The sequence below is a fragment of the Chiloscyllium plagiosum genome, chromosome 5, assembly GCF_004010195.1.
Source record: "Chiloscyllium plagiosum isolate BGI_BamShark_2017 chromosome 5, ASM401019v2, whole genome shotgun sequence".
NCBI lineage: Eukaryota > Metazoa > Chordata > Chondrichthyes > Orectolobiformes > Hemiscylliidae > Chiloscyllium > Chiloscyllium plagiosum.
In genome coordinates, this window is record NC_057714.1 from 51034766 (window position 1) to 51167573 (window position 132808).

The 132808-nt window shown below is 40.6% G+C and overlaps 1 protein-coding gene and 1 long non-coding RNA gene across 4 annotated transcripts; one reads left to right on the forward strand and one right to left on the reverse strand.

The window, feature by feature from the left end:
* Positions 1-41371: 41371 nt before the first annotated feature.
* znf830 (zinc finger protein 830) lies at positions 41372-88027 on the reverse strand. 2 transcript variants are annotated; one of them, XM_043690090.1, is made up of 10 exons: positions 87875-88027; positions 85482-85581; positions 82813-82936; positions 81984-82008; positions 74690-74889; positions 55333-55420; positions 54610-54673; positions 54312-54392; positions 51687-51763; positions 41372-41773 (listed from the first exon to the last, which is right to left on the reverse strand). In XM_043690090.1, the coding sequence occupies exons 1-10, from the start codon at positions 87991-87993 to the stop codon at positions 41599-41601; spliced, it is 1053 nt and encodes a 350-aa protein (XP_043546025.1). In that variant the 5' UTR covers positions 87994-88027; the 3' UTR covers positions 41372-41598. The 2 variants fall into 2 exon arrangements, with proteins under 2 accessions (XP_043546025.1, XP_043546026.1); XM_043690091.1 differs by lacking the exon at positions 85482-85581 and having other exon boundaries at positions 87530-87999.
* A 25-nt stretch (positions 88028-88052) lies between these two features.
* On the forward strand, positions 88053-103397 carry LOC122549893. Of its 2 annotated transcripts, none has more exons than XR_006311695.1 (3): positions 88053-88210; positions 97131-97251; positions 100735-103397. It is a non-coding gene; the product is annotated as an uncharacterized LOC122549893 (long non-coding RNA). The 2 variants fall into 2 exon arrangements; XR_006311696.1 differs by lacking the exon at positions 88053-88210 and adding an exon at positions 91542-91569.
* Positions 103398-132808: the final 29411 nt, after the last annotated feature.

The window sequence follows — 132808 nt, forward strand, 5'->3', positions numbered from 1 at the left end:
TTTCTTGAGGTCCAATACCATCCTGATTCTCCCAGTCTACCTGCATGTTGAAATCCCCCATAACAACTGTAGTAACATCTTTGCGACAGGCCAATTTCAGCTCCTGATTCAACTTACATCCGACATCCATACTACTGTTTGGAGGCCTGTATATAACTCCCAAGAGGGTCTTTTTACCCTTAGAATTTCTCAGCTCTATCCATACTGATCTACATCCCCTGATTCTAAGTCCCCCCACACAAGGGACCGAATATCATCCCTTACCAAAATGGCCACCTCACCCCCTCTGCCCGTCAGTCTGTCCTTACAATAGCACGTGTAGCCTTGAATATTCATTTCCCAGGCCCTGTCCACTTTAAGCCACGTCTCAGTTATCCCCACAATATCGTATCTGCCGATTTCCAAAAGAGTCTCAAGCACACCCATCTTATTTCTAATGCTTCATGCATTCATATATAGTATTTTTAATTTGTTACTGCCCGCACCCTTCCCATCAACTCCTATTTCACTCAACCTTACAGCATGATCCCTTTTTGAGTTTTCTGCTTCATTGATACAGTTGTCTTTCTTGACTTCCCTTGTTCTAACTTTCCCCTAAATTTCCTTCTTAAACATCCAGTTTGTCCCCTCCCCCCTGCTACTTAGTTTAAACGTAGCTGTGTTGCAGTAGCAAACCTGCCTGCCAGAATGCTGGTCCACAACCTATTAAGGGTCAAACCGTCTCTCTTGTAAAATTCATGCTTACCACAAAACATACCCCAGTGATCCAAGAATTTAAATCCTTGCTTCCTGCACCAGTTCCCCAGCCACACGTCCAAGTCCATTATCTCCCTCTTTCTGGCCTCACCAGCCCAAGGAACTGGAAGCAAACCGGAGATAACTACTCTGGACGTCCTGCTTTTCAGCCTTCTTCCTAGTTTCCCGAAGTCCCGCTGTAGTATGTTCCTCCTCTTCTTCCCGACATCATTTGTGCCGACATGTACCACCACCTCTGGCTCTTCACCTTCGGCCTTGAGGATTTCCTGCACTCTGTCTGTGATATCTTTAACCCTGGCACCAGGAAGGCAACACACCACCCTTAAGTCCCACCTGCTGCCACAAAAACCCCGGTCAGTCCCTCTCACTATGGAGTCCCCTATTATCACGGCTCTGTACGATGTCCGACTCTTCCGCTCTGCCTCCACGCCAACTTTTGATTGACAGACCTGGCCGCCTTGCGTACTGGCAGTGTCATCTGTCTCTACTATTTCCAAACGATTCAACTTGTCTTATCATCCTGCTCCACAGCTATCTAATGATAAAGCAGCATTCTGAAAGCTAGTGCTTCCAAATAAACCTGTTAGACTATAACCTGATGTTGTAATTTTTAATTTTGTCCACCCCGGACTAACACCTGCTCCTCCACATCTTGAAAAATCAAGGGAGATATGTTAAATGGAATCTTCATATCAATCTCGGTAATTGAAAACAATAAACATGTTGTATTTAGAATTATGTTTCATAATTTGTGATGCAAGTTGAAATAATACATTTTGGTACAAATAAGATCTTTGTGGCTTGAGGTTTTGAGGAAATACTGATAAATTTAAACTATTTTATGTGCAGAAAAGGATTCTAAAATTGAAGAGAAATAGATGGTGTGGATTTCAACTGTTTAACTTGTGACAACATCAAACTAGAGAACATGGATTTAAATTGTTTAGTAAAACTCAGGGAACAGAAAAATTGTGTGCGATTGCTTTAAAGAGAAACTCTTCCTCCTTTTAAGTTCAGCACACTATGCTGCATTTCCCCAGCCAAGGAAGTAAATAAGCAACCTGCTGTCAGACTTGTTAATTCTGCTTTGTATCTAGGCATGTGGAGATGATTCATTATTTTATTTTAAGAATACAATCATGCCACAATGGCATATTTATAATATGATCCATAAACGTTGCTACAGGTTAATGAAATTAATCTTAGTTAGTGGAGGATGAAGCTTTACCAATATAGGGAATTTTTTGCCAAAGGAAAGGAGTCTGGCATTGCACAGATTACATCCCAGTCAGATGAATGAATGCAAAGGGAAAATGTTGTTAGTGAAAGACAAAATTTGGCACTGGGACAGATGTGCTGTCAGTGAGAGGCATGTAAGCAGAAACACATAATTATCATTGTAGAATAAAATGACATTGATGTAATCTGTTAATAGGTCAAAGCGTAGAAGATCAGGGTTAATAATGATATATAAATTCAATACCACAAATGTTCCATCATTAAAAGCTATTACTCTAAATGCCCACGGTGCAGGATGAAATCATTTGAAAACACTAAAAAGAGACACGAATGCACAAAAGCATGTTAAAAATCACACAACACCAGGTTATAGTCAAATAGGTTTATTTGGAAACACTAGCTTTCAGAGCCCTGCTGCTTCACAATCACCTGATGAAGGAGCAGCGCTGTGAAAGTTAGTGCTTCCAAATAAACCTGTTTGGACTATAACTTGGTATTGTATGATTTTTAACTTTGTACACCCCAGTCCAACACCAGCGTCTCCAAATCATAAGCATGTCATCAGCTTTGTTTAGCAACTGATATTCTGTTCAATTTCCATTGTACTTCCTACAATTCCAATAGTTGGGAATAAGTGAAGCATTGTAAACTGAGGTTCTAATAAAATTAAGTCAGCATATCTCTCAGTATTTAATAATTCTTTTGTTATGAGGGTCACTTTTGAGAAAAGGATTTGCATTTACATAGCACAATGAAGAAGTAAGATAGCAGATGTAGGTTGACATGAGAAAAGCTGCAACTATTTAAATGCATAGGAATTCTGAGTCAGACACTAAGTTTAAATATTCATGAACATTGCCTCGGCACAGATGTTCTTTTTGTTATTTGTTGAGATGAGACACATCATTGGCAAGGCTCGCACTTTTTTTGTCTATCCCCAACTGCCCTTGCTTCATGATTGCTGCATTTCAATTCTTCCCTCAATATATTCTAATCAACCTGTTCAGAGCTTTTGTCACACACCTCTGCAGCAGGTGGGACTTGAACCTGGGCCTTCTGGCTCAGAGATAGGGATGTTACCACTGCACCACAAGAGCAATTCTACTCTATGCTGTAACAACTATGAATTCCCCTCCCATAACCTCCATCATGGGAAATGCATCATGGAGGTAACTGCTTAAAATCCTGCTGGCAATCATGGTGCAGTATAAGGAGTTCATAGCTGCAATACTAATAGCTACAGAGCATCATTACTGATACCAGATACTGTTAGAGATCACAAGGACTTTGAACCTAAGGGTATAAGGTTCTAAATGATTCCTGCTGAAGTCTGTCTCTGTTAATAGCGTGAGTTAATAAATGATCTTTTGGCTTGCACTAACATGGCTTCCAACCTCTACTGTCAAAAGTACCCAGAACCTAGTCATGATATCAATTAATGACAACAGAGGTCTGCAAGCCATTTACATATAATCCCAACTGACGTGGATAAAGACAGGAAAGTAAAGAGCCATCAGCTGTGAAGCACAACATGGCCTCCTCTACATTAGGGAGATGAAACACAGATAGGCTGACTGCTTTGTAGTACACCTACATGCTGTCCATAAAAATGACCTTGATCTTGCAGTTTCCTGCCACTTCAACATACCACCATGTTTCCATGCAATCACCATTTAGGTACATCTTAGACCACTCTTGACCTTTATAGCTTTCTGGACTCTATGTTGAATTTAACAATTTCAGGGAATGAACACCCATTCCTTGTCTGTTACCTACCCTCCCAACTCCAGATCCCTGTCATGAAATGGGTTGCTTTCATTACAGCCAATACATTTTCAACTAATCATAGGGCCTTACTAACTTCGGTTGTTCCTTGTCCAATTATCAATAATATTTTTTATGCCTATCCTTTCCTTCCTTTATCTCTTCTCTCTGAGCTCACTCTCCACCTCCATATTCAGCACAAATATCACCTTTTCCTAGCTGCTTCTAGTTCTGAAGCAGGTTCACTGGACTCAACAGATGAGCCAGACCTTTCTCCAGAACTTTGTTTGTTTCAGATCTCCAGAATCTGCCGTTCTTTGTTCCATTTAACATTAGATTTGTTTCCTGAGATTAAATATGTATTTTGCCACACTTATGTATTAGACTGCATGTCACTTTTTCCAGAGATTACACTGTTTATTAGTTTTTGGGCAGCTGCATATTTTATGGGAAAATGTGCTTCAAGACATTCTGAATAATTTGCACGTCTGACTAAAATCACTCTCTTGGGTGCGTTCATAGTGTAACTGAATTACTTTCAATTGTCAAATAAGGAAGATTAGCCTTGGGCTGTTTTGATTTGCTTATGAATTTTTCAGTTGTGATATTTTTAAGTAAGAGAAACAAAATCTAATCCTTTTCAATAAATCCATATCAATTACATTTTAAACTAAGAGTCTCTGAGGAAATAAGGAGTAGGTTTTCCCTGAGTTTTGGGTTCTAATGGGCCACAAATTCAGATTCTCACAACAAACCTTTTCATTTTCAGATTATTGTTTTCATCCAATCGATTCTACAGCAGTTACTTACTTTTTTTTGACAAATGCAATATTTAATTATAATAATTTGTGTAAGCAAGAATGACCTTGCAAATGAGGCTGTCACACTAGAATATATGAGCAATAGCTGGTTGCAGAGCATTTACACTTCCATCAGAACAGATTTTCCATGCTTTTCTTCAGCAGGTTCCATTCTTTCTATCTTTGGTCCACTGCAGAATCTGAAAATACTTCCCCTTCATTGTTGCAGTCTTTGTTCAACTGTAAACTTGTATATTAAATAAATAAAAGGAGGATAGATGGTCTGTTGGTCGAACTATTCTGCATCAAATGTAGTATATTAGACATAAACATATAATGAAACATGTATCATACATTCATAGATTAATCCCCACCCCCACCCTCCTCTAGCTTATCTCTCCACGCTTCAGGCTCTCTGCCTTTATTCCTGATGAAGGGCTTTTGCTCGAAACGTCGATTTTGCCTGTCCTCGGATGCTGCCTGAATTGCTGTGCTCTTCCAGCACCACTGATCCAGAACATAGAAGGAGGTCATTTAACCTAACATGCTTGTATGAGCTTCCTGAAAGTGAACAAATTAGTCAGATTCCTGTATTTGTTTCCCCATAGTCCCTAACAGATTCATTTTAATTTTAAATCAAATTCTGTTTTGGAAATAGCTATTCGAGCTGCGTCCACCATCTTTTCAGGCAACACATTCCCAACCATAATAGCTCAAAGAGTAAAACAAAATATTTACACCAGCCCTTCCCCCACTAGCTTTTATATTGCAAATTATCTTAATTTTTTTTTGCATTGGGAGCTGGTGCATGTGAGAGCTTTCAGGGGTGATATTTTTGATCTGGAGTCTAGTTTTTTTCTTTTAATTTAGCACTTCATTAAACATGAACAAGTTAAGTTGAGAAGTTAAATTTTTATTGCAGCCCTAATTCCGGGTTTATAAGCTCTGAAGGAAGCTGCAGCTAATTAATTGTGGCTGGTTTAATCCATTATTTTTAAGGTTGAGTTCAGGAAGTATAGATAGAGATTTTAGTTGTGCAGAGTGCCAAGAAGGAATTTGGTGACTATGAGAGAATTTGTTGAAGAGGAGATGCTCCTTTTCTTCTTTGACTGTTTTCAGCTTTATTATTTGGTTCTTCAGCATAGATTAGATTACATTACAGTGTGGAAACAGGCCCTTCGGCCCAACAGGTCCACACTGACCCGCCGAAGCGCAACCCACCCATACCCCTACATTTACCCCTTACCTAACACTACGGGCAATTTAGCATGGCCAATTCACCTGACCTGCACACCTTTGGACTATGGGAGGAAACCGGAGCACCCGGAGGAAACCCACGCAGACACGGGGAGAACGTGCAAACTCCACACAATCAGTCGCCTGAGGCGGGAATTGAACCCAGGTCTGTGGCGTTGTGAGGCAGCAGTGCTAACCACTGTGCCACCGTGCCGCCCAAAGGGCAAGAAGCTAATTGGTGAAGAATGATAAGTTTTTCCTAATTGTAACAAACACATTTTAAAGTTACTGGCAGGTCAGCTTAGCCAAGTAGAGTGTATGTCCTGTGGTATATATCAAGTCATGGACATATGTACCAGATGGATACATCTGTAGGAAGTGTCACCAGCTGTACAGTTTGACCACTATGTTTCAGAACATGAGTAGTAGCCTGAGTCTGTTGTTCATCCAAGAGACTGATCTATGTGGATAGTGCATTCTGGGAGGCAGTAGGAAGACTGCAGTTTGGAAATGTATAAGCAGCAATGGAATGGGTGACCACCAAGCATTTTAAGAGAACCATATGGGTAATGCAGGAGTCCCGTGAAACTAATGTGCTTGCTATTTCATATTCCGGTTTGGAGACCGGTAGGAATTTCTCAGAGTGCAGCCAGAGCCAACAGATAGCTCAGCTGCACTGGGGTGGGGGTATGAAGAATGGAAGAGAAATACTGATGAAGGAATCAGACAGGTGTTTCTGTAGACCATCAACCTGACTTCAGGATAATATGTTGCCTCCTTGGTGCAGTGTAAAGAATGTTAGAATGGCTGCAAGGTAGTCTTTTGGAGGAGTGTCTCTACTCAAACCAATTATTCATGTATGGATAAGGATGGCATTCTGAAAGGAGATGGGAAAACAAACTTCAGGGAACAAGATAGGAGATTGAAATGTAGGACTTCTAAAGCTGGAGTCTCAAGATTACTTCCAGTCCCATGTGTTAGTAAGCATAGCAATAGGAGAAGTGAGCAATTGAACGTGAATGGAAATCAGGTATAGGTGGGCATCATATTTCTGGGGCATTAGGGCTCGTTTTATAGAAGATCAGAGTTGCACAAGCTGGAAGACCTACAACTGAATAGGACAAGGATGAATATTCTTGCAGCAAGATTTACAAGTGCTGCTGGGGAGAGGTTAAACTAGTTCAGCAGAGAAACAGGAACATGAGGGCCAATTCAGAGCAGGAAACAAAAGGCAGAAACTTAGTGAGCGAATAAAGCCAATGAGCTGAGGGCATAGAGATACATAGTAGCATGATACCATGACTGTGACAAAGAGAGAAGCATGGCTTCTCTGTCTCTGGATAGAGTTTTCAGGCAGGGTAGAGAATGGGATTTAAGAAGGGGGAGTGTAACATTGTTGGTTTGAAAAATGAATTACAGCTGTAAAGAGGGCTGATACGTTAAATAAAGCATCAAATAAGGCTGTATGTACTGAGCTCCAAAACAAAAAAAGCACACACACTACTCATTATAACATATAATACACACTGCTAGTTGTGTATTATATATTATCACTGGATAACAGCTAGAGGGACAAATATGTATACCTATTTCAGTGCAAAAACAATAGCTGGGGACTTCAACTACCTAACAATCAAAACTGAGATACAAACAGTGTTAAAGAGAAAGGGCACAAAATACTTGAACTCGTTTCGAAAGAATCTGTTCGGCCAACACGACAAGCCCAATAATAGATGCACAAGTCTAGGTTTGGTCTCAAGAAATGAGGCTGGGTAGACAAATGAACTCGAAATGGGTAACCATTTTGGGATGTAATAAAAATGAAAGTTAGATTTAGCATCATTATAGTGAAGGATAAAGGTAGAACAGGAGTAAAAGCTCTGAATTGGTGGAAGAATATCATAAAAAACTGAAAGATGATCTGGCAAAGATGAACTTAGACATTTATGAACCTTTGAGCCTACAGCACACAAAGAAGCCATACAGCCCATGTTCACGCTAATTAACAAAGATATGACTACACAAGTTCAGTTTTCCAGCTGTCTGTTCATAACTCTGGAGGCTACAGTAACATCCTATAAATATCCAAATACCGCTTAAATACTTTGAGTTTCTGACTCAGCCACCCTTTCAGAAAGCGAGTTCCAGACTTTCACCATCCTTTGGGTGAAAATAACTTGTTCTCAACTCTCCACCCTTCAGGCTCTCTGCCTGTATTCCTGATGAAGGTCTTTTGCCCGATTTTACTGCTCCTCAGATGCTGCCTGAACTGCTGTGCTTTTCCAGCACCACTAATCCAGAATCTGGTTTCCAGCATCTGCAGTCATTGTTTTTACCTATCTACCTCATCTTATCAATGCCCTCTTGGTTAGTGACCCCTTTAAAAATGGAAGAAGTACCTTCCTATTGATGTCCCTCATAATCTTGTTCACCTCTCAGGTTCGTTCTCAACCTTTGCTACTCCAAGGAAAACAATTCCAGCCTACACAATCTTTCCTCATTGCTCAGATCCTGCAGCCCACACAATATCCTGTTGCATCTCCTCTTCACCCTCTCTAGTGCAATCACATCCTTCCTATAATGCAGTGACCAGAACTGCACATTTACTCCAGCTATAGCATTTTACACAGTCCCAGCACAATCTCATTGATCTTGCAATCTACGCCTTAGATAATAAAGGCAACTATTCTGTATGCCTTCTGAACCATCTTATCTACCGTTACTTCAATTTTCAGAAATGTGTGGATGTACAGATCAAGGTCCTGCGGGTCTTCAGTACTTTCCAAGGTTCTAACGTTTATGGTATTAGCTCCACTGAAGCGCAATATATCTTCTATGATTACAATGGAAGATTTTGTGGGGTATGTGGAGATGTTGGGAGTGGACCAGAGGGAATTGTCTCTGAGGATTGTTGACAAAGGAAGGGAAGGGAATATATGTCTGGTTGTGGTATCCCATTGGCAGCTTATAATCCTTTGGATGAGGAGGTTGGTAATCTAGTAAATGAGGACCAAGGGACTGTATTGTTGTGGGAGGGAAGAGAAGGGATGAGGGCATAAGTGAGGGAGATGGTTTGAACTCCATGGCTAAGGGCCTATTTGGCTTCAGTAGTGAGGAACCATCAGTTGTGGAGAAAGATGGATATTTTGGAGGTTCCCTTGCCAAAGGTTGAGGGGTATCATCAGAACAGATGCAACAGAGACAGAAAAACTAGGAGAATGTGACGGAGTCTTTACAGGAAGCAGGACGCGAAGAATTGGAAGTGACATAACTGAGGCCCATGCAGGTACCTAGCCACCTCTTTGACCTGAAGAAAGTTGTAGTTAAAGGACAATTTGTTCAGATGAGGACCATAGTTATGCCTGTGTCTTTGTGAGGTACATGGAGCACACCTTGATCCACTCCTACTTTGATTCGTCGCCACAATTCTTTCTCAGATACATTGACATCATCAGTGCTGTTTCCCTCTTTCAACTGAAATTGGAAACCTTTATCTAAATTGCTTTTGATTTCCACTCCGCTCACATCTTCACCTGGTCCATCTTTTACTTCTTCATTCCCTTCCTCAACATCTTTGTTTCTGTTTCTGCACTTAGACTGGCCACCAATATCCATTACAAACCCATCGACTCCCACAGTTACTTTGACTGTACAACCTCACACCTTGCTTCTTATAAGGGCTCTATTCTATCTCCCAGTTTTTTTGTTGCATCTGTTCGATGGTGCCACCTTCCATAGGATGGGTCTCAAAAATGCCCATTTTTTTCCTCAAATTTGTATCCCCCACTACATTGGTCAACAGAGTCCTTATCCATGTCTGACCCATGTCTCACATTTCTGCGTTCATCCCTTTTATTCCCTCTCACAGTAAAGATAAGCAGACTCTGGTCTTTATTTACCAACCTGCCACCCATTGCATCCAAAGGACTGTATGCCACTATTTCTATCACCTCCAACAGCACCTTTATGGCTAGACACATATACTCCCCTTGCCTCCCTTGTCAGCTTTCCATAGGGACTGTTCCCTCTGCAACACACTGGTTCACTCCTCTGTTCACAACACCTCCTCTTACCTCCATAGCACATTCCCTTGCAATCGCAAAGGTGTAATACCAATCTGCTTACCTTCTCCCTCCTCACCAGCAAAGGCCCCAGACATACTTTCCAGGTGAAGCAGCAGCTTACCTATACTTCATTTAATCTAGTCCACTGTATCCAAGTTACTTAACCATGTGATCGGCCTGTATTGCTCCCAAGAAAAAGCTTTACACTGTGCCTCAGTACGTGTGACAATCAATTCAATTCATTTGCTATTTACAATGAGGTCTCCCCTTTAGTGGGTGATGAAACATAACTGGATGACTGCATTGCAGAACACTTACTTCATGTCTGCAAAAATGACCCTGAGTTTCTAATTACCTGCCATTTCAACGCTCTACCATACCCTCACACCAACATTTCTGCTGTGGGCCTGCTGCAGTGTTCCAGCAAGCCTCAGTGTGAGCCTAAAAAACATTTCACTTTCTGCTCAGGGATCCTGCAGCCTCTAGGATTCTGCAACAAGTTCAATAACTTTAGATCCTGATTCTATCCTTCCATGTCTTTTTTTCCACCTCACACCCAGTCCTGTTATGACATGGGTCACTGGCCAAAAATTATTAGCCTATCCCCAGTCAGTCTGACTTTTGTGGGCATACTACTGGAATCAATGTTGAGAACTGGATTTAACTGTTACTTGGAAAGGTATGGGTTAATCAGGTATAGTCAACATGGATTTGTTAAGGGAAAGTCATGTTTACTAACAATTATACTTTTAACAAAGTGTTGGGGGCAGATTTTCTCTTCATTCGTGGGAATTCAATGATGGAAATACCATTAAATGTTAAGGGATAATGATTAGATTGTCTATTGTTGGAGATTAACATTGCCTGGCATTCATGTGGCATGAATATTATTTGCCATTTGTCAGCCCAAACCAGAATATTGTCCAGGTCTTGCTACAAACTGCTTCAGTGTTTGTGGAGTCACAAATAGTACAGAACATCATGCAAACTACTAGTGACCATCCCAGTACTGACCTTTTATGATACCAGAGAAGTTATTGATGCAGCTAGAGCTAGTTAGGCCAAGGATACTACTCTAAAGAACAGGTACTGTAAGCTACAGACCAAATGCTGGAAATTGGATGAGCATGGGTGACTAGCTAATTCATCTAGGACAGGCATGGCGGTTTGAATGTCCTCTTTCTGTGCTGTAACCTTTTAATGGTTGGTGACAGTTATGCCAGTGGAAGAACTTATTTGTTTATTTGATGTTTATTTTACCAAATTAGTTTTTGAGATCCTCTACGTCTTGCATACATCTATTTTAATTCAACAATTCCGTCTAGTCTCTCATATAATTGAACTCACTCTTACCAGGCACTCATTATGGTAAATTACACTGCACTCTCTTCAAAGGCAAAAAAGGCATCTCTACTAAGGTGAACAGCTAAAGTGAAATGTGTATCCATATGTTGGAGTTACCTGAGGCACTGGTAGAAGGCCATGAAATGAGACTGGAAGGATTCCTTCATCTCATATGCTCCACAATGATTCAATGCTTAGTCTGAGCACTTTCAATGAGACTGTTGCCAACCTCATAGAGATTCATGTGACATTATTCAAATTAGACCAGCATTATGAATACCAAAGTCACAAGACTTAGTCAGAGGCTGTGTATTCTCTAACAAATAACTTGCTTCCTGACTCCCTATGCCTGAAGAAGGGCTTATGCCCGAAACGTCGATTCTACTGTTCCCTGGATGCTGCCTGACCTGCTGCGCTTTTCCAGCAACACATTTTCAGCTCTGATCTCCAGCATCTGCAGACCTCACTTTCTCCTCCCTATGCCTGTACAAGGTAAAGGTCAGGAATATGATTAAATAATTTCCACTTGCCTGGGTGCATCCAACTCCAACAACATCCAAAGTTCAACACAATACAGGACAATGTTGTCTGCTTGACTGACATCCCATCCACAATCTCCAACATACACTCCCTCCAGCAATGACACATAATGACAGAAATATCTACCATCTTGTTCCATGATGCACCACAGCAATTCAATCAAAGTAACTTTGATGGCACCCCTCAAATCCATTACAATCAAACCCCACAATCAGAGACCTACCCTACCTGTGTTCTGCAGAGACCATTCCCTCTGTGACTCCCTCGTTAGGTGCATGTGCCCCACCAACCTACCCTCAGCACCTTCCCTTGTCACTGCAAGAGGCGTTAAACCTATACCAACACCTCTCCTTCACCTCCATCCAAGGCCCCGAAGGATCTTTTCACATCCAGCAGAGATTTTCCTGCACATCCACCCACCTCATCTATTTTGTCTGTTACTCTCAATGTGGTCTCCTTCGACATTGGGAGACGACACACCAACTCATGGTGCATTTCAGGGAACATCTCTGGGACACATGCATTAAACAACTCCACCGCCCTGTGGCCGACTGCTTCAACTCCCCCTCCCACTCTGGCAAGGAAGTGCAAGTCCTGGGCCTCCTCCACTGCCAAATCCAAGTAACCTGACAACTTGAGGAAGAATGCCTCATCTTCTGCTTTGGGACCCTTCAACCACGCAACTTCAACTTCGACTTCACCAGCTTCTTCAATAGACAATAGACAATAGGTGCAGGAGTAGGCCATTCTGCCCTTTGAACCTGCACCACCATTCATTATGATCCCCATAACAACTGTAGTAACATCTTTGCGACAGGCCAATTTCAGCTCCTTATTCAACTTACAACCTACATCCAGACTACTGTTTGGGAGTCTGTAGATAACTCCCAAGAGGGTCTTTCTACCCTTAGAATTTCTCAGCTATATCCAGACTGACTCTACATCCTCTGATTCTCGGGCCCCCGCGTAAGGGACTGAACCACCCTTACCAACAGGGCCACCCCACCCCCTCTGCCCATTAGTCTGTCCTTACGATAGCACGTATAACCTTGAATATTCATTTCCCAGGCCTCTGTCCACTTGAAGCCACATCTCAGTTATCCCCACAATATCGTAGCTGCCAATTTCAAAAGAGCCTCAAGCTCATCCATCTTATTTCTAATACTTCGTGCATTCAGATATAGTATTTTTAATTTGTTACTGCCCTCACCCTTCCTATCAACCCCTATTTCACTCAACCTTACGGCATGATCCCTTCATCTCTCCCCACCTCATCCCAGGTCCAACCCTCCAACTTGGCACTGCTCTTTTGAACTGTCTGATCTGTCCACCATCTTTCCCACCTATCCACTCCACCCTCCCTTCTGACCTAACACTATCATCCACCCTACCTGCATCTACCTGCTGCTCCACCCTCCCTTCTGACCTAACACTATCACCCACCTGCCTGCATCTACCTATCGCCTTCCCAGCCACCTTACCCCCACCGTCCTATTTATATATCAGCCCCCTTTACCACCCCCTGCCCCCCATATTCCTGATGAAGGGCATACACCTGAAATATAGATTCTCCTGCTTCTCGGATGCTGCCTGAGCTGCTGTGCTTTTCTAGCACCACGCTGTTTGACTCTCAAATCCATGACACTGCTAATAAGAACCAGGGTACCTTATGCACAGAAATGCTATTGTCTGAAAGTTTCTCGCTGACCTGACTTTGAACAAATGTCACTGTATCTGTATCAAAATCTTGAAACTCCCTTAACAGCACTATGGCTGCACATACACCGTATGGACTGCAACAGTTCAGACTGAAGGCTTATTACACCTCAAGGACAAGTAGGGATGAACAATAAATGCTACATATCAGTGGTACCCACATCCTGCAAACTAATAAAATGAATTATCTTTAAATTCACATTCCTAAGAGAAGGTTGATCTGGTCATTATTGTATTGCTGTTTATGGGAGCACATTATACCAAATTAGCTGTCCCATTTTCTATATTACAAAGTGGCTATACTCCAAAAATACTTAATAAGCTGTAAAATGTTCTGTGTCATTCTATACTTGTGAAACATGCTGTATATCTTTTAGGTGATTGATGAAATTAATATGAATCTTTGTTCCTCATGGTTATAATTCTTTCACGTGCTATTCCTCCAAGGCTTTGAAAAGACCATTAACAATGACTTCCAGAAACAAAGCTCTATTTAAATTGTGAAAATGAATGAGGAATTCTGAGGATACTATTCTGAAACTTTTCCAGGCACATTGCAGTTTATTAGGAGTGTTGGGCTGAATTTTGCCTTTTTTGACTTAGTTGTACTTTTCTTGGACAGTTTTTTTTACCACAAGATATAACAGTTTTTCACCTTCTCTTACCAAACTCATCTCATTAACTATCTCCCATGCCCCAATGGCATTCACTTCATTCAATTTTAGCCCAACCTTATCACATGTCATTCCTGGAACAACTTCCTGTTGCTAAAGTATCCCTGATGCTAAGACCATCTTTGTGCACCTGGACAAATAAGGCATCCATAGTTCTTTGGTTTTACTGCCAGTCTGGAGCTGCCCTGTATAGTCTATGATGTGGCATAGAGGGAAAGTGCAGCATCATGCTTTGTGGGCAGAGATCAGGAGGTCCTGGTGGAAAGGTTGGTGCAGAAGTGGGACATCCTCTTCCCTCAGGACCAGCAGTAGACGACTGAACACTAGACTAGAGGTTGCTACCCGAGGCAAAGTGTAGTTTCAGCCACCAGGAGGAATGTCACTCTACCAGCCTAAGTGCCACCATAATCTCTTCTATATCCTTCCCTCACTCTATCTCTATTATTGTACCCACCTTCCAACAAGACCCATGCTCTAGAATTCTCTCTATTTCATTATTACCTGCAGCATCTTCCCTCATTTACTCCATTTCCTGGTACCAGTAACTCTGTATGCCTTCTGCACTGTCTACTCACGTGTTCAGGACATCTCCCCACTCCTACCTAAATTAATAGTTGCGCCACCAATTTTCATTTCCCTTAATACCTGCCTCTTTCTCATTCCAGGAGGATAACAGCAAAAAGAGTCAAGATGGGTGGTAGGTGGCCTGACATTCGGTGCCTCAGCCTTTGTGTGGAGAATGGCTGACTGGATCTAAGCCCCTGGGTTGATATCAGAGGCTGCCCTTGAACCCCTGACCACAGTCTACCTTTCTTTGACTTTATTGAGTATTGTCCTTTGGAAAAAAAGAGTCACATTGGACTTGCAACAATAACTGTTACACTCTCCTCAAATGATGTCAGACCTGCTAAATTTATCCATTAATTTTTTGGGCATTTTTTGCAGCTTGAGATTAAGAGAAACCCACATGGGATATTTTTTAAGGGGATTCATTGTCCATGTTCGACATGAAGCATCAAGAGTTCATGAATTTCGATGTTGACGACTGACAGATCTTTCAATTTGGATCCGATGGCATTGCCACATCTGACAAGTTTGTCTTGCTGATCCAACTAAGGATGATGCTGGAAAAGCTCTGGGGCATTGATTTACTAATTTGATCTCAGGTGTGGGGGGATTGTCATATGGCAAAGCTGTCTTAGAGGTGAACTGAAGAAGATGTAGAGATGCTTCTGTGTGATTTTGACAGGTTGAGTGAGTGGGCAAATGTATGGCAGATAAAGCATAATGTAATAAGTATGGGATTATCCATTTTGGTGAAAAAGTAGAAAGATGGATTAGTATCTGAATGGCTATCGATTGGGAAAGGGAAGGTGCATCAAGACCTGGGTGAAAATAAGCATGCAGATGTGACAGGCAGCATAGAAAGTAAATGACATGCTGATTTTATAGCAAGAGGATTTGAGTACAGGAGCAAAAATATCATGCTGCAATTGTATAGGGGCTTGGTGACACCCCACCTGGGTGATCAGAACTGATGCTAGGAAGAAATACAGTATCAGTTAGGAGTTTAGAATAATGAAGGGGATCTCATAGAAGCTTAAAAAATTCTAACAGGACTGGAAAGGGTAAACGCAGATGTTCCCAATGACCTAGGAGTCCAGAACCAGGGGTCACATATATGGTAAGTCACTTAGGACTGAAATGAGGTGAAATTTGTTCACCCAGAGAGTGAAGAAGGTGTTTGGTATGTTGTCTTTATTAGTCAGCTCATTGAGTATAGGAGTTGGGAGGTCACGTTGCAGCTGTAAAGGACACTAGTTAGGCCACTTTTGGAATACTGCATGCTATTCTGGTCTCTCTGCTATAGGAAGAATGTTCTGAAACTTGAAAGGATTCAGAAAATATTTACAATGACATTGCCAGGGTTTGAGCTATAGGGAGACGCTGAATAAGCTTGAGTTATTTTCTCTGGAGCTTCGGAGGTTGAAGTTTAACCTTTATAGACGTTTATAAAATCGTGAGGGGAATGGATAGAGGGAATAGCCATGGCAGGGGAGTTCAAACCCAGAGGACATAGGTTTAAGATGAGAGGGGAAAGATTTAAAAGGGTCCTAAGGGGCAGACTTTTCATGCAGAGGGTGGTGTGTGTATGGAATGAGCTGCCAGAGGAAGTGGTGGAGGCTGGTGCAATTGCATTATTTAGAAGGCATCTAGATGGGTATATGAATATAAAGGGGATAGAGGGATATGGACCAAATGTTGGCAAATGTGACAAGATTGATTTAGGACATCTGGTTGGCATGGACGAATTGGACTGAAGGGTTGTTTCCATGCTGTACAGCTCTGATTCTATAACCATCCATTTACTTCCTTAAATCTGCTCTCATCAGACCATTGAAATAAAATACAACCTTTCAGCATATACCCTGTCAAATCCACTAAGAATCTTGTATGTTCCAATATGGTCACCTCTCACACTTCTTAAACGCCAATGAGTACAAGTAAAACAAACTGCAAAAACCTCTACAAGGACAGAAATGAGCAGGGCTAAAGTGAGTGTGGAACCCTTGGAGGATTCGCCTGGGGAACAGGGAAATGGCAGATAGTTTAAACTACTATTTTACTTTGGTTGTTCAAGGTGGAGTTCACTATAAATATCGCAAAGGTAACAGATAAACAAAATCTTAATAAAATAAAAGGTTTTGAAACAGTATTTATCACAATGAACAAAATATTTTACAACTAACGAAACTGAACACAACTAAGTCCCATGACCTGTTCGCCTGCATGCAGAGTTTTAAAGGAGTGGCTTCAGACATAGAGGATGCATTGGTCAAAATATTCTAGAACTCACCCAATTCTAGAAGGGTACCAACAGAGTGGTTAATATAATGCCTGGTTCAGAATGAGGAGAACAGAAATCCAGAAACTATAGACTGGTTAGCCTACCATCTAGTACTGGGAAAATGCTAGAGTTCATTATTAAGGGAGAGTTAGACAATATTTAGAAAAGAATGCAATCAAACAGAATCAGTGGTTTTATGAAAGGGATATCATGCTTTACAAATTTGATATTGTAATTTGAGAATATAACAGATTTGATAAAGGGGAACCAGTACATATAGTGTATTTGGATTTCCTTAACATATTTGATAAGGTGCTCCATGAAAGATAACTACACAAAATAGGAGCTGCTAGTATTGGGATACTCAGTCTGTAGCCAAACCAGCATTTTTGCAAATAAAGGCAAATGTGTACATATGTCTATTAATCACCTCATCTACCTTTTCAACTGACACAAGCTACAAACTACCTCTGCACCTCTATACTTTGGTGTCCTACCATTTACTGCATAATCCTATGCCCCCCCCCGAATGTTGCTTCTGCCATCCAAAGGCAGGAGAGAGTGATGCTGACGGTACTTCTCCTCCCTGATATCATTGTGGATACAGATTCAAATTGGTATTCAAAAGGAATTGTATAAATATTTGGAACAAAAAGAAATACATGCTGTGGGGCTGGGGGCGCGGGGAGGTGGGGAATGGTTAATGAAAGGACTAACTGGATTTCCAAAGAACGAGCACAGATGCAGTCGGCTGAATGCCCTTTTTCGTTCTGCACTATTCCTGTATATAGGTCATTGCATCATAAAGGCACCTGGCAGAAGCTGTTGAAGGTTGAAAAAGGCTGAGGTGAGGGGAAGTCCAGAAACAACTTGGAATGATAACCGCTTTGCCCAAGAACATAAGAAATTACAGAGTTATGAGCCCAGTCCATTAAAAAAATCTAATTTCCTTCTGTCTATACTTCCCACTGCTTCAGAAAAGCAGTAATCAGAATCAAAGACCCCTACCAGCCTGGTTATATTCTCTTCCACCTGGCAGAAAATACGAAAGTTTGAGAGCACGTACTGACAGATTTAAAAACAGCTTCTTCTCCGCTGTTATCAGACTTAAAAATGGTCTCTCATACAAGAGTTAATCTTTGTCTGCACCTTCTATGTAGCTGTAACACTACATTCTGCATTCCGCTCTATTACCCTGATGTACTTATGCAAGGTATGATTCGTCTGGTTAGCACACAAAACAATACCCTTCATTACCTCAGTCCATGTGACTATTAAATCAAATCCAGGGAAGCCTCATGATCTCAGTCCATGGCCCTGCTGGCCATTTCTTTCGAATGAATTTGGAACAGTGCATAGATATCTCCCTGCACCTTTTAATTTTCCTCCTCACTATTTGTATGATCCACTGATTTCCTAATCAAGTCCTCTGTACTTGCATCTAACTCCTCAAACATGCCACAGAAAACAAGGGACCGAGCTCTGAACTCTACAGAACCCCAGTGGAAACAGGTTTCCAGTCACAAAAACACCTATCAACCATTTTGAATTCAACTTACCATATTCCTTTGCATTATTCGTTTGTTCAGTCTGCCAGGTCAAAGGTCTTGCTAAAATCCATGGAGTCTGCATGAAATGTGTGATCCTTCTTGACACTTACCATCCATATCCACAAATAAATAAATGCCTCTTGGACAAGGTCCTAGATGGCTGGGCACGGTTAAAACAGTCATCCTTTATGAGACTACACCTTCATCAGGAAAAAAAGAAATTGGACGAAGTATAGTTTCACTTATTTTTAGACAAAACAAAGGGATAGCTGCAAATGTTGATGGTTACCCAGCCCATTCAATCCTTTATTACTCAAAGAATCAATTATTTATGTAACTCCAGGTTTTTTTGAGAAATTATTCTTCTGAAATTTGGATGAGTATTCAAGAGCCTACAAGTGTGAATGTCGGGTCTCTGTCCTATGAGTACACTTAATAAAATCTGCAAGCACTTTCTGTGCATTTGACAAAAGCAGTTCTGAGGGATTTCCATTAATGTTTACCAAGTTACTTTGGCATTGCATCCATATGGTGGGGAACAGTTTCATGGTTCAGTGGTAGTGTCCCTACCCCTGGGTCAGAGTCTCTATGTTCAAATCCCACGCTAGGAGTTGTTAGCTGTAGAAGGTGTTTAACATGAAAAAGACAACTCAATATTTCTCTTGGCTGTCATTCTTAGCCTCTCCTCACTAACATCGATTGGCATGCCATGCTAACCATATTACATGGCTAATGAAATCCATGGTGAGATAGCATCATAGGTTCACAGAGAAAATGCAGCTCAGAAACAGGGCCCTTCAGCCCAAATCATTCATGCTGACCAGGTTTCCTAAATTGAACAAGTCTCATTTTACCGACATTAGTTCCTATCCTTCTAAATATTTTCTATCCATGTACCTGTCCAAATATATCTTAAACATTGTAGTTATACCTGCCTTGACCACTTCCTCTGGCAGCTTGTTCCATATATGTACCCACCTGTGGGTAAAGGTTGCCCCTCAGGTCCCTTTTAAATTTTTCCCCTCTCCCCTTAAACCTATGCTGTCTAGCTTTAGACTTTCCTACACTGGGGATAAGATATTGGCTATTCAATCTATCCATGCCCCTCATAATTGTACAAACCTCCAGACGATCACCCCTCAGCCTCCAACGCTTCAGAGAAAAAGATCCCAGCCTTTACAGTTTCTCCTTATAACTCAAAAGTTTGTTCCAATTAATAACCTTTATGACTGCTTTGTAACAAGCAATATTATTCATCAATCCACATTTGGAAAAAGATCACCTGACCTGCCAGGCTGCAGTTTATTTTACGGTAAATACAAGATGAACAGTTATAATTTGAAGAATGAAGAAAACTCAATATCACAAGGCCCAAGGTCACAGCATTCTGAGCATGTCATGCTTCAACTAACCAAGTATAATGGAAAACAAATAAGTTAATATTGTTTTTCTTATGTAAAGCCTTTCTTCTAACCTCAAGCATTCTGCATTAAATCATTATGCTTCCTGTGCCATTTAGGATGCAGATGGAACTTTTCTGAAATGGGGACAGAACATAATTTATGGGTACTGAAGGCACAGTTTGACTTATTACATTTTCACTGGAGTGAGAGTATTTACAGTTCATTGTCATTGTCAGTATATTTTGTTCTTTCATTGACAGAAGGCAATTTTTGAATTAATTCCAGAGTGTAATGGAAACCTGATGAAAGATAATTCACAAGTCTGCATTAATGTATTTTCCTGCTGGTTTGAGTTATCACTCCAGTAGGGCCATGTATTATCATAAAATTAAATTGTTTAATGACTAAGTGCTGCCAATCCATGTACATTAACCTGGTTAACTGTTCCCTTTAAAACACGGTATGACATTTCAATCCATGTGAATATTGTACAAGGTCACATTAACTTTGCCGCATGTACTTGCTGTTCCGAACTGATTTGTTTAGAGATTCTACTTCTTCTTCTCTCAATTACCTTTCTTGATAAATTTTCAAAGAATTATCTTGTTTTTGAGTAAATAGTTCACTAGAATCCTGTGTTGATCCTTCTTAGTAATTTCCTTTCATGCCCCCATTACTAGACCCTTTCTACTGTCTTGCTACAATTTCAAAAAATAACCAGCAATTACCTAATTTATTTCATTGATGTAAAAACTTTGCAAGTGTCTTTCTTTCTCGATAGCAAAGCTTAACCAAATCTAAAAATACCTTTTAAAAACTTAGACAGCCTGAAGTATTATAAAACCTTAGCTTGATTAAACATTATAAATTATTATTTTGGATCTACATTCTTTGGAGTTTCCTAAATACTGTAAAAGTTATGTTCATTTGTGGAAAACAAATCATTGTATCTCTTTAACTACATTCTAACTTCTTTTGGTAAAGATGAATTTGTTTTGTTTTCAGCTTTAGGAGATTTAACAGAGCTCAGTGAAACAAATTCTTTAAATTATTAAGTAGATATGCAAAGATTCAGTGGTTAAATTGTTAAATAAATTAACTTTTGCAACAAACACAGGCATTACATTGAACAACTGTCAATTGTATTTGAACCAACAATCTTTTGAGCAATAACTTGTTAAGACATTGCAAACTTATTTAGCAATAAACTCAAGATCAAAAGGACCAGAGAATGCTATATCTGTTTTTTAATACGAATGTCAGCATATAATATGATTCTACAGGTGATTGAGGTAGTTAGCTGCCACTAATTTCTTTTAAATGAGGAACATTAGTTTAAACAATCATTTGTGGAGCACTGTAACAAAAAGTACTGATTACATTTAACTGATTATGCCTAATCAGTTAGACTAACAAGCGCTATGGGTGACACTTCAGCTCCAAGATCTCATGCAAGAATCCTGACACCCGAACACTGGAACATCATCATATTGGATGGAGCTTGATGCAACATCAACATTAACTCTTTCAGAACCATTTCATAATGGCATTTTTTCCCCAAGAGATAACAATGATACATCCATGTGTAGAAATATATATACATTTACCATGACTCCATCTCCTCCAAGTCCCTGACTTCACAAATCCAGGTGGTCTGGATTTTTCACAATATTCCCAGAACACTTTCTCTTCAGATTTAGAAGATTACTCAGTCTTTTATTTCAGGACTATTGACCATAATTCTGATCTGTGAATCACTATCTGCTGCAGGACCATTAATATCTTGCTGGTACTTTACAGAGGGTGTCATTCCAGGTAAATCTGGCAGTACGTTTGTTTGAGAACCTTTTGAGCTCCTGAGTTCTCTTTGCTGAGAAACTCTTCCCTGTTAACTCAGGTAGTTCTCTGAGGACACCATCTAAGGGATTTTTAATCTCAGGAATGTTCAACATAGAAGATGGTCGCTCTGTTGAACCAAACATTTCCCTTCTTGTGGTATCCTGGTTTTCTGGACCAGGCAATTCCTTTATTATTAGAACAGGCCATCTCTTTTTGAAGTACCATGACATTTCAACCAGTCAAGCTGTTTTTGATTATGCCCTGAATCTATGGATATGGGTCTGGAAAATAGCATGTTGGCCTTCATTGCAAGAGGATTTGAGTACAGGAACAAGGAAGCCTTATTGTGGCTGTGCAGAGCTTGGGTGAGACCAAAGTTGGAGAATTCTGTGCAGTTTTGGTTGTCTTACCAAAGAAAATATATACTTGTCATTAAAGTGCGCAGTGAAGCTTCATCAGTCACCAAACAAAAACAAATTGCTGGAGAAACTCAGCAGTCCTGGAAGCATTTCTGGAGAGAAAACAGTTAATGTTTCAAGTCCAGTGACACTTGTTCATAACATGTTCTGAAGTCCCCTAGCAGGACTGGAACGAGGAACTTTCCATACTCTCAGCAAAGAGGGAGGCATAGCTGTGACCCAATGTGGGCAGACAAAGCCACAGCTTTGACTTGGAGAAAGTGAATCAAGTTAGAGATGAACACCAGTTCAACCAAACAAAGGGGTGTGGTGGTGGTTGGAGACTGTAGCAAGGAAGAAGTCAAGAGCACTCTGATCATTCTGATGGGGAATGGTCATGTAGCAGGATTATGTAGAGCAAGTGCCCTATTCGCTGATGGGTGAATACCAGCTGTCGGGTTGAGTTCCCACTTCTGGGTTGGGAGATATTCATGAGCAGAATTGGGAAACCAGCATGGTGTCCACTCATCACCCTTTCACCTAAGTAAATGAACCTGCCACAAACCTGTCTTAGGGGAGGTTGTAAAATTCCAGTCAAAATTTCTGTTAAGTATCTGCCATTTGCCTATTCCCCATGGTAATACAGCTTCAATCCATAAGGATGTAATATTTACTTTAGCTATCCTCCTTTTCATATATAAACAGAAGCTCCTATATTTGATTTTGTTCCAGTTTAGTCTAATCATTTATTCTATTTATTCCCGGAACTGTATTTCTTCACCCTTGGTGGTTTGTAAAATGTCACTTGTCTGACTTGCTGTTATTCTTTTCAACATTATAATAACCTTTTTCCACAAAAAGATCTCATACTACCTTTAACTTCCTAAGTAAACCATGGATGGATTTTTTTTCACTAAATTTTTGATTTTTTTTTACTGGATATATTTTTCTTGAATTCTGTGACTTGTTTAAATATTAACCACTGTTTGTTTATTTACTTCAAAAACATTTAGTCTATTTATTCAATTAACTATAGTCAGTCCTCTAATATTTGTAATAGGCTTTGCTGTCCTTTTAAATGTCTGTTTAGGCCTGGAGCACATTTAAGTCAAATTAACATCACACATATTATTATCAGTTTCTCCCCAGAGAAGATATTACTTTGAGATTAATTAAACTTGCCTCATTGCACAATGCTAGACCTAACAACATTGTAGTTCCACTAAAGATTATTCCAGAAACAGTCATGAAAGTATCCAGTAAACTTCTCTTCCTGGTGGGATTTTCCCATTTGATTTGTCGGGACTGTATGAAGGATAAAGTCTCTGACAATTATTACATTATCTTTGTTACAAACGCTGAGTATTTCTCACTTAATTTCTAAGAGTATAACTATAACATTTAGAGGGCCTATATACTACTCCCACTGGCTTTTTTAGACTTTTGTTACTTCTTATCTCCAGCCGTTTTGATTATACTACTTGGTCTGCTCAGTCAAGATTTTTCACCAGAATTGTTTTTGTATCCTTTTAGTATCAGAGCTCATCATTCTTTTCCACCTTGTTTGTCTTTTTAAAATGTTATCTACTTGGTAATATTTATTTTCTAAATGTGATCAACTTGTAAACATGGCCAGAATTTTAGTAGCACATCATTGGCCCTGCTGCTGGAACCAAATCATCCAAAACTTGAGCCTGCTCAGATGAATGGTGGGACTACAGAGATTTTACCAATAGTGACCAACCAATAGTACCAATAGTAAAATTCTAGAATCCATCATTAAGGATGAGATTTCTAAATTCTTGGAAGTGCAGGGTGGAATTAGGACAGGTCAGCATGGATTTAGCAAGGGTAACAAGTGATTAGACCAGGGAAACCCAGTGGATATTATCTACCTAAATTTGCAAAAGGCATTTGATAAGGTGCCTTACGGGAGGCTGCTGTGTAAGGTGAGGGCCCATGGTGTTCGAGGTGAGCTACTGGTATGGATTGAGGATTGGCTGTCTGACAGAAGGCAGAGAGTTGGGATAAAAGGTTCTTTTTCGGAATGGCAGCCGGTGACAAGCGGTGTCCCGCAGGGTTCAGTGTTGGGGCTCCAGCTGTTCACTTTATATGTTAATGATCTGAATGAAGAGACTGGGGGCATTCTGGCGAAGTTCGACGATGATACCAAGTTAGGTGGATAAGCAGGTACTTCTTAGGAGGTCGGAAGCTGCAGAAAGATTTAGATAGTTTAGGAGAATGGTCCAAGAAATGGCTGATGAATTTCAATGTGAGCAAATGCGAGGGTCTTGCACTTTGGAAAAAAGAACACAGGCATGGACTATTTTCTAAATGGTGAGAAAATTCTGAAAGCCAAAATGCAAAGGGATCTGGGAGTGCTAGTAAAAGGATTCTCTAAAGATTGACTTGCAAGTTGAGTCCGTGTTTAATAATGCAAATTAATGTTGTCATTTATTTCAAGAGGGTTGGAATGTAAAAGCAGTGATATGCTACTGAGACTTTATAAAGCTTTGGTTAGGCTCCACTTAGAATACTGTATCCAGTTTTGGGCCCCACATCTCAGGAAGGACATACTGGCACTGGAGCGTGTCCAGTGGAGATTCACACGGATGATTCCTGGAATGATAGGCCTAACATACGATGAACGGCTGAGGATCTTGGGATTGTATTCATTCGAGTTCAGAAGGTTGAGGGGAGATCTAATAGAAACTTACAAGATAATGCATGGCTTAGAAAGGGTGGACGCTGGAAATTTGTTTCTGTCAGGCAGGGATACTAGGACCATGGGCACAGCCCTGGAATTAGAGGAGGTCAATTTAGAATGGAAATGAGAGACTTTTCTTCAGCCAGAGAGTGGTGGGCCTGTGGAATTCATTGCCATGGAGTGCAGTGGAGGCTGGGACATTAAATGTCTTCAAGGCAGAGATTGATAAATTCTTAATCTTGCAAGGAAGTAAGGGATACGGGGAAAGTGCGGTAAGTAGCGTTCAATCATCAGCCATGATTGAATGGCGGAGTGGACTTGATGGGCTGAATGGCCTTACTTCCATTCCTCTTTCTTATGTTCTAATGGTCTTATGGACCTCTGTCAAGACCATCATCCCATTAAGGACTTGCAGCCTGCCTCTGAGTTGCTGATTCGGTTAGACAATCAATGTCTTCCCAGTGCCTTTGGTTGATATGTGCACTTTTGAGGCTGCACAAGAAGAGAGTCCCTCCAAATTAATTTTGTTGTATTCATTTGTGGGTTGTGGGTGTTGCGGGCTGGCCAACTGAGCTTTTCCAGCACCACACTCTTGACTCTGATCTCCAGCATCTGCAGTCCTCACTTTGGCCAGCATTTATTGCCAGTCCTTCGATGCTCTTGAGAAGGTGGTTGTGGTGATATGCCTTCTTGAATCGCTGTAGGTTCAGCTGCTGTGGGTTGAGCTGCAATGCCCTTAAGGAGGGAATTCCAGGATTTAGACCCAGTGACAATGAAGGAACAGTGATATATTTCAAAGTCAGAATGGTGAGTGACTTGAAGCAGAACTTGCAGGTGGTTGTGTTTCCAGGTATCTGCTGCTCTTGTCCTTCCAGATGGTAGTGGCCATGGATTTGGCAGGTTCTGTCTGAGAATGTTTGGAAAATGTCTGGAGTGCATCTGGTAGATACTACACACTGCTGCTACCGAGCATTGGTAGTGTTGGGATAAATGCCCTGTGGAAATGGTATTAGTCAAGCAGGTTGCTTTGTCCTGGATGGTGTCCAGCTTCTTGAGTGTTGTTAGTGCTGCATCCACCCAGGCAAGCGGGGAATATCCCAGTACACTTATAATTTGTATTAAGTAGATGATGAACAGGCTTTGGGGAATCAGAGATGAGTTACTCATCACAGTGTTCTTAGCCTCTGACTTACCCTTGCAGCCACTGTGTATATGTGGTAAGTCCAGTTGAGTTTCTGATCAATAGTAACTTCCTAGGATGTTGCTAGTGGGGGAATTCAGTGATGGTAATGCCATTGACTGTCAAGGGGTGGTGGTTAGATTGTCTCTTATTGGTGATGGCCATGGTCTGGCATAGTAAAGTGTAAATGTTACATTCTACTTGTCAGCCCAAGCCTGGGATACTGTCCCAATCTTGTTGCATTTGAACACGGATTGCTTCAGTGTATGAGGAGTCACGAATGAAGCTGAACATTGCGCAATCATTGGCAAACATCCACAATTCTGACACCCCCAATGATGGTGGAAAGTCATTGATGAAGCTGCTTAAGATGGTTGGGCCTCAGACACTACCCTGAGGAGGTATTGCAGGGATGTCCTGGAGCTGAGATGACTGACCTCCAGCAAACACGACCAACCTCCTATGTGCCATGTATGGCTCCAATCAGCGGAACATTTGCCCCCGATACCCATTTATTCCAGGCTTTCCTAGGGCTCCTTCATGCCATACTTGGTCGATTGCAGCCTTGATATCAAGGGCTCTCACTCGCGTCTCACTTCTGGAACTCAGCTGTTTTGTTCATGCTTCAATCAAGGCTGTAATGAAGTCGGATCTGAGTGGCCCTGGCAGAACCTGAACTGGGCATCACTGAGCAGGTTATTGCCATAGTGGGATTTGAACCCAGTTCCCCATTAGGTGAGTTTCTGGATCAATAGTCTAGTGATAATACCACTAAGCCCTAACAGAGAAAGTAGTTATCTGCTGGAGCACTTAGGCAGTTCCTGGGTTTTAGAAGAGTGTATTCTATAGCAGAGGTGCTGGACTGCAGGGATAGCCATTGCTTTCAGTGGGCCCCTAATTGAGCCATGGACCCTCATGGAGCCAGCCCACCACTTTTACCCTTGGGGAGCAGTTGGGTGGCCTTCCTGGTGAGTATTGTGGACTCAGTTACAGCAGGTATATCCTAATGCTAATAAAACACTGAGGAAATCATAAAATGACCAACAATAGGCCAATTAATCTTTTTTTTGTCTAGAAAGTGGGCACTTCAACCTCTGAAATTCCCACCTTTGTTAATATCTGATAATAATGAGAACCCATTGGGGCTTCCCTCACAACATGTCATTATTTCCAAATCCCTTCAGCAACCATTCCCATCTCCAAAGGGTTGGTAAAGTCTTGACCATATCTTGATAATGGAAATTATTTTGAGATAAGTGGTTTCAATCTGAGGCACAAGTATATCTACAACATTACTATCTGATGTACTGGGAATTTGATTTGGATAGAATGGTGGCCAGAATATTGTGAGGAAATTGATTAACATTCAGAGAAGACATTATAATTGCTGTAAAGTCCTGGTTTGATGGTAACCTCACTGTTGCCAATGACGAACCTCTGTAAAATCCCAGTAATGATCTATTTTCTTGGAGAACATTAACTCTCCAACACAAAAATAAATAGAAGAATCATACTTTTGTTTCTTCTTTTTCTTCAGGGAATGGTATTTTATTAACTTAGATCAGTTTTATAAGGAATGATTGATGCTCCAGAAATGAGTTTGTATTCATCCAAACTCTCTTTGGTCTTCTTTCTCCTCCTCTTCCTATCATTAGACAAGGCAGCTTACACCTCTCCTCAGTCAAGTACTTTGAGTCCTTTCTCCAGGTATCACTGTCCTAATCCAGTTCTAGTGCTTAGCCTTTGATTTATTTGCAGCTTTGTCCACCTTCCATCTCTCTGATTAAGAGGTTCACTATCTCTCATCCTAGTTATTCTGTTATGGCTCAATTAAATCTCCCTAAAAGTGTGCAGTCTTCCATTTGCATAACTGCCTTACATATTCATTCATCGCCACATTTGTCTTAACCAAAGTTTTATTCAGTCAGACTGACCTCTGACCTTTGATATATCATCACCATGGATAGCAAAAATAATCTTAGCATTTAATTTAGCTGCTCGCTACTAATGGTTCATTCGCCAACCTCCAAATGTTCTACATGATTCTTAGTCAATTCCCAGATGGCACATCAAAGGTTTTTGCACATGATAAGAACACATGGTGTAGCAGTAACATATTACTAGAGATATAGGACTTTTTATCGTTTGAATAAATACTAATCCTGTCTAATAAGCCCGTCATCCCACAAATAAGCCAAGTGAACCATATGTGAACTATTTCTCATGCAAGAATAGGTATTTTTAAACAGCCAGGTTAGTAAGTTGGTCTTCAACCCAGGCTTTCGGTTTTAAAGGTAGGAACATTACCACTGTGACACAAGAGCTCCTGCATTTGTAAGAGTGGTAAACTTATAGACTGATACAATTATTTGCTTTTACAAATAGATACAAGAACTGTCCTCCTAGATGTGGTCTTACCAATGCCTTGTACATTCCTTTTGCAATTAAATAACAAAGTTCCATCTGCCTTCCCAATCGCTTGTTTTGTATATTAACTTCATGTGCAGCTACTGACACATGTACGTACACACACACTTCTGTATCTCAGTGTTCTGTAATCACTTCCAGTTAAATTGAATATTACTTTTCTATTCTTCCTGCCAATGTGGGCAAGTTCACATTTTCTCGCATTATCATTCATTTGCAAAACTTTTGCCCACTCACTCAAATCATCTTTATTCATTTGCAGTCTGTTTAGCTCCTGTTGATAGCTTACTTCCCTAACTATCTTGACGCAATGGACAAATTTAGTTACCATGCATTCTGCACCTGCATCCACATCATTGTTAGAGATTGTCAATAACTGAGAGCTCAACACTGATCTCTGTGACACTCTTAATTACAGTCTGTCAACCTCAAAATTGAATTGAATTGAATTAAATTTATTGTCATGAGTACTGAGGCACAGTGAAAAGTTTTGTATTGCGAGCAATACAGATAGATCACATAGCTAAATAGCATAGATAAGTAAATAATAATAGGTAAACAGCGGCAAAAACCAAAACACAGAGATTATGAATCCATTCAGTATTCTAACAACAGTAGGGTAGAAATTGTTTCGAAACCGGCTGGTGTGTGTGTTCAGGCTTCTGTACCTTCTCTCTGATGGTAGAGGTTGTAGAAAAGCTTTGCCAGGGTGGGATGGATCTTTAAGAATGCTGGTGGCCTTTCCTTGACAGTGGGCCTGGTAGATGGATTCTATAGACGGGAGGTTGGTCTTTGTATTGTCCAGGACTCATCCTACTCAACATCACTTTCAACAGCAAAACTCCACACCCTGATTCTTAGATTAAGGGAATAAACATGAGAATTGCTGCATTGAATAAAACCACCTCTTAGTGGCAAACTCACACTTGAGAAGATGTGGCTGAGGGAAAATTGAGGCCTGCTCGAATATCTCCTCCCACTTCTGCTGGAATGTTATTCATAGCACCAGAGGCTGGTAGCAAGTGGGAACTGGCAGAATATTGCTGGGCAAGGGATTGCCATTGTAAATCATCCTATTCCTTTTCCCAGGTTTCACCAGGAACCCTCCCTAATGAATCTGTTCCCCATTCCCTCTTTTCTGGAGCCGGTGAGATCTTGGACTTATCTTAAAGTCCAGACTCACTAGACTCCTCTTTGTCAAAGGTTTGTATGCAGTCTGGACAGTGTCCACTGCTCATGCTGCTGCTGGGACAACTGAGCTGCAGGCCATTGGATTTTCCGAAATGGTGTCAGAAGACCCATCTGTAATAAATTAGCAGCCCAGTGGCTATTAAATGGTTGCAGGGCAAACTAGCCAAGTGCAAGCAACATGCCCTGACTTTCACGTTAGGATGGGGGCAAGGACCCTCCTTGCAGAGTCCAATTCAGCTCTTTGGAAATCATTCCCTAAAACCTTGGACTCATTCAGGCGACCCTTTGTGCCAATTGACTGACCTACAGGCATTTGCAACCTGCTTTAATGTTTAATTACGCTGCATCAATAATGTAATGATATTTCATTTCTGAGCAACGCACAGAAACACTTTCCTAGAATAAATTTACTATTTTTAAAGTGAAAAGTCTTGAAAGTCTTCATACATGTACACAATTACTACCATCTAGTGGCAAATACTGTCCATTGTTTGCAACTTTATTGTTTAGGTTCCCCTTAGCTTCATGCTCCACTTGTTTTGACACCTTTATGTGCAGCAATCTTCAGAAACATTTAATCAACATTTACTTTACACAATATCAGGATTTCTAATAAGCAAATCAGCAAAGTGTAGAAGACAGCCATTCCCCACTTCCAAAGCATTTGTTTTACTGGAAGCCCTGTGTTTTTTGAGCACCTTTATAAAATCTGGACATCTCAAAGCATGTTAAAGTCAACTTAATATTTTTGCAGGTAGTCAGTATTATAATGTCAAAACACTGTGTGTTCTCAATACAAGATACATGGCACCACTATTAAAAATAGTAGCCAAGATCGATGTGAATGTGCAGTGGTCCACCCACACATGGAACCTTGCACAATATCAGTCTTTAGCACTACCGGTTTGTTGGTGGGACTCTACCTACATGCATAATGATGTCATGGAGACAACAACGTAGATGACTTTGCAGGAGCAGCACATATGAGGGCAAGAGGGAATCTGATGTCAGCAATACTTAGCTTGCTGAACATCACAGGAGACATACCTAGCTTGCTGAACATCACAGGAGACATACTGTCATCAGCCTACTAAAGACACTTGACATGCCACAAGGAGTTAAAGCTTATTATGGCATGATTTTGCCTTCCAGCTGATCCTTCACTCACTGACAGTTCATCTCTTGTGCTTGCTGCAAATAGACTTATGCAGGGATGTGGTTGAGCCATTTCTATTCATTTGACAATATTTACCAACTCTCCAGATAAATTTGTACTCCATATTTTGTATGCACTTTCTTCAATACAGCTGATGAATAGTATGTGAGGCCTGTCCTCCCATGGGAATCACAGCACCAAGCAACATAGACCAAATGAGTCAATCAATGTAACCATCCCTGGATATTCTATGAATTGTAAAGCTTGCAAGAAAGCTTTTTCCATCCATTTCCACCTGTTTCAAGCTTTGTCATGGCTTGCCTCACCATTCTTAACACAATGTTTCTACACCTGCATATACATATGGGCCCTGGTCCTTTAGGGAAGAGTGACCATAACACGATAAAATTCTTCATGGACAGTGAAGTGATTCAATGTGAAACTACAGTTCTAAATCGAAAAATAAATTACAGAAGTATGAAGCATGAGTTGGTTGTAAGTGAGCAACTTCATTAATAGGTTGGACAGTAGATAGACATAATGTTTAAGGAATGAACCATAACATTGCAATAGTTACATACTTCATCCCACTACAAAAACACAACAGGAAAAATGGTCCAATCATGGGCAAGAGAATAAATTAAAATTTTTGCAACTTTCTAGAAGTAGCAAACCTGAGAATTGGGAACAGTTTCAGATTCAGCAAAAGACAACCAATAGATTGACTAAGAAAAATACAGTATTTAATTAAACTTATAAAGAGCAGAAAAGCCTTATGTAAAAAGGAAAAAGTGAAGACAAATATAGGTCTCTTATGGTGTGAAAATGAAGACCAATAAATGGCACAACAATTAAACAATTCATTTAGTTCAGTCTTCATAGAAGACAAAGTCTTCCCTGAAATACTGGGGAAAGCAAGGATCTCTTAGGAAAGAGAAATTGAAGAAATTTTTTTTTTAAATTGTAAAATTGATGGGACTCAAAGCTAATCTATCCCCAGAGCCTGATAATCTATGTGCCAGGGTACTAGATGGGTGACCATGGAGATAGATGTATTGGTTACCATCTTCTAAAATTCTGGGGATGTGGACAAGTTGAATGAATAGGCAAATGCATGGCAGATGAAGTATAATATGGACAAATGTGAGGTTATCCATTTTGGTAGTGTTGTGGAGAAAATATAGAGAACTTCACAGAGAGTTCTTCAAGAAGTAGGTATTTTATTTGCAAACAAAAAACTGTGACACTGAGAAAGCAGATTCTCAAATGCCCACGAACCTCAGGGTCCATGGATTTTCTTTATCATGTTCCTGTTAGCTTATCAGCATGTCCAACTATATTAATCAAAGTACCTCACTCCAGCTACACAATAAACCAGTGATATTAGTTCCCATTATCTCTTTAGTGGTACATTCTAGTTAATGTTATTCTAATGTCACAGTTAGATATTTATTGCTAACTGTGCTACAGTGATCTTCAATTCCAGACTAACCTGTCATGATAGATATTTAGCTATTCCATCTGTTACAATAGTCTCCTGTCTCAAGCTGACTCTACTAACTATTAATTAGATATTTTAATGTCATGTCCCAAATATTTATTGTCCTAATCCTGTCATAATAACCCTTAACAGAGAAACTTGCTTTATTACTTGTGTTATCTTGTCATAGTGACCTTTCAGCCTTAACCTTACTCTGCTAATTGGTGTAAGAATGTTCCACTATGATTATCCCATCCTGCCTTCCACAGACCACAGATTGCCAGTGGTCTTCATGCTTTAACCCTTCCCATGCTTTCATGTTCTTTATTTTCCATAGTAGCAGAAACAGTAAGATAGATAATCTGATTGGCAATAGTCTTGGATTAGAGTAAGTTCAACAAGATCTAAGTGTCCTTGTACACCAGTTGCTGAAAGGAAGCATGATGGTGCAACAGGTAGTGAAGAAGACAAATGGTGTGTTGGTCTTCACAGCCAGAAGATTCAAATAAAGGAGCAGGGATGTTTTGCTGCAATTGTACAGCTTGGTGAGATGCCACCTCGAGTACGGCGTGCAGTATTGATCTCCTTATTTGAGGAAGGAGACATAGGAAGTTCAATGAAGGTTTACCAGGCTGATACCAAGATATGGCAGGACTGACATGGAAGAGATGGTCCAAAGGGTCTGTTTCTGTGCTGTACATCTCTTATGACTCTATGACATTTGAAGAGAGACTATATTGGTAAAGATATATTCACTGGAATGTGGAAGAACAAGTGGAGTCACATGGAAACCTATAAAATTTTAACAGGACTAGACTGGGTAAACACAGCAAGGATGTTCCCAATGATTGAAGAGTCCAGAAGTACAAGTCACCGTTTAAGGATATTGGTAGGCTATTTCGGACTGAGATGAAGAGAAATGTCTTCATCCAGAGAGTGGTGAGCCTGTGGATTTCTCTGCTTCCGAAAGCAGTCGAGAACAAAACATTGAATGCTTTCAAGGAGTTAGATATTGTTCCTAGGACTTAAGAGATCAAATGATATGAGAGAAAGTGAGCACAGGATACTGATTAGAATGGTCAACTATTATCATACTGAATGGTGGAATAGGCTCAAACAGCTGAATGGCCTACGTCTGTTCCTATTCTCTATGTATGCATGCATGCTATCGCTGGAGTCATGCAACAACCTAAAGAAATGTTGTGAAATAGGATAATGCAAAGATAAATCAGTAAACAACCGTACAGGTTTTCACTGCTGGAAGTAATATCAAACAGCTAGTCATTATTATGAATGTGAAATCGTTTCAAATTATCACTAAAGAAGTATATTCATCTGAAGTTGAACACATTCACTGTGTATCCTGTATTTTATGTTAACCAAACACAAGTCAAAAGGCAACCTGACACTTCTGATTGATTATATCCTGCCTCAGTTGGGGCCAGTTTAATTGCCTGATTGATATGAGACTAGATGCATCACAGATACATGATGTGGCAATAATTGTGAATCACACATAAAAACAATCCATCAATTCTGTTAGCAGTACACTAGAAAGCTTGGGACGACATTGAGGAATATTAATTGGTATGAAGATTGAAGGGAATGAGTGATTGATTCAACTGGGGCAATGAGGGAGAGAAGAGAAGAGGGGAATTAAATGGGGTAAAAACAAGGCTTATATTGAATAGATGTTAAAGAGTATGGGAAATGAGTAGGAGACAGGAGTTGAACTGATTAAGGCTGTGAAAGGGAGCATAGGGATACGTGACCATGATGATATTGCACTTATAACAGTTGTGTGGAGATCTGTCAAACCTCTTTACAAATGGAGTATTTGAATGTAAGTTTGCTCGCTGAACTGGAAAGTTTGTTTTTATATGTTTCGTCACCATACTAGGTAACACCATTAGTGAGCCTCTGGTGAAGCACTGGTGTTATGACCCATTTTCTATTTAATCTGTTTAGGTTCCCTTGGGTGGTGATGTCATGTCCTGTGGTGAAGTCATTTTCTGTTCTTTTTCTTAGAGAGTGGTAAAAGGGGTCCAGTTGTTGTGTTTGTTGATGGAGTTCCGGTTGAAATGCATGCTTCTAGGAATTCTCATGCGGGTCTCTGTTTGGCTTGTCCTAAGATAGATGTGCTGTCCCAGTTGAAGTGGTGTCCTTCCTTATCTGTATGTAAGGACACTAGTGAGGGTGGGTTATGTCTTTTTGTGGCTAGTTGATGTTCATGTATCCTGACGGCTAGTTTTCTGCCTGTTTGTCTAATGTAGTGTTTGTTACAGTCCTTGCAAAGTATTTTGTAAATTACGTTTGTTTTGCTTGTTATCTGTATAGGGTCTTTTAAATTAATTTACTGCTGTTTTAGTGTGTTGGTATGTTTGTGGGCTACCATGGTGCCAAGGGGTCTGAGTAGTTTGGCAGTCATTTCCGAGATGTCTTTGATATAGAGGAGAGTGGCTAGGGTTTTTGGATACATTTTGTCTGCTTGTTTGGGTTTGTTGCTGAGAAATTAACGGACTTTGCTCATTGGATACCCATTCTTTTTGAATACACGGTATAGGTGATTTTCCTCTGCTCTTCGTAGTTCCTCTGTGCTGCAGTGTGTGTTGGCTCATTGAAATATTGTGCTGATGCAGCTTCGATTGTGGATGTTGGGGTGATTTCTTCTGTAGTTCAATATTTGGTCTGTATGTGTTGTTTTCCTATAGACGCTGGTTTAAAGCTCCCCATTGGCTGTTCGCTCTACTGCGACATCTAGGAATGGCAGTTTGTTGTTGATTTCTTCCTCTTTTGTGAATTTTATGCCAGTAAGGGTATTATTGACAGACTTGAAAATTTCCTATAATTTGTTTGATTCAGTGATGACAAAGGTATTATCCAAAGTTTGGGTTGGATGGTTGGCAGAGCTGTTTGTTTGAGTCTCTGCATTACTGCCTCCGCTAAGAATCCTGTTATCGGAGATCCCATGGGTGTTCCGTTGATTTGTCTATAGGTTTTGTTGTTGAAGGTGAAGTGGGTGGTAAGGCATAATAGCTTGACAATATTGTCCTTGCTGATGAAGTTGGTGATGCTTAGTGTATGTGTCTTTGGGTCTTCTAATAGTGTAGTCAGTGTTTCATTGGCCAGGTTGATGTTGATGGATGTGAACAGTGCTGTTACATCAAAGGAGAACATTATTTCATCTCTTCTACCTTGGTGTCTTTGATGGTGTTCAGGAATTCATGGGTGTAGTGAATGGAGTAACATGAATCTTTTACTAACGTTTTAGTCTTTGGTGTATTCCTTGGCTAATCTGTACGTTGGTGTTCCAGGTAGCAAGACTATGGGTCTGAGGGGCGGCTCCTGGTTTGTGAATTTTGGGTAATCCACAGAAGTGTGGTGTGTTGGATCTGTCAGGTTTCATTTGTTGGAAATCTGTCTTGTTTAATTCTTCAGATTTCTGAAGTTTTTTTTCAGTAGGACTGCAATTCGGTTCTCTAGTTGTGGGATGGGGTCTATCGCCACCTGTTGGTAAGTGTCAGTATCTGCAAGCAGTGCCATCACTTTCTCAATAAAATCTGTTTGGTTTAAAATGACTGTCAAGCATCCTTTGTTTGCAGGTGGGATAACAATTTTTTATCTTTGTTGAGTCCTTCTAGTGCTTTCCTTTGTTGTGCATTGTGTTTCTTTTCTTTTTCCTGCTTAATGTTGGTGCGACTGCTAGTTTGCTGGGTTTCTTCTGTGAGTGCATTATCTTACAGCGTGATTTCTAATGCTGCTAAAAAAAAATTTTGTCCCCATCCCAGAAGTTGTAATTTAATCCTCTTATTAAGATGGCTTTTTTAGTGTCTGTTAAGGGTCAGTCAGATAATTTTTTTTATCCATTCCTCCACATTGTATTATTATTTTGTGTGAGTTTGTCAAGTTTCTTCTACAGATCTAGTTTTTTTCATTTTCTGTGTTTGTCGCTATCTAATGTCTATGGCTTGTTCTACTGTGTCAGTCCATTCATGGCCTGCCACCTTAGTAAGTAAAGGTTTTTGGTGCAAAATTCCAAGTTGTATTTATGGAATCTGTTGTGGGCATCATTAATCATTTCTCTAAGCATTCTATGGCCACTTTGCTCTGCTGTTCTTCTGGCTAATGGGGTGTTAAGGGCAGGTTGGTATTTAAGATATTTAGGTAGTACCTGTTTCCTTAGGCATTCATGCAGGAAGTACAGCTGTTCGCCATCTGTCGGATGGCTTTGGTTTCCCATTTTTGGGCAAGTTTTAGTGTATTGCGCCCATAGGTGTCAGTGAGTTTTGAGAAGATTTGTAGCTCAGGTTGAGGTTCTGGATATAAATTTGTTTGCTGAGCTGGAAGGTTAGTTTTCAGTTGTTTTGTCGCCATACTAGGTAATGTCATGGAATATTTAACATTGGTGAAATAGACCACAAATGCTCAGGTTCAACCTTAACCCTATCACAAATATATAAAAGATGTAGCTAATTCCTTAAGCCTACTACAAATACTATAAGTTCACATGGTCAGGCAGACATGAGAACAATATGCAGGGTATACAATTCCTTTTCTCCCAATGTCCTCCAATTGTCTCAATCCGACCAATTTCACCCCCCTCCACCCCCACCCCCACGACAGACACTTGCCTATTTCCTCTTAGTCCCCAAAATGCCAGGTGCACAAAACTACAACTGGCAGCCAATGCCTGGAGAGACCAACTCTGTCAGGGACACAGTTACTCACTCCATTTGTGGGATTTCCCAAGCTGACTCTCATTGCTAGAAGCTATGAAGTGCACTGGTAGCAGAAGAGTACAAGACATTCATGACAGGTGAGTGCAACCTGAAGAGGAGGGAAATGGGATTTGCAGGCATAGCAAAGTCTATGGCCAGGATACACCACATCATATCAGTGTCAAGTGTCTAAATAGACAGCAGCTTTGCTCCCTGCACCAGTAGAGAATTGCAGCCACAGAAAAACAATAGTTTATGGCTCTGTTAACATTGTACCCGCCTTCTGTCTTACTGTGAGGATCATGATCAGCCAGGTTTGAAGAGAAAAGCTGCCATTACTAATTTGCATTGAATACATCTACAACTCTGGGACAAACAAATGTAATACCTGTGAGTGGCTCAGCACATTGGCAACATAGCTGCATGTTATTTAGACACTTGACCACCTTGTAGGTGGTCATAAGCTGCCTTCTTGAACCATTGCAAAAGAGAGGTGATGGCCCAGTGGTGTTACCACTCGACTATTTAATCCAGAGACTCAGCTAATGCCCTGGAGACTTGGGTTCAAATCCTGCTATGGCAGATGGGGGAATTTGAAGTCAATTTTTTAAAATCTGGAATTAAGAGTTTGATGACCATGACTCCATTGTCGATTTGTTGTAAAAACCCACCTGGTTCACTAATGTCCTTTTGGGAAGGAAATCTGTCATCCTTATTTGCCTACATGTGACTCCAGACCCAAAGCAATCTGGCTGATTCTTAACTGTCCTCTGGGCAATGAGAGGTAGGCAATAAATGCTGGCCTAGAGTGCCACTCTCATCCTGTGAATGAATTTTAAAAAAACACTCTCAATGCCTTTAGGAAGGGATTGTGACCCAGTGACAGTGAAGGAACAGCAATATATTTCCATGCCAGGATAGTGGTAATAACAGATAATCTGTTTTAATCATACTGTATGAGGGATAAATATTAACAAGGCTCTTAAGAAGGCCTTCTCTTCTTCCCTTTAAGTAGTGCAATGTAATCTTTTATTTTCACCTGTGAGAGCAGACAGGTCTCAACTTAGCAGCAATCCCTCATCTCTGACTGTTAGCTTAAATTATGTGCTCAAGTTTCTGGAGTGGAATTTAAAATGTAACTTGAAGACTCAAAAATGAGAGTTCTATCATTAAGCCATAGCTGTCATCCAAAAAATAGTGATGACACAATTAATTACCATCTCTTTCTACATATTTTTCAGCCATTTAATTTGATTCCTATTGATATCATCTTCTGACTAAGGAACAACTCATTGTACTGAAGTCACTTTTGGTTTTAAATTAGTTTTTAATTCCCACGGAATCTTGCTTCACAAGTGCAAAATAATTCATAAATTATGCTAGCTCATGACTTTACTCTGCCATAATGTTCATTACCAACCTTCTCAACAGCATCTATGATAGGACAATAAATACTCACCTTGCCAACAACATCCTCATGTATGAATGAAACAGAAACATTGAATTTTGCACAATGATGTCTGTGCTTTGCAACATACCCCAGAAAGCTGCAAAGTCTTTAATCAAATTTCAGTTCAATTCTTTTTGCATTATCCATGCCTCAAGCCAAAAGTTGTGGGCTCAAGCTACACTTTAGAACTTAAGCACATAATGTAAACTTACACTTCACCCTACCCTCATCAATCTGCACTGGCCCATGGCTCAATATATAAGATTCAAATTCCTAGTTTCTCATTTATAAATATAATTTGCTCTGCTCTATCTTGACAATTCCCATTGTGCTATGCCCTCTCTCAAATGTTTGCTTTCTTTGATTCTGGCTTTTTGTGCCTTGCACTTTGTTATCCCACCAGAATTAACAATTATCTTGGTTCTACTCTTTGCAGTTGTCTCCCTCAAGTCTGACTCTGCACCTTTCTCATTTTAAAATCTCCTCAAATTTACAATGAAGTTTATCGTGCTCTCTGTTTCAAACTTCTGCATTAATCTGTAACCACTACCTTCATTCTAAATCCATAAACTGCAAGAACCTGTTTCTATCTACCCTGCCTCATATTTGCATCACCTAGATCATATTGTACTATAATTTTCATTCTTCTAATACAACCCAAATACTCTGAATCTTTCTTAAAATTTATATTTCTTCATATTAAACAATGTCCTAATGTACTGTGCTGTACACTCTCTGAAGCTCTTTATCATTAATGTACAAAGATCTTCCCGCTATAATTTCCTTCTTTCCCCAAGCTGCCACAAACCAGTTTTTACACACACAGCCCATGGAACATATGCAGTTTATAAATATCAAATGTCCCTCCTCTATACCTCATGCTTGGATGGCTTCTGGACAAAGCAAAAATATTTGACACACTGTTTACAATGTTGATGGGCTACAGTCTGCACCAAAAAGCCTTTCAGATAAATGTGAAACCGTCCTTTCAATAAGGACTGAATTTGAACCCAGGATCTATGATTAAAACACGTCTTCACAGTTGGTGAAGACGTGTTTCCAGGAGCATTTCACAACTTTCAAAAGATTCAAATGGCTTAAGGAAGCTTTTAAACAGCTTTGTTGCGTGCTTTGAACTTAATGCAAAATGAGGCATCAATTTGACAGATTTCAGTGACAAATGTTTCAAGGCATGTTTGATACAAGCTGCAGTTTTATTTATCAAACAATGCAGCGCTGTTTTAAAATAAATTATTCTGCAAATCCTTACTTAGCTAATTCTAAAGTTCAGTTTTGCATATTGAAAACATATTAAAGAGCTAGAAGCATAACTTTTAAATAATAGCTGTGGCAACAATCTATCCATATACTCTACTTGCTAACAGGAATGGAGATGAATGGTTTTACAAAGGCTTTGACAGTCATGACACGGAAAATAATCACAGATATCTTCCACAAAACTGGGTATGAAATAAAATATTTACTGTAATTAAACTGTTTACAATTAAACTGTTTCTACCCACAAGTAAAGCATGTACAGTGAAACATACATTCTCTCTGCTTTATGTATGACAATGTTTCATGAGAAAAGATTGTTGGACATCTAAGCCATAAACATAATCCACTAGATAGAAAAGAGATATTGGCTTTCAGTAGATTTGATGCTGGGTATGGAGAGATTGTCTTAAAGACAGTCAGAGTAGGGTGGGCTGAGCCCACTGGAATTAGACGAATGATTGCTCATTGAACATATAATATTCTTAGGAGTTTGACAAGGTAGATGTGGAGAAGTTATATCCCCTTGTGGATGAATCTAGGATTAGAAACCATAATCTCAGATTCAGAGGTTGCCAATTTCGGAGATGAAGCTGAATTTCTTCTTTTAGAGTATGCAGAATCTGTAGAGTTCTTTACTGGAGATTGTTGTAGAAGAATACTCATGACTAAGGCAGATCTTTCATCAGTGAGAGAATCAAGTATTATGAGAAAAAGGCAAGAACGTGGAGTTGAGAATTATCAAAGCAACAATGATCTCACTGAATGGCAGAACACACTACTGAACGGCTTACTTCTAGTCTTACATCCTATGGTTAAGATCTATTTTGTTGTTTTCAATTGCAATTGTTGGATCTATACTCTTATTTGGTTTAAAATCAGTTGATAGCAATAAAAGGCTCTCTTTGTTACTTAAAATAAATTTGGACATGTCAAACTAATGTCCTTTCTCCATTAATTAGAATAGATTTGCCTGGAACAGAGTCGTTTAAGTTTTAACTGGGCAAACTTTTGCCATGATTCAAACAGGCAGCTAAATGGAAATATGTATTGAAGCAAAAATGCAGAGGAGCTGACAGAAAGAGGACATGGTGTCTCAGTGAGTCACGTCTCTTGTTGAAAAAGCATGTGACTTGCTTCTGACTGAAGGGCAATTAATGCAAAGTCCTTGGAGGCAGTAAACAAAGTAATTCTATAGTTTAAAAAAGTCTCTCTGCACTAAAAGAGGTTGCTATAAACTCATCCTTTTGTTTACTTACGCCTTTCAAAATATATTCCATATTGATGACTGAATGAGAAATTCAACCCATGTAGTCAAGCACATTATGAAATTGCAAACAATGCTACTTCTGAAATGGATATGCTAAGTTCTAAAATTAAGTTCTACCATTACACATTCAGACCCAATTTTATATTAAAAAAATTCCATTGATATGGTTGGTTATAACTATAGAAAGTATAGGCCAAACAACCCACCAACCTAAACATCTGTGATAGATTGTGCAGCTCCAACATTGGATTGCTGAGTCAATTCAAGACCCATTACTTATTCTCAAGAAAAAAGTATCACTACAATTTACAATAGAAATCCTGAAATAAAATATCTGAAAAAAAAACTGGATTCAACTTAATTTTAATGCAACAACCAAAGCACAGACATTTCAAGTAGGCTTTATTTACGAGTATAAAAAAAGGAATACTTTCTCCAAAGTGTTTAATTGCTAATGTTCTCATTCATTTCCCAGTTCATGTGATATAAACAATCAGAAACCAGTTTCAGTTGAATGTTCATTAAGGTTTGCAGAAAACTTTCTTCAAGTCAGAAATTGAAATTTCCAGGGTACTAAAGTAAGGTTCCCTTTGCACGCCAATCGCCTGAAAGGAATTCCTGAAATTCTTCTTCTTCATCTGTGTCAACTTCATTGTCACTTTGGGATTGCCTGCCTTTCAATGCTGCCATCAGTTGTTTTACTGTTTCTTGACGATCTCGCAAGTGCTCTATACGTTTGTAGCACATTCTGCAGGAAAATAGGAACTTATTAATTAGGCAGAAAATTTTAAAAAGGTCTGCCATTGAAACACTAACTTATTTACAAAGTGTTTCTGCGCTGCACTAAATTGATGATCACAATATTACCAAAATGAAATGATAGTCAGAAAGTGATTTTGGTTAGAGGGAGATAGTGGCAAAGTGGCAATGTCACTGGGCTAGTAATGCTAACGCTCTGGGGACATGGATTCAAATGTCACCATTGCAACAGGAATTTAAACTCAACTAATCAAGTTATAATTGAAAGCCAATCAGTAGCCATGAAACTGTTACTGATTGTTGTGAAACTCACCTAATTAACTAACATCCTTTGGGAAAGGAAATCTGCATTGTCTAGGCGAAATGTGATTCCAGATGCAGACAGTAACATGACTTTTAACTGTCCTCTAATAACTCAGTTCAAGGGAAAGTAAGGATGGACAAATGTCGGTGAAATATACTGCAACATTCTGCTCCAAGATTCACTAAGAGGAGTGGTGTCTGATTGCTGTCTGCCTACCTACTTATTTGCCTGCTACTTTTTTGGTAATTAAGAATATATTCACCACTATCTTAAAAGTATTTAAAGGCTCTGTATCCACCATCTTTTGAGGAAAAGAGTTCCAAAGAACCATGTCCATCCTAAGTGGGTTTTCCTGGTGATGTCCACAACCCACGAATGAAAAGAAAATCTATAACACACTCATGTTCTAATGTTAAAAGTTTTTTCAGTAAAAGGAGGAAAGTAACTTGTAGAAAAAGAGAGAAAAATAAACTGAATTTGGTTCATCCTAACACTGCTTTTGTTTGTTTTTAAATATACCAGTGAGAAGGATGGATGTAAGTAAAAGGAAAATCAGCCACGGGTAACTAAGGAAATTAAGGAGAGTATCAAATTAAAAGTAAATGCATACAAAGTAGCAAAGATTACAGAGGAACCTTGATTATCTGAATATTAATTATCCGACTTTCAGATTACCCGAAGAAGAACTCAAGGCCCTGTAAAAACGTTCCTTCAAAGAGGTAAGTGTATTCAGATTACCTGTATTGAAGAATACATGAAAACACTGGCAAAAGCAAGGAAACACAAGCACCTCAAGCATCAGCGACTGGATATGTTTTAGGTAAGGGTTAGTTACACAGCACTTTGCAAAAGTAAGTGTTTTACAGTATTCCTGTAACTTTACTGGGCCGTTCATGAAAAGAAATGGCCAAGAAAGTAAACACACGCACGAGTCAGAGATCCTGTCTTTCTATCGCAACACTGAGTTCCCGGAAACTGACAAATGCTCTTGCAATTGTAGAAGCTGTTCAGGACCTTGTTTAGTGCTGGGATTTCATATACAGTATTTATGTGATGGTAAGGGGCTAGTCCTTCTCAATTTAACCTGTAATTTGCAGAATGTAAAGATCAGTTTGTTTAAATAGCAGACTTATTTAAATCATTGATTTAAACAAATTCTCTGGTAGAGCACAGCGTTAGATCAGAATGGCTTCCCTTGTTTAAGGTAAAATCGATCATCCGAGTAATTATCCGAATGAAACAGTGACTGCCCATCCCATTCGGATAATCGAGGTTCCTCTGTAGTGGGAAACTAGGGGATTGGAAAATCTTTAGAAGTCAACAGAAAGCCATCAGAAAAAGCTATGAAGGAAACTAAGATGGATTATGAGAGTAAGCTAGCTCAGAATATAGAAACAGATGGCAAAAGTTTCTACAAATATATAAAACAAAAAGAAAGAGTTGCTAAGGTAAACATTGGTTCTTTAGAGGATGAGAAGGTGGATTCAATAATGGGAAATGAGGAAATGGCCGAGGCATTGGACAGGTATTTTGTGTTGGTATTCCCAGTGGAAGACATAAATAATGCATCAATAATTAATGAGGAAGCTATGGCGAGTGAGGACCTGGAAACTATCATTGTTACTGAAGAGGTGGTGTTGGGATAGCTAATGAGGCTAAAGGAAGACAAATCTCCTGGCCCTGATGGAATGCATCCCAGGACATTAAAAGAGATGGTAGATAAAGTAGCAAATGTGCTTGTGGCAATTTACCAAAATTCAGTAAACTCTGGGACAGTTCCTGCAGAATTGAAAACAGCAAATGTGACGCCACTGTTTAAGGAAGAAAGTAGACAAAAGATAGGTAACTATAGCTTCTGTAGTGGGAAAATGGTTGAATCTATTATCAAGGAAGAAATAGTGAGACATCTGGATAGAAATTGACCAATCGGGCAGACACAGCATGGGTTCACGAAGGCAGGTCATGTTCAACTAATTTAGTGGAATTCTTTGAGGGTGTTATGAGCATGGTGGTCAACAAAAAACTGGTGGATGTGGTGGATCCGGATTTCCAGAAGACGTTTGACAAGGTGCTGCACAAAAGATTGCTGCATAAGATAAAAGTGCACAGCATTATGGATAATGTATTATAGAGTCATAGAGATGTACAGCATGGAAACAGACCCTTCGGTTCAACCCGTCCATGCTGACCAGATATCCCAGCCCAATCTAGTCCCACCTGCCAGCACCCAGCCCATATCCCTCCAAACCCTTCCTATTCATACATCCATCCAAATACCTTTTAAATGTTGCAATTGTACTAGCCTCCATCACTTCCTCTGGCAGCTCATTCCATACACATACCACCCTATGTGAAAAAGTTGCCTCTTAGGTCTCTTTTATATATTTTCCCTCTCACCCTAACCTATGCCCTCTAGTTCTGGACTCCCCCACCCCAAGGAAAAGACTTTGACTATTTATCCTATCCATGCTGCTCATGATTTTGTAAACCTCTATAAGGTCACCCCCCAGCCTCCGACGCTCCAGGGAAAACAGCCCCAGCCTCAGACTCTCCCAATAGCTCAATTCCTCCAACATCCTGGCAGCATCCTTGTAAATCTTTTCTGAACCCTTTCAAGTTTCACAACATCTTTCCGATAGGAAGGAGACCAGAATTGCACGCAATATTCCAACAGTACAGCCGCAACAGGACCTCCCAACTCCTGTACTCAATACTCTGACTAATAAAGGAAAGCATATTAAACGCCTTCTTCACTATCATATCTACCTGCGACTCCACTTTCAAGGAGCTATGAACCTGCACTCCAAGGTCTCTTTGTTCAGCAACATTCCCTAGGACCTTACCATTAAGTGTATAAGTCCTGCTAAGATTTGGTTTTCCAAAATGCAGCACCTCGCATTTATCTGAATTAAACTCCATCTGTCACTTGGTTAGCCCATAGGCCCATCTGATCAAGATCCTGTTGTAATGTGAGGCAACCTTCTTCGCTGTCCACTACACCTCCAAGTTTGCTGTCATTCTTAACTAACAGATAACAAAGTGTGTGGATAAATGGGTGTTTTTCTGGTTGTCGATCAGCGGCTTGTGGTATGCCTCAGGGAGCAGTGTTGGAACCGTAATCATTTACAGTTCACATAGATAATTTTGAGTTGGGGACCAAGAGTAGTGTGTCAAACTTCGCAGTTTAAGTATGGCAGATGGAGTATAATGTTGGTAAATGTGAGGTCATCCATTTTGTAATAGCAAAATGGACTATTATTTAAATGGTGACAAACTGCAGAATACTGCTGTGCAGAGGGACCTAGGCGTCATTGTGCACAAATCACAAAGTTGGTTTGCAGGTGCAGCTGTAATTAAGGTGGCAAATGGAATATTATCCTTCATAGCTAGATGGATGAAGTTTAAAAATAGGGCAGTTATGCTACAGCTGTATTGGGTGCTTGAGAGGCTAACCCTGGAGTAGTGTGCACAGTTTTGGCCTCTTTACTTGAGAAAGGATGTACTGGCATTTGAGGGGGTGCATTGGAGGTTCACTAGATTGATTTTGGAATTGAGAGGGTTGCCTTATGAGGAGAGATTGAGTAAACTGGTATTATATACATTGAAATTTAGAAGGAGGGGTGGTATCTGAAACAAACATACAAAATTCTGAAGGGAATAGATAAGATAGAAACAGGGAGGCTGTTTCCATTAGTGGGTGAAAATAGATCTAGGAGGTACAGCCTCAAAATAAGGGGGAGCAGATTTAGGATGAGTTGAGGAGGAACATTTTCACCCAAAATATTGTGAATCTGGGGAATTCCCTACCCAATTAAGTGATTGAGGCCACCTTGTTGAAGTTTGTAAGGCAAAGAAGGACAGATATTTGAAAAGTAAAGGAATTAAAAGTTCTGGTGAGCGAGTGGGTAAGTGGAGCAGAGTCCACAAAAAGATCAACCATGATCTTATTGAATGGCAGAGCAGGCTCGATAGGCCAGATGGCCTACTCCTCCTGCTCCTAGTTCTTACGTTCTTAATCAATTGTCCAATTCAGCACCAATAAGCTAGATTACCAATGCTGATCTGAGTGAATGACAATATCTGTTTAAATTGTTGAATCCAATTTTTCCCATCACACTAGTCACCAGGTCAGCTTGCTATTTCTCAAAACAATGAAACTAAAATATTAAAAATTAAGAACTAGATGATCAACCACTTTCTGGTTACATTGATAGATTGAGATGCTGAGAATGGTATGCAAGAAGAAGGTTAGATTGAGAGGAGTTTGGATACTGGCATTTATGAAGGGCCTGGACAGTAGATAAGGAGAAACAGTTCCCATTGCAGAAAGTCAAGAAACAAAAGGAACCAATTTAAGTATTTGGCAGAAAAAATAAGGGTGACCAGAGGGAAAAAACACTGAATTGGATTATATGAAAGGGGGAAGGGCACCAAGGTGAACTGTTCCTGTAGAGAGCCAGTATGACTACAAGAGGTAGAATAGCATCCTTCAGAGATTTAACTATTCCCTAACTTGATGTTCAGATAGTAGGTTAAGTGATCGTGATCAGTGATAAACATGCTGTAGCTGTAGTTGTACAAGTGATCTACTGTCATGGAATTGCTGTCCTTCACTTGCCTTTTATTACCCTGGCAAGAAACGGAGTGTACTTTAAAAACAACCCACAAGATTTTACTATTACTATTCTCAACTCTCAAATCTAAGGTTATTTTGTAGCAATAAACTAGCAAGAGCATTAAGTCATTAAGTATGTTCAAGGCTGAGATAGTCAGATTCTTAATCAGTTAGGGAATCAAGTGTTTTGTGGAAAAGGCAGGAAAGTGGAGTTGAGGATTATCAAATCAGCTATGACTTCATTGAAAGAAGAGCAGACTCGATGGGCTGCTTGGATGTCTTATGGTCTTATTTATTTCTGAGTACAGATGCCTGGCCTTAGTGTCAACATTTGCATCCTAACAGTTCCATTTTTTACACAGGGCTATGCTGATTCAAATAACCTTAAAGTGAAGCTTTTTTTTATTGGCACTGAATTTAATTCAAAATAAAATTAACTCCATGAGAAAAAAGGATATGCTGGGACAAATTGGGGAAATTGGAGTAAACAGATACTTCTGATCTATATCCAGCACATGCATCGGCACATTGGTCTCAATGAACACATTCTGTTCCGAAACTTCTGTGATTTCAACTGTGATTAATGACTAATTTGCAGCATATTTCAGGTCAGTGCAATGCACAACAGTTATAATATAAAATTCTAATTAAAATTGTTCTCACCATATTTCTATCGCAAAAGATTAAAATAAGTCTTGCTATTTTAAACAGCTGAAACGAGATCTACGTTACTGCTTTGCAGGGCACACTAATTCGACTCCACTTGCAGTGCAGATTCTCCAGAATGAAAAGAGACAAAGGGTTAAAGGAGGACAGGTTGCATATACAGCTCATTTCCATAATTATATAAGATTAAGGAGTGGGGCTATTGTGGTGCAGTGGTAGTCACGCTATCTATAAGCCAGAAGGTTTGGATTCACGTCACACTGACGCTAAAGGTGTGCATTAACACATCTGAACAGGTGGATTCAGAATACCTATAAGATTGAGCTGTTGAATATTGGGGACCCTTAAAAACTGAATATTCCTTGTATCAAAACTGTAGCATGAGATTTCATTTAAATGCTATTGCAGCAGTAGTTAATGTTCCAAAATCATAGTTTATGAAAACAAAGGGGAGAATTATGATAAATAGAAAGATTACAATGCACATCAGACTAGTGTCAAAGATTTATCAGGCACCAAATGCACTCTATTACTCAAAAATAAAAAGTATTTGTTCTCAGAGAATGGTAAACTAACCCTCAGATGTGTGTGGTCAAGGGAACAATGATCTTCCGATATCATGTGTGGCTGTCCCAGGCTACTGGCCAAAAATGTTCAGACAATTGATTGACACAGTGTAAGGTATGTGCCCCTAAAAATATGACGTAACAATAACTGCCAGACTCAGATAGGAGTATTCAGGACAGGGATGGGCTAGCAGAAGCCAGTAGGCACTAGGAAAATTCTGTGTTGGGATAAATGCACTGAAGCCAGGAAGTTAGAGGCCCCCACTCCACACTGGAAAAGCCATACAAGGGCCAAGAGGGTTCAGGAGCCAGATTCTGTGCTCGAGTAACTATGTTGAAGCTAGGTCAAATCCGTGCTGGAAGATCAATGCAGGGACCAAGAAAAGAATCAAGGCAGTGGGACTTTTCATCAAGCAGAACTCATAGGCAGCTGTTTTCATCGGGTCATTCCATGTGAGCAGTCTTCAGTAAGCAGACAGGAGAGGAGGAAAACCATGGGAAGAGTTCCTGACCACTTCGCGTGAGAGCAGAATGCTGCCCCCATCACTTTAATGAGATCAAAACATTCCAAGCTGACAGCCTGTTTGTCCTCTGGTATCACCAAATCATCCCAATTGTCATGGTTGCATACTTTATCTAATTAACTAATGCATCATATCTAAACTGCTAGTTCCTTACAAGCTCAAACTATCAGATAATTGCAATAAATCATCAACTGTCTAAATTAGGTAACTGTGATCATGTGCCCCTAAAGCCAACAAAGGAGAGTGGTCCTCTTTTGACACAGCGATGGTGCTCCTATCTTTCAATTAGAAAGTCAAGATGCAAGTTCTACCTGCTTCAGAGAAGTGTCATAACATGCTTAAACAGGTTGATTAAAAATGCCTATAAGATTAAATGGTAACCCAACTACAGTATGTGTGATGTAATTATTTGACAGGGTAGATAAAGAGAAATTGATGGATTCAACTACAAAAAAAGAGATATAACCTTAAAATTAGAACAAAGTTGTTCGAGTCTAATATCAGAATGCACATCTTCCCACAAACAATAGGAGTTTAGTTAACTGGCAACATCTCGCCTCTGAATCAGAACACTCCAGGTTCACGTCCACTTCAGAACTTGATGGCCCCAGTAGGAATGTTCATGATGTGGCTGAAACAGATTGATAGCCTACAACTCCTTCCAAAACTTCCATGCTAATCTCCACAAAGAGGAAAAGTGTGTGAAGTTAAGCAAAAGAAACAAGGAAGTTCGTGGAAATGTAGAACTCAATCAAAAATTTAAAAGATGACACTAGATTTTGTGGTTAGATGAAATTAAGACATCGATCAACCATGATCTACTTGAAACACAGACCTGGTATTGTTTCTATATTCGTAAAAATGAACCATCCTAAAATGTGTTCTTAAAATAGTCATTAGGAGAAAAACTTTGCAATTGCATAACATCATTCAGGGATGACATCCACAAGTGCTTTATAACAATATGAGAAAGTAAAAGAGACATTGATTTAACTTTTTTTCTGAAAGATAGCAGCTACAAGAGCACAGCACTCTCTCGTTTCTGCACTGAAGGGCAAAGGAGAAGATGGTCAATTCTCTGGTTAGAACCAATGATCTGATTCAGAGGCAAACATGGGACCACTGAGCCATAGTTAACAGCTACATGAGAATCCAGTATGAATTCATGTTCAAAATAATACCAATACAGAAAAATCTCACTACAACAATGACAATATAATGTGTTACATGATGCTTAAGATAAAATAAGATGCGAATTGAGGGCTTCAGCTTAGAAGGGCCCGTACAACTGAAGTTCATGTACTATTTACAAAAGTGTTTGTTTTTACATCAGACCACTAATACGTCTCTTGTGCGATCTTTTAAAATCTTTCAACCTTTCTAAGACACTAAGCTGTTGAATAGTTAATTTAAATAATATTTAAAGACACTAATCACACAGAGATATTGGATTCATCCAGGTTCATTTCTCCATTACCAATGCCACTACTAATATCATAAGTATCATTTGGTGCGTACTCATTCAGGGCATGGGTAGGCTCATTTTGCAATTACTAGTGCATGCTAGCCTGTGATTTCACCCTTAAGCTTGGTCCAAATCTGCTCTGATGGGTCGATGTGGTCATGTGCACAAGTTGGCCAAATTGCAACTACCAGTCTGGAATTTCAGGTTATCATGGGCATTTTTCCATTGGATTTCCCATCCAACTGGCAGGAGCTGCTGACAGTTTTGTCACAACTGGAGTTTCAGATTATCCGAATTTGACTCATTGTAATGGCACTGTTAAATTTGCAAATAGCTGTGATGTTCAATGCAATTTATTTATAAACCATGTATAGGGGTGTGCTTCCAAATAACATACCTCAGAAAATCTGGTACTGTTTTGATACTTTATGTACTTTGCACATAGGGAAAGTCACTTTTGACAGTCGAATGTGAACTCTACTGTTCGATTAATTACATTGGGTTAAATACACCAGTTAAGAGTGAAGGTTCACAAACTGAAAGGTGTACTTCAAAGAATATGAAATCCCTGATTAAGGCTGTTAAACCTGGTCCAATCAGGGAACCCTGGCTGACAGATAGATAAAAACAGAGGTGTCAGACATCCTGTTCACTCCGAGAGCTGGCTCTGAAGGAGCTGGATCTGTGTCAAGGACTTTCCACATGTAAATAAAGAGTGACTTGGTGATTGGATACTGGCTTCTGTAGAATTATTACAAACTTATTGTATTTGTAACTAATTGAGGAAATGCTAATGATTACAAAGCACTGATTGCATTTATAAAGAACTGACAAACTGTGTTAACAAAGAACTGACTTCACTTATGTGGAAGGTTCGCTGCACTTGACTCATCGTTTGTTACCTTGTAGCGGAGCAATTATTGCATCAGGTTAATCTTCTCTATGTTTCCCACCCAATGTAGAACTCAGGTGAGAACCCAGACCTCCTGGCTCAGAGATAGGGCCTCTACCACTGCGACACCAGAGCCTTCCCCACCCAATGTATCCTGTGTTTAAGCTTTACAAAGATAGCTTTATGTCTATGAGTTTGCTTGCTAAAAAACTCACCCTAACAGTCTCTCCATTTTTCAGCCACACTTTGGCCTGAGGGAGCCACACTGTAGCCACTCTTCACCCACAGGCCCTCTGGGTTCTAGAAACTTGAGATTCTACTAAAACATTCCCTTAAATTCAACAGCATAACCATTAATGAATTCCCAACAAACTGAAATCATTGTATGATTTGATGTTAATATCCTGAGATTGGTGAGTCAGAGCAGCTAAGTCTAGAATGGCTTCTACCAGCCATTTAGAACCATGGTCACAAGAACAGGTCAGCACTGGGAGTTCTGTGGTAAATGACTCACTTCCAGACTCCCAAAAGCCTGTTCACCATCTAGAAGGCACAAATCTGGAATGGAATGGAATACTCTCCCCTTGTCTGGATGAGGGTGGGGTCACTCCCTGTTCAGCTGCACACTTCAGCCAATGGAATAACGATTTGCTGAAAGGTGCTACAGAGATGCTTCTCAGTCTTTTGGATTCATTATAGTAATATCAGCTGCTACTCCAAATCCAAAACCTGAAGCTTGAGCTCTTTCACTTGATGACATTTCCTGCTCCCCTGGCTGTCCAGGGCACAAGAAGTGACCTGGATTTTCTACAAGTCAGACATTTATCAAAATATGATTTTAAATTTCCTAATGCATTGGAATTTACTTACATTTGTTCATCAATTTCTTCTATCTGTCTATCAAAACGAATTTCTTCATCATCTTCAGCTACAATTGCTTCTGAAACCTTTAGACACAATGTAAAAATGTGTTTGTTAAGATGCATGGACCACTTTTGACCAAAATAGCAGTTTAAAATCAACATTTAAAGTATTTAAAATCTCAAGGAAAATGTACTTCAAGTGATCCCATTACATTTCAATTCGAACATGAGATCAAAATGAGGAGGATTGGACAACAAACTGAAAGCTATCATAATATGCTTGATATCAATGAGCAAAGGAAATTAGGTGTTGGGACACATTCATAGATCAATATTGAGCCAAATGAGTATATTAACACTGGTATGTTGTACAATGCTGCTTCAATATCAGATCAGCCATGATCTTACAATAGTGGAACAGACTCAATGGGCTAAAGTGGGTACTACAGATGCTGGGGATTAGAGTCAAGATTAGAGTGGTGCTGGAAAAGCATAGCAGGTCAGGCAGCATCCGAGGAGTAGGGAAATCGACGTTTCGGGCAAAAGCCCTTCATCAGGAATGAGACTCAGTTGGCTGAATGGTCTAATTCTGCTCCCACACCTTGTGGTCTTTTTAAACCACAATAAAAGTATCATGCACAGCTCTGGTCACCACAGTATTAAAAAAAAATACTGCAGCAATAGCACTGCCCCCAGATTTTTCTCAATTCTAGTCTCTTGTTGCACCTGATCTATAAATGGCTGTTTTGTTTTGTTTTAAATGGGAGTCCTAAGCCCTACTTCTCAGCTGCACCAAATAGCACCGGGGACTTCAATTAGCCCCAGCTCCTCAGAGCTAATAGCAGCACTTTAGTTTCTAGAAGAAGTAGAAAAGAGAGGACTCAATGAATGGAAAGGCACTAGGAAGTTCAGAGGAATGAAGGACCTTGGGATGCTTGTCTATAGATCCCAGAAGGTGGCAGGACAGATTTATAGGGTAGTTAAGGCACTATGTAGGACAATTGCTCTCATCAATCATGGCACAGATTATAAAAATAAGGAGGTCAGGTTGGAGCTGTAGAAACATTGGTTAGGCCACAGTTGGAAAACTATGTGTAGTTCTGGGATGGAGCTTTCAGCTACGAAGAGAGGCTGGGTAACCTCGGATTATTTTCTTTGGAGAGAGAAGATTGAGGGGTGTACCTGACAGAGGTGTACAAGATTGAGTGGCAAGGACAGATGAATAGAAAGCAGCTGTCCCCTTAGTTGAAGAGTCAATAATAAGGGGGCATAATTTTAAAGTGCAAGGCAGGAGGTTTAGAGGGTATTTGAGGAAAAACCTTTTCACCCAGAGGATGATGGGGTTCTGGAATGCGCAATCTAAGTCAGCTTGCCTACACATGGGAGAAATCATGCCTAAAAGAATTACTGGAATTCTTTGAGGAGGTAACAAGTAGAACATATAAAGGGGAAACAGTGGATGTAATATATTTTGATTTTCAGAAGTTACTTAATAAGGTACCACATGTTAATTAATAAGAGCACAATATTGGAGGTAGTACATTAGCATGGATAGAGAAACTAATAAACCAGAGTTGGACTAAGGGGCAGGGTGGCATCCTGTAACTAATAGGGTTGACATGGATCAGTGCTTAGACCATAATTATTTACAGTATATAATAATGACTTGAATGAGGAAAGCCAAGTTTGTGGATGACACAAAGACAAGTGGAAAGAATAACAAAAAGAGTCTTCAGAAGTATATAGGTGGGCTAAGCGATTCAGACAAAAACTTAGTTCACCGTGCGGGAAAATGTGAGGTTATGCACTTTGTTAGGAAGATAAGCTAAATATTAATTGAATGTAGGAAGACAAAAGAAAGCTACAGCACAGAGATATTTGGTAGGCCTCATACATAAATCACGAAAAGCTAACATACAAGTTCAGCAGGTAATAAAAAAGGCAAATTTAATTTTAGCCTTTATCTCAAAGGAAATGGAGTATAAAAATATGGAGACTTAGCTAAATTAATGCAAGGAAAGATGTACTGGCATTGGAGACAGTCCAAAGAAGGATACCTATCCCAGGTATGGAGGGAGCATCTTATGAAGAGAAGTTGAGTAGGTTGTGTCTGTGCTGACTGGATTTTAAAAGAATGAGAGGCAACTTTATTGAAACATTACAACATTCTTAGGGGATTTGCGGAAAGGTGGTTTCCCCTTGTGAGAGTCTAGGACCAGAGGACATTATCTCGGTACAAGGGGCTGTCCATTTAAGACAGAGATGAAGAAGAATATCTTCCCTCAGAGAGTAGTGGATTTGTGGAATTCTTTAATGTAAACGCCGCATAGGGTGGGTTACTAATACTCAATGGTGAGACATACAGATTTTTAATCAGCAAGGGAATCAAAAGTTATAGGGAAAAGGCAGGAAAATAAAGTTGATGATTATCAGTTTAGCCAAGATCTCACTAAATGGCAGAACAGACTAAATGGGCTGAATGAGCTACACTTTCTGATTTCATGGTCTAATTAGACCAAACTGTAATATTTTTCCTTCATCTGCATCTAACCTTTGTGTGCATGATTGTGTGTGAGTCACATCACTGACAATAAGAAAACAGACTCTACTTAGGACATTTAAAATCACTCACCGTATTGACCTGTCTGATTTCTTTCTGAAACTCCTCCCATTCTTTGTCCATTTGATCTTTTGGAGGGTCTACTTTCCGCACCTATAATATTAGATGATGATCAGGAAGAAAATAGATAGATGAGAGTACTGAAGTGGTCAGGTATCAGAATTCCACGAATGCTAGCTCTTCACTGCCGTCTACAGTTTATCAAACTGAAACCTTAAAAAATGTAATCTCACTGCTAGACAAGGACATTTGACTAAAATATCAGCATCAGCTTTGACAAACAAAGTAACATAAATGCTGTGGTACTTGCTTTTGCATCTTTTACCGGATCATCAAAAAATCCTTCTGGTAAAGCCTCTGCTGTATTGTCTTTCCTAAAACAGCAAGACAGATCTGATCACCTAAAAGCCAGCCGAGTCTCAGAAATCCAGAACATACAGTGCAGCTGTGGCCTGAAGTATTCTGTTGCTCAAGCTCAATAGAATATTTCATTGTGCAAAAGTATTTTAATATTTTTAATATTTAATTTTTGTTTAAAAAATTAATACAAGAACCTTTACTTTGAAAATTAATAAGTTGTATCCCACATTTTTGATCCTTCTATAAAATGGAATACAAAATAAAACTTTGTGGCATTCCTTTGCCCTGTAGCACCTGTTTTATTGAATTTGTTCAAGGCAGAACTAGATAAATCTTGATAAACACTGGTCTGAATGGCTATGGTGTGCGGGGGTGGGTTTAAAACCACAATAGCTATTATCTAAATGAATATTAGAGCAGGCTTGAAAGGTCAAATGCCTAATCCTGCTCCTAAGTCCCATGTTCACCTGAAAGATGGGAAAGTTGACCTGTGCAATGCTAAAGTATAAATTTATTTCCAAATATTTAACATGTTTAATTAAAAATAAATAGTTAGAAAACATTATATCTATTTTTTCATAGGAACAGAATTTTAAGACAATTGATAATAAATGCTATAATTGTTAAACTTGGTCTGTAATTAGTACATAATTACCACGATCAGAATTTTCACCTTTCCACTGTGTTGTCTGATTGTTCTGGTTTCTGGATGGATCCAGAATGAGGGACAGCAGGAGGTGCCAGGGTGCTATCAAAGAAGTCTGAAAAGGAGAGAGAAAAAAAGGTAAAAAATTACAAGTAATTAACTTAATATCATGGAACAACACATTTTTATTACTTATAATGTGTTTTATCTTTCTCTCTGTCCTCATATCAATATAAGAAGGTGGAAGGGCCATCTGATTAAGAATCCATCAGCGTCACTTAAGAACAGTATGTAGTAAATGTACTTTGCTGTCTGGAAATAGCTGGCTGAGATCTTTGTATCTCAGTGGAGGTGCCAGAAGACTGGATGTTGGCGAACGTGGTGCCACTATCAAAGGAAGGTGGTAAGGAAAAGCCAGGGAACTACAGACCAGTGAGCCTGATGTCAGTGATGGGCAAGGTGTTGGAGGGGATCTTAAGGGACAGGATTTTCATCAATTTGGGAAGTCAAGGACTGATTAGGGATAGTCAACATGGCTTTATGCATGGGAAATCCCATCTCATTGACTTGAGGTTTTTGAAGAGGATTGATGTAGGTAGAGTGGTGGACGTGACCTATATGGACTCCAGTAAGGCATGTGACAAGGTTCCACATGATAGACTGGTTAGCAAGGTTAGATCTCATGGAATACAGAGAGAACTAGCCATTTGGATACAGAACTAGCTCAAAGGTAGAAGACAGAAGGTGGTGGTGGAGGCCTGCCTTTCAGACTGGAGACCTGTGACCAGTGGAGTGCCACAAGGATCGGTGCTGGGTCTCCTTCTTTTCGTCATTTATATAAATTATTTAGATGTGAACATAGGAGATATGCTTAGTAAGTTTGCAGATGACACCAAAATTAGTGATGCAGTGAATAATGAAGAAAGTTACCTCAGAGTACAACAGGACCTTGATTAGATAGCCAATTGGCCGAGGAGTTCAGATGGAGTTTAATTTAGTTAAATGTGAGGTGCTGCATTTTGGAAAGGCAAATCAGGGCAGGACTTATCATTCAGGGTCCTGGGTAGTGTGGCTGAACAAAGAGACCTTGGATTGCAGGATCATAGTTCCATGAAGTGGAATCACAGGTAGATAGGATAATGAAGAAAGGCGTTTGGTATCGTTTCCTTTGTTGGTCAGTGCATTGAATATTGGTCATGTTGTGGCTGTACAAGACATTGGTTAGGCCACTTTTGGAAATTCAGTTCTGGTCCCCCTGATATAAGAAGGATGTTGTGAAACTTGAAAGGGTTCAGAAAAGATTTACAAGGAGGTTGCCAGAGTTGAAGGGTTTGACCTATGGAGAGAGGCTGAACAGGCCGGGACTATTTTTCTTGGAGCAGAGGCTGAGGGGTGACCCTATAGGAAGTTTATAAAATTGTGAGGGGGACATGGATAGGGTGAACAGCCAAGATCTTTTATCTGAGGTGGGGGAGTACAGAACTAGCTGGCATAGGTTTAAGGTGAAAAGGAAAAGATTTAAAAGGGACCCAATGGGCAACCTTTTCAAACAGAGGGTGGTGCATGCATGGAATGAGGTGCTGGAAGAAGTGGTGGAGTCTGGTACTATTACAACATTCGAAAGGCATCTGGAAGGGTACATGAATAGGAAGAATTTAGAAGGATATGAGAAAATGCTGGCAAATGGGACTAGATTAACATAGCACATCTGGTCAGCATGGATGAGTTGGACTAAACGGTCTGTTTCCGTGCTGTATTTCTGTATGATTCTACTAGTTTATGTCCTCAAACTCAAGCTTTCAAATTGGGCACTCCCATTGTAGGTCAGGAGTTCTGTGAGCTCTGCAAATATCTTATCCGTAATTTTGAATGTACTTTCAGCTCGAGTCATATGTGTGCAAATATCACAGCAGAGATGGGGCTGGATTTGCTGCAGCATGCCTTAGAGGCCAGTTGTAGTTAGGGTGAAGATGAAAATATTCAGCTGTCTGTATAAAGAAAATCTATTTTCCCTTACTTTCACCTTTGCTTATGGAATATTGAATGGAAAATTTGGGAGTGTTTTGTAGAGGTCTATCATCTTTCTTAACCTCAAGTTTATGTCCACTGATCATCAAAAGCTGGATGTCCAACATTTAAATATGGAAAATATGGGAAGGACAATAGAGGTCAATTTAGCCTCATTAAGCCATTCTTTGCATATGACTGGACTTTTGTCATTCTGCTAGGATTTGAATCCATTAAAAGGGAGATTGATGGGAGAAAGAGGCAGGATGTAGTGAGGAGTAATCACAAGCACATGCTGTAACTTATCAACCACTTTATAAAGAAATAAGGAGGATCTCTTCATTTTGCAGTTGGATCCAAGAAATTTGGCAATGATGACCTGAATCGTCAATCAATTATGCCAGGTTGAACAGTCCAAGACAATTCTGGCCGGCCCACTGTATTTCAGGACATTATCAAACTAGATTAATTCAATGAAAAATTGATTTAATTAAAATAATTTTTTTTTCCTATTCTGCTTCAGACATCCTATTGCTTAGTTGTTAAATCCCATCAATTCTGCAAAATACACACTTGAATCTGTGATTGATGCTGCAAGGTTACAACTAAGTTCTCTATCAGAAAGTGTTGCACACTGACGTTGCAAGACTGTTGAGTTTCATCAGCACTTGCTGATAAAAACAAATTAATGTGAATGCTTAAAGTCTGAATTAACAGCAAGTTAGAGTTTGGGAATTCTGTGGTGCGTAACTTGCTTCCCAACTTCCAGAGCCTGTCCATCATCTACAAGGCAAAAGAGAGGAGCCTTTTGGAATTTTCTCCACTTATTTTAGTGAGTGCAGTTCCAACAGCACTCGAGAAGCTCAATTCAATCCTGGACGAAGCAGTCTGAGTTTTTGGCAACTATACACCATATTCAAGACACACTGTAGCAACTTGCCAAATCTCCTTCACCATTACCTTTAAAAGCTGTGACCTCTACCAGCTAGGAGTAAAATGAAGTAATTGCATAAGAATGCCAGTACATTCTAATTTCCCTCCATACCACACATTTCTGACTTGAACTATATTGCCACTCCTTCATTGTCACGGGATCAAAGTCCTGGAACTCCCTTCTAAACCGCACTATGGGCACTTCAAGACCAGGTAGACGAGAGTAGCTCACTGTCGTCTTTTCAAGGGAAATTGATCCTGCCAGCAATGAAAAGAAATGCCTGCATCCTATAAAAGAACAAAATAATTACTCACAGATCTTTGGCTGTATTGCTCACAGTATGCTGGAGATTCAATGTGTTATAACAAAGAAGGTAGGGATCAAATATAAAGGGAAATAGGGCTACAAATGCATTACAGGAAGTTTAATACTTAAGAAGGTGCCATTATGTATAAAGAGAGGAAGGCCCGAGCAAGACTAAGACAAAGAGGAATGAAGTGGGGAAGGACTAACGTTGATGAAAAAGAGCATGGTGCAAAAGGAACTTTCAGGAGTTGGACAGAAGGTGTAGGAGAATCAAGTGGTTGGGAAGGATCAGTGCCAAAACATCAAAAGTGAGCTCAGATGTCATAAAATGATCAGTTGGGCTGGAGAGGTGAGAGATTGCATTATCAGGGGCAAAATATATGAAACTTGCTCAGTGGTGTAGAACTGGATGTTTTTCCAACTCCCTTCTTCTGCTCATGTTTTACCCACAAAATTATTTTAATAAAGGTTTCATACAAATATAATATTTATAAAATATGGCTTCAAACATATGTGCTCCACAGAATAAACAGCTATTAACTGTTCCAGTTTGACTGGTTTTGTCAATAAGAATCACCACTCCCTGCTCTTGACCTTTAGAAGGACTCTGGAATGAGAAAGAACCAACAGACCTGTTGAACTTTAATTAACAGATCATCAGTGTCTAAAAGTGAACTGAAAATTAGAGGGCAATATAAAATCTACATCATTCTGTCTTCAACAAATTCAATGACCTAGCTTCCACTGCTTTTTGAAAAAGAATTCTACAGACCAGTGATCCTCAGAAAAAAATCCTACTCACCTATGTCTTAAAAGACAGACCTCATATTTTTAATACTATCCCCTCATTCTAGTCTTTCGCAACTTGACGGAATATCCTTGTACCCTCATGACCTTCTAATTTTAGGAAAAATCACCTCCAATTCTTCAAAAACTCAAGTGGCTATAAGGCCCTCTCTCCCAACCTTTCTTTATAAGATAAACTTGTCATCCATTGAATTATTAGAGGGAATCTCATCTGGACTGCTTCAAGTGCAATTATTTCATATTTCAAATTAGATCGAAGTTGTACATAACATCCCAAACGTAGCTTCACCAAAGGCCTATGAAACTCCTTACTTCTATATTTCATTCTATGCAGATTTCTTTTCAACTCAATATATTACATGAATTTTGAAGATTTCACATTGGGCTTGAAACATTAACTCTGCTTTTCTCTGCACGGATGTTGCCAGGCCTGATGAGTTTGGCCAACATTTTGTTTTAATTTCAGATCTTCAGCATGTTCAGCACTTTGCTTTTATTTGTATTGCATTCCTCCTGCAATAAACACACCATTCTATTTTCTTTCCTAAACCATATGATTCATGGTCTGAGAATTTCCAAAGTTTGTGTCTTTACTTTAGACAGCGACAGCAACATCTGCCTTCCCACAAACACTTGGGTACAAGATTATAACACAATTAGATAAGGTAGACGAAGAAAATCTGGTTCCATTGGCAGGTACTACAAGAACACAGGGAATAGCATGACATGAGTACAGGGAAAGAAGTCCATGGTCAAGTTGGAGTAGTGAATGTTTCTAGTTCTTTAAACTAAAGATCTTACTTTTATTTGTATTTTGATCTGCACTGTTTTTCTTTCTTTCCTTAAAAATAACTGCTCAAGTATTAGATTGATACTGGTGAACTTCCTTTTCTTTGTAGCTTAAAAAATATATCCAGACAGTGAAGTGTAGATAATCTTAAAGATTTGTTTTTAAGTTAAATCAAATATGAGTGATTACAGGACAGGTGATATTGCTGCTACAATACATGAAAGCTTTATAGGGCCTAGTGGTATCATAGATACTGGACTATTAATTCAGAGATACCAGACTGTTAATTCAGAGATACTAGATTGTTAATTCAGAGATCCAAGTTCGAATTCCAACATGACAGATAAATTTGAATTCACTCTGAGCAAAAATCTAGAATTAAGGCTATGAAACCATTGTTGATTGTTGGAAAAACCCCACCTGGTCCTCGAATGTACTTTCAGAAGGAAATCTGCCATCCTTACCAGGTCTGGCCCACGTGCCTCTGGACCGAGAGCAAAGTGGTTGACTCATATCTTTACTCAGGGCAATGAGGGATGGTCAACATATGCTGGCCTAGTCTGTGACTCCCACTTACCATAAATGAAAAGAAATATTAATCTGATCTAAAGTGAACTCACGTATAGTAAATGTTTGCAGCTCGAGGAACTTCAGACCTCAGTTGAAGACATTGACACATCAGGGAAGGGGAAAATTATGTAGATACTTTGCTTCAGAGGATAGTAATACACCCCTGAATTGATCATTAAAAATTGGGCTGTCATCAGCAACTGCAGGTGAGGCAGAAATGAGGGCACAGGGGTTATAAGTGAGGAGCTTTGGCTCCAGCAAATGTCGAAGAGGTGAGAATGGGGTCAGCAGGGAGAATGAGCAAACTGACCTCAGCACCTTGATATAGAGGACCATTCAGGGAGGGCAGGAAATAGAAATGTAGTTCTGGTAGGGTGCAGAATTATTAAGGGATGGATATTGTTCTGTGCAGCTGTGAACAGAAGTCATAGATTTGTACAGAACAGAAACAGCTCTATGACCAACGACACTGTCGCAATTAGAAAGATTATGAATAGTCAAGAAGTAAATTAGAAAGCAGAAATTCCAAGGTAATAATCTCTGGATTATGACCTGAGCCAGTATTAACTGGCATAGGGTAAATAAAATCAAAGAATCAAGTGTGTGCCTCAAAGCGTGGTGTGGGTGAAATAGATTTCAGTTTGTGGGGCAACGGCACCTAGTTCTAGGGTAGAAGTTCCAGTGGGTTGGATTTCATTTGAATCAATCTGAGACCAGTTATCCTGGTGATTTGATAAATTGGAATGCAGAGAGAGTTTTAAAATAATTAGAGGAGGTGAGGGTTCAGGAGAGGGGAATTGTAAGCTTACAAAGCAAGAGGATGTGGCTGTAGTAGAGGACAGCTATTTGGATAATCATACAGAGAGGTAGGGTCAAATTATATAAATATAGAAAAAGCCTACAGAAAAAAGGTCAAAAGAAGAAAAAGGTAATGAGACAAAATTAACAGCTCTTTACTTGAATGTTTGGAACAAAATGGATTAATAAACTGCACAAATACATGTTAATGTGTATGATCTTCTAACCATTATGGAAATAGTTACAAGGTGATCAAAACTGTGAACTAAATGTTCAGGGTTAATATGACTTTTTGGTTGGACTGGCAGGAAGAAAAGGGCGGTAAGGTAGCATTGTTAGTACAGCAAACAAGTGCAACAGCTTATGGCTGGCGGTAAGACAGAAGATGACACTGATTGGAACAGAGGTAGACTTTCAGCCCCGTCACAGTAGCTAGGACAGAGAATGAATCAGTGGATAATGAGGGCATTTAACAAAGGCATTAATCATGGGTGAGATTAATCTTCATGTAGACCAGGATAGTCAGATTGGCAGAGGAAACCATGCAGAAGAATTCATAATATTTCCGAGAACTTGTTGTGGATCCAACTGGGGATCAGGCTGATATGGATCTGGTGACAGGTAAAGAGGCAGGTTTCATAAATAACAGCAGGTAAAAATCTCCTTGGAAACAGTGACCATAACATGGTAAAATTTAACATTCAGTTTGAGAGGGAAGAACCTGGCTTGGAAACAATTGCGCTCAGCTTAAATAAGGGTAACTACACAAGATCATGGGCAGAGCTTACTGGAGTGGACCAGAAAAGGAGTTTAGTAGCAATGAAGGCAAATGTTTAAGAAAATAATTCATGGGTCACAGCAACTACATAGTCCAGTGAGGAAGAAGCATTCTACGAGCAGGGATGAGTTAAACAGGTTAACCACGGAACTTGAGGAATAGCATCAAGTTGAAAGAAAAAAAATGTTGAAAAGGTTAGCAGTAATCTAAAAGATTGTGAAAGTTTTAGAAACCAACAAAACATGGCTCAAAAATAATGAAGAGGGAGAAAATAAACTTTAAAGCTAAACTTGAAAGCAATATACAGGCAGACTGCAAGAGCTTCTTTAAATACATAAACTGTAAGAAAGAAGCCCAAGTGAATACAAGCCCCTCAGAGAATGAAATTGGAAAAATAATAATGGGGAACCAGGAAATGGCACAGGAATTGAATAACTACTTTGCATCAGTCTTCACAGTAGAAGACACTAATAGCATCCCGATATTACAAAATATGCAAGGGGCAAAATCAGCGGAGTACATACCAAACTATCACTAGAGAAAAATTGTTAGGGAAACTAATGGGGGTAAAGACTGATAAGTTGCCTGAACTTGATTGGATGAATCCTAGGTTAAGTAAAGGGAGTAGCTATAAAGATAGTGTAAGCACTGGTATTAATCTTCCAAGAGTCCTTAGATTTTGGTGAAGTCCTACAGGATTGGAAGACTGCCAATGTAATACCTCTATTCAACTGATAAAAACAGGTAATTATAGGCCAGTTATTGGGAGAAATGTTAGCCTATTATAAAGGATGCAGGAGCAGAGTATTTAGATATATATTATATGAACAAATAGAGTCAAATTCATGAAGGGGAAATCATGCCTGACAAATGTACTAGAATTGTTTGAAGGGAAACAAGCAAGCGAAAGGAAAGCTGTGACTGTAATATACTCTGGTTTTTAGAGGGTATTTGATAAGGTACCACATTAGGCTAATTAATGGTGTTGGAGGTAGCATATAATCATGGATAGAGACCTGGCTAACTAATAGAAAACGGAGAGCATATGAGCATGGATAGAGAATTGGCTAACTAATAGAAACCTGCGACTAATGGTGTGTCAAGGAATCAGTGCTTGGCCCACAATTATTTACAATATATACTAATGATTTGGCTGAGAAATGTGAATGTACTACCCAGGTATCCAGATGAAACAAAAATAGATGGGAAGGCAAATGGTTGGAAGACACAGAGTCTGCAGACGGCCATAGACAGATTAAGTGAGGTTATGCAATATGGTCTTAATATTATATAAATGGAGGAAGATTGCAGAGAGTAATGGAACAGAGAGATTTGGAATTCCTCATCCATGAATCACAAAAAAAAAATCCAAGTTCAACAGGTAATAAAAAAGGCAAATAGAATGTTGGCTTGTACTTCAAAAGGAATAGAGTATGACAGTAGGGAGGCTTTGCTAAAATCATATAAGGGACTAGTCAGACTATAGCTAGAATATTGTCAACAGTTTTGGGCCACTTATCTGAGGGAAGATGTATTAGCACAAGAGGCAGTCCTGAGAACGTTTACTAGGTTGACACCAGGCATGGACGGAATGTCTTATGAGAGATTGAGTACATTGGGCCTGTATCTTTGGATTATAGCAAAATGAAAGGCAACCTTATCGAAACATAGAAAATTCTTGGGAGACTTGACAGCTAAGACTGGCAGAAAAGTTGTCTCTCTTTGTGGGAGAGTCTAGGATCAGAGGGCATAATCTTGAAAGATGGATGAGGAGAAATTTCTTCTTTCAGAGAGCTATTAACCTACGGAAACCCTTGCCACAAACAGCTGAGTTAAGTGCATTCAAAACTGAGAGATATTTTTAATCAGGAAGGGAATTAAGGCTTATGGGAAAAGGCAGGAAAGTTGAATTAAAAGATTACCAGGATTTCACTGAATGGTGGAGCAGTAGCTATGGGCTGAATGTCCTTCTTCTATTTCAATGTCTTATGGTCTTAAACAGATTGAAGATTTTGGATAAGAGATGCAGAGGAAATGTTAAGGAATGCCTGCAACGAAGATTCAAACCTGATTGCATGGATTCATTTAGGGAGTCATGGGATCCAGGCTCGTTCTGACAGACATTGACCTGATCCAAGAAAGAAAGGCAGGTTGGAGAAAGGCAGTAGTTTTGCAAAGACGGGTGATTGAAGTCATTTTCCGGAGGGAGAAATGGTGACAGAAGTTTTGAAAGTGATAGGACAGGGCCTAAAGTAAGGAAGCAATTTGCATTGCTGCCTAGGATGAGGTCAGGAAGGAAATTCGTTGATTTCTCTCCAACTTTTAATAGCATGTATATATTCAAGTTTATTTTAAAAAAGTGAAAAAATACTGATGTCAGTGATTTTCTTCACAGAAGGGCTCAATGGTATTTAGCTCCAGGATTTACTCAGGGCTACCTTTGCTTTTCTATATGAATTACTGTTAATAAGAGCAAGGCAACATTTTGATCTGAAAGTACACAGATGATATGGTACTTGTATTTTTCATAAGGACTAACAAAGTAATTTGATGAAACAATTTGAAAAATGGTGAAATAACAATTATTTTAAAGTGAATGGAAACTAGAGCAAGAACTAACTACAGTCTAGGAAAAAGGACAGTTTAGTATATTCATCTGAAGATCCATAATGTGACTTTGAAATAGATACTAACTACAAGTATCTAGGACTTAAACTTGATGATAAGTTGATTTGGAAGGAATAGTGTACAGGTATAATAGTAAAGGGAAATATGTATTACTTCAGAAAATTAAAGTCCTTTCAAGTAGGTCCCACTATTATGAAACTCCTCTTTATGGTGAAGGTTGAGAGTGCTGTCCATTATCGATGTCTCTCTTGGTACTGCTGCCTTAGGAAAGTAGAATCCTTAAATGAAGACAGACTCAAAATAGAAGTGCAGCACACAAGGATTTGAGTGTTTCTCTGCATGGTATAAAAAGTTAGCATGTAAATGCAGCAAGCAATGAAGGCAATTAATGGAATTGTAGCCTTCATTGCTACAGGTTTGGAGTTTAAAAATAGGGAAGTCTTGTTACAATCTTACAGGGTGTTAATGCGGGCACACTTGAAGCAGAGTGTGGAGTTTTGGTATCTGCATTTTTGAAAGGATATACTGGCATTGGAGGTGTTTTCAAAAGAGATTCACTCTGCTGACTGCTGGGATAAAGGGACTGTGTTATGAAGAACAGACAAACAAGTTAGGCCTTTATTCATTAAAGTTTAGAAGAGTGATCTTACTAAACATACAAGATTTTAAGGGGGCTTGACAGAGTAGATGTTGAGAGGCAGTTTCAACTCACGGGGGGAATCTCAAACCAGGGAACAGATAATAAGGGCTCACTCATTTAAAACTAAGATCTGAAAGAATTTTTCTCTCAGAGGGTTGTAAACGTTTGAAATCCTGTCTCCCAAAGAGTTGTGGAGATTCCATCACTGGAACTATTTAAAGAGAATGTAGATACATGTTAAAAAGCATGGAGTTGAAGGTTGTGAGGAACTGTAGGCAGAATGGTGGCTCAGTGGTTAGCACTGCTGCCTCACAGCACCAGGGACCTGGGTTTGATTCCAGCCTCAGGTGACTGTCGATGTGGAGTTTTCATGTTCTCCAAGTGTCTGTGTGGGTTTTCTCCGGGTGCTCCAGCTTCCTCCCACAGTCCAAAGATGTGCAGGTTAGGTGGATTGGCCATACTAAATTGCGCCATAGTATCTGGGGATATGAGGTTAGGTGGGTTAACCATGGGAAATGTAGGGATGAGATGTGTTTGAGTGAGATGCTCTTCAGAGGGTTGGTGTGGACTCAATGGCCTGTCATATTGTAGGAATTCTATGAAGAGATATGGAAGACGAGTGGAGGCCTGGGCTGATCATCTATGATTTTATAGAATGGTGGGGCAGAGTTGAGGGGCTGAATGACTTACTCTTGCTCCTATTTGTTAAATTTTTATGTTTAAGGACACAGATTATTGAACCTGGCAGGAAAGGCATTTAATAAGTAGATATTTCTTGACAAAATCTGATCAAAAAGTTGGTGAAAGTAACTTTTGTCATAAACAATGAAAAATACTCCTGGTCTAAGTTTAATGCTGGATGTGTATAGAGAAAAGGCTACTAAGCCGCAAATATAGGACAAATTGGTTCTCAATTTGTGTATTTGTTGAATGCATGAGAATATGCAGCCATGATCGATCTCTGTAATTAGTTATTTTAAAAACATTGGAATAGACGTTTTACTAAAATTTTAATTAAAGTTTACCTCAGTTGCCAGGTAAGTTTTTTTCTTTTCATTGTTACTCATTTGTGTTCTTTTATATTGAATAGAGTTAGAAAGACTTTTGTTTTCAATGTTTGTTTTTGAAAGCTGATAACGAAGTGCATTTGGCAACAAATGAGTAAAGATTATTGCGTTAATTGCAGCATTATTGAGATGGATGAGAAGGTGTATGTAATTAAAACTGGATGTAAGGTTAAAAAGAGCACTTCTACAAATGGTTACCAACCAACAGGAATTTATGTAACTACAATGGTTATATATAGTGAAATATAAACCTGCTCAGAGTTCACAAAATTGGAATGAGTTTTCTTTGTATCCACGTATACATGCATTATTGTTGCTCATAATGACTGTCAAAGCTGGAATTACTCCATGCCCTGCACTGCAAATATGTATATAATAACATTACCCTTATTTTGAAAACTACATTTTTTAAATGTAGGATTTATAAAAGAACACCAGGTCTGAAAGACTGGCAGTCCTAGGGTAATTAAAGATCAAAGGAAGGCCCGCGCCATGACTGTAAAGCCATGTGAGGTGTTATAGGTAAAGCAATGGGAGCCTTGTTAACTACCTGGAGAAGGTTGACTGTGAAGGCATCTTGAGAGGGGGTTTGGACTTACGCCAAAAAAGGGGGAGGGGGGTTTAAATTATTGGTACTTTCCTCAGATCAGAGAAGGTGAAGGCAACTGGAAGACAAGAGAAAGTTTTTCAGATCAAAGGAAAAGCTTCATTTTATATGAAAATAGCCCATACTTGTCACATTCTTAAGAAAATAAATTGGGAGAGGATGTTTCCTTTCTATTAATATGTCTCTGCTGTTTTCACAGCACCTGAAGACGTCTGTCTGAGAGTGGGGACTGGATCAATAAGACTGCTTAGGAAGCAAGATGGTATTGTGGGACACTAATTAAGAATCTGATTTGATAATCCTCAACTCTACTTTTCTGCCTAATCCCCCAAACCCTTGACTCTCTCACTGGATAAAAAAGTCTGTCTATCTCAGACTTAAACATTCCACAAGCCTCCACAGTAAAGAATTCTACAGATTGACTAGCCTGAGAGAATAAAAAAAGTCATCTTAATATGAAATGGGCAACCGCTTATTCTGAGATTATGGCCTCTGGTCCTAAACTCTCTGCATCTCCCCTATATAATCCACAAAGAATTTATATGTTTCAGCAGGGTCTCTTTCATCTAAACTCCAATGAGTACAAGCCCAACCTACACAGCCTCTCTGCATAAGAAAATCCTCTTTACTGGGAATCAACTTAGTGAACCTTCTCTGGTCTGCTTCCAACCCTAGTAAAACTTTCTTTAGATCAGGGAACAAAATCCGCTCTCAGTATTGAGAGTGTGGCCTGACTAGTGCATTGTAGAGTTCAGCAAGACTTCTGTATTTTAATACTTCATTCCCTTTGAAACGAAAGCCACCATTTCATTTGCCTTTCCTATTATGCATTGAACTTGGATGTTAGCTTATTATGATATGTGCACCAAGATCCCCCACTCATTCCTTGCTGGAGTGTACTGCTCTTCTATTCTTCCCACCATGTACATAATCTCTCATTTTCCTGCATTATATCCCATCTGCCAACTTTTTGCCCATAAATCACAAAAGAATGCAGTAATTTAGAAACCTAATACCATGTTATTGTCTGTTGCAACTGAATACAAAAACTGGGAGGTTATGATGTACTTGGGACAGGGCACATGAGAGACCATATCTGGTATACTGTAGAAAGCATTGATCTCCTTATTTAAGTATGTATACACACTGGAGGTAGTTCAGAAAAGGTTTACCATATTAATACCTGGAAAAAGTGAGTTGTCTTATGATGAAAGGTTTAGAAGAATAAGAGGTGACTTGACTGAACCATATGAAATCTGAGGGGGCTTGACATGGTAGATATGAAGAGGATGTTTTTGTTTTATGAAAGAATCCAGAATCAGGGACCACTGTTTATAAATAAGAAACCATCCATTTAAATCAGAATTGAGACAAGGTCTTTTTGGAATGCCTTTCCTGAAAATGCAACGGAGGCAAAGTCTCTAAATATTTTGAAGGCAGAAGTGGTTAGATTCTCAGTAAGCAAAGAGGTGAAAGTTTATCGGGATAGGTGAGAATTTGGATTTAAGACTACAGTCAGATAAGCCATGATTTTATTAGATGATGGAGCAGAATCAAGGGGACAGCTAGTTACCTCCTGTTTCCTGTCCATATATTTGTGTGTATGACCTGCTCTCAGTTAGCAAAATTCCACATTCCACAACAGGAATTATTAACCATCAGAGTTCAATAGCCTTTTCCCGAATTCACTATACTTCTTGAATATCCAGCACAAAACAATTCCAACTCAGCAAAGAATATACAGTCCCATAGGTACACCTTCTTTTGTGCATCTTGTTTCCTTCCATGTCAGTTAATATCTATGAAAGGCCACAAGCAGAATGTTGGCCATCTATTTAGAGGACAGGACTATAGACACAGAGGTCGTCTTTTATGTCAACCACGTGTAGCAGAATGTGAAAGAACCAGCCAACAACTTGAAATTGTTCAGATTGTTCCAAGGAAACAAGTCAAAGATATTCACTGCAGTATTTCCTTCATATTACACAAACAATAAAATGAAAGATAAACCAGACTAGAAAGTTTATACTTTTGAACTTTGCATTTACAGGTTGGTACTACTGAGCTATATCAGGTTCAGGTACAAGCTAGGGCTTGTTTAATAACTGGGATGATAACAAACGCAGAATAGGTACAGACTTGCATGACCAAGACTTATTTCACCAAGTCTCACGCTATTAAGTTAATACACTTTGTAGACTGAAATATAAAAGTCAAAATGCACTCAAAATTCATTAACTGCACAAAATCCATTTAACACAGAAGACAATAATTCACGTGGAATGATATAATCATTCCTTCACTGTTGAACAGTTTTGAGACCCTTATCTACGTATACTGGCAATGGAAGCAATTCAGAGAATGTTCAAAACAAACACAGAGAAACTCAGCAGGTCTGACAGCATCTGTTGAGAAAGAAAGAGCCAGGTATGACTTTTTCAGAATACCAGAAAAATTCACTAAGCTGAAAGCAGGTATGGAGGAAGTGGCTTTTAAGGAGAGGTTAAGTAGGTTGGGCCTTTACTTATTGGAAAGTAGAAGATTGAGAAAAGACTTTATTGAAGCAGAACAAGTTTCTTCAGGAGCTTGACAGGGTACATGCAGAGACATTGTTTCCCTTTGTGGAGCAGTCCAAAACCAGAGGGCATACTTGCACAATAACAGGTTGCCCATTTAAGACAGAGGTGAGGAGGAATTTCTTCCCTCAGAGAATGGTGAATCTGAGAAATTCCTTTCTGTAGGTGGCTGATCAGGTTGGGTCGTAAAGACTTTTCAAGGTTATACTAGAGCCCTTGTTGATTTTTCATTATTTTTATCTTGTTCTTTTATCAGTTTTAATTTTGGGCTGTCTACAGAGAACTGTGAGCGAAAGATGACTTTTAAATTGTGGGCAACAGTTTTATTAAGAAGGAAAAAAGACCAACAAGTTTTTGTTTGTTCATGAGGCAAGACCTGGAAGTTAACTGCAGGTTGGTTCTTGATCACAAAGGTTCTGCAGATGCTTCCTCACTGGAGGAGAGCATTATGTGTAAACAGAGAGCAGAGGTTGACTACTAATGAGGTCAGCACCTGGGAATTGGTTCCAGCAAGTCTGGAAAAGACCATGCTCAAACAGATGGCAGATGTTGAATGGTAATTGAGTATCTCCTTCAAGAAGTCTCAGTCTGTCAGGGAGTGGTCAGAGTTTGAATTGGGTTTTGGATTGTATTTTCTGTGAAAAAAAGAATCTGGCTGTTGATACTACGAGATGAAAGATTTGCAAGCTTCCTCCGTAACCTCCCATGAGCAGATCTCAGAAGCTCAAAAAATAAAAGCAAAGTTATAAATCTTACTGTCTTTATCTAACTGTAAAGGTGGGAAAATTGAGGACTTCTTTGGCACTCCTTCATTAGGTACACACCCCACACCAACCCAACCTCTACTCCTGGTACCTTCCCTTGTTGCCGCAAGAGATGTAAAACCTTCTCCCACACCTTACCCCTCACCTTCGTCCAAGACCCCAAAGGATCCTTCCACATCTTGCAGAGATTTTCCTACACCTTCACACACATCATCTACTGTGTCCATTGCTCTTGGTGTGGTCTCCTCAACATTGGGGAGGCAGGACATCAACTCGCAGAACGTTTCAGGGCACATCTCTACCATCCTGTGGCCAAAAACTTTAACTCCCCCTCCCACTCCACCAAAGACATGCAAGTCCCGGGCCTCCTCTATCGCCAAATCAAAGCCACCTGATCCCGGAGGAAGAACACCTCATCTTCCGTCTTGGGACCCTCTAACCGCATGGCATCAACGTGAACTTTACCAGTTTCCTTATCTCTCATCCCTCTACCTCAAGCCAGATCCAATCCTCCAACTCGACAACACCCTTTTGATCTGTCCTACATGTCTAGCTTCTTTCCCAGCCATCCGCTCCATCCTCCTCTCCAACCTATCAACATCACCCCCATCTCCATCTACCTATCGCCTTCCCAGTTACCTTCCCCCAGCAGCATCCCCACCTTCTTATTTATTTCTCAGCAATCACATACGTGATGAAGGGCTTATGTCCAAAACGTCAATTCCCCTGCTCCTCGGATGCTGCCTAACATGCTGTGCTTCCACACTTTTCTATTCTGAACTGTAAAGCTGACCTTGATCAACTTAGAGTCAGAGTCATACAAAATATATGGTGCGGAAACAGATCCATCAGTCCAACTTGTCCATATAAACCAGATATCCTAAATATGTCTAGTCCCATTTGTCAGCATTTGGCCTACATCTCTCTTAAACCCTTCTTCTTTGTATATCCATCCAGATGCCTTTTAAATGTTATAATTGGACTGGCCTCCACCACTTCCTCTGACAGCTCATTCCATATACATACCACCCTCTACGTGAAAACGTTGCCCCTTAGGTCTCTTCTAAATCTTTCCTCTCTCACCCTCAACCTGTGCCCTCTAGTATTGGACTCCCCCACCTGAGGGAAAATACCTTATGTATTTACTCCATCCATGCCTCTCAAGATTTAATAAATTTCTATAGGGTCAGCTCTCAATCTCTGATGCTCCAAGGTAAATAGCGTCAGCCTATTCAGCCTCTCCCTATAGCTGAAACCTCCAGCCCTGGCAACATCATTGTAAACATTTTCAGAATCCTTTCAAGGTTCACAACATTCTTCCTATGGGAGTTAGACCAGAATTGAACGGAGTATTCCACAACTGACCTAACCAATGTCCTGTACAGCTACATGACCTGCCAACTTCTATACTCAATGTACTGATCAATAAAGGTGAGCTGCATTGTCTAGCTGTAACTGAACTAAGAACCTGCACTCGAATGTCTCTTTGTTTAACAACATTCCCCAGGATAAGCCCTGCCTTGATCTGCTTTTCCAAAAATGCAGCACTCAAACTTAGCTAAACTAAACTTTATTGCCACTCTTTGGCCCACTGTACTAGCAGGTAACCTTCTTCGCTGTCCACTACACCTCCAATTTTGGTGCATTTGAAAACTTACTAACTATACCTCCTATGTTCATATCCAATACACTTATATAAATGATGACAAGTAGTGGACCCAGCACCAATTCTTGTGGCACACCACTGGTCACAGGCCTCCAGTCTGAAAAGCAACCCTCCACACCATCCTCTGTCTTCTACATTCCATCCAGTTCTCCCTGCTTTCCATGAGATCTAACCTTGCCAACCAGTCTGTCATATGGAACCTTTTTGAACACTTTAGTCAAGTTCACATAGATCACATCCACCACTCTGCCCTCATCAATACTCTTCGTTACTTCTTCAAAAAACTCAATTAAGTTAGTGAGTCACGATTTCACACACACAAAGCAGTGTTGACTATTCCTAATCAGTCCTTGCCTTTCCAAATACGCGTAACTTCTGTCCCTCAATCTTCCCTCCAACAACTTACCCGTCACTGATGTCAGGCTCACCCATCTATAGTTCCCTGGCTTTTCGTTTCTTAAATAGTGGCACTAGATTAGTCAACCTCCAGTTTTCTGGCAACTCACCTGTGGCTATCAATAATACAAGTATCTCAGCAAGGGACCCAGCAATTACTTCCCTAGTTTCCCAGAGTTCAGGGTACACCTGATCAGGTCTCATCCAAGAAACTATCATCTATGCCCGAGGAACAACATATCATGAAAACAACTTAAATGGTCTGTCAGTTTTGTTAGCTTCTTTTATTTATCCCTTAACTGTGTTTGCTTGTCTGTCTTTTTGTTAGAATAGGGCTGTAAAAGAACAATGGTCTTTGGGCAGAGAACGTGGACCAATTAGATGACCCTACTGTTGAATTTTTGCTCTGTTAAAGTCATTACATTGTTAATAAGCTGCTAAGTATTTTGTTTAAGACACAAACTGATGTCAAGGATTAATTATACACAAAGCTTTGGACTGGATATTCAGAAAGACTCGTTGGGAACCTGTGGAGTCAATTTTGAGGGTATTTGAAGGTTTTAATTTTACTGTGTCACTAATACAGAGGTAGAATGACTGATTTGGCTCGGCTGTCTGTCTCCATGTTGTAATGGTCATGACAGATAGATTTTTTAATCAGTAAGGGAATTGAGAGTTATAGGCAAAAGACAGGAAAGTGGAATTGAGGATTATCAGTTTAGCCATGATCTCATTAGTGGTGGAGCAGATTTGATGGACTGAATGGCCTATTTCTGCTCCTCCATCTTATGATCTTATCCTGAAACTCTTTACCTTTCAGCACTGTAGATGTACAGACATATCATGGGTGCAACATGTTTAGAAGGCAGTTCACCACCATCTTCTCAAGGCTGATTAGTAAGAGTAGACTAATGCTGTACTGAGCTAGCCAGTGATGACCAGATCCTATGAAATATTAAGAATTGCTTGAATTACAACACAGAATCCCCATATAAGACTGTAACGCAATTCACTGACCGTGTTTCTTTTTAAACATACAAAGCCCACAGTCCTTATGGTTTACTCTTTCATAGAGTATGAACATTACTGGCAATGTCAACATTTGTTGACCATCTTAAATGTCCTTGAATGGACTGGCTGGCTCAGCAATTTCAGATGGAAGTTCAATTGCATTGTTATGGGTCTCTAATCACACGCAGGACCAACTAGATAAGGATGACAGCTTTCCTTCCTCAAAGAAAGGTACCGATGGGCTTTTATAACAATTAATAATAGCTGTCATAATCACTATTACTGAAACATACGTTTTCTTACATATTCTAGATGTATTAGTTGAATTTTAGTTCCACTAGCTGCAACTGGAACCTATGCACATGGAGCATGAGCTCAGGTCCCAAACACATTACCACAAAACCACCATCTTTATGAGAAGCCAAGTTAATCACATTAAGCACTAATGTTTTTCTTTAAGATTTAGGATCAAATCTAATAGCAGTAAGAAAGAAATTCCTCGGATATACTTCCTATATATCCAGAATGCAGTATCTGAACTTAACTAATTAACTAAAGTAATTGATTTGGAGACTGGAGGTTTGAAAGTTTCTCATCCTGAACTACAATCTATTAAATGCTTGCAAAGTCTAACATCTTTCCCAGTTGAACAATCATTTATGCTCCTATCTCAAGGAGCCATGAAGCAAAGAGCTTCCATGACAATGAAAATCATTAATCTATTAGATGAAAAACCAGTTTCTTATATTTTATACAGCAGAAGGTCTTTATAGGTTTGCTTAAAAAAAATTATGCTAAAAAACTACAGAATGATAAAAATGTCCTATCATATATAAAAAGCAGCTTGGCACCAATTCTGCAGGATGGGGAGTTTAATTTTCAGATAAGTACAGAATCATTTGAGTAACAATTTCATTGTCCAATTAAGCAAACAATAGTCTTCCAATTTTCTGATTGCACAATGTTCCCAAATAAATTTTGTTAACATGATCAACGCTTAAAGAAGGAATGTTGCCCCACTTGTCAGAAAAATGCTTACCAGCAGGTAGACCATGTCCAGCCTGTGATTCCATTGGTGCTGGAAGAGCTGAGTGGGCCACAACACCTTTCTTGCCCTCTTTTACCGTGTCATTGCTATCTTCATCACAACCAATAACAGTTAATCCAAGTCCAGAATTCTGTGAAGACTTTGGCTGTTGAGAAACTTTGTTTGCTGGATTAATAATATCAGGTGGTAACCTGGAAAAACATTTGAGTGATATAATCATTACAACACAACAGGGAGCCATCCAGACTGATGAGACAAAAAATTTGCAGATGCTGGAATCCAAAGTAGACAAACAGGAGGCTGGAAAAACACTGCAAGCCAAGCAGCATCAGGAGGTGGAGATGTCAATGTTGCAGATATAAAAATACTTACACCCAGAATGGTGGCTTCTCCACCTCCTGATGCTGTCTGGCTTGCGGTGTTCTTCCAGCATCTATCTAGTCCAGACTGTAGAGTCCATGCTATTATATAGGCCTACTCCCTGGTTCTTTGCTTGTAGCTCTGCAAGTTTTACCCTTCAACCAACACATTCAAAGCAGAAATTATCGAATTCCCTTTCAAATGTCACAACTGAATTTACCTCCATACTTTCCTAGGCAGCGTCTGAACCCATTGACTCTTTAAAACATTATTACTGAAGTTTCTTTTGCCAGTCTTTTTAAAGATAGATTCATTGAATTACCTGATTGAGATGCCGGCGTTGGACTGGAGTTTACAAAGTTAAAAATCACAACACTGGGTTATAGTCCAACAGGTTTATTTGGAAGCACTAGCTTTTGGAGCATTGCTCCTGGTTGTGAGATTTTTAACATCGAATTACCTGTCATTTTCATGATTTTATTTCATTATAATCCTCATTAGAGGCACTTTATAGTAAAAAGACTCCTGCAAATAATGAAAAAAATTGGCCCTCAATTTGACATCTGCAATTTATTACATCTGTTATAGAGTCAGAGATATACAGCATGGAAACAGACCCTTTGGTTCAACTCGTCCATGCCGACCAGATATCCTAAATTAATCCGGTCCATTTGCCAGCATTTGGCCCATATTCCTTTAACCTCTTCCTAATCATATACCCAATCCAGATGCCTTTTAAATATTATAATTGTACCAGCCTCCACCACTTCCTCTGGCAGCTCACTGCCTGCACACACCACCTTGTGTGTGAAAACGTTTCCCTTTAGGTCCCTTTTATATCATTCCCCTCTCACCCTAATCCTATTCCCTCCAGTTCTCAATTATCCTACCCTTGGAAAAAGACCTTGGCTATTCCCCCTACTAAGGCTCGTCATGATTTTATAAACCTTTATAAGATCAGTCCTCAGCCTCCAATCTTCAGGGAAAATAGTCCTAGTCTTATTCAGCCTCTCCTCTTGCTCAAACCTTCCAACCCTGGCAACGTCCTTGTAAATCTTTTCTGCACCCTTTAAGTTTAACAATATCTTTCCGAAGGCAGGGAGACAAGAATTGGATGCAGCATTCCAAAAGTGGCCTAATCAATGTCCTGTACAGCTGCAACATGTCATCCCAACCCTACATTCAATGCACTGACCAGTAAAGACAAGTATACCAAACGCCTTCTTCAGTACCCTGTCTACCGTGACCATCTTCAAGGACTCTTTGCTCAGCAACACCTCTACCATTAAGTGTATAAGTCCTGCCCTGATTTGCCTAACTAAAATGCAACAACTCACCTTTATCTAAATTAAACTCTACCTGCCACTTAAGTTATTTACCTTCCTTAAAAGTAATAACTGGATTGAAAATATTATTTTAAACCATATGACCCAAATAAAACTTTCGCTTCATATTTTGCTACTGAAATACTTTGAATGATTAAGTTTTTTTTTGAAGTCAATGGGGGAATAGGGTATTGCATTTTGAATGTCATATTGTTTACAAGTATTATAGCTAGGGAATAAAAATAGGAAAGGAAATTTTCTAGAAGTGCTGAAAATTTACTGAATGCTCTCACAGGCAAATAAATCTGCCTGTTCTTTTTAGACCGCCAATTCTGCTCTAATGCTGATTTTGTGGATTGATTCAAATTTGACAATGTCTGTTTTAGTCCACAATTTAGAAACTTGAGGAAAAAACCCATCCCTATAAACCTTGTTAGTATATGTGTACAAATACTTTTATAGTTTCCTAATGATAGTGAGCCGCGATACAGACTAGGAAAGTCCGAGTTTCAGACCCTGGTCCATACTAAGGAGATTTCAAATTGTTCAGTTGATACATCTGACTGCCAGCCAATAATCTATCCACTCAATTATCCTCTAACCCCAATCTACTATCGCCTTCTAAGCTTATCATAATTTCAACCTCAATGTTTTCCATTTGCACCTTCCCAGGTGTCTCCACTCCCAAGATGTCCATTTTCTCCCTATTCATTCCTTCCATGCAATGAAGAACAAGGTTTCAGCCCTATGCAAATGAATAACAAAAAGTCAGATTCCCAGGAAGGGGCCAAGCTCATTTCAGAAGTGACAAGTGAGTAACAGACATAGCAAGTGAGATGCTGGAAAAGCACAGCAGGTTAGGCAGCATCCGAGGAGCAGGAAAATCGTGTTTCGGTCATAAGCCCTTCATCAGGAATGAGGCTGAGGGTTGCTGAGAGATAAATGGGAGGGGAGTGGGGCTGGGGGGGGGGGGGAGGTAGCTGAGAATGCAATAAGTAGATGAAAGTGAGGGAGAAGGTGATAGGTTGGAGAGGAGGGTGAAACAGATAGATGGGAAAGATGATGGACAGGTCAACAGGGCAGTGCTGGGTTGGAGGCTTGGGACTAGGATAAGATGGGGGAAGGGAAAATGAGAAAACTGGTGAAATCCACAGTAATCCCGTGAGGAAACTGGTGAAGCCAGGCGCCAACTCGCAGACACCTCCTCCTACTGCCCCCTTGACCATGATTTCACCTCCCATCACCAAACCATCATCTCTGATCTCCAGCTTCTGCAGTACTCACTTTCTCCACAGCAAGTGAGATGAAGAGTGACGAACTTCATGGAGGTGGTCGCATCTCAGGATAAGAACATGCAGGGAAAAAATGAACAGGTGACTACTACAATGTTCTGGAGTACCAGACGGGTAATGCAAGTGTTCCCAGAGTCTATCTTGCTAATGAACTGGTTGTCCATTATGGATACTGGTGCTGGGGACAGCATCGCAGAGAAATTTCTGAAGAATCACTACTGGTGGCTGGGATTTGAGAATGAAAGGGCAATAGTGGCAGGAGATTCAACTGTTATGGAACAGACAGACATTTCTACAGACGTAAGCATCGTTCCATGATTTTATGCTATTTTCCTGGTGTCACTGTCAAGGATATCATCGAGTGACAATGTGACATTGTTTTGGGAAGAAATCGTGGTCCACAATGATAAAAAGGGAGATGAAGTCCTGAAAGCAGCTAGGAAAGGGAATTAAAAGTATGGGCTCTACAGAAGTCATCTTAGGCAAACTCCCAGTATCACGTGCCAGTGTGTACAGAAATAGTACAACTGGCATCTAAACTTTTGGTTGGAGGAATAGGTAGAAGGGAGAGCTTTAGATTTCTGGGACATTGGGACTAGTTCTAATGAAGGAAGGACCTTATAAAGAGGAAGCATTATGTTTAAGTAGATCTGGGACTATTTTGCACACAGAGAAAATTGCTGGTTCTTTGAGGTTTGTGGGAGATGGGGCGCGGAGGGTTGACTGGAGACGATATTTGAAATTAGCTTGAGAGGAAGCTGGGAACCTAACATAAAGAGAATTTAGCCTGGAGAAAAATAAAGTTGCTACTGACTGGGGATGACGACTCAGGAGGCAGGCAGGATTCAGGCAAGTGGCAGACTTTTTATTCAAGCAGAAACTGGTTAATGCAGGGAGAGGGTCATAGGACCTTCCCCAAATCAGGCCTCAATGTAAGGAAGCAAATTTTCTTTTCATCTTTGGCTCAGATCAGAAGAGAGATTAATGACACACTCAGATTGTTACAGCAAATTACAGCATTCCTATAGGTTTCATGTTACAATAATCACACACAATGTGGTTACCATTTCCTTCCCTCTTACTCTGTATACCCAATCCTAAGAGACACCTAATCAATGATAGGCATCTCTACGGACAAACCCAGGTTCCCATGATCTTAAGGTGTTACCAGACACTATAATTTCAAGGCAAAAGTGAGGACTGCAGATGCTGGAAACCAGAGGTTAGATCAGAGTGGTGCTGGAAAAGCCCTTTTTGCCCGAAGCGTTGATTTTCCTGCTCCTCGGATGCTGCCTGACCGGCTGTGCTTTTCCTGCACCACTCTGACTAAACTATAATCAAGGTCTTGGGAACTTCCTATGCATCCTATTTATTTGCATTGCACAGTTATTGGCTATAATCCTTCAGATCTGTCACAGCTTGCTTATCTTGAAGGACTGCCTGAATGCATTTATTCATTGTATTCTCCACTGTCCTAATAAAACACAACACGCACACACACAGGAACCTCGAGTATCCGAATGGGATGGGCGGGCACTATTTTGTTTGGATAATTGATTATTCTGTTATTCGATTCAATGCCTCTCCTCTGGGGCTTTGAGTTTTCTGTTAAGTCTGATCCCCATTCAGGAGACACACAGTACACCACTCATGAGCCCTGACACCCGTCCAACACCAACCCCACTCTCATCCTCCAACACCGCCTCTCAAACCCATCCAATACCACCCACACCCCTGCCCTCAACCTATCCAACCGTGCCCTCCAACATCACCCCCAATCCCGTTGAATACCGCTCCTCCATCCGCACCCACCCCCATGCCACTCCTGGGGCAGCTGGACTGGACATCAACAACAAGACTGCTGCTGGAGAGAGAGCGCGCGAGAGAGAGAGCGAGATAATAGAAAGCGTTTCCTCAGGCTAATTAACGTTCACATCTGTGTTTAAACATTCTTCCCCTATGCTTCTCTTATACTTTGATTAAATGTGTGTTTACACTTGTGTTGGAATCTATCCCTATGATTTTCTGAAGAATCTTTAACTAGAAAACATTTCTTAATATTGTGAGTAATTTCAAAAGAAACAACTATTTGCTACAAAATAACTTTAACTGTGGTCTTTGCAGCTGCTCACGGAGTCAATCTGGCTGTTTCATGGACTGAGATCACATGCGGTATTATTCACTTACTGGGACAATCATTAACAAGGCTGGGATCAATCACTAGTCTGTGCTTAGGCATCCTCTTATCAAACTGTTCAAAGTTTGTGAGAAGATTTGTAGCTCGGGTGCTCGTTATTGTGGTTCTGTTCGCCGAGCTGGAAGTTTTTGTTGCAAACGTTTCGTCCCCTGTCTAGGTGACATCCTCAGTGCTTGGGAGCCTCCTGTGAAGCGCTTCTGTGGTGTTTCCTCCGGCATTTATAGTGGCCTGTCCTTGCCGCTTCCGGTTGTCAGTTTCACTGTTGATGAAATTGTGAGGATATCCGTTTTTTGCGGATACCTTGTATAGGTGTTCCTCTTCCTCTTTTTGCAGTTCTGGTGTGCTGCAGTGTGTTGTGGCCCTTTTGAATAGTGTCCTGATGCCACTTTGTTTGTGTGTGTTGGGGTGGTTACTTTATAGTTTAGGACTTGGTCTGTGTGTGTGGCTTTCCTGTGTACCTTTGTGGTGAATTCTACCTTTGGTGTTCTCTGTACCATCACGTCTGGAATGGGAGTTGGTTGTCCTTTTCTTCCTCTCTCGTGAATCGGATTCTTGTGAGTGTGGAGTTGATGATCCGGTGTGTATTCTCTATTTCTGTGTTTTTAATGATTACAAAGGTGTCATCCACGTATCTGACCCAGAGTTTGGGTTGAATTTGTTGTAAGACTGCTTGTTCTAACCTTTGCATTACTGCTTCTGCTATGAGTCCCGAGATCGGTGAGCCCATGGGTGTTCCGTTGATTTGTTCGTATATCTGGTTGTTGAATGTGAAGTGTGTTGTGAGGCACAAGTCCAGTAGTTTAAGTATGCTGTCTTTGTTGATGGGCTCAACGTTCTGTTGTCTGTTATGTCTGTTCAGCAGGTTGGCTATTGTTTCTCTGGCTAGGGCTTTGTCAATAGAGGTGAACAGTGCCGGAAGCGGCAGAGACAGGCCACTATAAATGCCGGAGGAAACACCACAGAAGTGCTTCACAGGAGGCTCCCAAGCACTGAGGATGTCACCTAGACAGGGGACGAAACGTTTGCAACAAAAACTCCCAGCTCGGCGAACAGAATCAAACTGTCTTGGATGGTTGCTTGTGGGGCCCCCTTGCTGACCTTGGAGTAATCAGTAAGAGGTTTCCTTGCCCATGTTTGACCTGATGCCATGAATCTTCGTAAGGTCCAGAGTCAACGTTGAGATCTCCTCCTGACTGTATACCACTGTATCGTTACCTCTACTCGGTCTGTCCTGCCAATGGAATGGGACATACCTAGGGCTGGCGATGGTGTTATCTAGGTGTGCGCAAGGTACAATTCTATCAGATTTATCCTGTCAGACTTCTGTTTAATACGTCAGTGTAGTGATATCTCTCCCAATTTTGGCACTAGCCCCAGATGTTGCTAAGGAAGACTTTGCAGGGTTGACAAGGCTGGGTTTGCCATTGTCATTTACAGTGTCTTAGTCGATGCCAAGTCGTCCATCTGGTTTCATTCCCATTTTGAGACTTTTCAGTGGTTTGATACAACTGAATATCTTGTAAACCATTTCACAGGGCAGTTAAGTGTCAATCACATTGCTTGGGTCTGCAGTCACAAGTAGGCCAGACCAGGAAAGGACAGCATTTTCCTCATCCTTGTCATTCTACACGTTTGTAAACTAGGTTAGGACCGAAATGAGGAAGAACATCTTCACTCTGCGGGCAGAGAACCAGTAACATTCTCAGCCCCATAATGCTGTGAAGCTCAGCCATTGAGCATGTTCAAGATAGTGACCAATGGGTTTCTAGATACTAATGCTATCAAAGGATATGGTGATAGTACAATTAAGTGATCAATTTTTGATTTAAAAGGGCAGGGCAAGCTCCAGTGACTGAAACACTCACTCTTGTCCCATGTTCCTCTGTAAAACAGAAACTACAAAAAAAGCAAGACAACACAAATCAAAAAGCTTTGAATGAAAGAAAGAAAGATAGGCATTCAGAGAAATGATGCATACAGGCAAAGAAAAGGTAAGCTGTAAGAAATACTGTGAGAAACAAGTAGTATTGAACATTTCAAAAATTGTACAAATGCAATGTCAAAGAAAATCAAAGCCATAAGAAGTGATCTTATGTAACAAAATTACTCACCCAGAACCCGTGGATTCACAGAATGCTGTGAAAGATAACCAACAGTTACTAAGCAAGTAGTGCTTGCTGCAGTCAGAAGAAACATTTATCACAGTTTTAGCATAAATTAATAGCGTAACATATTAAACAGAAAATAACTCATTGAGAAGGTTTTTTTCTCTACTGAACTTCCCAACCTGGATCTTTGTTTGAAATCTATTATACTACATATTGCTATGTAAATACAAAACAGAGATAAGCTGGGCGTGAAGAAAAAGAGATACACATTAAAGACAGTGCACACAGAAGAGGCTTGCAATTGCTTGAGTTGAATCGGAAGATGTAGTAAGGTGACATGATGATGTATTATTTTGGTATTATATGCATGTTGCTACTATCCCTTTTATTCCAGAAACTCTAACATTTCTCACAATCTGTTGATATGGCATTTTATCAAGGCCTTTTAGAAATCTATGCATACCATATTAACCATATTGTGTTAAATAATGCTGTATCCTCAACTGAAAATTTCAAGCATGTTAGTTAAACACAATTAACCCTTAACAAATCCATACTTGGTTTTACTTAATAGACATTGCACAAGGGATTACAAATTTTATCCTAAATTATTATTTTTAAAAGCGTGACCACAAACAAAGTTAAAACAATTACATTGCTGGATTGACTGTTATAATTCTTGAACAAGGGTGTAACATATACTATTGCCCTAACCTTCAAGTTAACAGATAAAAGAGCAAGTGGCTCAATATAAAAGTTTTATTTATGAAGTTTGACATAAATCAATAAATTGGCTTTTCTTTTATTCTTGGAATATCAGATTGGTCCTTACCTTTGACCTTCTTTGTTGTTTGCGATTCTGGATCTGTAACTTTCCTTTTTCCTACAGAAAATCTTGGTGCATTAACATGTGATGGTCCTGTTGTTTGTTTTGTAGTTTTTAGTTTCTCAAGGTTCTACAAGGAATCAAAGATTAATGTACTTAGTCTGCATTGCACGACTTTAAGAATGCTCTTTTAATCAAAGGAAACAAGGTAGCACTGGCAAATTAACATAGCAATTCTGCCAGATTCAGGTATCGCTTGGTAAGTGCCAGGTGCAGTACCTTATGTGTGAAATGAGGTGCCAACTTTGTAAAGATACAACACAGGATTACATGTGCTATTGACCAGGCCAGACCTGCCTCAAAACATTTTAAGAAGGTTGCCCTGACCCTAAGTTCTTATGTTTTTAATAGGCAGATGAAAGGTGAATATTCCAGGAGTGATGCAGCTGGTCAAACCACTCAGCTTTAAACAAAACAGAGTGTATTTACACCTTATGGATGAAACATGAACAAAAGAAAACAGAATTTAGAATAACTTAACTTATTTGATAACTCATCTGACATGATATCACAAATTAGCGAATCTGTTTCAATTCTTGCAACATTCCATAAACACACCCCTTTGTAAAAGGTAAATTCAAACTCAGGGTCTTAGAGGGAAGACAGGATTCAGACAGGAAGTTTAGACAAGACCTCTGCCGAAACATGGAACCTCTTTTCACTGTAGCTGCTTCTCTAGGTCCCCAGCTAAAACTAAACCAAACTAGGATAAAAAAACATCAATTGGGAGAACTGGCCACCCCCCTGCCATTGATTTCAAATAGATATTTCCAGACACATTGGAACCTCAGCCTTTATGATCCCTATTGAAAAAAAACCAAGGACAACATAACCTTGTTAAAGCATCGTCACACATGCTAGCTAAGCAGTAGTATTAGCATGCTACTTGCAGATCACAGTTCAATAATCCTGTCATATCCAATCATGAACAGTGGTGGGCTTTTTAACAGTGGTGGAATTTTTTTAAACGACTAAACAAGAAAAGTCAAGTCCAGTAGCATCAAACAGCCAACTGCACTTCTGCTGAGGTCCTAGTCATCCCAAATGTCAGTTTTTAGCCATTTTAAATTAGATCAAGCTATAGTTGAGTGCTCGACACAGCAATGAATACAGCTTCAGCAATGTTTTAGCTGTGAAGCTGAAGGTTTGCCTAAAATTAATGTGCCCTTAACTTAGATACTCTCGCACAGCTACACTGACACATACATTGTGGTATTAATCCAAACTGTCCAAATACCATGCATTCTCTGAATACTCAACCTAAAATCATCATTGTCTCAAGAAGTCAGCTCACTGTTACCTTCTCAAACATAACTAGAGATGGGCAAGAAATGTCGGCCTTGCCAGCAACACCCACAACTCAAGAATGAATAAACAAAAATACGATGAATAATAACCTACAGCAATTAATTTTATTTTAACTCCTTTATAACCTTATTTCGAGAGTAATTCTTATGAAAATGTCTTAATTTACTGATAAAGTAGGAATTGGAGCTTTCTCCTTTATAATGAAAGCACTGGGTTTTAGCTCAAATAAACAACTGTGCTTTCCAAGCTGTGAATACAAGTTTTTCATAGTTTATACACAAGTACTTATGGTGATAATTCCTGATATTACAGTGTTAATTTGTTGCTTTCTGGCATTGTACAGATGCACAATAGGTGCAGTCCTTAATTACATGACAGCATATTGTGAACACATTTCTAATCAAAAGCATTTTTTGATTTTTTAATGAAAAGAGGATCTTCATTACTTTAATACTATGACTCTGTTAGGGTACCAGAATTTTTTTAATGTTGATCTCAACCTAAACCTTTCTAGCAGAACTTAGACTGTAGATCTGAACATTTATGGCCTTTTCTCAGTTAACAACCAATGCTTTGCTTATAGTTTAAAATTGTTAGAGCTATTTATCACAGATAAGTTCTCTACATTTTAGTTCAAATGAAAGAAATGTCAACGTCACTCGAAAATCTAAATTGAACCAATTCACAAATCTTCGCAGCAAAATTTGATTTGACAAAAGGAAAGCAGTTGGGACCAAATTGGTGAAACACAAAAAGTGGGATTTTAGGGAAATCGCTGCTTTGCATTAACATTTGAGATTTTTTCAAACTTCTTTCCTGCAAGTAAATATGGTGTTGTTCGTGTTAGAATATCACCCTAAAATCATACAGTAAAAGGAGGTCGTAATAGATCAAATATGTGGTACAGGGTGCAGGCTGGAGAAAGTTGTTTTTTTAACATAGGTATGCTTGTCATCTCCCTCTACTAGACAATGATCACTTAACCTAGTTTTTCTCAATCTAAGACTTATTATCATAAGGGGCGGCACGGTGGCTCAGTGGATAGCACTGCTGCCTCACAGCACCACTGTCCCAGGTTCGATGCCAGCCTCAGACGGCAGTCTGTGTAGAGTTTGCATATTCTCCCAGTGTCTGCGTGGGCTTCCTCCGGGTGCTCCGATTTCCTCCCACAGTCCAAAGATGTGCAGCTCAAGTGAATTGTACCCTGAAAACTGGTCATTCTACCAATGGAATATCAAAATTGCAATATAAAAATATCCTCAGTTTTTAAAATTCCTAGGGTTACAATTAAGAATAAGTATTCTTACTTCTTTATGTTGTTTCCCTAATATGTGTGTCTGCCATAATAATTCATTTTTTACTGGAGCACTGCAAAGCACACAGCTGAGGTGACCTAAGCTGTTGTATGTTCATCTGGGTTAAGGTAAACCAAGTTACAATGCAAAAGTTAAAAGCAAAATACTGCAGATGCTGGAAAACTCTAAGTCTGGCAGTATCTGTGGGGAAAGAAAGAGTTAACATTTCAAGTCCAATATTACCCTTCTTGTTTCTCTCTCTATAGATACTGCCAGACGGCTAAGTTTCCAGAAAATAAAATAAATGTTTACAGAAAATACAACATGAATTTCACACAGACAATTCGTTATGAAACCAAATTATAAATACAATCAAGTTGAAAGGTTAACTGATAGCAGTGGCAGCAAGGACATGGCTCCTCGAAGCCTTTGGGGCCAGCAGCAGTAAAGTTCCTCCAGCGATCAAGGCGGCAGCAATGGCAAAACTCCTCCAGCGATCAAGGCGGCAGCAATGGCAAAGCTCCTCTAGAATCAGAGGCAGCAGCAAGAATGTGGTTCCTCCCGGCGATTGATGCACAGCTCGCAGACTGATCTGAGACTGCGGGCTGTGGCTAGGCTGGGAGCCTGCAGTGGTTCCAAACACCTTTCTTGAGATAAGACTTAAAGATCTGGATGTTTTCCTAATCTTAGTGTTTTTAAATTTCTGCTGCTTTTTTCAATTCTGGTTTTGTAACCAAGATGGCACCGGAGAATGGCTACTTTGTACACTTTTCATTGTACTCATACATTCCTATACTATCTGTAGCTACTTCTTTTAAATTCCTAGGGTGCAATGAATCAGGTCCATGGGTTTATCAGCCATTCACCCCATTTAGTTTCGATAGATCTTTTTCTCCAATGATAGTGATACCAACTGCATTTAGTCCATCTCCCACCCCTCTCTGTCCTTTGATTATTTCCGAGTACTACTATTTCTGCATTCTGGAATGCTATTAGCTTCTTCTGGTGCAAAGTATTCATTTTACTCCTTGGCCATTTTCTCCTCAATTATCTTTCTGAGAACTCCTTTCCCATTCCATACCAGCTAACTCTGTTTTTTTTAAACTTTACATTACTTAAGTTTAGCATGTCTGTGTCCAACCCAGGTTTCTCACCCTCAAAACTAAATCCTATCATCTTTGGGCAGTTTCCCAGGGGCTCATTTATTCTGAGATTACCTATACAACCTGCTTCATTGCACATTACCTGATCCAAAATATCCTGATGCCTGGTTGAATCCACAATATATTGTTCTAGGAAACTGGAATATATTCTATGAATTCATCCTCAGAGCTATCTTTGTCAATTTGATTTTCCCAAACTACGTAACCATTTAAGTCACCGTGATCAATGTACTGCCTTTTTGCACATGATCTCATTAGGTCTTGATTTATTCCCTTTTTTTTGGGGGGGGGGAAGCTGGTGACTAGGTGCTGCTCCTACCAGTGTCTTCTTGCCTTGGTATTTTCTACTCAACCATATTTCTGATGCAAGATAATTTCTTGCTTTAACATTTGATCCTTTTCACACTAATAAACATACCATATCATGTTTGCCATTTGCCTCTTGCCAGCCTTTCCAAATGTCACATACCCTTGAATGTTTAGTTCCCAAATCTGGTCTTCTCCACCAGTACTAGTGGAGCAAGACACTTCACCTGTAACAATTTTTAAGTCATACATTTAACTCGACTTGGTTATCCCAGGGCAATACTACTGCCACCTACTCAGGAAACTGCATATTAAACTATTTGATGATTGGAAAAGATATTCCAGTTACAAATGTTTGATAATTATGGAAAATCTCAATAAAGGGCTTTAAAAGGTATGACTCAGAATTGTGACCCAAGTGAGGCTTGTAAATCAAGTCCACAAGTTTCAACACAAAATAAAACACATAAATATATACAAACAATTTCACTGTAATTATTAAAACAGCTCAAATGGAATCTGAAAAGGATGTAACAATTAAACAGCTGAAGGGGGATTGCTCAGGCATGGGAATGTTTGATGTAAACTAACCACGGATCCTTTTATTTTCACTACCATCATTTTCAAGGGAAAATCTTCCCTTTCCCGAATTAACCAGGTTTGTGCTGACACTCCTTGCCTCTCCCTTTAATTTCGCCTGGCAACCCCTCTAATGCAAAGCACTTCGAGGGTAGGACGAGGTGGACTATAAATGCAAGCTGCTGACTGGCGTAGGTGGCTAGTGTCACTTCAAATGTACTAGAAACCCAGGTCACGGAACAGACCAGAAGACACCCCTAAGCCCTGACAAGTCTTCCTGATTTCGAGTTTAATCCGTTTCCCGGTGTGACAGAGGAGATCTAACTCCCACTTCCTTCGGACCTTCCGAAAGGATATTTAGCGAATGGGGAGTCGATCCTCTTTCCAACCGCGCTCGCCCGCTGCTTCTCCCTCATTAACCGCCGTAGCTCCTGCTGGTCAACAACTTTCTTCTTGCCCTTCCCAGCAGCCGCCATCTTGACAGAGACGGGGCGTTTCCGGTGTGAACCCGGAAGTACTCCCCGGGCAGGTTGGTTATTGGTCTCTCTTGCTGCGGCGTCTTATTAAGGTCGTGTCTGTTATAGTTACTGTACAGGAGTGTTCCGGATTAGACATTAATCTACTTCATAATAATGGTGTTCAGCTTCCTGAAATGAAATGCCTCCTGGCGAGATACATTCCCGATTTCCTGAAGTACGTATTTCTTTAGCATTTCCAACTCATTGCCTGATTTTGTGACTCTGTCAATTCCACAAAGTGTGTGGATCCAACTTCCTGCCTCAACCTGCCAACTGGGAATGATCGCAGAGGAAATAGCAGCGGTTGCAATGTGATTGAATTTTATTTCTAGTTTAAAGGCTATGTCTAAGAAACAGAATACCGTATAGCACCCTCCTTATTCAAGAGCCATCTCGAGGTGTAAAACAATATCTCTGAACTGGTTGACATAAAGGAGTCTGTAGGAGCAGATGTAGGTCATTTGGCCCTTCCAGCCTGCTCTGTCATTAGTTGATCATCCAGCTCTGTTTTCTTCTCATCACTTCAGTCAAGTGATCCATTCTCCTTGGATCACTTGACTGAAGAACTGTCTCGATATCTTTGTTGAAAGTCATCAATGTTTTGCTTCAACAGTTTCCTCTGGAAGAGTATTCCACAGACTCACTACTCTGAGTGAAGAAATTCCTCCTCTGCTAAATGGCCAACCCAAATCCTGAGATTGCAACCCTGATTCAGCACTTCCTGGTCTTTGAGAACATCCTTCCTGGATTTACCCTGTATTATTCTGTTAGAATTTTAAATGTTTTTTTTTGGATCTTCCCCTTCCCCAGCCATTCTCCTAAACTCTAGTGGATATAGTCCTAATCAAGCCAGTCTCCTCTGTACATCAGCCCTGCCGTGTAGGAATTATTCTGGTAAACTCCCTCAATAGCTAGAACATCCTTCCTCAAATAAGGAGACTAAAACTGCTGACTGCATTCAAGGCGAGGACTTACCAATGCCCTGTACCGTTGCAGCATAAGTTCACAGTTCTTGTACTTGAATCCTCTCATTATAAAGGTCAATATATAAGTTGTTTTCTTCACTGCCTGTGCCCCTACATGCTTACCTTAATCAATTGGTGTAATTGCAACTTCCTCTTTGCCAATCTGTTGCCATCTAAATAATGATCTGCCTGCCTGTTTTTGCTACCACATTGGAGAACCTCAAATTTATAGACAATAGGTGCAGGCCATTCTGCCCTTGGAGCCAGCACCACCATTCATTATGATCATGGCTGATCATCCTCAGTCAGTATCCTGTTCCTGCCTTATCCCCATAACCCTTGATTCCACTATCCTTAAGCGCTCTATCCAACTCTTTCTTGAAAGTATCCAGAGACTTGGCATCCACAGCCTTCTGGGGTAGAGCATTCCACACACCCGCAACTCTCTGAGTGAAGAAGTTTCTCCTCAACTCTGTTCGAAATGGCCTACCCCTTATTTTTAAACTGTGTCCTCTGGTTCGGGACTCACCCATCAGCAGAAACATGCTTCCTGCCTCCAGAGTGTCCAATCTTTTAATAATCTTATTCGTCTCAATCAGATCCCCTCTCAGCCTTCTAAACTCAAGGGTATACAAGCCCAGTCGCTCCAGTCTTTCAACGTAAAGTACTCCCGCCGTTCCGGGAATAGACCTCGTGTACCTACGCCACACTCCCTCAATAGCCAGAATGTCTTTCCTCAAATTTGGAGACCAAAACTGCACACAGTATTCCAGGTGCAGTCTCACCAGGGCCCTGTACAGCTGCAAAAGGACCTCTTTGCTTCTACACTCAATTCCTCTTGTTATGAAGGCCAGCATGCTATTAGCTTTCTTCACTGCCTGCTGTACCTGCATGCTTGCTTTCATTGACTGATGTACATGAACACCTAGATCTCATTGTACTGCCCTTTTACCTAACTTGACTCCATTTAGGTAGTAATCTGCCTTCCTGTTCTTGCCTCCAAAGTGGATAACCACACATTTATCCACATTAAACTGCATCGGCCATGCATCTGTCCACTCACCTAGCCTGTCCAGGTCACCCTGTAATCTCCTAACATCCTCTTCACATTTCACCCTGCCACCCAGCTTTGTATCATCAGCAAATTTGCTAATATTACTTTTAATACCATCATCTATGTACTATCATGTATATTGTAAAAAGCTGCGGTCCCAGCACTGACCCCTGCGGTACCCCACTGGTCACCGCCTGCCATTCCGAAAGGGAGCCGTTTATCACTACTCTTTGTTTCCTGTCAGCAAACCAATTTTCAGTCCAAGTCAGTATTTTGCCCCTAATACTATGCGCCCTAATTTTGCTCACTATGTGGGACTTTATCAAAGGCTTTCTGAAAGTCCAGGTATACTACATCCACTGGATCTCTCTTGTCCATCTTCAGAGTTACATCCTCAAAAAATTCCAGAAGATTAGTCAAGCATGATTTTTCCTTCATAAATCCATGCTGACTCTGACCTATCCTGTTACTGCTATCCAGATGTTTCGTAATTTCATCCTTTATAATTGACTCCAGCATCTTTCCCACCACTGAGATCAGACTAACTGGTCTATAATTCCCTGCTTTCTCTCTCCCTCCTTTTTTAAAAAGTGGAACAACATTAGCCACCCTTCAATCTGCAGGAACTGATCCTGAATCTATAGAATGTTGGAAAATTATCACCAACGCATCCACGATTTCTAGAGCCACCTCCTTCAGTACCCTGGGATGTAGACCATCAGGCCCCGGGGACTTATCAGCCTTCAGACCTAACAGTCTCTCCAACACCAATTCCTGGCAAATATAAATTCCCTTCAGTTCAGGTCCTTCAGCCACTATTACCTCAGGGAGATTGCTTGTATCTTCCCCAGTGAACACAGATCTGAAGTACCAATTCAACTATTCTGCCATTTCTTTGTTCCCCGTAATATATTCACTCGTTTCTGTCTTCAAGGGCACAATTTTAGTATTAACCTTTTTTTTCCTTTCACATACCTAAAAAAGCTTTTACTATCCTCCTTTATATTTTTGGCCAGTTTACCTTGGTACCTCATTTTTTCTCTGTGTATTTCCTTCTTAGTTATCCTCTGTTGTCCTTTAAAAGCTTCCCAGTCCTCCGTTTTCCTACTCAACTTTGCTATGTTATACTTTTTCTCTTTTGACTTTATATGTTTCTTAACTTCCCTCATCAGCCACGGCCACCCCTGCCTTCTCATAGGATCTTTCTTCCTTTATGGAATGAACTGATCCTGCATCTTCTGCATTATACACAGAAATATCCGCCATTGTTCCTCCACTGTCATCCCTGCTAAGGTATTGCACCATTGAACTTTGGCCAGCTCCTCCCTCATAGCTCCATAGTTCCCTTTATTCAACAGAAATATTGTCACTTCTGATTGTGCCCTCTCGCTTTCAAATTGCAGATTAAAGCTTATTGTATTGTGGTCACTACCTCCTGACGGATCCTTCACTTCAAGGTCCCTGATCAATTCTGGTTCGTTGCACAACACCAGGTCCAGAATTGCCTTCTCCCTGGTAGGTTCCAGCACAAGCTGTTCTAAGAATCCATCTCGGAGGCACTCCACAAACTCCCTTTCTTGGGACCATCCTGATTCTCCCAGTCTACCTGCATGTTGAAATCCCCCATAACAACTGTAGTAATATCTTTGCGACAGGCCAATTTCAACTCCTTATTCAACTTACACCCTACATCCAGACTACTGTTTGGGGGCCTGTAGATAACTCCCATGAGGGTCTTTCTACCCTTAGAATTTCTCAGCTCTATCCATACTGATTCTACATCCCCTGATTCTAGGTTCTCCCACGCAAGGGACTGAATATCATCCCTTACCAACAGGGCCACCCCACCCCTCTGCCCGTCAGTCTGTCCTTACGATAGCACGTATTGCCTTGAATATTCATTTCCCAGGCCCTGTCCACTTAAAGCACATCTCCATTATCCCCACAACATCGTAACTGCCAATTTCCAAATGAGCCTCAAGCTCATCCATCTTATTTCTAATGCTTCGTGCATTCATTTATAATATTTTTAATTTGTTACTGCCCTCACTCTTCCTATCAATCCCTATTTCACTCAACCTTACAGCATGATCCCTTTTTGTGAGTTTTCTGCTCCATTGATATCATTGTCTTTCTTGACTTCTCTTGTTCTAACTTTCCCTTCAATTTCCTTCTTAAACTTCCAGTTTGTCCCCTCCCCCCTTCTATTTAGTTTAAACGCAGCTGTGTTGCAGTGGCAAACCTACCTGCCAGAATGCTGGTCCTCCACCTATTAAGGTGCAACCCATCTCTCTTGTATAATTTATCCTTACCGCAAAACATACCCCAGTGATCCATGAATTTAAATCCCTGCTTCCTGCACCAGTTCCCTAGCCACACATTCAAGTTCATTATCTCCCTATTCCTGGCCTCTCCAGCCCGAGGAACTGGAAGCAAACCGGAGATAACCACCCTGGACGTCCTGCTTTTCAGCTTTCTTCCGAGTTCTCCGAAGTCCCGCTTTGGAATGTCCCTCCTCTTCTTCCTGACATTATTTGTGCCGACATGTACCACCACCTCTGGCTCTTCACCTTCGCCCTTGAGGATTTCCTGAGGATTTCCTGCACTCTGTCTGCGATGTCCTTAATCCTGGCACAAGGAAGGCAACACACCATCCTCAAATCCCGTCTGTTGCCACAGAAATTCTGTTCAGTTCCTCTCATTATGGAGTCCCCTATTACCACGACTCTATGTGCTGTCTGACTCCTCGGCTCTGCCTCCACGCCAACTTTTGATTGGCAGACCTGACCGCCTCGTGGACTGGCAGTGTCGTTCCGTCTCTACTGTTTCCAAAAGATTCAACCTGTTCCTGACAGGTACTTCCACTGGGGTCTCTTGCACTTGTCTCCTCTCTGCCTTCCTCATCGTCTTCTCCCTTCTACTCTCTTCTGGAATGGTCGGTGTAATAACCTCGCTGAAGGTCCTGTCCCGAAAGTTCTCATTCTCTCGGATGAGCCAGAGGTCATCGAGTCCTTTCATCAGTGCTGCGATATGCTCTGTCAGAAGCTGAAAATGCACACACTTTCCACATTATATGAGCCAGATACACCAGAGTCCTTGACCTCCCACATCATGCACGTAGCACAATGAATCAGCTTGGCAGTCATGTCTTCACCCTCTTCAACTGTGACGTAATCACTTCACTCAACTTCCTTGTCGTAGACTTCTGAGCTAAAGACTCTCTGTTTTCTCAACAGAAACTTCCCTGGACCCACTTTTTTTTGGTGCAAATCTACAGATTTTTAATTTAGGTTAGAGGAGGAGGGTGGGAGGGAGGACCTACTGTGTAGGACCTGGGGTTTAGAACACACCTACTTAAATAACAGTCACTCACCTTCCCAACTGCCTTTGCGCTCCGACTTCACTTCCGCCCAGCTCCCGCCGCTCTCTGCTGTAAAAAGACCATTGGCTTCGAGGTAAGTACTTAAATAACAGTCACTCACCTTCCCAACCGCCTCTTATTATACTGCCATGAATTTGCTTACTTACTTGTCCAAATCAGGATTTGAGGAGACATTATGGAAATGAGGAGACATTTCTTCACCCAAAGAGTGGTGGGCCCGTGGAATTCATTGCCAAAGGAAGTAGTTGATGCCAAAACATTGAATGTATTCAATTGGTGGCTAGATATAGCACATGGGCCAATGGGACCAAAGGTTATGGGGAGAAAGCAGAATTAGGCAATCGAGTTGGATAATCAGCCATGATCGTGATGAATGACTGAGCAGGCTCAAAAGGCTGAATGGCTTCCTCTTGCTCCTGTCTTATTTATTTCAATGTAAATCACACTGAAACATCTCTGCATCCTCCTTACAGCTCACCTTCCCTTCCAAACTTGGTGATTTTACATGTAGTTTTTTTCTAAATCATTCATTTCTATTGTGAATAGCTGAAGTCCATCACTGATCCTAGCAGAACCCCACTAGATGCTCAGAAAAGGACCTGTTTATTCCTGTTGTTTGTTTTCTGTTTGCCAAACAATTCTCATTACATTTCAGTGCACAATTTTCATTTCCATGTGCTTTAATTTTGTGTTAATCGCTTAAGCAAGACCTTATGGAAAACCTTGTGAAAAATTGAAGGAAACCACATCCAATGGCTTCCCTTTATCCACTTGACCAATTATAACATCAAAAATGTGTCAAGCGAATAGATCCACGCTGACTCATAGAGTCATAAAGTTGTACCGAATAGAAACAGATCCTTTGATCCCACTCGCCCATGCTGACCAGATATCCCATTTGCCAGCACTTGGCCCATATCCCTCTAAACCCTTCTGTCTGATCTTGTAACTATTTTCCTAATGCTCTGCTATTACATCTTTCATGGTGGACTCTAATATTTCTCCCCAGCACCAATGTCAAGCCAACCAGCCTATAATTCACTGTTTTTTCTCTGCCTCCCTTCTTAAATAATGGATTTATATCAGCCAACATCCCTCTTCAGGAACTGTTCCAGAGTCTATAAAATTTCAGAACATGACCACGCAGGGATCTGCTATTTCTAGGGTCACTTTCTTCAGTACTGTGGGATGAAGCTTACCGGGCTATGGAAATTTATTTGCCTTTCAAACTCAATAGTTTCCTAAAAACCAGTTCTGTACTAATATTAATTTCTTTCAGTTCCTCCTTCTCATTAGCCCCTGTGTTCCTCCATATGATTTGTGTCTTCCTTTGTAATGATAGAACTAAGATGTGTATTTAATTAGTCTTCCATTTCTTTGTTCCCCATTATAAATTCTGATGTTAGGAATATTCTTTATTGATCTTTTTCTGATCACATACCAATTGAAAGTTTTATCATTGTTCCTTGCCAATCAATCCTTCTCTCACATTCTATTTTCGTCTCTTACTTATTTCTTTCCTTTTCATGGAATCTAAGCTGCTGCCAATTCTCATGTTTGTTGCTTTTTATGGCCAACTTGTTTGCTTCATCTTTGGATTTAACACTATCCCTAATTTCCCTTGATAGCCATGGTTGGACTACATTTCCCATTTTATTTTTACGCCAGACTGGGAAGGATAACTTCTGAAGTTCATTTATGTGCTGTCCAAGACTAGTATTCTAAGTTAAATTAAGTAACTATGTAGACATGAAAGCTGAACTGGCTGTAATTGATTAGGAAATCTAATAAAAGGAAGCCCTTGATACATTGAAGTTCTGGTTTGGTAACTCTGGATTCGTTGAACTTTTTCGAACTTGTCATATAACCACACCAACATATCTGATTGGATTTAGGCCATGCTACAGCACAAAATTGCAGGCAAACTATCATTTGACATCAAGATCTTTCTGTGAAACCCTACAGTATACCTGAAGTGGCCAATAATCCTGAAGAGACTAATGAATGCCTGAGTTTCCCTGGTTAAATCCACATAGGCCATGGAGATGGTCTAGGTTTTGCACTGAAACACGCAAACACTGAAAGGTTGTTTGACTACAGTATACCAGTATGCACTGGTATACTGTATCACATTTGCCAAAAGACACCATGCTGAGGAGAACAAGTTTACTGAGTTTTTCCAGAGATAACCCCAACATGTTTAATATCTTTTTCTATACAAGCTCAGCCATTGTAAAGTGTGAAAAAAATTGAAAATAAAAGGAAATGCATTTTTCACATAGTTACTGTGTCTTTATTTGCTTTTTTCACATGCAATGTGCCTAGGTAAAATTGGGTTGTGCTGGGGCCTCTTTGGGTATCTCAAAACTCAGCTTGGTGTATATTTGTGAGTGGTCTCCTGCAATTCAACATCATAATTTTATTGTACTATTATTCATCAATGTATAGTATAGGAGTAAATATTCAATGTAGAATCCAATTAGATATTGGTAACATGCAGTAAGTATCATTTCAAACCCATCTAAAACTAGGCATAATTATACCAACAAATCCAGAGTTGCACAAAAATCAGATTTATAAAATCAGTACTGAGATGCAATGGGAATATTGAAAAGGCAAAACAGTTTGACATTTCTTGGGCCATGCCGATGCATATGTCTTAATTTGCACACTAATAAGTTTGGAGCTAGTGAAGCTAGCTATCTTAATACATTTTTAATCTCCCTCACTAGGGTTAAGGTCAAAAGTAGAAATTCAGTATTGGGCAATTCCTTATCTGGCCATGTCAACACTGATGTACACATAAACATTTTTCAATGGAACTTGGAGGGAGTACTGCGAGTTGAGCGGATTTGCTTCACACTAAGCATATGTGCTGATATGTAATTCTGGCTAATGGATCACGACTGAGTTCAGCATTTATGTAGATAATGTAGATGAGATTTATGTTAATCTCAACTGCAGATGATGGAAATCTGAAACAAACACAGAAATCCAGCAGGTCTCACAGCATCTATAGGGAGAAAGCAGAGTTAATGTTTCGAATCTGGTGACGTTTAATCAGAACTGATAGCAACTATGAAAAAGTGGCATTTATGCTGAAGACGAGGTGGGTTGGGAGTGGAGGTGGGGGAAGAGGGATAGGTGGACATGGTCCAGAGATCGAGAGAGATATAAGAGATCGTCAGATGAGGGGATTATTGATAATAGACCAGGACAGAAGAGAAGTTGAGTAAGTGACAATGAGAGTGGAGCGTAGGAGAAAATGGATAGGTTGTGCTGAAAGCAATCCATGTAGTGTCATAATAGGACTAAGTTTAAGGTGAGAGGGGAAAGATTTAAAAGGGACCGAAGGGGCAACTTTTTCACACAGAGGGTGGTTTGCGTATGGGATGAGCTGCCAGAGGAAGTAGCTGGAACAATTACAACATATAAAAGGTATCTGGATGGATACATGAATAGGAAGGGTTTCGAGGGATATGGGCCAAATGCTGGCAAATGGGACGAGGTTGATTTAGGATATCTGGTCAGCTTGGATGAGTTGGACTGAAAGGTCTGTTTCCATGTTGTATAGCTCTATGATAGCAATATATACACAGTTAGTTTTGGACTTTGACACATGAACAGCATGCATATTTCAAAAATAATTCCAAGCAGAAAAATTGCTTTCTTCAAAAAAAATGAAATCCTTCAGTATAGATTATTGAAGATCTACGTGAGCGAGTTGTGGATCTGGGCATGGAGGAAACACAACAAGGACTTTGGCACCAACCTTGCATTTTCCACAGCAGCTAAGAGCCCTTGCCCACATGCTGGTACGATTTTTCTTATTGCACATATATCTTATGCAATGACAGTAGTACATTTTGTAATGCATAATGAGATATGAGTGTCTCTGGTTAGGCAAGCATTTTTGCCGCTAAATAGTTGTCCAAAGGGCAATTCAGAATCAATCTTATGCTGTGGCTCTGGAGTCACAAGTTTGTTGGACCTCAACAATTCAAATTATTTTTAAAATATGGGAATCACGAAGTAATGTCATGCTAAGCTCATGTGACAGGATAAAGCCTCTGTGGCACAGAAGGCCTGAGTTCAAATCTAACCAGGTCCAGAAATGTGTCATAACATCTCTGAACAGGTTGATTGAAATACCAGGTGGTTTAATAAAGGGGAGCAATGGTAATGCTATTAGACTCCAGACGAAAGGGCTGTTTTGTCACAGTGGTAGTGTCCCTGCCTCTGGGGCATAAGTTTCAGATTCAAAATTTGCCAATAACATGTCAAACAGGTCGATTTAAAATAAAAGCTAGAACTGATTGCATTTGTTATGTAGATCACAAGCTTTTTTTAAAGCAACTTGGACGTGCCTCTGCAGCTTACTATTCACCCCTTTGAAAGAAAAGTAGCTGTAGACCCAAAGTGATCCTAAAGCATGAATTATCAACTAAATAAGTAACTTCTATACTCAGGAGAGTGCAAGGCTCCCAAAGGTGCTCTGTAGGGAATGCTGACAATACTGAATAGTGGCAATTTCTGTCTATTTCTTCCTTAGAGTGGTCAGCTTCTGCCAGAAAAATGGTGGGAGTGTTGGTATAAGGCCGCAGATAGAATGCCACACAGTACAACAACAGAATAATATATAAGCCATGCCTTGCATTCAATTACCTTGTGTTGTGCAATATACTATTTGACAGATATTAGAAGGCAAGAGATGAAGTTTAGTAGCTTTGTACTGTATAGCCTCTGAGTAACTGTGTCTTTACAACATTTTACACACTGTTGATTGGAGCTAGCCAATACAGGCTGTATTTTGACTTGAACTAGAGCATGATTAGTTGGTTGGCAACTCATAAAAACCACAAATGCAATCAATGGTAGTAATAGAGTAGAATCATAGAGTCATACAGCATAGAAACAGACCCTTCAGTCCAACTCGTCCACACCGGCCAGACATCCCATTCAGACCTAATCCTATTTGCCAGCATTCGGCCCATATCTATTTAAATGCTTCCTATTCATCTACCCATCCAGATGCCTTTTAAATGTTGTAATTGCCTCCACCTGCCTCCATCATCTCTTCCAGCAGCTTGTTCCATACATGCACCACCTTCTGTGTGAAAAAGTTGCCCTTCTAGTCCCTTTTAAATCATTTCCCTCTCAACTTAAATCTGTGGCCTCAATTTTGGACACCCCCACCCTGGGAAAAAAGACCTTGGCTATTCACCCTACCCATGCCCCTCATTATTTTAAAAGCCTCTTTAAGTTACCCCTCAGCCTCTGACACTCCAGGAAAAAAGCCCCAGCTTATTCAGCCTCTCCCTTTACCTCAAACTCTCCAACCTCAGCAAAGTCCTTGTAAATCTTTTCTGAACCCTTTCAAGTTTAACAACATCTTTCCTATTGCAGAGACACCAGAATTGAATACATTTTTTATAAGTGGCCTCACCAATGTCCTGTACAACTGCAACATGATGTCCCGGAAATGGCTGAACCATTATGTTTCTGGGAATGCACAATTAATGTCTTTGTGACATTTGTGTTTATAAATGTTGTGTAAATGCATTTATACAACATGCCACATAACTTCTTCACCACATTGTCTATCTGTGACTCAACTTTTAAGGGACTGTGCAGCTGCACTCCAAGATCTCTTTGTTCGGCAACACTTCCCTGGGCCTTATCAATAACTGTACAGGTCCAGCTCGAGTTTGTCCTACCAAAATGCAACACCTCAAATTTGTCTAAACTAACTCCATCTTCCACTCTTCGGTCCATTGGGCCGTCTGATAAAAGTTACTTTGTACTCTGAAGTAACCTTCTTCACGGTCTAATTTTGACATCATCTGCAAGCTTACTAACCATACCATTTATGTAAATAATTTGAATGTGAATATAGATGACGGGAAGCAGTGGACCAATCACTGATCCTTGCTGCACAGTGCTGGTCACAGACCTCTTGTCTGAAAATAACTCTCTACCTCCACCCTCTGTCTTCTACCTTCAAGCTCCACCCTCCAGTTTTCCGGCACCTCACTTGTGACTGTCGATGATACAAATATCTCAGAAAAGGGCCCAGAAATCTTTTTCCTAGCTTGTGATACACCTGATCAGGTACCAGGGAATTATCTACCTTCATGTATTTTAAGACTTACAGCACGTCCTGTTCTGTAATATAGACACTCTTCACCACATCACTATTTATTTCCCCAAGTATCCTAGCCTCCATGTCCTTCTCCACAGTAAATATTGATGTAAAATATTTGTTTACTATCACACCCTTCCAATGTGTTTCCACCAATAGACTGCCTTGTTGGTCTTTAAGGGGACCTATTATCTTCCTAGTTAATCTTTCGCCCAATGTGTATTTCTAGAATATCTTTGGCTTCTCCTTAATCCAATTTGCCAAAGCTATCATGTTCCCTTTTTGCCCTACTGATTTCCCTCTGAAGCATACTCCTACTGTCCATAACTCCTCTAGTGATTCACTTGATCCCAGCTGTCTATACCTGACATATGCCTCCTTCTTTTCCTTAACCAGAGCTTCAATTTTTCTAGTCATCCAGCATTTTCTACACCTATCAACCTTGCCCCTTGCACTAACAGGAGCATACTGTCTCCGAACTCTCGTCTCATTTCTGTAGGCCTCCCACATTCCAACTATCCCTCTGTATGTTACCAGCCTCCCTGAATCAATTTTTGAAAGCCCCTGTCTAATTCCATCAAAATTGGCCTTACTCCAATTTTGAACTTTAACTTTTAGAACAAGTCTATCCTTTTGTTCTCTCTCGTTCTTAGTAGTCAAATCTCACAGTAAACCTGAATTATGTTTACTTATCTTTCCTGCAATAGTTGTAGTAAACTATGACGTTTAACAAGTGAACAGGCCATCTTGTGTCACTTATCAAACAGTGGAAGCAACTGGAGAAAGATGACTGAAGAGACGCACTAGCTGGCAAAGAGTCATAAAGATCATCTCTACAACATTACCTGGATTCGAAGATTACTGAACTGTCTTTTCAGTTTCCCTCTGCTCATAGCCTATTTTACCCTGTTTATCTTCTGCCTATGTGTGTAAAGGGCAGTTTAGAAGGGGATGAGATTTTTAAATTAGCAGTATTATATATGCAGAGGGTTTTTAACTTTTTACTTGTGGAGGCTAATTACTTGAATGAAATAACAATTCTTGTTCAGTACAGAAATCTGTTCCACGCATTTTATCAACCTGGGTCTGAAAGTCAGGTAAATTGGTAAATTTTGCATACTTTATAAAATCTTAAGCTTTTTTGTGACAATTCCAGGAATATGAGGGCTTGATTTCCAGCACACCGCTTCCAGTGAGCCATAACAGGAATCATGGAGAATTTACTGCACTGCTCAGGCTGCCAGCATACAGGATCCAAGTGGTCATGATCCTGCAGCTAATTTTGATTGAAAAATTGCCGAAATCAACAGTGTCCTAAGAACTTCTAGCAAATTCTTAAAGATCGCATGCTGACCTGTTCCCAGTTGAACCCTCATGAGTCAGAACAGCAAAGAAATATTCCCACTCCTATGCCAATTTACTCAGCTTCACATATTCAGGAGCTGAAATGTGATGCTTTGCCAGGAGTATTTCACCCAACGCTTGGCAAACTGAAATGCACAGAACCCTACCAGATTACATAGTGAATTAGAGAGACTGGGACTGGAAATGAACATCTGTCAGCAAAACTTGAGAGACTTGATACCAAAAGGAAAAAGAAAGTTGAGACAGGTTCATTGAATGAGAAATTAGGCAAATAATAGTCCATGCTGCACTCATCTGATTTCTGCAGCCTTGACTTTCTTCAATACAGTCAAGGAAAGTGTTGTGGTTTTCTGTTCAAGTCATAATAATCACCTCATCTTTGCTTGTGGAGTTTCAACACAAGATTGTCCTGGAGAACAATGTTTTCACTGAAGGCAGGCCGAATAGTTCAAATGTGATTGTTACCAGGATGCAGGACACCAGAGTCCCCAGCAGCAGTTATTCTAAAAGCGCATAACCACCGCTGGACAGTCAGGGCAAGTTGCCCTGCATGCAAAAAGGGAATCCACATACAGAGTTCACCTGCACAAGATGAGGGCTACAGTAAGAAAAGTAGGGCTGCTCTCTCATTAGAGAGAGATGACCAGTGCTGGCTTTAACCTGAGTGTCACCATGCATCTGGCAAAGGAAGGGTTTGAGAAGAGTCCTTTCTGGTAACCTATCACTGTGAGTGTCACTCTGCATTGCAAACCTGCAATTTAGCCAACTGAGCTAACCAACTTCAAATGAGGGTAGAAATGGCATTAGTAAAGAGAGTTTGGCAAAGATATGATCTGGTTTCTCTTCTTGACAAAACCACAGAATTGCCATAGTGCAGCTATATACATTTCTGATCATCTGTATTGTCACATGCACAAATTCCTCATCCACCTTTCAGAGCTCTCGGCAGGAGGGAGTGAGCTTCCACCATTGGCAGATCTTTGGTGACCTACAATTCTGTATTATGGAGAAGCCATAACTTGCATTGTGGTGCCTGCTGCATACATTCCTATTGAGGTACCTCCTGACCAAGACCTAAAATAGGGGCACGGCAACTGTAGAAATGGCCATATGAAAACCTTGATCCCTAAATGCTATTCAAGTCGTCAAGGATGATTAAACCAGGAAACAGCCAATATAAGAGCACAACACATGTTGCATGGGGATTATTCTCACAAAACATCTATAGCCATGTGCTGACATGAACATTATAGGGCTGAGGTTTTTCAGTCATCATGAGTCAACCAACCAATAACACATAGCATCCCAAGATTCATGAAACAGCAGTACAGAAACAACGGACTACCGGTGCTGAGTGAGCTGAAACTCAATAGCACCAGTAACAGCTGTTGTCTAGGCAGCAGACAGTTGCCCTGTCTTGCAGCAAGTTGACCTCAGTCACATTACTGGAGGCATGCAGCTATTTAATGAAAGGGGGATTGTGGCTCAGCTGCTTCGTATGGTTTTGTTTTATAGTTTATTCCGTTTGTAATTTTATAGTTTTTGATTTATTGTTTTTACAGTTCTCATGTTTGCAGTTTCATAGTTATTGTTTGAATATTTTTATAGATGTTACGCTAGTTAGATTTCTGCACTGTATGAAAGGTTTAATAAATTCAATTGCTTGCATTATTGTTGTGTGACTGTGGGAGCAACCTTACAATGATGCATCAGAGCTTCTAGACAAGAATTCAATCATAAGCAGTCCAAATTGTGGTGGGTACAGAATCTAGAAAACTGTTCAAGTATAATAACACAAAAGTTTCTCTCAAAACAGAACATTTGTCAGAGCATGTTGACTACTCAAATCATAATAATCAATACGACAGTATCTTGTCACAGATGAGGTTCTAAAATCCCACATCAGCCAAGAGAAAACTACAGTCTTCTGCTAACAATGAATCTGTGGCAAAAGAGATCACATCTTAAAGATGTGCTACAGTCTGAAGAACAAACCAAGCAACACATCAAAATTTTCCCAACACAACCTAAACATTCATGCTGCGGAACAAAATCTTGAAGAATAGGTCAGTTCTGGAAGAAAGCAAGCTTCTTAAATGAAGAACAACGCATGAATGGGATACTTTATATCTTCTTAAGGGAACTAACAACAGTATCCAATGCTAATAACAGAACAAAAGAAGTATAAGCACCTCATCATTCTCATACACTCTTGCAATTGCATCACCATCAGTTCTTTCAGCCAGATTGATTGAATCTCCAATACATCAAAAGCCAGCGGATGCATGTTTGTCAGCTTTACCTTAAATGTACTAAATCTGGTTGTGGACTTCCTTGATCTACCTATTGAAATGGACAAATCAAATTAAAGACTTGGGAAGTGGTAGGATGGATAAGGAAAATATGTACAGTAAATGGGGCAGCATGGTGGCTTAGTGGTTAGCACTGCTGCTTCACAACGCCAGAGACCCAGGTTCAATTCTGGCCTTGGGCGACTGCCTGTGTGGAATTCCTCCCATGTCTACGTGGGTCCCCTCTGGGTGCTCTAGTTTCCTCCCACAATCCAAAGGCGTGCAGGTTAGGTGAATTGGCTATGCTAAATTACTCACAGTGTTAGGTGCATTAGTCAGGGGTAAAATATGGGGAATGGGTCTGGGTGGGTTCCTCTTCGGAGGGTTGGTATGGACTTGTTGGGCCGAAGGGCCTGTTTCCATACTGTAGGTAATCTAATCTAAATGTTTTAAAACAGGGCAACTCATTACATTATCTGTGAATGTAAATAACTGTTAATGCATGTTTATGACAGGGGAGAAAGCTTAGGACAGCTTTTGTGAGAGCTTCAGGATCTGGAACCAGCATGGTAAAATCATAAAGTTAGACATCAGAGTATAAGTAAGTATGGATGGAGTTAGAGTGTCTGAAACTGTACAAAAAACCAATGTACAACATGGTATATCGAGACACAAAGATAGATTAGTCCTTAGTAATGTAACTAAAGGTCAAATCCTGATATGTCAAATGATAACCATCTATAACAGTATTTTGTATTAATGTATAATAAATAGTATTATTTTGAAGTCTGACCCTGAAAATAATTCTTGACCTTGTCTTCTCTGCAACAAATCTGGAAAGAACCCAACCTCATAGTCTGGCATCAAACTGCACAATAAAATAACAAGGATTTCTTTTCTGTGCCTTTTCATTTTTGCCTTTTTCTACTCTTTGTGTGTAGGTGTGAGACACAGTGAAAGACGCAAAGTGCACAAATCTTTATTCAAATTTCCACCACCAGGAAAAAAGGAAACACCCGAGTGACCATTGACAAGCAGTGCCCTTCACATACTACCCTTTTTTTTTAAAACCCCCACACTACCGCCTAACTGCGGTAGTGCTTATTTTTTTTTCCCCCCAGCACCTATGGTGTGTGTGTGTAGGTGTGAGACACAGTGAGAGACACAAGGTGCACAAATCTTTATTCAATTTCCACCACCAGGAAGATAGGAAAACACCCGGGTGGCCAGTGACAAACACTGCCCTTCACATCAAAGGGCAGTGCTGTGTGATCAAAACAGTGAAGGGGAGGGTTTTTGCCTTTTTCTATTGTGTGGGATGCTTATTACGTTCATTGTCAATTGATCAATTAATGCCTTGAGGCCTTCAATGATGCTTTTGAGAGCTTCATTGGTAGCTTGGAAAGTTTTGATGACTTAATTGCAAACTGCTGTACATCTTTGAAAGCTTTGATAGCTTATTCAACACTTAAGATACCTGCTATCTGTGGGTGGCACGGTGGTACTGCTGCCTCACAGTGCCAGAGACCTGGGTTCAATTCCTGCCTCAGGCAATTGGCTGTGTGGAGTTTGCACATTCTCCCTTTGTCTGCGTGGGTTTGCTCCAGTTTCCTCCCACAGTCCAAAAATATGCAGGTTAGGTAAATTGGCCATGCTAAATTGCGTTGGCCATGCTAAATTACGTTAGGTGTAGGGGAATGGGTCTGGGTAGGTTGCTCTTCAGAGGGTCGGTGTGGACTTGGGCCAAAGGGCCTGTTTCCACACTGTAAGTAATCTATCTATTTGCTATCTGTGAGTGACATCAATTAATTTCAAACAAAAACATTTGATATCTATTCTTGCATATAAGAACAATAAAAGCAAAATTGACCTTGAAATTTTCTGGTTGGGGTGCTGATTGTCTGAAAAGATGATTTGTAAAAATGGTAATGGATTATTAGTTGTATAGAGTTTTGTTTAGATATTTTCTGAAGTATCTTGTGCAGTAATGAGCTGTGTATTTCAAAAAGGCTGAAACGTCATCAGTTTGAAACATTAAGATCAGAATCTTATAGGGCTGAATGACATGGGCTATAGCAAGATTTGTGTGAGCAGCTTGGCAAGGCTTATCTCAATGCCAAGAGCAACTCTCTATCTTTTATGCATCTGCCAGGTGGAAAAGCAAGTTTCTCGGTAGGCAGCATTCAGTTGCTAATTAAGGAAAATTATAGCTTATTAAACCACATTAATAATGGCACAACTCATCTCACTAATATCCAGCTTCCCAAGTTATCAAACATGCTGAGAAAGTAGACATTGAAAACTCTTAACATGGAAGTTAGAACGAATATCACATTATCACAGTGTCCTCATCTTGTCTTACCCTGCCATGCTGTGCCATGCCTATTAACACATTGACACATCAACCAGAACCAAACACTATCAATGCTACCATATTAAGTTGCTCATTTGCACAGGCTACATGTTACACCGATCAGCAGGGATCTGTCCATGTCAGGGGATACCTGCTGTACCGCACACCGGCACATCAATGTACCACTTGCACCATGTGTCAGAAGCCTCCATGACCAACACACAGCAAATTTGTTCATAAAAATGTGTTGCTGGAAAAGCGCAGCAGGTCAGGCAGCATCAAAGGAACAGGAGAATCGACGTTTCGGACATAAGCCCTTCTTCATTCCTGAAGAAGGGCTTAAGGCCGAAATGTCGATTCTCCTGTTTCTTTGACGCTGCCTGACCTGCTGCGCTTTTCCAGCAACACATTTTTAAGCTCTGATTTCCAGCATCTGCAGTCCTCACATTCTCCTCGCAAATTTGTTCAACCAAGTTATCATATTGAAAAGTGGATGGGAGCTAGTCCTAAGTCCACTAAAGGGGGGGTCAACATTAGTCAAGGGGTCTCAGTACCATTAGTCACTGGCACAATCTGCACACAGTTCAGGGTCTTGGCTATAGTCATATGTCCTCTTGGGCCAAACATGGTCATCAACTATGTCCGAATACAGTCCAGGGAGTGGGCAACAGTCAGTCCTGTAGGGCCATCACAAGTAGTCAACAGAATTGTGTCTTGTCAGTCAGGAATCTAGTAATATAGTGCCCAGAGGTCTGGTCAGTTATGTCTAGGGACTGTTAGTCAAAGTAGGTTGGTGATCTGCGTGAATATAGTACTGGGATCAATGTGTTGATTCTTGATGTGAGTGCACAGGTTCTTATAGGCATAGTAAGGGGATTACTGCCAAAAGGGGAGGGGGTTCAGTCTGAGGGAAAGTGAGGATGCAGATGCATCTTTGGAAAAGGGTGAAGATGAGGATTTGGTAGGGGTTATCTCAAGGTGTATGAGGAATAGGTGAAACAGCATCATAGGCATGGTGAGCTATAGGAAGTGGTGTTATTGGCAGTGATGTCTACCTTCGGCCTCTTTAGTGGGATCTGGGTGGATATCATTAAGATATAATGTCTGGGCTCAGAGGCCAGGGAGGACAGTTGGAGGCAAAGTTCAAAGTGGTGGGTCTTCACATGGGGAGGATGGGTGGAAGTGGGCTGTCGGATAATGTGAGATAATAAAGGACATGGTGGGGGATTGGGGATGGGGCTACTTATCGATCAGGCAGGGCCTGGAATTAATGGTATCTATTGTGAGCTGCATTACCTGCCATCATTTGGCATTCTCTCTATGCAATTGGAGAATGTTTGGGACAACACCCAAAGTAGGCAGAGTCAGTGTCAGTTTGATAGGTGAATGTGCAAGATCTATGTCTGCTGGATGGCTAGGACATTGAATGGGTCAGTACATGCTTTTACAAACCCCAACTAAGTTTCATTTCCATTGTTTCACCCATTTGCAATGCATTAAGAGTTAATATGCTTAGGCTTCAAGTGCTGGTCAAAGGTGAATCCACCATGATCTTGGTACTTGTAAATGTAACATTAGTTTCTCAATAATACAGACATTTGTGGAAATGACTTAAAAGGAGGTGAATGCTGGCCAAAAATGTCGCATCGCTTGTCAAATTTCCAAGAGTACTGTGGGATGAGGAATGCATCACTTCATTATACGCCATGTCAGCATGATGATGGGCTTGATTGAATTAAATGAAAACTTGAATGATTGAGAATGGTCTGGATGGGAAGGGGGTAAGAGTGCAGTACACATTCCTTTTCGATGTAATGTGTCGGTAACTGAGCTGGTGTGGCACTTTCAGCAAGTTGGTGCATATGCTGTGACCACATAGACGGGGAACTTTCTTGTGATATTGGGATAGAATGTGTGTATTATCCTGGAGCACTGAACTCTGTACAATTGGAGCAGGCAATGTGAGATATTGTAATACAAGCTGAGGACTTGGGGGGACCACGAACCTTCCAGCAAGGAAGACAAGGATGTTGTAGGGAGGGGAAGCTCTCCTTATGCATGACTGAGCTCAGCTGCACTATAAGCCAGGGAGGACCTGATTACATTCAGTTCCACTCATTGACAGCTGGGTGCAAGAGACCATCATGGACTGTAGAAGAGTATTGAACATGATGCCAGCATTCTCTTGAATTGGAAGGGGGGAACTCCAGCTGGTACCTGTTTTGTTTCTGTTCATTTTCGCTGGCTGCAAATAAGAGCTCACATTTGGAGTTGTTTGATTCCTTGCCTCTATTTGATGTTCACTTAATGGATAGTGACAAGTTGTATGCCACTAGTAGGAATTGGGAACTGGGTAGCACTCACCAGGAGAAGATGGTTGAACAGGATTTGGTTAAGGACACATAACAAGTGTGGTTTGGTGGTTAAACAGCAACCCGGGTGAGAGAAAGGGGTTATGAACATAGAACCTAGAACAGTACAGCATAGTACAAGCCCTTCAGCCCTCGATGCTGTGCTGACCTTTTATCCTACTCTAAGATCAAACTAACTGAAATACCATTCATTTCACTATCATCAATGTGCCTATCTAAGAGTTGCTTAAATGTCCCTAATGTATCTGACTCTACTACTACTATTGGCAGTCTATTCCACACACCCACCACTCTCTGTGTAAAGAACCTACCTCTAACATCTCCCTTAAACCTTCCTCCAGTCACGTTAAAATTATGCCCCCTCATGATAGCCATTTCTGCCCTGGGAAAAGGTCTTTGGCTATCCACTTTGCCTATGTCGTTCATTATCTTGTATACATATGCTGTACATCTCTATGACTCTATGACCACTATCAAGTCACCTCTAATCCTTCTTCGCTCTAATGAGAAAAGCCCTAGCTCCCTCAACCTTTCATCATGAGACATGCTCTCCAGTCCAGACTGCATCCTGATATATCTCCTCTGCACCGTCTCTAAAGCTTCCACATCCTTCCTATAATGAGGTGATTAGAACTGAACACAATATTCCATGTGTGATCTAACCAGGGTTTTATAGAGTTGCAGCATAGCCTCGCAGCTCTTAAACTCAGTTTCCCTGCTAATGAAAGCCAACACAACATACACCTTCTTAACAACCTTGTCTACTTGGGTAGTAACTTTGAGGGATCTATGGATGTGGACCTCAAGATCCCTCTGTTCCTCCACACTGCCAAGAATCCTGCCTTTAACCCTATAATCTGCATTCAACTTTGATCTTCCAAAATTAATCATTTCACATTTTTACAGGTTGAACTCCATCTGTCACTTCTCAGCTCAGTTCTGCATCTTGTCAATTTCCTGTTGCAACCTACAACAGCTCTCCACACTATCCACAACGCCACCAACCTCCATGTCATCGGCAAAATTACTAACCCACACTTCCAATTCCTCATCCAAGTCATTGATAAAAATCAAAAAGAGCAGCGGTCAGAGAACAGATCCCTGAGAAATACCACTGGTCACCGAGCTCCAGGCTGAATACTTTCCATCTACTGTCTTCCTCAGTCTTTTATGGGCCAGCCAAATCTGTATCCAGACCAACCAAATTTCCTGGTATCCCATGCCTCCTTACTTTCTGAATGAGCCTACCATGGGGAACCTTATCAAATATCTTGCTGAATTCCATATATACCACATCTGCTGCACTACCTTCATCAATATGTTTTATCACATCCTCAAAGAATTCAATAAGGTCTTGTGAGGCATGACCTGCCTCTTGCAAAGCCATGCTGACTATGTCTAATCAAGGTATGCTTTTCCAAATAATCGTAAATCCTGTCTCTAAGAATTCTCTCCAATAATTTGCTCACCAATGATGTAAGACTGACTGGTCTTTAATTCCCAGGATTATCCCTATTCCCTGTCTTGAACAAATACATTTGCCACCCTTCAATTATCAGGTATTATTCCAGTGGACGGTGAGAATGGAAAGGTCATCACCAAAAGCACAGCAATCTCTTCCCTTGCTTCCTATCAAAACATTAGGTATAACCTGTCTGGCCCAGGGGACTTATCTATCCTCATGTTTTTCAAAATTTCCAGCACATCCTCCTTCTTAACATCCACCTGTTCGAGCATATCAGCATGATTCACGCTGTCCTCACAAACATCAAGGTCCCTCTCACAAGTAAATATTGAAGCAAAGTCTTCATTAAGGAGTCCTCCACCTCCTCTGACTCCAGGCACAAGTTCCCTCCACTATCCCTGCTCGGCTGTACCCTCACTCTGGCCATCCTCTTGTACCTCACATAAGTGTAGAATGTCTTGGGGTTTTCCTTATCCTACCTGCCAAGAACTTTTCATGCCCCTTTCTCACTCTTCTAAGTCCATTCTTCAGTTCCTTCTTGGCTACCTTGTAACCGTCTAGAGCCCTTTCTCATCCTTGCCTCCTCAACCCTAAGTAAGCTTCCTTCTTCCTCTCAACCAGATGTTCCACATCTCTTGTTATACAAGGTTCCTTCACCTTACCATCCTTTACTTGCCTCAGTGGGACAAACCTATCCAGCACTTGCAGCAAGTGCTCTCTAAACTACCTCCACATTTCTGACACTCATTTTCCTGGGAATATCTTTTTCCAATTTATGCTCCATAGTTTCTGCCTATTAGCAATTTAATTCCCTCTCTCCCAATTAAATACTGCTCCTATCGCTCTCCATGACTATAGTAAAGGTCAGGGAGTTATGATCACTATTACCGAAAAGCTCTCCCACCGAGAGATCTGACACCTGACCTGGTTCGTTGCCAAGCAGCAAATCCAATATGGCCTCCCCTCTAGTTGGCCTATCTACATATTGACAGACAGGAGGCTGGAAGAACAGAGCAAGCTAAGCACCATCAGGAGGTGGAGAAGTTGATGTTTAGGGTGTAACCCTTCAATCTGCTCCATCTAAACTATTTGCATGAAGGAAGTTCTAATCAATATTAGGGAAGTTGAAGTCATCCATTACAACAACCCTGTTACTTCTGCACCTTCCCTAAATCTACCTCCCAATCTGCTCCTTCGTGTCTCTGGGGCATCTATAGAAAAGTCCCAATAAAATGACTCCTTTCCTGTTTATGACTTCCACCCACACTGACTCAGTAGACAAACCCTCCTCGACAACCTCCCTTTCTGCAGCTGTGATACTATCCCTGATTAGCAATGCTATTCCCACACCTCTTTTACCTCCCTCCTGATTCTTTTTGAAACATCTCAGTGCTGGAACATCCAATAACCATTCGTGCTCCTGTGATATCCAAGTATCCATAATGGCCAGAGCATTGTAGCTCCAAGTACTGATCCATGCTCTATGTTCATCACCCTTATTCCTGACATTTCTTGCATTAAAATAGACACACTTCAACCCATCACGCTGACTGCAACATTGTCCTATCAACTGTCTATCCTTCCTCACAGACTCTCTGCACGCTGTATCTGCCTATTCAGCAGCTACCCCAACCTCTGATTCTTAGCTCCAGTTCACATCCCCCTGCAAAACTAGTTTAAACCCTCCCAAAGAGCTCTAGCAAACATCCTGCCCAGGACATTGGTACCCCTCCAGTTCAGGTGCAACCCATCCTCCTTGTACAGGTCCCACTTTTCCCAGAAGGTATCCCAATGAAAGGATTATGTGCAAGGGACTGACAGCCACACCAACTATGTGCCGTGAGCTGCATGACTTTGGCTGCTATGTCATTACATTGCTGCTGAGTGCCAGTGGTGCATTGCCAATGTTTGCTCAGGTGCACATGGCCTTTAAAAATGATGCAGACACAAGGAATGCAGATCCCTCACTGGATAGCCACTGAGTGATGCATAGTTCTGCAGTGAGATAGTGCCAGAACCAAGCAAGAGGAATAGCATAAGGGCAGGGAAGATTGGTAATGAGGTGAGTTTGGTAAGAACATAGAGAACATACAGGTCCTTCGGCTCCAACCTATGAAACCAATCTGAAGCCCATCTAACCTATAGTTTTCCATTTTCATCCATATGTCTATCCAATGACCATTTAAATACACTTAAAGTTGGCGAGTCTACTGCTGTTGCAGGCAGTGCATTCCACACCCGTACTCTCTGAGTAAAGAATCTACCTCTGACATCACCCCTCAATTTAAAGCTATGCCCCCTCGTGCTAGCCATCACCAGTCGAAGAAAAAGGTTCTCACTGTCCACCCTATCTAACCCACTGATTATTTTATATGTCTCAATTAAGTCACCTTTCAACCTTCTTCTCTCCAACAAAAACAGCCTCAAGTCCCTCAACCTTTCCTCGTAAGACCTTCCCTCCATACCAGGCAACATCCTTATAAATCTCCTCTGAACCCTTTCCAAAACATCTACATCCTTTCTGTAGTGCAGAAATGTATGCAATACTCTGCATGACCTCATGGCTCCGAAATTCAATTCCTCTGTGAATGAAAGCTAACACACCGTTGCCTTCTTAACAACCCTATCAACCTGGGTGGCAATTTTCAAGGATCTATGTACATCTCTCTGTTCATCTACACTACCAAGAATCTTACCATTAGTCCTGTATTATTAACTCCAGTTGCTCCTTCAAAGGTGAATCACCTCACACTTTTCTACATTAAACTCAATTTGCCACCTCTCAGCCTAGCTCTGCAGCTTATCTATGTCCCTATGTTTTATTTGTGTCCTCCATGCCAGACACAAAGGACGGGCTCTGCGACAAACTTGCACCCCTCATTAGCAGCATCCCGAGGAAGGAGCAACTTGTTTTTATGGGTGACTTCAACACCAGAGTGGGTGCAGAACATTACTCGTGACCCTCTTGCCTTGGGAATTTTGGTGTGGGCAAAATGAATGAGAACAGACTGTTCGAGCTGTGCACTTACCACAATTTGTGCATCACCATTTCCTACTTCCAGGCAAAGCATCAGCACAAGGTTTCCTGGAGACACCTGCGCTCAAAGCATTGGCACAAACTCGATCTGATCTTTGTTAGGTACACCGCCATCAAACACGTTCTCCACGTATGTTCTTACCACAGTGCAGACTCTGACACAGACCACTCATCAGTGTGTCACAAGATTAGGCTGTAACCTAAGAGATTCCATCGCACTAAGCAACAGGGAACCCTTGCATCAACGTCAGCAAGATGTCCCAGCCAGACCTTGTGCAACAGTTCTCAGAGGCTTTCCAGAGAGAATTCAGTGCCTCGTGACACGGACACTCCACTACAGAGAAATGGGAAACCTTGCGGGATACCATCCACCGCACATCTCTGGCTAACTTTGGGAAGAAGATCTACAAGACATACAACTGGTTTGAGGCTAAGGTAACCAAAATGACCCCCATTGTTGAAGCCAAGTGTGTCACCCCAGCTGAGTACAAGTGGTCAGCTAGTGGGAAGAACCAGCAGATTCTCAGGGCTGCCAGGAGCAAGGTTCAGCAGACTGCCAGGCATTGGGGTGAGTGCTAGACATAGCTATGTGAGGAAATTCAGATGGCCGCTATAACGGCGAACATTAGGGGAATATATGAACACATCAAGAAGGCACTAGGATTAGCTCAGAGCAAGACAGCCCCCTCAAATCCTCTACTGGGGCCAGTAGGTGGAGAGGTGGGTCAAACACTACTCTGATCTCTACTCCAGAAAGCATATCGTGCTCACTTCAGCACTTGATGTCATCACTTGCTTGCTGACCACGGACGAGCTAGACGCAGAGCCATCAATAGAAGAGCTCAGAAAGGCCATTGGCAACCTGGCCTCAGGTAAGTCCCTGGGTAGCAACAGGATTCTTCCTGATCTGATCAAGTGCTGCAAGACTAGCATACTGCTCCCATTGCATGAAGTCCTCTTCAGTGCTGGCAAGAAGGAGCTGTACCAAAGGCCATGAGGGATGCCAAGATCATTGCCCTCTACAAGAACAAGGGCATGAGAAGCGACTGCAACAACTACAGAGGCAGCTCTCTCTTCAACACTGTCGGCAAAGCCTTTGCTCGAGTTATCTTGACTCGCCTGCCGAAACTGGCAGAACGTGTTTACCCAGAGTCACAGTGCAGCTTCCGAGCTAAAAGGTCAACAGTAGACATACTCTTCTCCCATCACCGACTGTAGGAGAAGTGCAGAGAACAGAAAATGCCCCTGTATGTCGCTTTCATCAACCTCACCAAGGCATTCGACCTGGTCAGCAGAAACGGCCTTTTCAAGGTTCTCCTGAAGATTGGCTGCCCACGAAACTGCTGAGCATGATCGAATCCTTCCGCAGTAACATGAAGGGGACAGTGCAATTCAATGGCAGCTCTCCTGAGCCCTTTGTTATCCACAGCGGTGTCAAACAAGGCTGCATCTTCGCTCCCACACACTTGGCAGTTTTTTTGCTGTGCTCCTGAAACATGCCTTTGGTACCACAACAAAAGAGATTTACCTATGCATTAGATCAGATGGCAGGCTCTTCAATCTGGCCCACCTCAGAGCCAAGACAGAAGTATGTGTGGCACTCATCAGGTACATGCTGTTTGCCAATGATGCTGCAGTTGCAACACACACCCAGCAGGAACTCCAGTTACTGACAGACCGCCTCTCTCATGCTTGTAAGGATTTCAGGCTGACTATCTGTCTGAAGAAGATGAGCGTCCTGGGACAGAACACAGAGGCACCGCCGGTCATCACCATTGATGACTACGAACTCAGTGTCGTCCATCAGTTTACTTACCTTGGCTCTACCATTACTGATAATCTCTCCTTGGACACAGAGATTGACAAGAGGATTGGGGAAGCAGTCTCAACTCTTGTTTGCCTCACGACTCGAGTATGGACAAGTCCCAAGCTGACAGTGAAGACAAAAATGTCAGTCTAAAATGCCTGTGCCATAAGCACACTACTGTATGGCAGTGAAACATGGACTACATATACCAGACAGGAGAGAAGACTGAACACCTTCCACTTGAGGAGTATCTGCCATTTCCTGGGCATATCCTGGCAAGACAGAGTGTCCAATGCAGTGGTCTTACCTTGCGCTGGCCTTCCCAGCACATACACTCTGCTCAGGAAACGGCGACTGCGCTGGCTGGGCCACACCCACTGCATGGAGGATGGCCTATTCCGATTCCCAAAGGATATCCTCTGTGGAGAGCTCGCATCTAGGAAGAAACCCACTGGGCGTCCCCAGCTATGCTACAAGGACACCTGCATGAGGGACATGAAGGAGCTTGATATCGTTATGCATCCTGGGAATGGCTTGCAGCTGACCACATGAGATGGAGAAGCACCCTGAACCAACATCTCAAAACAGGGGAAAAGAAGCTGATGAGTGCTGCAGCAGACAAGCAGGCACGAAGGAAGGAGTGCAGCAGTTCTAGCAGATCAACGATCATATACAGATATGACCTCTATGACCGGGACTGTCACTCCAGCATTGACCTCTTCAGTCACAAGCGACGTTGCTTCAGGGGAGCAGAAAGCCAGAACAACGAGGATGTAACCCATGGTCAGCCATGACCGAAATGGGCCTCACCAACCCACAACATCCTTCAGCACTATCCACAACTCTACCGAACTTAGTGTCATCCGCACATTTACATCCTTTTATGCCCTCATCCAGGTCATTTATAAAAATTACAAACAGCACTAGTAACTGAACTCCAGGATGAACATTTCCCATCAACCATCACCCTATGTCTTCTTTATGCTAACCAATTTCTGATCCAAACCACTAAGTCACCTTCAATCCCATGCCTCTGTATTTTGTGCAATAGCCTACTGTGGGGAACCTTATCCAATGCCTTACTGACATCCATATATACCACATCAACCTCTTTACCCTCATCCACCTGTTTGATCACCTTCTCAAAGAACTTAATAACATTTGTGAGGCACACCCTACCCTTCACAAAACCGTGTTGACTATCCCTAATCAACTTATTCCTTTCTGAATGATTATAAATCCTGTCTCTTATAACTTTTTCTAACACTTTACCCACAACTGAAGTAAGGCTAACTGGTCTATAATTACCAGGGTTGTCTCTGTGTCCCTTCTTGAACAAGGCAACAACATGGGCTATCCTGCAGTCTTCTGGCACTATTCCTTAGACAATGAAGACGTAAAGATCAAAGCCAAAGGCTCTGCAATCTCCTCCCTGGCTTCCCAGAGAATCGTAGGATAAATCCCATCCAGCCCTGGGGACTTACCTATTTTCACACTTGTCAAAATTGCTAACACCTCCACCTTGTGCACTTCAATCCAATCTATCCTAGTAGCCTGTATCTCAGTATTCTCCTCAACAACATTGTCTTTTTCCAGTGTGAATACTGTTGAAAAATATTTACTTAGCACTACTCCTATCTCCACTGACTCCACACACAACTTCCCAATACTATCCTTGATTGACCGTAATCTTACCCTAATCATTCTTTTATTTCTGATCTTCCAAAAAAAAAGCTAGAGGGTTTTCCTTGATCCTATCTGCCAACGACTTCTCATGTCCCCTCCTGGCTCATCTTAACTTTCTCTTTAGGTCTTTCCTGGCTAACTTGTAACTTTCAAGTACCCTAACTGAGCCTTCACATCTCACCCTAACATAAGCCTTTTTCTTCCTATCGACAAGAGATTCAACTTCTTTAGTAAATCACGGCTCCCTCGCTCGACAACTTCCTCCCTGCCTGTCCGATATATACTTATCAAGGATGCGCAGTACCTGTTCCTTGAATAAGCTCGACATTCCAATTATGCCCTTCCCCTTCAGTTTCCTTCCCCATCCTATGCATCCTAGATCTTGCCTAATCTCACCATATTTGCTTTTCCCCCAACTATAACTCTTGTCCTGCGGTATATACCTATTCATTTCCATCGCTAAAGTAAACATAAGCAAATTGTGGTCACTATCACTGAAGTGCTCACCTACCTCCAAATCTAACACCTGCTTGGGTTCATTACCTAGTATCAAATCCAGTGTGTCCTCGCCCCTTGTTGGCCTGCCTACACACTGTGTCAGGAAATTCTCCTGCACATATTGGACAAATACTGAGCCATCTAAAGTACTCGAACTATAGTATTTGGAAAGTTAAAGTCCCTCATAACAACTACCATGTCACTTTACTCCAATCGAGAATCATCTTTGCTATCCTTTCCTCTATATCTCTGGAACTATTCGGAGACATTAGAAAACTCCAACCAGGGTGACCTCTTCTTTCCTGTTTTTAACCTCAGCCCATACTACTCAGTAGATGAATCCTCAAACATCCTTTCTGCCACCACAATACTGTCCTTTATTAACAATGCCACACTTCTCCCTCTTTTACCATATGGTGAGAAATTGTCCTAAGCCACATGGTGAAACACTCTCCAAAAAAATTGATGCAATTGCTACTTATACCAAAGAAATGTAACATTCAGCTTTAACTCTGTTTCTACCTCTACAGATGCTGTATTTCTGGATTTTTTTGTTTTTATTTTATATCTTCAAAACCTGCAGAATTTTTCTTTTATCTCATCAAGGAGCCCTAGCAAAACTGGAATCAGTGGGTATTGGGGGCAAACTCTCCATGGTTGGAATCATACCTGGCACATAGGAAGATAGTTGCAGTTGATGGAGTTCAGTCATCTGAGCTCCAGGGCATCTCTGCAGGAGTTCCTCAGGGTAGTGTGCAAGGTCGAACCACCTTCAGCTGCTTCATTAATGACTTTCCCTCCATCATAAAGCCAGAAGTGCGCATATTTGGTGATGGTTGGACAATGATCAGCACTATTAACAACTCTTTAAATACAGAAGCAGTCCATGTTCAAATGCAACACGAGCTGGACAATATCTAGGCTTGGGTTGACAAATAGCAGATAACATTCCTGCCACAGAAATGGCAGGCAAGGACCATCTCCAATATCTAACCGCCACCTCTTGATAGTGCTACCAGCATTGAATCCCCCACCATCAGCATTCTTAGGGTTACCATTGACCAGAAACCCAATTGGACTCGTCAAATAAACAAACTCCAAGAGATGCTAGGAATACTGCGGTGAGTAGATCACCTCCTGACTTCCCAAAGCCTGTCCACCATCTACAAGGCACAAGTCAGCAGGATAACGGAATACTCCCCAGTTGCCAGGATGGGCTACAGCTCCAACAACACTAAAGAAGCTTGAAAGCATTTAAGATAAAACAGTCAAGATTAGAGTAGTGCTGGAAAGGCACAGCAGGTCAGCCAGCATCAGAGGAGCAAGAAAATTTATGTTTCGGGCAAAAGCCCTTCATCAGGGCTTTTGCCTGAAACGTCAATTTTCTTCCTCCTCGGATGCTGCCTGACTTGCTGTACTTTTCCAGCACTACTCTAATCTTGACTCTAATCTCCAGTATCTGCAATACCCACTTTTGCCTCTAAGACAAAGCAGTCCATGTAACTGGCACCATATCCACAAATATCTACTCCCTCTACCACCAACACTGACTAGCAGTAGGGAGTACTACCTATAAGATGCACTGCAAGAATTCACAGAAGATCCTTAGACAACGCTCTCCAAACTCATGACCACTTCCATCTGGAAGGATAGCTGATACATGGTAACACCACCACCTGCAAGTTCCCCTCCCAGCCACTCACCATCCTGACTTGGAAATATATTGCCGTTCCTTCATTGGTGCTGGCCAAAATCCTGGAACTATTTTTCACAGAAAGGTTGTCAAAATCTGATTTTATCTTTCATAGTGAGTATGGTGTAATTTTTAAAAAATTCATGTGATGTGGGTTTCACTAGATAGACTAACATTTATTGCCAAGAGGAAGTTAAAAAATCAACCATGTTGTTGAGTTTATCTGGGATCACATATAGGCAAGCAAGTGTCCTTCCTTCGAAGATATTAGTAAACTAGATGGCTACCACTGGGCTAGCTTTTTAATTCCAGATTAATATATATATATGGTTTTCACCTTTTGGCTGTGGTGAGATTTGAAAGCACGTTAACCAGAATTTAACTTGGGGTTCTAAATTACTAGGCCAGCAACATCTCCACTGTGTCATCACCTTGTGCCCCTTTATTCTAGATTTCTCCAACAGCAGGAATATAAACTTTTCAATCAGATTACTCCTAAGACTTCTAAATTTATTGGATAGCAGCCAATTTTATGAAATCTCTTGATAATTTAATCCTTTAGATAGCTTATAATATTCTTGTGAACTTGCTTCAAACATCTTTTAAAAATAATTTGTAGAATTGGGCATTACTGGCTGGCCAGCATTTACTTCCTGTGTATAATTCCTGCTTAATTGATTGCTGTGAGCTAACAAGTAATTTACCAAACACAGTATAAGGCATTTTTATTCTCTTGTCTATAATCATGTGACAATCCTTAGTTGCCAGAAAGAGAAATACTGGTAGAAATGAAGCCTTGTCTGAACACTAATAACTTCCATGACCCTGTGTTTTGTCCCAATCCTATATTTTCTAGAGTTGTAACATTTTGCTTAAACAGGGTGCAAATTACTTAGATTATTTAGATTACTTACGATGTGGAAACAGGCCCTTCAGCCCAACAAGTCCACACCGACCCTCCGAAGGGCAACCCACCCAGACCCATCCCCATACATTTACCCCTTCACCTAACACTACGGGCAATTTAGCATGGCCAATTCACCTAACCTGCACATTTTTGAACTGTGGGAGGAAGAGTGTTCATTTTTATAAATTGGATAAGATAATCTGTTGATCCCAAAAGTGGGCAAACCTGCTTAAGTATTTCCTGCTTCACTTTTCATACCTCACCAAACTTATATTCATCTTGAAACTTTGCCATTAACCCATTCTTTATGGGTATATTTGTAACAAAAACCTGTTCAGTACATCAAATTTGCAACATCTTTGAAGTGAGAAAAGACAGAGATTATATTCCATAAGACCATAAGACATATTTCAAGTCCAATTTCATCATCTTCAGAAATATAAGTGTCACTCATAAGCCTAGGTAACTGGCATCATCTCTATTTTTATTATTTCTAAAGGAATACTGATTGGAATTTGCCCTACCCACTATTATAGTAATTATTTCCTCAATTGTACGTCATCTTATATGTATTATGCCTTGCTGATCCATTGTAATTTCAATTAGTTAATAAAAACACCTACAGCTAGTCTTAATAGTGTCCAAGTGATGTGTCACATTTCACTTTGGAACTTTATAAATCACTGGTTCTGGCTCAGCTGGACTTTTGTGAATAGTTATAGACAATACACTTCAGGAAAAATAAGAAGACTTTAGAGAAGATAGGAATTTACGAGAATGTTATCATTAATAGAGAACTTCAGATATGAAGAGAGGTTGGAAATCTTGGAAACATTTACCTTGGAACACAGAATGTTAAAAGGTGACTGATCAGCAATTTTCAAGATGTTGAGAGATTTTGATAGAGTGCACAGCAAAAAATGCTTGTGGTAACTCGATCAATAATCATAAATCATTGATTTCAAAATTAAAATACCGAGAGGAAATAAAGAGGAATGTTTTCCTTCAAAGATATGTTGGAATATGGAATGCTTCAACTGAAAAGGTAGATAAGATGTCATTGGCCAATATTATGATCAGTTGAGGAGGGTAATTCTTTTTAACCCTCTCTTGGTTGTTTGCAACAAATAATTTTATTTCTTTCAGAATTCATCTGCCAAACTTCAATTAAAATGTATTATTAGTCAAAATTAAGAAGTCAATTACAAGTTTTTTCTTGTAATTGCAAGACAATTCTTTTATTTGCTCCTTTACTTATTTATTTCCCAGGATAAATATGCAGTTCAAAAGGTTCTTAGAGTCCTTGAATATTATAAATAGATTTGATACTGCAGGCTTTATCTGTGAGCCTTCTCTGTAACAGTATTGTCTGTTGTTGGACTGGCCCCTTTAAGAGCTGTGCTAACTTTTCAAAATTTAGGAATTAAATGGGCAAATTTGAATACTTCGGCACTTAAATCTGAGATTAAGTGTGGGGTTTGCAGTGATTGGAACAAGGTCAGCCAGGTGGAGATCACAAGATATGAGTTCCCTGATTGGGGCTGTTAACCTGATCCAATCAGAAAACCATAGCTGACAGATTTAAATAGGAGTGTCATGGGTTCTGCTCATTGTAGCAGTTGGCTCTGAGCTAACTGGGTCAGTGTCATGTACTATGTATGTGTAAATAAAGGGTCACTTGATGATAGGGTACAGGCCTTTTTACTGTTATTTCAGTGGTGATGAGAGAAAAACATGCCTCTGAAAGAATTCACTTGCAACAGTCGTCTTTGATTTGGGGTAAGCATTTCTGGTATCGTTCAGCTATTTGGGAAGCTTGACTCATTTGATCCTGCCATCGAAGACTAGGCCCAATATGTGAAAAGAATGCGTTACTTTTTTCTGGCTAAATAACATTGGGGCAAATGAAAAGCAATGGATAATTTTCCTGACAGCGTGTGGACTCACTTTCAATTATTAGGAACCTAACTTTCCCAGAAGTGACAGATACTAAGACCTTTCAAGAGTTGATGGATTTAGCTAAGGAAAATTATGACCACAAGCCTCCTCTAATTCTGAGATGCTCTCAGCACAACAATTTGAGAACCAGGGGAATCCGTTTTGGGATTTTTGACGAGGTTAAGACAATGTACAGCAGCATGTGATTTTCGTTTAACCTTAAGTGGGTCGCTAAGAGACCGTTTAGAATGTGAGATTAATTATGTGACCATGCAAAAGCGCCTACTAGCTGAAGCCCAACTAGACTTCAAATAGGCACTTCAAATGGCAGATGCAGTATAATTTGGATAAATGCGAGACTATTCACTTTGAAAGCAAAAACAAGGCAGCAGATTACTACCTGAATGGCTGTAAATTGGGAGACGGGAGTGTGCAGCGATACCTGGCTGTCCTTGTGCACTAGTCACTGAAGGTAAACAGGTGGTAAAGCAGGCAATTGGTATGTTGGCATTCATTGCAAATGGTTTCGAGTACAGGAGCAGGGATGTGTTGTTGCAATTATACTAGGCCTTGGTGAGGCACACTTAGAATATTGTGTACAGTTTTGTTCTCCTTTTCTGAAGAAGGATGCTGTTGCTGTTGAGGGAATGCAGTGAAGGTTTACCCGACTGATACTGGGGATGGTGGGACCTACATATGAGGAGAGATCGACTAGGTTAGGTTTGTTTTCACTGGAATTCAGATGAATGGGGGGGGGGGGGGATTTCATAGAGACTTATAAAATTCTAACAGGACTCTACAGAGTAGATGTAGGGAGGGTATTCCCAATGGCGGGTGCATCCAGAACCAGGGGTCACAGACTGAAGGTTGAGGGTAAACCATTTAGGATGGAAATAAGGCGACATTTCTTCACCCAAATGGTGGTGAGCCTTTGGAATTTATTACTACAGGAAGTAGTTAATGCCAAAACATTGAATGCATTCAAGAGGCAGCTGAGTATAGCATTGGGTGAATGGGATCAAAGGTTATGGAGAGAAAGCAGGATTAGGCTATTGAGTTGGATCATCAGTCATGATCATGAAGTATTGCAGAACAGGTTCAAAGGGCTGAATGGCCTCCACCTGCTCCTATCTTTGATGTTTCTATGTGCAGTTACAACATTTAAATGATATTTGGACAAGTACATGAATTGGAAAAGTTTAAAAGAATATGGGCCAAATGGGATCTAGTTTAGTTTGGGAAACTTGATTGGTATGGATGAGTTGGACTGCAGAGTCTGTTTCCATGCTATCACTCCATGACTCTAAATAAAAGTCCAGTAATGCAAAATACCCATTCACTCTGAAACCAGGCCTCAAATCTGTGTTTAAGAGAAATCACCATGGCTACAGAAATGATTATAAATTAATTATTAATTTCAGATACACAGAAATCCAAAAACCAGAAACCCAAATTCACCACAAAAACATTAAAAAATTGAAATAAATCCCACAGTTTACATCACAGTTGTTTACTAATCGGCTTCCAATATTCAAAGAGAGCATTCCTCATTTATTCATTCATTGGATGTGGGAATAGCGGTCCTGGCCAACCCTAGAGTCAACGATGTTGCTCTGGATCTGAAATCACGTGTCGGCCAGACCAGGTAAGGACTCAGATTTCCCTCCCTAAAGGACTTGAATGAACCAGATAAATGTTACAACTTTTTTTGTACAATATTTGACAGTGGTTACATGGTTGATATTAGACCAGCTTTAAAAAAAATCAAATTTAAACTTTATAGATTACTAGTCCACTGTAGTGACATTGTCACTATACGTCTTCACTCGTCATATGAATCAATCACAGTTTTCAATATTTCAGAAGTTGCTATATTGCTACCTACTCTTTTCTCTGTCAAGAGGAAGATTTTAAATTCACAAAACTTGAATATATGAACGAACAAGGCTGTGCACCTATCCAATTGGTCATTTAGTACACAACGAGTTAATACATTTATTAACATCTTTCACTCCTTAGTTCTTGATAATAGCCTTGCCGTCATCAACTCATTGCTGATTTGGAGGCTTTATTGAAAAGCAGTTAATTGTAATTTACATCATGAATGAAATATAAGATGGAAATTGCTCACACTGGTACGTACGGAGACCATATGATACATGTGCCCATGTGAGTTCCATACTCCTACCACCTCATGGCAAAATAATTCTCCTCAATCCCCTCTAATCCTTCTGGCAGTTATCTTAAATCTATACCCTCTGAGTATTGATCTAACTGGTTAGGAAAATGGGTTTTTCCTATTCACTCCACCGAGGTCCATCATAATTTTAGGAGTCACACGATACCAAGTTATAGTCCAACAGGTTTATTTGAAATCACAAACTTTCAGAGTACTGCTCTTTCACCTGATGAAGGAGCAATGCTGCAAAAGCTTGTGATTTCAAATAAATCTGTTGGACTATAACCTGGTGTCATGTGACTTCTGACTTTGTCCACCCCAGTCCATCACCGGCACCTCCACTTCATAATTTTGTATCTCCTGTCAGTCTCCTCTGTTCCAAAGAAAGCAAATCCAGCCTATCGCATCTTACCTTGCAAATAAAATTCTCTATTTGTGGCAACATCCTCAAATATCTTCTCCATACACTCCCTAGAGAGATTAAGTTCTTCCCATTTAAGTGGTGACCAGAACTGTATACATTACTATAGATGTGTGGTCTACCTAAATCATTTACAATCCTCCTACTTGCTCATTGCTTTCAAATTCAATAGTGGCCAATATAGAGAAATATCCCAAATGCCTTTCCCCCATTTATTTTCCTGTTCTGCATTTACAGAATTTTTTGGACATGTAGTACTGTTTCTCAACACTTCTCAGTTTTGTTTTAGTATTTATTGTGTATTCTGTTGCCTCATTCACCATCCCAATGCACTTCACAGTTCTTTGTACTGAATTATAGTTGGCAATTTTTGGACCATTTGATCAGTCCATCGATATCTTCCTATACTATACAACTTTCTTCCATACTATAACATTGCAACTTTCTTAATCATATACCCAACATTAAACTTTAAGTAATAATTGAATGCTATATATTCGACACCAAAGCACACATTTTGCCAACAAAAATGAACCAGGAAGTACAGAAAAGAAAATCATGCCCTAGGCACATGAGTTATTGCACAATACGCATTGTTCATTGAACGTTAATCATCAAGAGCATATTTTGTTATTATTTCTCGTGCAGAAAAGACAAGCCAGCATTCGCATCGATTGCTTAATTTTAATTCTTTTCTGTATGTTAGTGTAATGCCAATACCTCTAATTGTGTAAGATTCATCGTATTTCACCATTTCAGTATGTTGAAATCTTTGTACATTTTTCCTCTGAAAAGGAGAAATATAGATTAACATTTCAGCTAAAAACAAGTAACCTGTCATATGAAATAAATTATTTTATTATTTCCAACATTTTTAGTGATTAGCCATTTCTAATCACTAAATTTCCAAGAGCTTTTTGGACTTAGTTATTTTCCTTATAATCGCATTCCCTTTTTCCATTTTTTAGTATGTTACTGAAGATATTTATATTTCCTCCCATAAATTAAGTTGATGCCAATAGCTACATTGGGAAAAGTTTTAATTCATATGTTTGTGAAATATGTTCAACAAAGAGCTATTTTGAGTATGCCAATATATGCTAATGAAAGGTAACACATATAAAATTAAAGATTAATGGTAATTAATATGAATTTTGTTTGTTGAGATTGTTGATATCATCCATGGCATTAGGGTGATGTCTGTTCATCAGCAGGCATGGCAGTGGTGTTGCAGAATGTCTTCAGTAGGAGGGAAGAGAAAGTCATTGGAGCAGGGCAAGGATTAGTGGAAACAACAAATGTCTTAACGTATAGTCTTATAGGTAACAACAAATGCACATCTGATGCCTAGAAATAGATCCACTTGTGAGGTGATTCACTTTGGTCAGAGTAACCGAAATGCAAAGTACTGGGCTAAAGGTAAGATTCTTGATAGTGTAGATGAGCAGAGAGATCTCGGTGTCCATGTACACAGATCCTTGAAAGTTGCCACCCAGGTTGACAGGTTTGTTAAGAAGGCATACAGTGTTTTAGCTTTTATTAATAGAGGGATCGAGTTCCGGAACCATGAGGTTATGCTGCAGCTGTACAAAACTCTGGTGCGGCCGCACTTGGAATACTGTGTACTGTTCTAGTCACCGCATTATAAGAAGGAAGTGGAAGCTTTGGATGACAGGGATGAAAGGGTGCAGAGGAGATTTACTAGGATGTTGCCTGGTATGGAGGGAAGGTCTTATGAGGAAAGGCTGAGGGACTTGAGGCTGTTTTCGTTAGAGAGAAGAAGTTGAGAGGTGACTTAATAGAGACATATAAGATAATCAGAGGGTTATATAGGGTGGACAGGGAGAGCCTTTTTCCAAGTATGGTGACGGCGAGCACGAGGGGGCATAGCTTTAATTTGAGGGGTGATAGATATAGGACTGATGTTAGAGGTAGTTTCTTTACTCAGAGAGTAGAAAGGGTATGGAATGCTTTGCCTGCAATGGTAGTAGATTCACCAACTTCAAGTACATTTAAGTCGTCATTGGACAAGCATATGGACGTACATGGAATAGTGTAGGTTAGATGGGCTTCAAATTGGTATGACAGGTCAGCGCAACATTGAGGGTGAAGGGCCTGTACTGCGCTGTAATATTCTATGTTCTATGTTCTATGAATAACTGAGGCCAATAATATTGAATACTAAATCAAGTAGTAACTCAGACTTCCAATCCATTGTCAGGCTCCTGATGGAGTGAGGAATCTGGAGGGAAAATCTTGTGGCACAGAAGGTTGCAGATATTTGGCTCATTGTCCACCAGTGGATAAGTTGCTGGAGGCATGACTGCATTGGGGAACAATTCTGATGGAATTTCCTATTGCTTTCTCGTACCCTGCCACCAACCCTCTCTCCATGGAGTGGAGAAAATTCAGCAAACAGCATTAAAGAGGCCATTTGACCAATTGTATCTCTGCTGACTCTTTGAAAGAGCTGTTCAATTTGTTTTACTCCCCACTCTTTTCCAATAGCTGAGTAAAACCAACCATTTTTCCTTGAATGTTGTATATTCATTTCCTTTTGGCATAGTATTGTTGAATATGTTTCTACCATTCTTTCAGCCTAAGCCTTCTTGATCATAATGACCCATTGGTTCAAGCTCAAAGACTTGGTTGGAATAGAGAGAAAAAGGATGAACGGCAAAGTAGCAGTCAGTTAGCCAATTTTATCTGGGTCTAAATTGGAGTTAATCAGAAATCTAGAGCTGGTTAGAAACAAATATCTGAACAGGATTTGTTACACAATTAGAATGGTGTTACTGGACTCAAAATGTTGACTCTCTTTGCAAAGTTGCTGCCAGGCTTGCTGAATTTCTCCAGTTGTTTCTTGTTTATTTTCCAGATTTCCAGCATTCACAGTTCTTAGTATTGTTTATTACTTTTCTGTTACGTAGTGAATCAGATTCAGATTCTGCTCCTCTGCATGTCTCACAACTTGAGGAGGGATGTAATTCCACTGGAGTAGTTCAGAGGAGATTTGTTAAATTGATTCTATAGGTGAGTAGTTTGTCTTATGAAGAGGGATTAAGCAGTTTTGGCGAGAGTGAGTACAGCAGATGCTGGAGATTAGAGTCTAGAGTGTGGTACTGGAAAAGCACAGCAGGTCAGGCAACATCCGAGGAGCATCGATGTTTTGGACAAAAGCCCTTCATCAGGAATGAGGCTGGGAGCCTCGGGGGTGAAGAATAAATGGGGGTGGGTGTGGGGCTGGAGAGAGGGTAGCTGACAATGCAATAGGTGAATGCTGGTGGGGATAAAGGTAATAGGAGAGAGTGGAGCAGATAGGTGGGAAGGAAGATGGACAGATGGGACGGGTCATGAGACTCACAGAGCGCTTCAGAGAACATATCTGGGACACCCGCACCAATCAACCCAACCGCTTCCACTCTGCCAAGGACATGCAGGTCCTCCATCGCCACTCCCTTACCACCTGACGCCAGGAGGAAGAACGCCTCATCTTCCACCTCGGGACCCTCCAACCCCATGGCATCAATGTGGTTTTCATCAGTTTCCTCATTTCCCCTCCCCCCACCTTATCCCAGTTCCAAACGTCCAGCTCAGCACCATCCTCATGACCCATCCCATCTGTTCAGCTTCCTTCCCACCTTTTCCTCTCCACCCTCTTCTCTGACCTATCACCTTTACCCACACCTCCATCCACCTATTGTAGTCTCAGCTACCTTCCCCCCAGCCCCACCCCGCTCCCATTTATCTCTCCACCTCCAAGGCTCCCAGCCACATTCCTGATGAAGGGCTTTTGCCTGAAACGTCAAACTTCCTGCTCTTCAGATGCTGCCTGACCTGCTGTGCTTTTCCAGCGCCACATTAAACAGTTTTGGCATAGACTCTCCAGAGTTTAAAAGAATGAAATGTAATTGAGCTATGTAAGATGCAAAAGTAGACAGAGAAAGGATAATTCCTCTTCTGAGACAATGAGATGCCATAGATTTAGGATAAGGGATAGTAAATTTAAAACAGACATGAGGAGAAATGACTTCTCTACAAGGATCATGAATCTGCAGTGAGCTGGGGAGAAGGAGCTGAGACTGCAATAGGTGGATGGAGGTGGGGGTAAAGGTGATAGGTCAGAGAAGAGGGTGAAGAGGATAGGTGGGAAGGAAGCTGAGCAGGCGGGACGGGTCATGAGGATGGTGCTGTTAACAGTTTAAAGATTGTGGGGAGTGATCAGGAAGGTGGAGTTGGAGCCAAGTTGAGATCAACCACGATTGTATTGAATAACAGCAGAATCGAGGGACTGAATTTTCTACTCCTATTCGTAGTTCTTGTGTTCTTATATGTTATTCATAAAATCAGCAAAGGTTTCATTTTCTTGTAATGGCATTGTGAAACGGCTTGTTTAACCTGTTCAAACTTTTGAGATACTTTGCAGTGCTGCTATGCAGTAGTCATGCAAGTGGCATTTTCCTCTAACATTTTGCTGCCATCAGTCCAAAAAAATATCTCACCCACATAATTGAGCACTCATGTATCTGAATTTCTATGACAGCACAAAGCAAGGTATTTAGGCGTTAGTACCCAATGATGTCTTGAAAATATCAAATAGCAGCCTTCTTTGTTTGTTTATAATAGGCAGAGTACAGACTATCCCTAATCAACCTATGCTTGGAAAACTCAAAACAAATTTTGTTAAATGGGGTTCGAAACATAGGTGGTAGGAGCAGGACGAGGCCATTTGGCCCTTCGAGCCTGCTCTGCCATTCATCACAATTATGGCTGATCACCAGCTCAATAGCCTAATCCTGCTTTCTCCCCATTACCTTTGGTCCCATTTGCCCCAAGTGCTATATCTTGCAGCCTCTTGAATACATTCACTGTTTGGACATCAACTACGTCCTGTGGCAACGAATTCCACAGGTCCACCAGTCTTTGGGTGAAGAAGTGTCTCCTCATCTCCGTCTTAAATAATCCATCCTGAATCCTCAGACTGTGACCCCTGGTTCTGGATGCACCCACCATCAGGAACATCAGTTCTGCATCTGCCCTATTTAGTCCTGTTAGAATTTTATAAGTCTCTATGCGATCCCCCATAATCATCTGAACTCCAGCAAAAACAATCCTAAACTGGTCAATCTCTCCTCATACATCAAGGTGAAAGTGAGGACTGCAGATGCTGGAGATTAGAGTCGAGAGTGGGTGCTAGAAAACCACAGCAGGTCAGGAGCATCCAAGGAACACGAAAATCGATGTTTCAGGCAAAAACCCTTCTTCAGGAACGAGGTTGGGAGCCTCGGGGATGGAGAGATAAATAGGAGGGGGCTGGGGCTGGGGAGGAGGTAGCTGAGAGTGCGATCGGTGGATGGAGGTGGGGATAATTATGATAGGTTGGAGGGGAGGATGGAGCGGATAGGTGGGAGGAAGATGGACAGGTAGGACAGGTCATGAGGGCGGTGCTGAGCTGGAAGTTTGGAACTGGGGTAAGGTGGGGGAGGGGAAATGAGGAAACTGGTGAAATCCACATTGATACCATGGGGTTGGAGGGTGAGGCAGAAGATGAGGCATTCTTCCTTCAGGTGTCGGGTGGTAAGGGAGTGGCAATGGAGGAGGCCCAAGACCTGCATGTCCTCGGTGGAATGGGATGAAGAGTTGAAGTGTTCGGCCACGGGGCGGTGGGGTTGGTTGGTGTGGATGTCTCAGAGATGTTCTCTGAAGTGCTCTGTGCGTGGGTGTCCTGTCTCCTCAGTGTAGAGGAGACTGCATCATGAGCAGTAGATACAGTAAATGACATATGTGGAAGTTCAAGTGTAATTTGGATGGATATGGAAGGCTCCTTTGGGACCTTGGATGGACCCCAAAGGAGCCTTCCATATCCATCAAAGTTTTACCTGACGCCTGGAGGAACAACACCTCATCTTCTGCCTTGGGATCCTCCAACACCATGGCATCAATATGGATTTCACCTGTTTCCTCATCTCCCCTTCCCCCACCTTATCCCAGTTCCAGCCTTGCAGCTCAGCACTGCCCTCGTGACCTGTCCATTTTCCTTCCCACCTCTCCACTCCACCCTCCTTTCAGACCTATCACCATTACCCCATCTCCATCCACCTATCGCCGTCTCAGCTACCTTCCCCCAGCCCCCAACCCCCCTCCCATTTATCTCTCCATCCCCGAGGCTCCCAACCTCGTTCCTGAAGAAGGGTTTTTGCCTGAAACATCGATTTTCGTGTTCCTTGGATGCTCCTGACCTGCTGTGGTTTTCTAGCACCCACTCTCGACTCTCCTCATGCATGAGTCCCGCTATCACCAGAGTCAGTCTGGTAAACCGTTGCTGCACTCCCTTGAGAGCAACAGCATCCTTCCTCAGAAAAGGAAAACAAAACTGCACACAATATTCTAAGTGTGGCCTCACCAAGGCCCTGTATAACTGCTACAACACATCCCTGCTTCTGTACTTGAAATCTCTTGCAATGAATGCCAACATACGATTTTCTTTCTTCACCACCAGCTGCACCTGTGTGCTTACCTTCAGCAACTGGTGCATAAGGACACCCAAGTCCCCCTGCACACTCCCCTCTCCCACAAACCCTTGGTCAATCAGAGTAAAATTACTAATTAGTATATACTGTGATATAAATTGTTATGATCATTTGAATTTGGTATTCTTGTGTCTGTCCTGATGAGAAAATGGAAGTAAGATAAACATAAAACAATGTATAAATGTGATATTTAAATGTTATGAAAATAGCAAGACAGTAAGTTAGAAATTGGTGTAATCATTTGAAATTTAGTATTCGTGTGTTTGTCCTGATGAGTGCAAAATGAAAAGCTTTGTCACCATCTTTCTCTTTTCAGCAAGAATCAAGCTCAGTGTCAGCAAGTGACTTCATTTATGATTAGATTAGATTCCCTACAGTGTGGAAACAGGCCCTTCAACCCAACAAGTCAACACCGACCCTCTGAAGAGTAACCCACCCAAACCCATTCCCCAACCCTATATTTATTCCTGACTAGTGCAGCTAACATTATGGAGGAGAAAGTGAGGTCTGCAGATGCTGGAGATCAAAGTTGAAACTTTATTGCTGGAACAGCACAGCAGGTCAGGCAGCATCCAGGGAACAGGAGATTCGACGTTTCGGGAAGGGCATGTGCCCGAAACGTCGAATCTCCTGTTCCCTGGATGCTGCCTGACCTGCTGTGCTGTTCCAGCAATAAAGTTTCAGCTAACATTATGGGCAATTTACCATGGCCAGTTCACCTGACCTGCACATCTTTGGACTGTGGGAGGAAACCGGAGCACACTCACGCAGATACGGGGATAATGTGCAAACTCCACACAGAAAGGTGCCTAAGGTGGGACTCAAACCCAGGTCCCTGGCACTGTGAGGCAGCAGTGCTAACCACTGAGCTGCTATGAGTATTATAAGACCATAAGACATAGAAGCAGAAATTAGGCAATTCAGCCCACCGAGTCTACTCTGCCATTCAATCATGGCTGATAAGTTTCTCATCCCCATTTTCCCGCTTCCTCCCATAACCCTTGATTCCCTTGATAGTCAAGAACCTATCTATCTCAGGCTTAAATATACTCATTGCCTTCTGTGGCAATGTATTCCACAGATTCACCACTCTCTAGCTGACAAAGTTTCTCCTTATCTCTATTCTAAAAGGTCTTCCCTTTACTCGAACGCTGTGCCCTCAGGTCCTCGTCTCTTCTCCCAATGGAAACATTTTCCCAACATCTACCAGATCCAGGCCATCCAGTGTTCTGTCTTTCTAAATTTTAAAACTTACTGCCATGTTATTTTCATAATGTCTAAATGTCATATTTATTCATTTTTTACATTGATCTTACTTCCATTTTCTTGCATGCAGTCCTGATAGCTGCCTCAATCTAATCTCTTACTTTCTAACTCTGAATCATTCTTTTTTTTTATTTCTCGCTCTTTCACCAACTTCATATCCTAATCTCTCTGCAAGCTTATTTCATCCACAAAATCAAACAACATTCCTCAATTATATTCCATGATCACGAATATTCTATTCATTCAACTTTCCCTTATTCTCATTGGTATTAAGAATTTTTCCTTCCATTCAGCAATTGAACTCCACATCATCCTTAAAAAGTTAAAGCTTGACCACAACACCATTTTTAATCTTCCTGTTCCCTCATTGGTCTTGAATTTATTGCAATAATTCAGATCCAAACTTTTCCAAAATTCCCCAATTTGAATATCTCCAAACATTTTTTAAAATATATTTTTATTGAAACATAGATTCTTTTAATATTGCAACAATTACAAAAAATACAATTCAAAGAAAGAATACAAAAAGACAAAAAAAAACAACTGACTACTTAACTAAATAAATTATAACTAACAACAAACTAATAAATAATAATACAGCTTAGCAAGACAAAACACTAACTCTCAACGATTGAGAGCATTAGCTTTCACCTATTCATATGTTCACAGTTCCCCCACTCTGGATATTGAACTTGTAAAGCACAATCGTTACGGCTATATAAAAGCCCTTATTAGTGTGGCAGACAAATCTGTGCCCAGGCAGTCCAAAAAGGGCAGCCATGTCTTAAAGAAATTCTTAGTTTTGTGGTGTACCATACTTCTGAGGAAATCCAAGGGGATGTGCTCCATAACAATCTTACACCAACCCAATAGGTCGGGCACACCAACCTAACAAGGTTGTGTTTCAGACACACAACCTAACAAGATGTTCTTTCTTGCGCAGAAAGTAAGGATGTTTAAGAATTTTTTCCCTATGCACATCTACAGGGAACACACTGGGCAGGCCAAGAACAAGAGAGATTCGCTCCTTCTCCACCCTTACACCCAAAATCCTCTCCATTGCACCCACCACAGCACTCCAGTATGTTTGAAGCCTGCCACAGGACCAGAGACAATGGGTAACGTTTCAGAGAACACCTCTGGGATACCTGGACCAACCAACCCAACCACCCCGTGGCTCAACACTTCAACTCCCCCTCCCACTCCACCAAGGACATGCCGGTCCTTGGACTCCTCCATTGCCAGACCATAGCAACAGGACGGTTGGAGGAAGAGCGCCTCATCTTCCACCTAGGAACCCTCCAACCACAAGGGATGAACTCAGATTTCTCCAGTTTCCTCATTTCCCCTCCCCCCACCTTGTCTCAGTCCCAACCCTCGAACTCAGCACCGCCTTCCTAACCTGCAATCTTCTTCCTGACC

Excerpts from the sequence above, each read along its gene's own strand:
- znf830 (XM_043690090.1), bottom strand. The coding sequence starts at position 87,993 with ATGGCGGCTGCTGGGAAGGGCAAGAAGAAAGTTGTTGACCAGCAGGAG. Across the intron at positions 54,674-55,332 it reads TCAGACAACACAGTGGAAAG|GAAAGACAATACAGCAGAGG; the intron begins GTGAAAATTCTG and ends TTGCTGTTTTAG. Across the intron at positions 54,393-54,609 it reads ATCCGGTAAAAGATGCAAAA|GTGCGGAAAGTAGACCCTCC; the intron begins GCAAGTACCACA and ends CTAATATTATAG.